At 37.4% G+C, this 144,179-nt stretch overlaps 2 protein-coding genes across 4 annotated transcripts; one reads left to right on the top strand and one right to left on the bottom strand.

Annotated features, from left to right (window-relative positions):
* The first annotated feature begins 24,256 nt into the window (after positions 1-24,256).
* Positions 24,257-120,938, top strand: LOC131059929 (crossover junction endonuclease EME1B). Of its 3 annotated transcripts, none has more exons than XM_059207795.1 (13): positions 24,257-24,653; positions 24,782-24,903; positions 26,436-26,549; positions 26,728-27,524; positions 27,780-27,974; positions 28,081-28,234; positions 28,348-28,457; positions 50,926-51,101; positions 98,937-99,000; positions 99,135-99,253; positions 111,742-111,831; positions 120,160-120,274; positions 120,416-120,938. In XM_059207795.1, the coding sequence occupies exons 2-13, from the start codon at positions 24,810-24,812 to the stop codon at positions 120,587-120,589; spliced, it is 2,202 nt and encodes a 733-aa protein (XP_059063778.1). In that variant the 5' UTR covers positions 24,257-24,653; positions 24,782-24,809; the 3' UTR covers positions 120,590-120,938. The 3 variants fall into 3 exon arrangements, with proteins under 3 accessions (XP_059063778.1, XP_057848980.1, XP_059063779.1); XM_057992997.2 differs by having other exon boundaries at positions 27,780-27,978; positions 28,085-28,234; XM_059207796.1 differs by having other exon boundaries at positions 24,257-24,670.
* LOC131059928 (uncharacterized) lies at positions 56,689-60,034 on the bottom strand. Its single transcript, XM_057992995.2, has 5 exons — positions 59,186-60,034; positions 58,775-59,073; positions 58,268-58,665; positions 57,733-58,144; positions 56,689-57,622 (listed from the first exon to the last, which is right to left on the bottom strand). The coding sequence occupies exons 1-5, from the start codon at positions 59,920-59,922 to the stop codon at positions 57,024-57,026; spliced, it is 2,445 nt and encodes an 814-aa protein (XP_057848978.1). The 5' UTR covers positions 59,923-60,034; the 3' UTR covers positions 56,689-57,023.
* Positions 120,939-144,179: the final 23,241 nt, after the last annotated feature.

Raw genomic sequence — 144,179 nt, 5'->3', positions numbered from 1 at the left:
GCCCCAAGAGCTTGGTATGCAAGGTTGGATAAATATCTTTTAAAAATTGGTTTTACTAAAGGAAATGCAGATAGCAATTTATATTACAAAATAACTAATGATGACATCTTGATTATTGAAGTATTTGTTGATGATATAATCTTTGGAGGAGAAGATGGATTATGTAAGGAATTTTCTATTAAAATGCAGCAAGAATTTGAAATGTCTATGATTGGAGAAAAAAAATTCTTTTTAGGATTGCAGATTTCACAAACTGATAAAGGTATATTTTTTAGTCAATCCAAGTACTTGAAAGAATTGCTAAAGAAATTTGGGATGGAGAACTCTAAACTGGTAAGCACACCTATGACTACAAATGACAAATTATCTCAAAGGGATGAATCTACACCTGTTAATCCAACTAGATACAAATCTATGATAGGAGGTTTACTGTATTTGACACAAACCAGACCTGATATTATGAATGCAGTATGTATTGTTCTAGATTTCAAAGTAATCCTAGGGAAAATCATGAATCAACAGTAAAAAGAATTTTCCGGTACCTACAAGGCACAACAAATCTTGGATTATGGTATCCTAGAGATGAAAACTTTGATCTATGTGTATACACAGATGCAAATTGGGCAGGAGATGTGGATGATAGAAAAAGCACCACTGGAGGAGCATTATTTCTTGGAAAGAGATTAGTTTCTTGGTTAAGTAAGAAACAGAGTTGTACATCTTTATCAATAGCAAAATTAGAATATGTTGCAGCAGCAACTAACTGTACACAGGTACTATGGCTTCAGCAAATGTTGAAAGACATAAAGGTAAAATGCAAAGAACCCATTACTATATATTGTGATAACACTGCAGCAATTGATATATCTAAGAATCTGGTATTACATTCTAAAGCAAAACATGTTTCTATCAAACTGAATTTTCTAAGGGAAAAAGTTGAAGAAAAAGAGATAAAACTGGTTTATGTGAATACTAAAGAACAACTTGCAGATATTTTCACAAAACCTTTGCCTAAGGAGACTTTTGAATATCTCAGAGATCAACTTGGAGTCATACCACCACCGATAGAGACTTAGATAGTTGATGATTGTCATCAACCGATAGAATTAAAAGACAAATCTTTTATTTCGGTCTTTGATGAGGAAGCTACTTCTCAGGGGGAGTAGTTGGTATTTTGTATGAACTTGATTTTTGTAACTTTGGCATTTGATGTCAAAGGGGGAGAGATATCTATGGAAAAACACATTATCTTTTGAGGAGAGATTGGTATTGAAAATAAATCTTTGGATAAACACAGGTTGCTCCTCGGGGGAGAAATTGTTGTCTAAAGGAGATTGTTGGTTTTTGGTATTTGACATTTCTGTTTTGGCACTTTGATGGTTTTTCCATCTTGTGTTGCCATCAATGCCAAAGGGGGAGATTGTTGGTATTTTGGTATGGTTTTGTCATTGATGTCAACACCTACTGAAAACTAGCACTTTGGAGATCCAGCAACATTCACCGACAAGCAAGTAACTATTGCACAGTTACTGGTATATGGTTCACCGATAGGATATAATGTTCACCGGTACCTGGAATGATATGGAAGACACTTGGTAATGTCGACGACATTGTGTGGACACTTTGATTTGAAGAATTGATCATTGGTATATTCATATTTGCATATTTGCTTTTACCGGCAAATAGGTCCAGGGTTATCTAGGGTTACACAGACAGGTTTATCTTTTCCAGATCAGCATGGCACACTATGGAGATGATTTATTATTGATGTAAATGCATTAAGCCGACATGTTTAATCGGTTATTGCATCGGATATTATATTGTATGTAAAATGTTTTTATTGTAATATCTTGTAGAGCCGACCTACTAGAATTGGTCTTAGGGTATGGTATAAATGTAAGATCTTATTTGTAAGATCAATTGTGGAATGTGAAAAAAGAATAGAGTGAAGGTATATGCGAGATTTAGCAAAGGTATACACGAAGATATCATTTGAAGGTGAAGCTAGGTTTTTGTATAAGTATATCAGCATTACATCGGTACTAAATCCAGCATATGAAGATGTTATTTTGTGCAGTACATTCTTATTGGATTTAACCATCCAACTGTAGTCAGTGTGACTCCCATTTTGTGATTGAGCATGAGCTCTAGGCTGTTGGCCTTTCTGCATGTGCAAACCCCATTTATGTACACTTACTATCTGCAGTAGTATCATCTGATTGTAGGTAAGGTTTCCCACCATGGTTTTTCCCCTTACAGGGTTTCCATGTACAAATATTGGTGTTATGTGTTGTGGATGACTTTATGTTTATGTTTCATGCATTAATCTTTACTGGTATAGCAATTTACTGTTAACACTGTCTACCGACATACTTAACTGGTTTACCGGTATTAAGCATCAAGTTGGATAATTGGTTTTTAGTTTGAATTTATTTGACAACTGATTCACCCCCCCCCCCCCCCACCTCTCAGTTGTCTCCGGGACCTAACATTCCTAACTACTGAAGAAGAAGCCCTCGGAGTATGGAATGTAAATGTTGCTCCAAATAAGAGACACGTGAATGAGAATTGGTTAGAGGAGGAGAGAAAAACATTGATAAAAGCTACAGATGTGTCGAGGGTAGACTTTACGGAGTCACAACGATATTTGATCATCATGTTGAGCAAGACCTTCGACAAGCCACATTGCAAGCATTTCCATCCTTGGATGTTCCACTTCATGACCACTATCCTTATAGGGAAGCAATACTTCGACTGGGCTCAAATCCTCTCCGACAACATCCATAAGCAAATGAAGGAAGTACATCAAACGAATAATTTTTTTTTCACTTCCTATGTTATCTGGGTGGTTGCCCAAGCAGGTAAGTTCCTAAAATTACAAGTAGAGGGCCATCTAGGAGATGAGGAAGGGCAGAAGAAAGTTTGGGAGTATTACTCACAACTCCCTCTAGACAATGCGAAGGCTCACTTTAAGAGAATTAATGATGCCTTCCTCTTCCCTCTTATCATTAAACTCACAGGTGATATAGGTTACATGATAAGCCTTGAAGAAATGGTAATCATTCAAGAATGGGCATGCTGGTTCATCCAGAACAGCGCTCTACATATTTCAAGGTCAGTGGGTTCACAGGGAACCCTATGCTATTGTTGTGATATTGCAATGATCGCATCATTTTGTTAGAATATGTCAGGCAAATGCTCGACCTCCAATCCATGTTGTCCTCAAAACACAAGGCGGGGATAGATTTCTTAGTGTCCATTGGATATTTCTCTTGTTCAAAAATTCAAGTAACAAAGACGACAGACCAGGAGCTCCAAGATCTAAATCTTACAGAATTTGATTATGCAAGGGAGTATCATGATCCCTATGGCAAGCTCAAACAAACCATGCCTAAGTCATATGAGGGGCACAAGCCTAGATTGGAGGACATTTGGGCAAACCTCCAGGACAGTTTTGAGGTTAGGGAAAAGAATTATTATAGACTGTCAGTGCCTCATATTAGGGATTTTGAAATAGAAACCAATCTCCCCAAAGAGTTGAGGGATGATGGAGAACTATTAGACTCTGTATATAAAGAACAAGAAATTGATAAGAAACCTCTTTCTCCTATAACGTGGTCGACGCATGAAGATACAGATATAGATCAAATAACTCAAATAGTTATCAATAGAACTAGACAGTGGCTCAGTTTGAGGGTTAGGCCAAGCGCTTCAAAGGGGAAGCAGAAGGAATCTACCTCAGGTGTGCCCCAATCAAGGGGTTATAAGGAATATGATCGTAAAATAAGGTCTAATTCTTAGAAGAATACGTCCACTGACCTGGATGAAGTTGTTGAGCCTGTAGAAACTACTGATGAATTGATGAAGAAGCTTTAGGAGCAAATGAGAAAATCTAAACTATTGAAAAAGGCTGTAGACTTTAGAGTGAGAGAAGGACTAGGTGTTGTACCACTAGCAGAGGCACTTCCTGTGAGAACAACGATTGGACAAATTCCAGGAGAAGGCACTCAGGAGGAAGAAGAACAAGGAAAAACAAATGAAGATGCACCCACTCAGCCTCCATCAACAGCTGTAACACAAGACCCAGTTACTAATGCCCCTTTGCCACCACTAGTTGATACAACAGTACCTCCCTGGACATAGGCATTTAGACCTACCACGAAAACCGTAATTGTCTGTAATATTGAAACAAACTCTAACCAAGAGGAGGAACAACCCAGGGGACAACAGGAGGGGAGAAAGAACAAAATGCGGCTGAAGATTTGTTGAACGAAAGATTAATCTTAACCCCTCAGCACCAAGAAGATCTCCTGAAAGAGATGGCCACCAGGCAATGTATGGGAGAAATAGATAAGGATGGCAAGACATTTGGGGAAGAGGTCAGTGATAGGTTAAGAGAGTTGCACAAGCAACAACAATTGAACATTGATATTGCTCTCCAAACTAATTTGGCCCGCTAAATTGCTTCACCTCAAGGCCTTAAGCACACAGAGGAAGAAGAGAAAGATGAAGCAGAGGAACAGTCAGATGTGCACATCATGATCGTCGACATAGTGCCTCACGAAGGTGGTAAAGATAAGGATGTGCCACAATGGTTAGAATTCACCTTCGAGAAAAAGAAGAAAGTAGTGTTACCAAAGGTTACACTACAACATGCAATCACAGAGGAACCAAGGAAAGTTAAGAAAGCCAAGACTGTGCATCATCTTTCAAGAACAGGTTTTTGTGAGGTGCTTCAAGATGTAGAAGTTCCTCTATAGGTAGAAGGTCAAGGCTCCCCAAAGTACCAAGTGTCTTAGGTAAAACTGGGTAAGAAGATGAAGTGGGGGGAGTTAGATACTTTGGAATTGGCTACCAGTGTCGTCAGGCGGTGAATGGAGAAGGAATACACCTCCCATGCAGAGGTCAAAGCAATGTTGAAGCAGTACAAGAAGTTGTTGGTAGAAATGGGCAAGCCTTTGGATACTTGTAAAAATGATAATTTACCTTAAACCTCGTCACTCCCAGAGGGAGAGGTAAAAGCATTGCTTGAAGTAAGACAGGTGGCTGCCACAACAAAATCATGGGCACAAATAAATGCCTCCAAAATCAAATTATTCTTGCAAAATACCATGAAGGAGTAAAAAGAGGTAGTACAGGTAGAAGGAGCATTAGCTTCTTGCACTCATCAATGGGAACAATAGTTCAACATATTTAGCAGGAAGTTCCGAGTATTGAGTAAGGTTTTGCGCCTAGGTGAGGAAGTAATTATAGAGGAGGACCTCCTGGGTGGAGACAATTGTAAGAATTTGCAGTCTTACGCATACATTTTGGATTTGAAGATGGAAATGCTTCAACAATGTGTGAAGGATGTAGCAGACATTCGAGTTCCCCTCCTCAATATGGTAGAAAAGTATGAATATTTTGTAAGATGTTTACTTAGAGTTTTGGGCCTGGGGATAACTAATGCGGGAGTTATGGAAGAACAGTAGGTACTTGGGCAGTGGGATGCATATGAGGCCCAACATTTGGGACCTCCGGCTCAATTTACTATTACATTGATGGATAGATATACATATTTGATTACACAATGTCAAGAGGTGGCACAGACAATAGGGGAGTTAGAGAAGAAAAGAAAGAATGCAAAGGAAGTTTTGAAAAAGTATAAACTCATAATCAAGCATGTTGTTGATCCTCCTGCTGAGGTAGTTGAATGTATTATCAACAATTATAAGTCCTATAAAAAGAAGTAGAAGATAAACGTATAGTTACTAAAGATAGCAGGACTTTTGAGAGGAGTTTTTGCATGACTTCCCCACTAGCACTCCAACTCACGTTCCAGTTTTGATCAAAATTTTGCATGACTACGAAAGCCTAGTTCATACAGCATGGTCTTCGTAGTGCTCACCTAACCTCTGTTTTGTAGTAGTTAACTGGAGTATAGAGGCAGAAACTTGCAAGTTAACTGTGACTCCTAGCTTTTGAGTTCTTAAATTAGATTAGGTTTATTTCCTAGAAAGTAGGGCAAAAAACTCTATAAATTAAGGAGTTTGATTCATTTGTAAGGGTCCACAAATTGATGATTTGAGGCCCACTTAGAAATTTTAGATTATTTTTGTAGATTGTTATGAACTTGAGTTATTTTGTTACCCATTCTTTGAAATTAATACAAGAAGCAACTTATAGATTGCTTGATTTATGCATATGTTCTACGAATTTGTTCTTTGTAATCCGGTAATGTCTATTGTTTGAAATCAACATGTTTTGATCTTTTTTTAATTGCTTTATGACTCATACTACACACATAAGTGGTGTATGAGAATTACTGGGATAGACAATATTGTGGCGATATTAAGGTTGTTGACTTTGCAGGTTTACTGGAGGTCTGTTATTGAATGTTGATTTGGATAATATTTGATGATATTTGGATTGCAGGGTACTAATTAAGTAGTTCGTTAAGTTGTCATTGAATTGGTGTCACTGTTATTTTCTTGTTTCCCTATCTCTTGCAATGTATTTCCAAAAGAATCTTAAAATCATAAAAATACAAAAAAAATAAGTTAAGTTATTAACGATTATTGGGATTTAGTTTTAACCAACAGACCCCTCAACGGGTACAACCACATCAACCATTGGGTTGCCCATCACAGTCGAGACCCAACTATAAAGACCTTGGAGTGATTAGTTCCCCATAACTTATTGATTTTCAGGAGAGGTGGTGAGTGTTCACATTGATTACCTGACTGTTGGCGAGTGTGTCAAAATAGTCGTCAACAAGTCCACTTCTAATACTTGGGTGCTCTTGATCTTAATACAATCTTGGAAGTAGTGGAAAACTTCAAGGTGCCTTATTCAAAGTAGCAACAACAAATTTATGATTAGACAGTACCAGTAAGGCAGTGAGGTCTTGAACACCTTACTAAGGATTTTTCTCATTCTTTATTCTTTAAATATTTTAATTAATCACTCTATAATTTGAGAGTGCACGTCTAATTATAAAAAATTTGGCCCATAAAATAAATAAAAGCAAGACAATTTTAATAATTTAATTTTGGGCGTATGAATTTGTAATGGTGAAAAATTAGGGTTTCCATCATTAGATGTATGAAGACTGCTAATTTTTACTTAGGGACCATTATGTTAGGGAAAGATAGGAATTAGATAGATATAAATCTAATAGATCTAGATTTTGATATAATTTCAAGGGGTTTAGAATGTGCCCCCTTTTTCCCTTGAGTTGAATTGAATTATTGTTTTTGTTGAATTTAGGGTAAATAGGTCGAAATTGATGTAAAAATGCATAAATAGTAAGCTACAGTCGTCGAATTGAGCCACAAACCTGGATCTAAGGATTGTAAGAGGATTTGGATGTATTCCCAAAAGGAGCTCCTGATTTATCGAGACACGTGTGATGGTCGCTCTGGTCCTCCAAACTTTTCGCACTCTAATAGGGGATTGATTCATCTCTGTAAATAAAGCTTATCTCGAAGATCGCAGCTCCATACCTGTTCCTGCACACACTAGAGAAGGGATATAGGTTGGGAATAGGGGTTTGACTGAGGTCAAACCCCAGTTTTGAAATTAACCATGAAGTAGAAATGAAATCTAATTGAATTGCAATAATGGAAATGTTCTCCTTTTGAGGGAGATCTTGAATAATGACTGAAACACAAATAATATAACTCCTTGTGAAGTTTTGTTTGTCTCCACATGGAATTAGGGTTTTATGAAGTCTTCAATAACATAAAACATAAATTTCAACTCCAATGCTTGAATCTTGACTCTATCTTTGCTCTAATGATTGAATGAAGGGTCATTGCTTGCTTGCTTGAACTTGAATGCTTGATTGCTTGATGTCAAACTGAATTTCATGTGTGTGGAAGATCAAATGAGAGGGGTGGACCTGTTTTTATACTTGCCCGTTGAAAAAATAAATTAATTTTCCAACATGAGCGACACAAAGCTAGGACTCCTGCTCAAATTTTATAATCATTAAGATGCCCAAATTTGGGCCCTAATTGGAAGGACTAGGGCGTGGTGCCCTAGACTTTCCCAATCAGGCACCAAAATATAGGGGCATGATGATGTGTACAATGAAAATGGTGATAAATATGCAAAGAAAGAGCATAATCAGGTCCTATTCAAGCCTTAGAGCGCAAATGCCAAGGCAAGGGCTCAAATGCGGTTGAAATTGTAAGGGGGTACAATTTAGGACGCTACAGAATTAACTTAAAGTCATATGTGAATTGTAATTTGGGCCTATGGATTATTTCAAAATCAAGTTAACTAATGATGTACTTGAGTATTTTGTTTTGGGTGCCCAAGTTGGTGTATAACTATACAAATAAAAAGCTTTGTAAAGGGTCAAATATTTTTTAGAATGGCTAGATAATTATAGAATAGTGTTTTATGGGAGAAATTCATCGAATTAAGCTAATTAGATTTACAGGGAAACCACAAAAAGCCCAATCTAATTAAAGTTATTCCTACATAATATTAATGAAAGTGCATTCATGAAATAAATAAGCAATGAATAAAACATTATGAAAACTCCTCGAATGCTTCACTTTCATTGATCTTCCCATTCCTACAGAGTGCTGGCTCTTAGAGTCACACTATTAACCTGCAATATGACAACAAGAATTCGAAGATTGTGGTTGTTGAAAAAGGGGAATTGATGTTGAATTTATAGACTCTGGAAGAAGAATTCAAACAACTGAGATTTATTTGAAAATAGGTTAGATCAATAGTTGAGATTGTTTGAGACAAAATTGATTGGAGATTATTAGGATGAGAACTGGCTACATGACTAAATTGATTGAGAGATAACTAGCTTGATTGATCAATTGAACAGAATTGATGGATTAGTCAGAATTCTCGATTGATTCGTTAACTAGATTGATCGATCAGTTAGAAAAGGTGATCGAGAGTTAGGTGGATTGCCTGATTAGTAAACTAATTTGATTGAGTTGTTGACTGATTTAACTAGCTAGTTAGAAAAAGTTGATTGGAAGTTGGCTGGATGTCAGTGGTAGTTAGAATTTAGGCATGTGCTATAAGAAATTAGCATGAAATTGAATTTAATTTGCATTTAGATTTTTGAAAATACCAAATGACATATAAATCAATGGGAAATGAAAATTAATTTGAAACTAGAAGAAATTTGAATTATTCAAAAGGGAGGGAAATTTGATTAAATAAATTTATGAAATTTATTTAATTTGGAACACATTGTTAGCTAATTAAATAAAATAGAAATTTAATTTAATTAAATAATAAATATTATTTAATTAAGGAAAAAAATCATAATTAATTAAATAAAAAATTGTTTAATTAATTTTATAGAAGAAATGTTAATTGAGTAAATGATTTTTATGGAAATTGAATAATTAGTTTGTGGTGAAAACGATGATTATTCATTTTGAAAAATAGAATTAGCTTAATTAAATAATTAAATAATTATTTAATTAATATAGAAGAACAATTATTGATGTTAGTAACAAGACATTTTTGAGTGTATAAATAAAAGTAGCAAGACTTCGTAATCTTAATTTTTTAAATTGGGTTATGTTGTAACACCCAAAATTTAAAATCCACTATGAAAGGTGGGAGTCCAATATGTGTTAGAAGTTCTTTTATTTAATCAATGCTTAAATGTGAAAGGTGATGTGTGAATTTTTCATGTGTAATGTAATCTCAATTTAAAGAAAGATTTTCAAATGATTATTTAATTAATGTGTAATGTTAGTGATTGTGTGTAATGATTTAACAAAGTTTGTTGATTCTTTTTTAGTGAATTGATTAGTTGATGGTGTTAAAAAAAAATCCATGTTTTTTAATTTTTTTATTTTTTTCTTTTACAAATAAAATAAAGATTAATAAAACTTGGTGCTCGAGTTTAACAACAAAACTCTCATTCCCAACAAGTGAAAAGAGTAAAATTAGCAATTGCTTCATTTATATGTGCAAGGGTTTTGTTGATAGGCAAATAATAGATGATAACAAAATAATGAGAAAATATGAGAAGAGTTTGCATGAAAAAAAATATAAAATCCTACAAGAGCAAAATATTTTAAAATGAGATGAACCAAAATCAAACTCATATAGTTTTTGCTTCAATACTTTCACAATAAAGTGGTGATTAAGGTGGGAAAAATAAACAACAAGGCATGGATTAATGAAAAATCTTTTGAAGGGATAATTAAAATCTGCAAACATTACTGCATTAAGAGTAGTATTTTAGATACGAGGTGTTATGCGAGGAAAGATTAAATTGCTTGCCATAAAGATATTTCACAAATATTGTTTCTAGTTGTTGCTAAGTTGTTTTATGGTGACAGTGAAGTTGTTTCCAACGTGGGATAACATTTTCGATTGTGAGATTTCTCACAGGGGAAGCCTGACGACTAATTATTTCATTTTTGGAATGTTCAAATTTCACAATTTGGGATTTTGCATAATAAATTTTCTTATGAATATCTTAGATCCCTATATTTGGATTTATAACCACATGGTTTGAAGATTTTGTGATGTACAATTGAAATCTCAGTAAAGGCCAAATAAAAAGGGGACTATATAGGTCACTAGGTTATCTTATATTGTCATGACCTAATAATATAGACCTCAAAGAAGTTTTAATTCTTCTAAAGTTAGGTACATTTCAAGAGAAAGTAGAAGCTTGATCTTTATGTATCTTACCTATTGTCGAGGGAGCTTGTCGGATTCCTAATCAAATTTTGACCTAAGAGAACTTGTTCACTTATTTAGTAATAAATTCTCACACGATATCCCTAAACACCACCTTGGCATGTTAACCTCCTAAGAAGACCCCACAACTTTTAGGACCAAAATCTCACCAAAGGCCAAATAAAAGTGAACTACATAGATCCATAGTTTATCTTACATTGTTAGTGTTGGTAATATAGACCTTAGAGATCTAAGTTTTATTTCTTCCAAAGTTAGGTACTTTTAAAGAGAAGGCAGAAGTAATCTCTATGTACCTTACTTGTTGTTGAGGGAGCTTGTCATTTCCTAGTCTACAATTTTTACCTAAGAGATCTTGTTCATTTATTGAGTCAATAAACTGCTAAACAATATCTCGAGGCACCTTCTTGACACATTCAACTCCTAAGAATACTCCACAAATACTTTTTAGATCGTATGATCTTTGACACATTCAATATATAAAAATTTTATTTACTAAATAGTACTGAAGGGTGCTTGATCTAATGGATCAACCATGTTGTAAGCATCTTATAATAACAAATAGATTTATCATAATATTAATAAAAAAAATTATGATAATTATTAAATTAAATTTCCCAATAATACATATATATAAGGCCTAATTTGGGGTACAAATAAAGATTCTTAAATTAATTGAAATAGAATTCAAGTATTGGTCTTTAAAAAAAATATATAAATGTAGTTATATACATTTGTAATTCATTAACAAAATACGTATTCTATTGAGTTTAAAACTCACATTGGAAAGCTAAAAGAAAGGAAAAAAATAGTAAGAATGGAGAATCTTTAAGTTCTTTTAGAAATTTTCTAAGTTTATCTCTAAAGGAACTTATCAATTTGTTTTTGAGAAGAGCTCTTACTATTCAATATCCTTATGAAAAAATGATCCCATTCGAACGATTTCATGGGAGGATCCACTTTGAATTTGAAACTCCTATAGTTTGTGATCATAAGACTTGGTGTTTTAGTTTTATTTGCAATGATCAATAGGAGGAATATTTTTATGTGGTGCTAAGAATTGAACAACCATCTTCAAGGTTTACACAAGCAAAAATTCCCCTTTTCTTAGGTCCAAATTTTCTTTCACAAAATAATTTATCTCTTACTTAATCGATTAACATTGAAACAACAACACTTAATAGCTAGGCCTATTAAACAAGCTCGTATTCTATATTTGATACCTTTTCTTTCTTTAAAATGAAAAGTAATTAGAGACAACTTGCTCCTACATTTAATCAAAGCTAGGATAGGGAGGAAGAAAATATAACTTGCTTTTTTGGCATTTTGTTGATATTATTACATTCAGTAGACAATTTTGGAATAAGAAAAAAATAGAATAGAAATAACTTTGGGACAATTGTTACATATTCAATTCTAACTTTGTATGTATTTATTTAAACTATTATTTTATGCTCCTAAATAAAATTGAGGTACTTTTGACCTGCCTAACTAGCCAAGGGACCTAAAGATATATCTTTTTTTGCACTCGAGAATATTGTATTTCATAAAAATAGTATTGCTCAAAATATATTTGCGAATGAATAAATTTGTAGAAAAAGAAACATATAGTTCAACAAAAATTTTAAACCACATAATGGAAGACAAAGTCATAGGTCTCCAAACTTCTTTGTTTCTAACAAATTCCTTTTTTCATTCTAAATGTACTTAAAAAAGGTAAATGTAATTATATATATTTGTAACTCATTTATAGAAATACCAAAAATTTATTATAATACTCAAACCTCACTCATTTATGTAAGTGAAGTTGTGGTTAGTTACATTTATTTAATTAATTGATTGTTTATAAAATATTATTTTGTAGAAATTGAGGAATTTTGAATGGAAAGGCAAAATTGAGTGCTTTGAGGAGTTCCAAGGAAGGATGACTATAACTCTTGACTCGATCTTCAAAGTGTAGTCAAATGAAACCCTTATGAAAAAAATATATGATACGTGCAAGGTTTTTGTCATGAAAAATCATATATAATTTATTTTTATCCAATAGGTTTCCCTTGTGAGAAAGTTCACATACAAATGGCTTGAATCGTGTCTCAAACCCATCAAGAAACCATTTTTGGAGACTATTAAACCATCTTCACTCACCAATTTTGTCATTCATCATTTTACACATGGTATCTCTGTCAAATCTTACCTTCAAAATCAAACCATCACATCTCTATCAAATCTTACCTTTAAATGGGCATATACTAATTCTTTATGTCACTCATTGAGATATCTTTAGTCTATTTACCTTTTATCCATTATCATTAAACTAAGTATAAAACAAGATTTGAACCACAACAAGTATAACATAGCTTCTAATATTCATTTCCTCCACCACTTCCTCTGCCTTAACCATGTTGTCATTCCATTCTAAATGTATTTTACCAAATTTTGATGCCTTGCTTAGCAAGATCTCAAATTAATGCTATAAATATTTCCCACAATCATTACCTCACTCCCTTGTCGTGTGGCCTCGTAATCATCTCTGAATCTACCACCCTCTCTTTCACATGCTGATGATTTTATACATTCTCATACTACATTTTCAAAACAAACAAAGGAACTCATTAGTCTTGCTTGATTTTGTTGTTTCATTGTCACAATGCCATGGAGCATTGGTTGGCAATGTATAAAACATGGAACTAATCCATGGGCCAATTCCCTTCCTACCTAATAAAAATTATAAATATACACTATCGAATGTTGTTCCATGTAAAGTTAGATATTCATCTCTAGGAAGGTATCTGATCTTTCATTTTAACTAATTACGTATAATTTTATGTTGTAATGACGTAACTCTTACACGAATGACAATTGATATGGCAAAGGAACTCTAGCCATTGTTGGATTTTCTCTAATCTTCATCGACATCTACAAAAGAAGTATAATAATTCATAAAAAATGGAAACAATCAAATTAAATGAATAGAATGACTCATTTGCATTATGTTATGATGATACAAACAAAATTCTTTTTCATGGACATATAACTCATACAACAATCTAGTGAACTACATAGAAACCTTGTTGAAACCTTGGCAAGTGACTTACCTCAACATTTCACAAATAATGTTATGTTGGGGATGTCAATGAGAAAAAAATATGTAGATTTTGTCGGAAAAATATTACGACCAAACAAAAGAAGAAATATTTCTAAAACGAGACGAACCAAGACCACTGTACAATAGTTGCTACTTCAATCCATGACCACATGTAACTATAATTTTTTAGCTCATGGAATCCATGTGTAGAAACATGTTCCATTTATATTTAATGGTTGAAATGGATGCTTCACAATTTTTTCTTTTTAATCTCTAATATATAAAATGCATTTGCGCATTTTTTAATGTTTTTTATCTTATATTTTTGCAAAATTTCTATGATATTGTCATTCAAGATTTTCCTAAAGAAAAGAATAGCATTGAGCAACTAACACAAGACATAATTAGTTCTCAAAGGAATGATGGTAAGTTGTTATTTGAGGATGTTGTGCAATTACATGATAAAAATGAAAATGATTAATCCTTTTATCACCAATTGAATCGCTTGAGCATTATTTTGACATCAAAAGATTCAATGCACAATATCCCCAAAATATGGTTCAAGCAAGGCATTGTATTGCATTTTTTTTAGTAAATATTTGTTTATGAACATGTTCCATGCATCGCAGGTGGAGAAATTATTAGATTTCAATGTCGTGACTCCCTACTATGATGAGGATGTTTTGTACAATAAAGAATAGTTGCATACATCAAATGAATATGTTGTTTCAATTCTATCTTTATCTCTAGAAGATATATTGAGATGAGTGAGACAATTTCTTGGAGTGGATGTCCCAAAAAGGGATAAAAGATGATAAATTGTGGTTAAATCATGTGAGGGAACTTCGTTTGTGGGCACCATATAGAGGACAAACATTTACTTGATTTTTTTTATATGTAGATTTGACATGGAAGAAAGAGGTATTGAAAAATCTATGTGGAGTGCTTTATTTCATGTGTCCTTTGTCTTACTAAGCTAAGGAAGGTTCCCTTTAAAGAAATGTTTTGATTTACTTATATAATACTAATGCTAGGTGCATTATGTGTGCTTTCTGCCAATGAATCAAAGTGGTAGTTAATTTATATTAACATATACTGAAGATGCTTCGTTTAAATGAAATATTGCATCTCACATGTAAAAGTGTCAAATCCAAAATGTAAAGTACATGAATATGATATACAAGAAAGTGTCTTAGGCTCTCATGTCCATCTAATCATAATAATACAAGAACTAATATATAAAACATAAATGAACTCTCCAGCCACCACTGACCCCAATGATCATCCACAATTCCAAGAGATGAGAACATGGTTTAGGGGCTTTTTTGCCCAACCATGAAACTTATGCTTCCTCAAAATTATTTATAATCGAAGAATACCCGACCCTGCACAAAATGCCTAACAACCTAGAAACTGTAAGCATTCTAAAATCTAGTGCATCTGATAAATCAATGTGCATTTCACCTATGAACATGTTATGTCCTACTATTAGCACATGAAACATAAAATAAAATAATAGGCAAACTTCATCTATTTCAATGAAAACATGTGACTTTGGGCAAAGTAATTAAAACCATATATTGGTAGGTAGATCTTGAAAAATATTTACTCTCTTTGATAGCCCATATTCAACACCTGTCCCAAAAGGTAAACCTAGTTCATGCAAAGAAAGAAAACTACTTTCCCTAACAAGGACAATTCAAAGAAAAACATGCATATGCCCAATAAAAATAGTTCTTTTTCTTTTCATTCAAAAAGATAAACACCATGATACTTAATGCACTTCAGTTCATACTATGGATTCATGCAACATTTAAAGTAAATGAATAATACTTTTATGCAAAAATGATAACTACATAATTGTTTAAGCATTTTAGTTCTATTATGATTCCATGAATAATTTTTTTTAATCAAAAGGCACATAAGCATATAATATATTAGATTCATATAATAATAATAACATAGTTTTAGGTCATGATATGTAGGAGAGTTGGCTTGGGCAGTGGGTTTCCTCCCCCTTGGTCTCGAGTTCGAGTCTCTGAACCAAGTGTTTATACAGTGTGTATAATGTATAGGCCCTTACCCACACCCCAAGAGATTAGTCTCACCTTAAATCACCTAAAAAATGGGTGTCAAGATGGATCACAAGGATACCCTTTGCAACAAAAAAAATGATAATATAGTTATTGGAACTATTTGTTGGGTGAAAATTTTGTAAATTCGGGGAGGCTTATAGAATGTAGATTTTCACCATAGTGTGTGAGATAATACCTCTTACAAGGCAATATATGGTCTCTCCTATTTATAAGGGAAGGCTCCCCCTTTATTATTGCAATCTATATCTATTATTAATCTACCTGCTAACTTTACACTAATTTTAGGATGATAAAATAACTTAGTTCTCTTTTTTTTAGAACAAACTTATTTCTCTAATTCTCTATTTAGAATAGAGCAACAACACAATTCTAACTTGCAGTAATCTTAAAAGTCTATGCTAATTGGAAGCAATGTGTCCATGAAAGTGCAAAGTCTTTCGTCACTTCCTTTTCTGAAAATGACTTAAGGGACAGGTCTTTTGTATACAAAGAGCTCAAAGTCTCCTTCAAATACTCAAGTCTTATCAACCAATGTAACCCAAATAATGATTATTGTCAATGCTGAAATAAGGTTCACAATATATTTCAAACACAAAGTCTTCCAAATATATCACAAAACTTTCTACTCCAACAAGATAACTCAACCTAGCACAAAGTCTCCACCTTATTATCCACTTATTGTAAACTTTTCAGTAAGATATCATAACACAAAGTCTACAATATTTTACTTTATCTCTTTCAATTCAAGTACTTTTCACAAAGAAAAATATAATCTCAAAGAAAGTAGAAAAGAATGACATAAGAACATTCCCTCACACAATAAAGTAGTCCTAAAACAAAGTTTGGATGCAACATCTTTTCTTCTTTGATTAAGCTTCTTGAATACACTACAAGCTCAAAGTGTTAGATGGATTTTCAATTCTGTAAAGTTTCAACGTATTAGCAAAAAAATAGGAAAAGTTACAACTAATTGTGACTAAGTTAGAAGTAGAGACCTATTTGACTTAGGACACATGCAGGACCCTATATGTGTACCGGTGCACACATAGAATGACACGTGAGGTGTCAATTGAAATTTCAAAATGCCATTGCACTAGAGATACATAAAAAATGACGAAGTGTCCAAAAACACATATTTAGTATGATCATCCTTCTTAAAAAAATCTTCATATTGTTGCCAGGTAACCTATATTTTAGAATCATTTGGTGTTTGTAGTGTTTGACGCCACTGAGGATGAGAGGAAGAGCAGATAGGAGTCTTGCTTCTTGAACTTCATTGCCTTTTCCCTGGAGATGGTTCTGACATTGAATAGCATTGTAGCATTAGGAAAAAATCAACACATTGTAAGGATCAAATAATCAACCATCTTGATCATTTGTACTAAAGAGGATCATGCATTACATATGCCAAATTTGCTATCATTAGGGTTTCCAAAATATCCATTGTATCATGGTAGAACAAGTGTAAATTTTGTCTACAAACCCTATTTACATGTGTGTGCATTTGGTGTAATTCGGGTTCATAGACCCGATTTACACAAAGAGACTAAGTGTGGCTCAAAAGAGTAGTTCGGGTTCATAGACCCGAACTGCACCTTAGAAATGGGAAGTGCAAAACTAGGTGTAGTTTGGACCTACAGAACCAAACTACACTTGGGTAAAACATATCATCAACATAGATTAAATATGTAGGTCCGAACTATACTTGAACAATGCACTTGATGGAACAGGTGTAGGTCAGGTCTATAGATCTGAACTACACCAAAAAGTAAGATCATGGTGTAGGTCAGACCTACAGACCTGACCAACACCAAGAAAGAGTGGAAGTGCAAGTTAGGTTTAGTTCAGGTCTACATATCCAAAATACAATAAATCAAGTGCAGTTCAGGACTACGAATCCAAACTACACCAAATCAGGTGCAGTTCAGGTCTATGGATCTGAACTACACCAAGATAGGTGCAATTTGGGTCTACGAATATGAACTACACCAAGGCTAAATACACAAGTGCAAAATTGATTTTAAGACCTGATTTAACACCAGAAACCCTTAAACAAGTGTAAAATCGAGTTTAGGAGCCGATTTTACACCAAAATTAACAAAAATAAAATAAAACTAACTCCCAAACGACATTTTGCTCAATCTTTCAAATTGACAACTTGAGACTTCAAATCAAGATGATTTCTTGAGGAGCAAGTCATGAACAAAGACAACATAATTTTACCTTGATCAATGTGTTTAGAACACATGGGTTACAAATTGGATAAATTTTTTAGTGGTTATCCCACAATTTTGAGTAAGCCAAAATTGAGGATAACACTATCTACGTGACATATAAGGCGAGAAACAACAACCCAAAGACAAGTTGCATCTCTAACTACTTAGTATATTTATCTAACTCTAGATACATATTGAAACCAACATAGATTTGGGTTCTCGCATGACCAACTTGCAAGAGAAGAGCCATATACAAAAAACTTACTTTACAAAAAAACAAGATATGTAGGTCAATACATCCCACTGATAAACTTATAGTAACATATTACATGCCTTTAAATTTTCACTAAGAGTCCAAAGTAGATGAAAAGATAAAAAATATAATGGTCATTTGAGAAAATTCATTCCTACGTAGGAGTGACTTTAATTGAGTTTTCTCCTTTATCCTCTTATAGTGTTGGTTGAAGGTGAGGTAGTTGATGAATTGGAGCAATTCGAACAAAGATCACTACTGGATATCATACATGAGTCAACATAAAAGAAAGGGCACAATAAGATTCTTTCATCCTTGAAGAGAAACATTCTCCAATTACTTTCTTATGATGTTCCAAGGGCGCTTCTTAGGAAGTGATCATTGTACATTTTAATTGACTGCTTGAAGGCATCATACATGGAGAGAAAAGCTAGATTATGTTTCAAGAGTTTCTCTGAGAACAAACTTCCATGTATCCTTTCCCTTTAGAAAAATCATATTGCTTAATCGTTGCTTCTAACACATTATCATCAAGGAAATCATCTTTGAAAAAAATAGTAGCTAGATGCACTATAGAGGGGTAGGATTGAAGCATATCTAGGCAATTTGAGAAGAATATCGAGAGTACTTGAGAGGGGAGCATAATTTTTGATTCCTAAGGAAAAAACACTTCTCTACTGATTACGTTCATGATGATTTCTTCAACGTTGGGACATTTCTGGATAAAAACCCCTTGCAACTGCACTCGGTCAAAAGGACCCAAAAATATATGCTCCTAATTTCACATTGGGATGACAAATCTATAATTTCATGGATGGTAGTCGTGGAAGACTACGATAGGGTTCAATCACACTTTCTATTAAAAATTATATAACAGTATGGTTTTTGTTCAAAATGGGTTGAGTTAATATAGAAATGTATTTCTACTCCTCGTTTCTGCATCTTGGTGAATGGCTTTATGTGTGGTTTATTTGCCCCTTTGAATGGATTGAGACAAGGGGATCCAATTTTCCCTTTTCTATTTCTAAGTATGGATGAGGTAATGGGAAGGTTGATTGGGAAACTGCATGATGACAAAATTTGGGAAGGGAGTTCGATGGTCAGAGATTTTGAGCCAATAACACATGCAAAGTTTGCAGACGATATAGTTCTCCTTAGCGAGGCCTCTATTCATGAAGCAGAGGTGATTTGGGAAACATTAGATATGTAATTTAAGGCATTGGGCTAGATTCTAAATAAGGAAAAGATTGAGGTGTTTTTCTTTGATACAAAAAAAGGTATTTTAGAATAGGATAAGCCATATTTTGAGTTCTCTTTGGTGAGGCCTATGTTCATGAAGCAGATGTGATTTGGGAAAATTAGATATTTACTTATTTGAATTAGGAAAAGATTGAGGTATTTTTCTTCAATCCAAAAAAGGTATTGTAGAGTGGGATAAGCCATATTTTGGGATGCAAAATAGCAACACTTCCTATTAAACACCAAGGCACTCCAATGTTCACTAGATCGGGAAGAACGACTTACTAGGAAGAACTAATTAACAACCATCAAAATAGATCTGCAATTGGAAGAACAAATGGCTATCGTTGGCAGGCAGGATTATGATGATTAAAGCAGTGTTGTCTGTTGTCCCCATATATGTAAAGTCATGCTTCAAACTAACAAACAAAATGGTTTTTGATTTAGAGGGATTATTGAAGAAATTCTTGTGGGAGGGTGGTAAGGATGTTAGGAATTGCATACATAAAATATCAATTATATGCAAATAAAGATTAAACAGAGGAATGAAAAACACATAAATAATAACAATGAGGAGACAATTTTTTACGTGGTTCACCCAAACTCTTAGGAATTGCATGCAGAAAATATTAATTATATGTAAATAAAGATTAAACAGAGGAATGAAAAAACATAAAAATAATAATAGTGAGGAGACAATTTTTAACGTGCTTCACTCAAACTCGAGCTACATCCACCAAACAGAGAGTCCAATATTATTATCCAACAAATTGAACCGATTACAACCATCAATCCCTTTCAACTCAATACCGTTGTAAAATGCTACAAAAATCTCCATAGAAAAAACCCTAACCCTTAGCTATTTTATCAAGTTTTATGTCGGTTACAAAAATAAGGTTAGAATATGTAAGCCAATAGAAAAATAACACCAGATGCCTTTATAAACAATAAAAGTCATTTGAGCTTTCGGGGGCGCTGCCCTCGAAAACCCCCATGGGGGCGCTGCCCCTCAACCTCGCCTTGTATCGCAATAAGGAGCATGCCAGGGGTGCTGCCCCTTGACCTCATCTTGGGGGCGCTGCCCCCAAACTCCCGTTAAATAATACAAGGGGAAATTGTGCCGATAAAAGTGGATAAAATCTAACTCCCGAGTCTAATTAGGCTCCATATAACAACAAAGGAGTTAAAGAGAAATCCATTAATCAAATGGGTCATGACCTGTTTGTCCAAATTTGATAGAGGGGCTGGATTAAGATGGCTTGGTTGGCCAAACACTGCTTTGGGCCCAAGATAGCATGGAAAATGTATAAAGAGCGACAAAAATTGTGGTGACAAATTATGTAGTGGAAATATATTGTCTGTGAGGTTTCAAATCATGTACTCACCATTGGTAATAATGGTGGTAGTTCCGCAACTTAGCAATTCATTTGGGAAAACATGAAGCTTAGTATAGATCATTTGAATTGGAGAGTTAGGAAAGGGACCAATGCAAAATTTTGGTTTGATTCTTGGAATGGATAAATGCCTCTTGATCATTCCCTAAATGATCCAAATTGGATTGAAGTGATTGCAAGAGAAAATGGAGATTATGTTGCAGACTATGTGTCTCAAAAGTAGGAAGGTTATGAAGAGGATTGAGACTGGGATTTGTTGGATAGGCTATCTATTTCAGAGGATGCAAGAGCTACATTGAAGGTGATTCCAAGGTAAAGAAAGATCACACTTAGTTCAGAGGAAAATAAAATTATATGGAGTGCCTCAAAATCTGGAGATTGTTCAATCCATATTAGCTAAGAACTTTAGGTTGTTCAGAGGATGAATATAGAATGGGTGTCCATCCTATGTTGGCACAAAAATGTTTTACCTAAGGCTAGTGCTTTCCTTTCGAGAACCTTACATGGAAGAATCTCGACAGGTGACAAATTAAGGGTTGTTGGTATTAAGGGTCCAAGTTGCTATCCCCTGTGTTATATGGATGGGTAGAGCATGTACCAGCTTCTTTTTCGGTGCCCTTATTCATAAAGATGTTGGCTTTGGTTGTTCTAATTCTTGGAATGGAAATCTGCTTGGCATAATGAGAAAAAATTCAATGTGGGATGATATTTGGATTGTTTTCCCTTCCATGGTGCTATGATAGATATGGAAATAAAAGAATAGGAGAATTTTTAATGATAAGGTAATGGAGGTGGAAGATGTAATTAAGAAAATTGAGGAAGACATCCGCGACAGTTAAAAGTAAAAAGATAATATTATACTTCACATGAGATAATAGCATTCAAAAAAATTGGGATAGACTAAAGGCACCACAAATTAATATATTGAATAAGATGAAGGTTAGGGAGAATGACAAGTGGTGAACACTAGAATGTGGAAGGTACAAACTTAAGTTCAATGGCGCTGCCAAATAGAATCTAGGGGGAGTTGGCATTGGTTACATTATAATATATAGCAATGGGGAGTGTATTAAAGCACTAGCAATGAACATTAGTCCTACAACAAATAACAAAGCTGAGTTGGAGGCCTTCCTTCGAGGTTTGAGGCTTTGTTTAATTGGAAATTGAAATCTCAGGTGTCACATATTAAGGAACGTATTGAAAATTTGGGGAACATTCGAATGACCCATCTTTATCGGGAATTGAATAAAGCGGTCGATTTTCTGGCTAATAGGGGAGTTGAGATGACATACGAAGATTATGTGATCAGGAATGCAAAGAGATGTCCGAGGCTAAGAATTTTTCTAGATGAGGACTTTGGGAGAATGGCCTCCCATCCTTGGGCCAGGGTCGAGTAAGAAGGATGATATGATTGAGAAGGAAATATATATGCCACACATCTTCACTATCTACACATTAGATTGTCCTAAAAATAATAAAATATCTTTTGGGTAGAATGCCATAGAAGGATGAGAATTGAAAAGATATCCTCAGTAAATGTCTATCAGGTTGGAATCACCTCGAAAGCATAAGTGACGACAAATGTATTTGAAACAATGTTGACTCTATTGGGAAGGAACTTACTTGGCACAAGAAGGGATTCATAAGTACTATAAGATCTGCTTGTAAATCATTCGGTGCCTTCCTCAATTGGAGATTTAGGAGAGACTAACAATTCAGAACTCAAAATGGAAGGCAATAAACAAGGAACAAATCCCAGGGGATGTATGTGAAGATCAAAACAAAGCAAGACTTGGAATTTCAGGAAGATGTGCCTTCCATTGGAATGGTTGAAGCATTATATATTGGAGGTTAAGACTAAATGTAGATCATTCATGGAGTAAGGAACAATGGCAAAAATATTTGGCATTAAGTGCAGATGCGCTCAATCTAACGCGGTTGCTGAATCCCCTGAGGACCACAAAGGGAATGAGGAAGAAAAGAGAGTTGTTATCAAAGTTTTAGGACTAGACTTTTGGGCTAGAGGGCACACCCACAATGGTGTCATTTATGAGAATTTGTTTGCTCCAATTGTGCAAAATTTGGGATACACCATCAAGGCCTATGGGATTGTTAGCCACACAATCAAAGAGGAGAATTGCATGATGGTCAGAACTGCTCTGGACCAGTTGGAGATTGTTCCTGATTCAAATGTTATGTTGGTTTTTTTTTTCCTGAATGTTGAAGGGAAGAAGATCAAGATGGCATAGGCATGGAAGCTGTACAAGAATGGGGTGGGACAAAAGTATAATTTGGATGAGTTAGCCACCTTCATGGATGAAAATAAGGAATTGCTTCCAGATGAAATAATTGAAAAGAATTAGGGAAGGAATTCGTTATCTGTACCATTAATTCCTCTACTTACTATATAATCTGTTTTTAGAAGTTAATATAATGGAATTTGCTCTCTTATTGATAGTACTTACAAAAAAAAGAAAAAAAAAGAGGTGATTTTGTGCAATAATTTTATTTTTTAAAATTAAAATAATATTATTGAGACATGGACCAGCTAGGACTCGAACCTACTGGTCCCTCTTGGACTAGTCCATCGTCGGTTCGGGTGTGGCTTATTTCCAACACCAACAATTACATGTTAATTATTATTGTTTCAAATAGAATGAGAAAATTCAATGAAATTTGAGAATTGTTGAATAGCATCTGTATCTAAATATATATTACAATTATTATTTTTACAAATAAAATTAATTGACATCATTGACAACACAACATAATTTGAGGTAAGTTTGCCACGGTTTCAATGAGTTTTATTTTTTTGAATATGTACATGGTCAAATGATTTTTTGTTGTGTTTTATTCTCTTCCCAACATCAAACTTACAACAAACAAAAATAGAAAATATCATCAAAGATTTTGAGTAATGTCATATTTTATGCAACTACTCTTGAAAGCCTTTTTTCCATCATATTTAGTTGATCAAAGACTTCTTGCAATCCAAATAACTTCAAATCATTCTAATTTATAATACCAATATATATTTGAATATTTTAACTCTTATTTCTAGGAGCACATCTTGATACGGAGTCCCTCAATATGAAAAATATGTGAATATTGACAAACACATTTAAAAAACATCAATAATATCTCTTCTTCGTCACTTTAAAATCAAATTTCCCAACCCTCATATTTAACTTTTATACATTCATTACAATTCTTTAACATCACTCTTTTATAGAGATTAATTGTGGTTATTTATTGCATTTATTTAATTAGCCGATTAAAAAATATCCCGTTGCAATTTGATTTTGGGGAATTTTGAATGGAAATGCAGAATTGAGCGCGATTTGAAGACTGTATCGTTTTACTCCGTCTTCAAAGCGCAGCCGAAGCAAAACTTTCTGCAAAAATTTGTGATGCCTGCAACCTTCATCGTACAAAATATCATATATACATATGTTTAATACTTTATAAACGTACTGGCAGCAATAAAATTTTGTTGTCATGTTTGTTTTGGATGTTGCGGAAGTACAAGAAGGGCAGGTTTATGGTTTTGGACGCCGACGGAACCCCATTTTAGCTCTGAAATCGCTTTCTTTCACCTTAAATTGCCGGACAATCTCAAAAGCCTTTGGTAATTTTCATTACGGGGGTAAGGAGTAATGTGAATCGAGCTTTTGTGCGGAGAATTTGGTAAATTTTTTATTGAGGTTATATTCCTCATTTTCTGGGCTCTAATTCATTTTGCAGTTACTTTGATGGTTGTTTGTTGCGATAGAAGTTCTCTTTAATTTTAAGGATTTTGGTGTGATTTGGAGCAGGTTTTTTTTTTTCATTGTGTAAAGAACAATGGCGGACTCGTTTCGGAACAATGGAGGGGCTGAGAGGGATGCGTGTACTGTGGCTCTGGCCTCTGTAGCCAAGCGCCCGCGTCTGGAATATGGTATTTAAATACGCGACTTCTTCGTTAAAAGACGATTCTAGCTTTGAATTTGGTTATTCTTCTTTTAAAAGGTTTTCAAAATTTATAAATAGTGATTTGTAGCTTACAATTTTGGTAATCATTGGGTTTTAAGATTTGGTCGTTCGTTAGCTGCCAGATCGCAATTTTCTTTATCTATGACGACATCGTAAAGATTTAAACCGTTTATGCAATGCATTACGGTTTTACAAAGATTTTATGCATTCTTGATATTAGATTTTCAAGCTAATTGCTAGCTAGATGGAGTTTAAGCAATCTGATATTGAATAAATTCTGTGTGAAGTATGATTGTGAGATTTAAATTTATTTCGTGTTTGGTCTGCTCTGTATGTTCTGTTTGTAGGTTAAGTGTTGGGGTTTTAAGATTTTGTCGGTTTTTAAAATTATAATTGAGGGCCGTAATGATTGGCACAACTGGCACAACATTTGTATTTGTTCTGTTTCCTGCTCTCAAAGTGACTAATGCTATAATGGGGATTCTTATTTTATTCGAGTTTCAGGGAGAAAGTTGTGTTTCTCGCCCTCAAAGTCACTAATGCTACAATGAGGGTTCCTGTTTAATTAGTGTTTCGGTCTTGACATAGTTTGAGGAAATTGTCGGTTTCAGTATATGTTTGAAGGGCATATTGAATGGAACAGCGATGTTTTCATCTGGCTTTCCCGTTGACTGAGTTTACTTATATTACAAGCTTCTATCTATGATTATTTACATTGGTGTCAACCCTGCATATCTTCCTTGAGACGATTCTCTCTTTGGCGAGAGGTCTCACTGTTTGTTGAGGGAAACTGACACACTTGGGGCTGCTTATGACACATATGTGCGAAATGGATTAATGGAAAACCCACTCACTTGTCTTGTGCTATTGTGATAACCTAGTGTTCGCACTTGCAAAGCCTTAATGATAACAAAACTAATTGAAACATTGTCACTTGGATAGCTTCCTTCATTTGGTTCAAGCAGCCTGAGTGCAGTTGACTTGGTTTCGGTGGAATGGGGCTGGGTAGGATAGTTGGTGGTGGTATCCTTGCTTCCTTATTTGGAGGAAAACTTTTCATGTCATCCAGGATGGGTGTTGAAAATGTGCATGCAGGCCTTCCAGGGAAGTCACTAGGGATGGGCTTCAAGGGCATGTTATTAGGTTTCCAATTAGCAGGCCTTAAGAGCATCTTTCTCTCGATGCATCAAATAATCATTTTGTTGCGGGTTTTACAACTGACTTGTAGAAACAGGAGGCAGCTTGTATCCTTTTGAATAAATGTCTGCTTTCAAATTGACAACTGTGTTTGTCTATTGATATTTTCTTGTCTATATTTGATTTATGTAATTTAAAGCAATTTTAAGATGTCTCTAATAAATAGACATTTCGCTAATGGAGTTTTTAAGGGCTCTCACATAACACAAACACTTGAAACATTTGTTAATAAAAGAAAAAAAAATACTTTAGGGTTGGATTCGTGCTCACTTTCCTCCTTTTTATCCTTTATGTTGCCAGGTGGAGCTGATGTGATTTGCTTGGACTTGGACAACGAGTCCAATGGGTGTCTTAGTCATGCAACCAAAGAAGAGAAATCTAAAGTTGATGCTTTGCTTAGTACTGGAATTGCAGGTAAAAACAAATTTTAAATAGTCCACTCTAAAATTTCTGATGTCTGAATTTTTATGCGTGTTTGTTTCCTTGTCAGTTAATTGAAACAAAAGGAATGCTGCTTTTCCATGTGTTGCAGACAAATAAAGTTGGAAGTTGGATTCATGCTCATTCTTTTTTTTATTGTTTATGTTGTAAGGTGGAGCTGATGTAATTTGCTTGGATTCGGACAATGAGTCCGACGGGTGCATTAGTGGTGCAACCAAAGAGGAAAAACCTAACTTTGATGCTTATGGGCCTTGCTCACTAGAAAAATTAAAAGATATAGGCCCCTCCAGTGAAGATGCTATTTGTTTCTTAGATAAGAGGTTGGATTCTGAAGAACAGGGTAAGACCCTAAGTTCTGGAGAAAAGATTGAGGAAGACAAATTAGTTACACTTGAAATGGAATTTGTTGATAGTGGCCTTAGGAAAATTGCATTTGAAGTTGTTTCTGAAGTTTCTTCCCATGATTTCTCAGAGGAGATTGACTTATATAAAGTGGAAAATATAAGTAAAGCTACAGAGAGTACTGATTCAGAAGTTTTTCACCATAATAAGGATGAAAAAGGATCAACAGCAGAGTCAGTAGAAATAAATTCAGATGTAAGAGAATTGGGGAATGTTTCTGAAGCAGCTATCAACATGTCTATGGGAAACAATAGCTTTTATATGCCAGATATTGCTGGTAACATAGGAGATATGGACCCATTTGAGAGTTGTAAAAGGGGATTCGAAATAAGTAGGGGTATGATGAATAATGTGTGTGTTATTCAGGATAGTTCTGAAGACGAATCATCATCAGATTCACTTGATAGCCCAATATATATGAAAAATGAGCGCGTAAACTGTACTATAGGTAATGCAGAAATATGCAAAGACAATGGATTATCACATAATAGCATAAGAGGGGCTGTAGAACAACATATGCATATTAAGAGCTGGAAGTCAACAGAGGTACACACAACAAACCTCAGATTAGAGTTACATGTTTCTCCTCCTATTTCTGCTTTATGTATTTTTCTTTTCTTTGTAACAAGTGTATAAGAACTTCCAGTTCTATTCTTTCCTGGGCATCAAACTATTATTTTACAGTAGTTTGGTGGTAGCAGATTTTTCTATGGATGGCCTATAAGCAAGTTTAAGACAATCAACAAACATTGAATAATCCTAGAATGTAGACATTCTTGACTAAATTATTTAGGCTGGCAGGGAGATATGTGTCAAGATAAAACAGATCTGGCTCCAAAAGTGTGTGGTAACAAAAGACAAGGTAAACAAAGTGGAATCACTAGAAACGAAAGGGAAGAAGACAGAAAACACAAACAAGAAGAGATTGCAAGACACAAGCGAGAAAAAGAAGAGGAGAAACAGCGACAGAAGGAAGAAAAGAGAGTAAAAAAGGAGGCAAGTTCCTTTATATGCATTTATTATCTCTCAACTTCAAAGTTCAATTGCTTTATTGAAGTATATATACTGTGTTGTCTGACTTTATTGACTTCTTTCTGCTTAGGAAGAGAAGATGCAGAAAGCAGCGGCCAAGGCAGAAGCCGCAGAGATGCGAAAGCGGCACAAGGAGAGGGAGAAATGGGAGAAAGGAAAATTTGCATTAAAAGCTATATCAGCTGAGATTGATACCAAAGTAATTGAGAAAGGGTTAATTGCAGGCATGTGTAGCTTTTCTCTTGATGGCTTTTTCAAGCAGGGTAAAATATATTGTCATATTCTGGTAAATGCGTGCAATTAATTGTAATATTTTGTATCATTAAATTTCCTGCAGGACATCTTCTGAATAGGCTAGCAGAGAAGGAACTTTGTTTTCATGTAGTTTCTAATCAAGTTCAAAGCTCAATAATGTGGAAGATGAACATGCCAGATGCAGATGCAGAGGTAGGTTCTGAGCTGTACAAGTTAAAATTTATTTGTGTAGAAGTTTATATGTTAGAATTTGGGCATTGCTGTTGTATCTTATAAAGTTAGGGTCTCTATCAACCATTATATATTTTTAGTAATCCATATTTAAAACCTTATAATGTCAAAAGCATGTTATGCACATAGATATACTGAGGTTGGGGGTGGGGGGTGAATCCAGCATATACCAATTTTTGATTTCAAAACTTAATGCAACATACCATTACCACATCTTACTATATCATCAAAGCATCTATGCAAGAGATAAACACATCCACACAGTAACACAAGAGAACACCAAATTTTAATGTAGAAACCCATAAGGGAAAAACCATGGTGAGAATAGCTGCTTGGATCAATTGCCCAAATCCTGCCTCACAAAAATAATAACAAGCTTACAGTGATTTTGTAGGCACCAACCCACAGGAATTACAATCCAAGATGGAGACACCAATCTCCAATTTGATTTGAGGGTACCAACCTATACGAGACACCAATCCCCTGATCCAAAGAACTGAGCACCAACTCAGATTATGTGGCACCAACCTCAACTACAAAAAAAATATATGAAATACAAAAGATATGTGATGAGGATCTATCACACTCTATCTGAATCACTTGTCTGATCAGATCTGCTTCATAACACTCTCAAATTGTGTACAGGATATTGTATCTGAGTTTGCACACTTTACCACAAATGTTCATTCACCACCTTCTTCTTCTCATTGCATGATGTTCAACTATACACATTACATTATTGGAATAGAATTGGTTGAGAATACATATGCATTACAATACATTTTTTGCATCTTCATGTTGGCCTAGAACTTATTTACATTGTTTGCAAGTCGGCCAAGGATAACTTCCCTTAATTCAAACACCATGAAACGTGTAGTCATCTTGGTCCTAAGTACAACATGTTATACTAGGAGTGAGAAAATGCTGTGTTTCCCATCATAAACTCAAGTGGTTCCAAACTACTTTCACATGCTTCCTCCAATTGGCGCACACTTCCATTCTCTGGCGCATCCAACAAAACCTTCAGCACAGTCAACAAACTAGAATGGTGAACAGTGTCACTTCTAACTTTCTGTCTTTTGGAGCACAACCACTGAAACTTGGGTAGATTTGTCTTTGTGTGTAGCCTGAAAGATCCCTGATGGATACCCTTGCTGATCTGCTGTAATTTTTAAAATAATAAACTATATTTTCCTGTGATTTTGCTGATGGTCTTACAGAATAGAGAGAAGTTGCAGAATGTTTGGTTTCTTTTTGTATTTTTTTGAATATATAAGCAAGTAATGAATAAAGAACAGCAAATAAGGAAGGAAGCTGAAACAAGTAAGAACATTCAATTAAATCAGAATTGATACAAATCGTACGAGGCAGATTTCTGATTTATAATATCCAGATTATTCCCTACGCACTGGGGATGTGCTTACATCCAATAATGGCGCCAACTGAAGGGTAGATGATGAACCCAAACCAAGAACACCAGCTATGGCTGAATTGAAGTCTTCACCACTTCCAGCGTAAAGTGTACCTGCTGTAATGGTGGCATCAAACTGAAACAATCACGCACCAGCTGGGAAATCAACCACCCTGCTGAAACCCTCACCAAGCAATTTGAATCTCCACAAGGAATAGTGCATACACTCTAACCAATAATGCCAATGCCAAAATAATCCACTGCCAATCAATAGCTGAGGGCTACGTCCCAGCCAGTACCAATCATGGGGTTTGCGTCCCAGATTGAAGAATTGCTCTACCAGAGCAATATCGCACCAAACAAGTTTTCAATATGTAAAAGATAATGAGAAATTAGATTTCCTTCTCCCTATATCTCTTTCCTTCCAAATCGAACCCTCAAGATATATGAAAAGTGCGCTTTAATATAAAGTCATATTTCCCAGTATTGGGTGCCCAAGTATAGAAAAAACACCACTTTTTCAATATAAAATAACTCCAAGTGCCAAAAGGACCCTGGCAAGTGAAAATCATTTAGAAAAGTTCAAGACCTTTCCAATGAGCTATAACACACAGGCATACGAATCCAGATGAAGCCCAAAACCCCTTATTACTCCGAAATGGCTATAGACATAGCCTTATTTAAAATATTAAAACGCTAACTTAGGAAATATTTAAATATATTAAAAATATAACCCAAATAGCTACAGAAAGCTCGAAACACACCAAAAGCCTGAAACTGAACTTGTCACCTGACTGTGACTGATGTCGGAAATCATGGATCAACTGGCAGTCTCATCCCTAAAATCTAGGGATGCTCCTAGAAACTAGGAAACACACCCAAATCTCCTGAAACTAAAACCAAGGAATGGTCTCATGGAACCCCAACCTTGGATGCTGTCATAACCTCCTAAAAGTAGGAATAACCTCCTAAAATGTAGGAACTGCCCCCTAAAATCAAGGAACTGCTCCAAACTGGTCTACTACTGCCAGAAACACCAAATCCAAACACTGAATATCCTGACTGAGTCTCTATCCACCATTGCCACCCTACAAGACTCCATAATAAGCTAACTCACATGTCTCTGCTAGACAGAGCTAAAGAGGGGACATGACAGTCCTCCCCTCTCGGAGATGCTTGCCCACAAGCAACTGCAAAGCTGGATGCTGCAAAATAGCCTCTCCCTCCCAAGTGGCGTCCTCTATGGGGAGACCCCTCCAGTGAACCAAGTACTCCTGAATCACCCTGCTCCTCAGTCGGCGTTCCCTCTCTTCCAAGATCTCCTCAGGAACCAACATTAGCTTACCTTCCTCATCCAAGGGAGGTAGATCGGGAGATGCTACAATATGTTGCCCCAGTGCCTTTTTTAGATAGGACACGTGGAACACATTATGAATCTGACTGCTAGGTGGTAACTCAATCTCATAGGCAACCTCTCCAACATGCTTGAGAATCCTGTATGGCCCGTAAAAACGAGGCTTGAGCTTCTCAGCTCCACCCCTTTTAAGGGTGCTCTGCCGGTAAGGCTACAGACGTAGGAAAACCATATCATCCACCTCAAATACCCTCTCAGTCCTGTGCTGATCAGCGTAAACATTCTGCTGATTTTGTGCCTGCTGCAAATTCTCCCTGAGAGATCTCATGATATTCTGGTTCTCTTGTAACCAATCCTGTGCCAAAGGAGCCTTGCTGTCACCTACAGCGAGATCAACAAAAGATAATGCATCGTAACCATAGAGGGCTCTAAAAGGAGTCATAGCAATAGACATATGGTGTGTAGTATTATAACAATACTCGCCCAAATACAACCAACACACACATGCCTTCTGCTGTCCTGCCACATAGCTGCGCAAATACCCCTCAACCCACTTATTAACAATCTCGGTCTGCCCATCTGTCTGTGGGTGGTAGTTGGTACTAGGTGTCAATTCCGTACCGGCGAGCTTGAAAAGTTCTTGCCAGAAAGAACTCATGAACCTACTATCCCTGTCACTCACTATGGTCTTGGGGAGGCCATGGAGTCTAAACACCTCTCTGAAAAATAGCTCAGCTACCTGAGATGCTGTGAAATCAACTGCAATAGGAAAGAAGTGGGCATATTTAGTTAACCTGTCCACTACGATGTAGATACAATCTTTCCCTTGAACCCGAGGAAGACCTGTAATGAAATCTATAGAGATCCCTGTCCACTTCTGTTCCGGTATAGGTAAGGGCTGCAACAAACCAACAGGAAAAGTATGCTCAGACTTATTCTGCTGGCACGTCATACACTCACGGACATGACGTAGAACATCATCTTTGAGACCCTTCCAAAAGAATCTCTCCCGAACCGCTTTGTAAGTCTTACCATACCCTGGGTGTCCTGCGGTAGGAGTATCATGGTAAGCATGCAGAATCTGTTCCTTCAACTGAGAACCTGGAACAAGATATACCCTGCCTTTGTAGTAAATGACATCATCCACCACACTGTACCTATCATCCAATACCAATCCATCCATGATCTCACAAGCGTGCTGATTTTTGGAGTACTCAACTAAAAGTTGAGCCTTTCAATCTGCTGAAATCTCACTCAATGAGCATAGGGCAGCAAGTGATGGTTTCCTAGAAAGTGCATCAACAACACTATTATTCTTTCCCTTAATGAATTCGATATCAAAATCATAGGCCTGGATCTTGCTTACCCATTTCTGTTGACGATCATTGAGCTCTGTCTGATCAAGGAAATACTTCAAACTGTTGTGGTCTGTTCTTACCACGAATTTGCTGCCAATAAGATACTGTCTGAACTTGGCTAATGCATGCATAATAGCCAACATTTCCTTATCATATGTAGAATACAACCTCTCATTATCACGCAACTTCCTACTCTCATAAGCAATGGGATGTCTGTTCTGCATCAACACCGCTCCAATGCCCACACCTGAAGCATCACACTCAAGTACAAATGGCTGCGAGAAGTCAGGGAGTGCCAAAACTGGACAAGTGCTCATAACCTCCTTGAGTCTGTCAAAGACCCCCTGTGCCTGTTCTGTCCATTTGAAAGCTCCTCTCTTTGTGAGGTTTGTCAGGGGTGCTGCCAATTGAGAGAAGCCCCTCACAAATCTCCTGTAGTAAGCACATAGACTGAGGAATCCATGTAACTCAGTAATGTTCCGAGGACAGGGCCAATCACAAATCGCCTGAATTTTCTCCTCATGCACCTTCACCCCATCAGCATTGATCACATGACCCAGATATAAGACCTCTCTAAGTCCAAACTCACATTTGGACAACTTAGCAAATAGAGACGGACTCTCCATGATGCTAAGTACCTCCTCAACATGTCTGAGATGGTCCTCCCAAGTATGACTGTAAATCAGGATATCGTCAAAGAACACTAGAACTGACTTCCTCAACTGCTTGTTGAAGATATGGTTCATATACGACTGGAAAGTGGCTGGCGCATTGGTAAGGCCAAAAGGCATCACCAAAAACTCATAGTGCCCATGGTGACAACGGAAAGCAGTCTTGTGTACATCCTCTGCTCGTACACGAATCTGATGATAGCCTGAACGAAGATCAATCTTAGAGAAGTAGATAGATCCATGAAGCTCATCCAACAACTCATCAATGCGTGGAATAGGATATCTGTTCTTGATTGTCTTCTTGTTCAACACCCGGTAATCAATACACATCCGCAGAGTTCCATCCTTCTTCTTAACAAGCACCACAGAAGAAGCAAAGGGGCTCGAGCTAGGGTGAATGAAGCCCATGCCCAACAACTCATGAATAGTCTTCTCAATCTCATCCTTGTATGCTCTAGGATGACGATACGCAGTGGTAATCACTGGCTTAGCTCCATCCTCCATCTCTATCCCATGCTCAAACCCTCTATCTGGAGGTACACCAGCAGGTATGTCACCAAAGACTTTGCCATGCCAGTCCATCATTGACTGAATATCAACATGAAACGCCCTGCCATCTTGAGGTGTAGGTGTTTTGGACTTCACCAAACAACGTGTAGCCCAAATCACATCATCATGTCTAATAATAGTCTCCATCTTGCGAGAAGACACCTCTTTAGGTCCACCGTCTGAAGCTACCCTCAAAATTATCTTCTTCCCGCCAGACAACTCTAAATGCATGCGGTGGTGATCAATAATATACCTCCCAATACCCTGTAACCACTGCATGCCCAAAACCACATCATAGTCCTCCAGAGGTAGAATATAAAAGTCATTTGTCAAGGTATAATCCCCCATCTGAATGCTAAGCTGTGGAATCCTCCTAATAGAGCCCAAAATTGCACCATCCGCAACCTTCACTCCAAAACCATCAAATACCTCAGACTGTGATCCACGCCGCTCAACCAACTTCTGATCAGTGACATCAATGACAACTTTGTCTTCTCAGCTTTGACATCAATGACATTATTTCCAATAGGTGCTATGGATTCAAGCACAATTGAACATGGTGAAATTGGATGCCAAGAGGTTTGACAAGATATCCCTTGAATCAGTCAAAAAAATTACTCAATGTTTTGATAGTGACTTTTTTGGAGTTAATTCTTTGCATTCTTAGGGCACATACATTTTCCAAAATTGTATTTGTTATTTGGAATAGCTGTTATTTTTTACTTTGTAAGTCTTTTGTGTTGGTTCTTTAGTCTCCTATTATTATTTATATCCTTTCTAAATTGATTGTAATATATTATTTGCCGGTTGTGTTCACTATTTTTTTGCCGTTGTTGTTGAAATGATATAGGATTCTCCATTTTTGGGAACAAGTTTGTGGCAATATAAGCATCATAGCTTGTTAATTCTAGTGGCTTATCCATGCTTTGGTTACTTTCTCTATATTGCATTCAAATAAATTTATTTTGTAATGTTCCATGATTTTGTTGGGATGAGGATGTATTAGAATAATATCTTCTTATTCTGTTTGTTAATGGTCATCTTAGTTAGTTAGTTAGTTTCTAATTTTGTCTTCTGTTATCGATTGTTTCTTTATGGAAACTCTATAATTGATCTTTTGATCAGTCATTTAATTTATCCAATTACCTTTGTAATATGGTATCAGAGCTTTAGGGGATTTTTTTTGAAATTTTTTCCAATTAGTGGATATTTTTGAAATTATTCCAGTTAACTGGTTTTTTCAGTTTTATTTTCTTGGCTCCTATGTCTGCACTGCGGGTCTGCCTTGGGGAAATTTATTTTTCTCCTACCCGCGTTCGTTTTTCTGTCAATGATTGTGGGTGCTTACACGTGATTTTCTTCTCTTTGCATTTTCGGCTTAACACCTGCAAATCGTGTTTTTTTGTAAGCCCGTGTTCTGCTCGAGCATATCTCGCAAGACAAGGGATTTCGTCAATTTTTCTGGCACCTCTATTCGTGCAAGGAAGTCACACGTCTCTTTTTCGCGCCTCTATTCGTGTTTTTTGTTCTCGACCTCCGTTATTCTTGGCGACACGATTCTGTATTTTCATGACGGCTTTGATAAAAAAATCCGCAAAGAAATTTTTTTCAACGTCATTCTACGCCTGTGTGAGAAGATTTCGGCACTAATTTATGTGTTTTGCATTGACAGTATTTGTCTTCTGTGTGTGACGGCGGGAATCGCTCAGCCTTGCACTCAATTTTGCTTCAAAACCTGTGATTTTGGCTTGTGATCGACGCCTTTGCACATCTACCTTGAGGGTTTTTTGTCATCTTGTGTGATTTTTTCTACAACTTCTTCACTAAATTTGCCGCTTAGGGTTTATTCCAAACCCTCTATATTTTCTCCTACGGCTAGGGTTTGGTGGAGTCCATGTTCATGCCTTAATGTGATGAAAGATATTTGGTGGGTTTTAGTGTTTTTGGTCCCTTAAAAAAATTACTGTGGGTTTTAATAATTTTGTCCACAAAAATTATTTTGATGGGTTTTCATATATTTTTTCCTTTAAAAATTTTGGGTGGGTTTTAATAATTTTTATCCTTAAAAAATTCTGTTGGGTTTTACCATTTTACCTAAAAAACGAAGTTTTGTATTCTGATCCGTGCCTCGGATTTCTGGGTTTTGATCGATTTTTCTCCTCAAAAATCGTGTTTGGTCATATTTGTAATTCGTGATGTTCGCATGAGATTTTGGGTTTTGCATGATTTTTTCTTTCTTAAAAAATCATGGATACAAGTTTTAACCGTCTTAGGGTTTTTTACCCTTTTTTTTTTTTTTTCCAAAAAAACGATGTTTTGTAACCTTCAGTTTCTGGGTTTAATGATTTTTTCCTCAAAAATCATGGCTTCTTGCAGTCTGTTTTGGGGCGTTGTGCTCATCTGCAAAAGTTTGTGAATGATTTGTGCTATCCAGAAGCTCTCCAGATTTTGGGAGGGTTAGTGGTAGGCTCTCATCGCAGAACGTTCTGAGAAGAAGGGGGCTGCCTTCTCTGTTTTGCTTTGGGTAGTTAGAACGATGACCATTAAGGGAGGGTATTAGAATAATATCTTCTTATTCTGTTTGTTAATGGGCATCTTAGTTTGTTAGTTAGTTTCTAATTTCGTCTTTTGTAATCGATTGTTTCTTTATGGAAACATCGATCTTGTAACTCTATAAATGATCTTTCGATCATTCATGTAATTTAGCCAATTACCTTTGTAATAGGATGATAGGTGGATAGCTTGTTAGGAGATCCATTAGGACCTATCTTAGATAGGCTATCTTTAGAGGCAATATAAGGAAAAAACACGTAAAGGGGGCTAGGATTCAAGCACAATTGGACACAGTCAAATTGAGTACCAAAAGGTTTGGTATGATACCCCTTGAATTAGTAAAAAAAAATTACCCAATGTTTTGGTAGTGTCTTTTTGTTCTTTTTTTGGAGTCAATTCACATTCTTAGGCTACCATTCTCGAAAGTTGTATTTTTAATTTGGAACAATTGTTCTTTTTTCCTTTGAAAGTCTTTTGTGTTGGTTCTTTAGTTTCATATTATTATTTATATCCTTTCTAAATTGATTGTAATATATTATTTTTTGGTTGTCATCACTATTTTTTTGGCTTTGTGGCTGAAATGATACATAGAATTCTCCATTTTTAGGAATAAATTTCTGTCAACATAAGCTTCATATGTTGTTAATTCTAGTGTCTTATCCATGGTTTGCTTTTTTCTATATATTGCATTAAATAGCATTAACTTGTGATGTTCGATGATGTATTTGGGATGAGGACGATAGCGGGACAGCTAGATGTATTTTACAGATGGTAAATTGTGTGGCATTGAGGATGGTAAATGACAACATGATCTGTTTCAGGAATGAGGGTATGAGGGGTCTTTTTTGGGGATGACAAGGGACAACAAGATGCATATTGGGGACAATAGTTTGGAGGGGATTTTTTGGTACAGTATGGGACAACTTGATGTTTTTTGTAAGTGACAGTGGGGGGCATTTTTCGGGGATGGCAAGGGACAATTTTGGGGACAACAGTATATCTATCTATTTTATTGGGTTTTGTAGGAACCTTTCTTAGGTTTTTGTCCTAGTTTGGGTCTTGCTCTTTGTTCAAGTGATGCCTTACTAGAGATATTAAAGAACTAAATGTGAGGTTTCTTTAACCATCTTGTTTGTGGAGTGTTTGCATCTTTGATGGTTATGTTAGTTTGGGAAAGCATATATTATTAACCAATCTATTTAGTGTCTTTTTGCTTTTGATATCCATCAAACTCTCAACCTTGAGAAAGGATCGATATGATTAATTTGTAATAATCCCTTAGTACTTATTTTGGGCAGTGGAGTGTTTGCATCTTTGATGGTTATGTTAGTTTGGGAAAGCATATATTATTAACCAATCTATTTAGCGTCTTTCTGCTTTGATATCCATCAAACTCTCAACCTTGAGAAAAAGGATCGATATGATTAATTTGTAATAATCCCTTAATACTTATTTTGGACAGTGGAGTGTTTTCATCTTTGATGGTTATGTTAGTTTGGGAAAACATATATTATTAACCAATCTATTTAGTGTCTTTTTGCTTTTGATATCCATCAAACTCTCAACCTTGAGAAAAAGGATCAATATGATTAATTTGTAATAATCCCTAAATGCTTATTTTGGGCACCTAGTTTTGCTTGGCTTTGCCCTAGATACTTCCAAACACATTTGGGTGTGCCTACAACATACATGGATGAATCTAGGTCCCTTTGATAGGATCTTGGTTGGACCCATAGGGGACTCAAACCAATAGATGCACCAGGTACAAACCAGACTTTGTTTTAGGCTAAAACATGAGAGAATTGTAGCTGAGTTTTTATACCAAACAAGTTATGTGATGATGCCATATATGGGTTTTGTAATGTCCTAAATCAGGTATGATGTTAAGATTGATTTCAATATATATTTTTTTGTCAATCCTTGACACTCTACATTGTCTTTGCTTTGTTGGAGTGTAGGTCTTGTTTAGGCACACCAATTAGAGTCATTTAGAAAAGTAAATGTAGGATACTTCTTCTTTTTTATTAATACAGAGTAAATTACCTTATCTAAGCTATGAATTTACAAATAATGAATTTGATCTTTTCTTTTAATTATTATTTTAACGAGTCATATATTTGGTGATGCCTTTTGGGATTCATAGAATGGAAAATTACAGCATTAAAGTAATAGAATTGATTTGATTCATGAACTGATAATCATGATGATATTTGTTAATAGGAATTGCTGCAAAAGTGTACTTCATTCAGTATAAATACTTAGGCGATGTATCTTTTTTAAGCAATTTAAATTTGTTTTAGTTTCAGATTTAAGGAGCATCATGGTAGACAATATGGGCTTATATTGGTCCACACAAATTTAGTGTTCCAAGCAATGTTCCACTTGGGAAGCATCTTCTTAATGACAATTGATAAAAAAAATTATTTGATTTATCAAATATCCCATGGTTCAAATAAAATAGTTTGTTGGTTTTATTTAATCCAAGAAGGTGGTTTTGGTTTGAATTTGTGGGTTTGACAAATATTTTTCTTTTGGATTATGTTGATTCATTTACACATACACACCTATCCAAATACTACCTAGTATCATATAATGCACAAAACTCTCATAAAAATTAAACGCACTACTTCAATTTCAATTAGTCAAATTTGGATGTCATGATAAATATTCATTGTTCAGTATTAAAATAATAATGTCAACAATCAACAACATCAGGCTTTTCGAAACGATCATCATCATCATGGAAATTAGATGATGTAGGTAGATTAGAAGAACCACAAGCAATGCTACTAGCCTCTCACTAAAAGTATGTTTGCCATTTGGCTCTTCCTCAAATGCAACATGGTGGGAAGTGGAAGCATCCAATTTAGTATGCTTTTGCTTTTTTATTTTGTTTGTGCAAAAGGATGTGCAAGTTGGAATGTGTTGGTGTTTGTTTTATCATCTACCAAACATTAGAATAAGATACCCAAAGGTATTTTATCCTCTCCTGAAAAATCACTACTGATTCCAAGGTCTATATGTGCAAACAAGCGACTTTAGTGGGATAGCTACTCGTAGTGTTTGTTGAAAATCTCAAGGGGGACTTACGTTAACAATTGTCTTTGAAGCTGCTGGACTTAGACGGATTTAGCAATTTTAGGTGCTCTTTTTTTTTTGAGGTTTTTTGGGATTTAGACTTTCAAAAAAAGGAAAAAAGAGATAGGGTTTAAGGAAGCTGATCTAAACCTACGAACTTCGGAGAAGGTATTAGTTGGGTGCTCTCGGAAAACCACACTTTGCTTCGCCACACTGAGGACAACTACACAAAGCGGGTGCAATCTTCAACGGGTTGTGCTTATGATTGAAATATTGGCATGCACAGATGATAGGCTCTGACTAACTTTGCACAGTGAGATGGAAATCATCCATTCACCAAAAGTATGAGCAGAGATACACTGTCAATAACACTTATCAAATCCTTCATTCAATTTAACAACATGAAAGCAAAGCTAGATTAATTTTAACTAAAGTGTTGAGGAAATTGAAACCATGCTAATCATTCAAACAATAGGGATTACAAAGCCTTGAGAGAAAGCGCACATGCAATATATTATTCGAAACTGACCTTCACGCAACAATATGTCAAAAACCTCACACTCTCCAAATGAGAGAAGGTAGCCTTATATAGTTTTTCAAAAATAAATGAACGGCCGAGATCAAACAATGATTAAGGGCCCAGATTGAAAGCTACAAACCCTAATTAGGGTTTCCCAAAACTCTATTAGTTTGAAAGAATAAGAAAGTGACATGTGGTATAGTTGCTATTGTCACTGAGGTTAGTGTCCAGTTTCCCCTTTTGCAGATTCGATGTATCTGGACACGGTGAGCCTGACCTCCTCCATAGTGACACTTGGCAAGTTGCTAGTCTGGAAGTCGATGATGTCCACATCATCAGTACATGTGGCGAGGATGCCTTCCCACTCAACTGCTTGGGCAAGAAAGTTCTCGTCAATGAAGAGAAAACTTGCAATCCTTGAAAGATGGCCCTTATCAATCATCCTCGAGTCTTTGAAAAAGCTCGACTGAATTCTGGCTCTCAAGTTCTTTGCCTGCAAGTGTTTTTCTCGTATACTCTCTTTCTTCCAGATCTCTGATGCTACACGAAACACGTTACTCAAAATTTCCTTGACACTTTCCTCTGTCTCAAAGCACTTAGTCTCAGATTTCTTTAGGACTTCAATCCTGGTGACTAAAGCATAATACAAGGTGTTAAAGTCATATCTATCTCCAACCTGTATGACACCTGCATCCACCAAACTCCGTTTTGATAGGCCTCAGATAACCTTCAATTGCGAAAGTATTTCATCTTGAATTTCTTCAACATCTTCCTGATTTGCAGCTAGGTCCTGAATCCGGCTGACTAATGAAGAGGCCGACTCATGTGCTGATACTAAATTTTCTACAAGTATGTCAGCGCGTGCCAAAGCGTCTGAAATCCATTCCTTGGCCTGTGTGAATGTGCCCTTCATGTCCTCGTAATCCTTCATTGACTCTTGCTGAAGAGGCTGCGGAGGAGTGACCAGTATCTCATGGTTGCTGGTTCTCTTCCTCCACCTTCTTCCTTTTCTCCCTCTCTTGGGCTAGACTCGCCTTGAGGGCATTGCAGGAGTCATCAAAGTACTGGACTTCTTGGTCCTGGGTAGGCTTACCCAACTCTATAGTGGTGATCTTATAATCCTCTGGGGCAATATTGTCTCAAATTTTCCCTTCCTTTGGCACAGCTATCTGAACTGTCCGAAACCCTGCACTATCCTTTTGAATCAAAGAGAATTTTCTAGCTAGCTTAGGTGGCTTGACTATGACTGGTTCGTTCACCTTTTCCAGAAATGCTGCTGTATTCTCTTCAGAATGGGTTTCCTTAGGGACCTTAGCCCTTATCCTTTCCCTTAGCCAATCAGGAATGGTTGGCTGCTCCACAGTGTTTTGATCAAACCCATCATGTGCCCTTCGTGGTCCAGTAACTATACCATCGAGGAAAACTACTGGGGGCTCAGGCTCTTCAACTTCTGTGGTTGCATTTGAAACCTGTTCCCTGTCTGGACTTTGGACAACTTCTTTCATTATTTCCTCAATTGAAGGAGAAGGCACTCTCACTTCATTATTCACCATATATGTGTCCATCTCTTGCTCTTCAATTGCATTTTGATCCGGTACAGTAGACGCGACACTCAGGATGGAATGGCCTTTGTTGGACTCCCGTCTCTCCCCGACAATTTTCTTTCCTCTGGCCTTTCCAAAGCTTCCCACTAATTCCTTCCTCTTTCGGGACCCAACACTCTTTGGATTCTGAGCATTGCCTACAGAGGTACAAGGGTTGGAGGATAGAGAGTCATCTACTCCCATTAAATCATAGGTCAGGGCCATACCTTTAGACTTCAATTGTTTCGTCCTCTCAGATGTCCACCACTTAGAGTACTCGACCACCGACCTCGTGAGGTCTGCTAGATCTGACTTCTCTCCCTCTGACCAATTGATCAAGACTAGTGGCTCATTCCTCATCTTCTCAAAGCCTGGCTGCTGAAGCTCAAGGCTGTCTTCTACTTGATCAGCAACTCTAAATACTTCTGTTGCTCTTACCTTGCTCAAGGGAGTCCTTGACCAAAATCTCCTCTTGATTTCGAAACTATCGGTTGCGTTAGCCCAATAATCTTCCAAATCAGCTCTGTGCTCAAATGTCATCCCTTCGACCCTTTTCATGCTTTGGAATGGATCAAAATTCTTTCTTGCTTTGTACTGGTAAAAAGGGTACCAAGCCAGCTCTTTCTCAGCAGTGGCAGCGGCTTGTGATGACGGGCACGTCTCTAGTCCATTTCCAATCGTGAGAGAGGAGATTCCTGCCTTCTTCTGCTTATCTCTTTGAACTGTCATATATCCCTCCAATTGCCTTACAACCTCTAGTAGCACGACTCGGTTGGTAGGATAAGCTGGGAGCTTATAAGGAGATCCGGAAAACTCCTGAATTTTGATGTAAGTGAACATCGGGTATTGAATATACCAATATCCGAATCTACTGATGAAGTCCATAGACTCTTGAGAGAGTCTCTTATGTAGTCCACCTTGCAGCGTTCGTGTGATGTGCATGAGAAATGTGTCATTCACCCTCTTGAAATGGAACTTTTGTTCCATGTGAAGCTCGGGATAACAGTCATAGACGGGAAACTGATTTTCTTTGTTTCCCACTTCCCCTCTGCAGGTGAGGCCTCTGTACCTGTAGGTTCTAGCCAGGGAATAGAACAAGTACGAGCTCATGAAGAAGGTCCTATTCGCTTCCAGATTTTTCAGTTGGCTGTCCAAGTTATCACTTATCATTCGAGCCCAGTCTATCATCTTAACTCCGTTCATTATTTCATTTATGAAATAATAAATCCAAGGCTCAAATGGGGCACCTTGGGGATTACCCATTATCTTGTTCAGCAGGACAATCATATCTCCAATATCTTCCTTGAAGTACGCCCTAACCAAGCTCTTCCTCTGTAGTTTGGAGGCACCTTTCCTTGGCTTGTCCAGCCAGGAATGGTTGACGATGGCGTCATACTCCTCCAAATGATCTTGATACATGCGATCAACTTCATCCTTGGTTACGTACACAACAATATGATATTCTGGAATTTTGAAGGCTTCCCTGATGGCCTCATCACTGATGTTTGCCAACACTCTTCCATCTGGTGCGACAATATCCCTACTGACAGGGTTGTAGTGCCTAGCGCACTCAGCTACCAACTCAGTGCACTGCATGGCAGGGAGAAAACCGATAGCATGCACGATGCCACTTTTCATCATCTTTCGCGTGGTCATGGTAGGCACGAGGTTATCCAAACCGAAAATCCTCTTCTTGAACTCCCTCAGATTGATATGCCTGAGGTTGGTGTCGCTAACATTCTTCCATTTCGAGGTCATTCTCGACTTAGGAGGAGCATCCTTGTCTACTTGGAACTTCATCGTGCCTAAAATCTGCAAATAAACACGAAGCTTAAGTTAGAAATCAGATCTTGGATTAAAGAAAATCGAGGCTGAGAATGGCTAAGTGCTCGGAGATTTTATTTCATTTTCATACTTAGCCACAAAAATGGATTTTTCACATGTAAACAATTCAACCTAAGAACATTTACGATTGCAATCCAACAAACCAAGTGTTATAACTTCAAAACTCTCCTTCCATTTAGTCAACAAAATGATTTTTCTCACTAAAAAATTGAATAAGTCCACAAAAATTACTTCCAACGAATCTGGAAAACTCAGAAAAATGCAATAAATCTGCATTTTAAATCCAGCTTCACCTTCGAATGAATGAGAATAAGGCTAGAAGATCTTAAAAAAACTCAGAAAAATTAACAACTCTGCCTTCTACCAGCTAGTTCCACTCCAAAAATCTGCGAATACTTGACAAGAATGAAGCAAGAAGCTCGCCCAAACTGCAAGAGATATCCTTGCAACACCAAAATTTTCTTCCAAATAACCTTCAATCTGCGAAATACATCTCAGTATTTTCCTTAGCTTGCTCAGAAAGTTCGAACTTCTTGGTGTGAGAATGAAGAAACAAAGAATGTATTTGTAATGAAGTTGGTTTCACAATTAGAAACACGTAAATACCATCCAACTCATGTTTCTAAATTCAACTTAAACCTTGGGAAAGTTTCTAATCCAATTTCGAGTTGCTGTCATCTCTTCAAGTTCGAAAATCTTACTCTTGTGCAAGTTTCTAAATTGTTTTGCCACTTCATATTCGAACTAGGCCTATAGATTGGCATCTTCCAAAAGGTTTCTAATTTGGAACTCAGTCTGAAAATCACCTCAATCTGCAAATATCTTCTTTCCAATTTTAATTCATAGTTCCAACTCGAGTTTCCATTTAATTTCCCAGTTCATTGATCTTCGAAAATCTCTTTTTTCAACTTTCTAAATTAGTTAGAAGTTCGAATTTTAGGAGGATTTGATGACATCACTAGTATTTGAATTCGATTTTGAACTTGTTGTTGACTTTGTTTGACTTCCAAGAGTAGGGCGGAGTTTTGAGACTTCAACTTTATGCTTGGGCGGAGTTTAGAGGTGCCTCTATCGTCATGTTTGTTTGCCTTAAACTTCTTTCATCCCATTCATAGGGCGGACTTTTGAAGGCTCCCCATTGTTAGGCTCTCATGCTTACTTTGCTAGGTTCTCACCAAGGCGGACTTTGAATGACTTCACCACATGGCGGACTTTTGAAGGCTCTAGGCAAGGCAGACTTTTGACTACTTCCCCAAGCATGGCGGACTTTGGTGTTCCCTCCAACATGGCGGACTTTCTTCACTTCTCATGAGGGCGGACTTTGATGACCTCTCCACCAAGCATGGCGGACTTTGGAAGGCATCAAGGAGGGCGGAGTTTTATGAGACATCAAGGAGGGCGGAGTTTTTTGAGACATCAAGGAGGGCGGAGTTTTGTGCTTCCTCTTCAAGGCGGACTTTTGACTACTTCCCCAAGCATGGCGGACTTTGGTGTTCTCTCCAACATGGTGGACTTTCATCACTTCTCATGAGGGCGGACTTTGATGCCTTCAATGCATAGGGCGGAGTTTTAGTCTACCTCCTCAAGGCGGACTTTGATGACCTTTAGGCAGGGCGAAGTTTTAAGAGACCTCAAGCGGACTTTGGAACATCTCTCCATGGCAGACTTTTGATGCCTTCATCCCACAGGGCGGAGTTTTCATCACCTGCCATAACACTCAACATCATTCATTAGCCAGACTTAGAAAAATTTGGAAAATTTCAAAATTTCACAATTTTACCAATTTTAACTAGATTAACTTGAAATTTGAAATCCTCACTCAGGCAAACCATCTGAAGCATCATGACCCCTAAAATGTAGAAAACTAGCGTTTTAGGTCAAAACATGGAAATTCTTGATCACGATCGAAGCAGGTCAATGGTATTAGTGCAAACCCTAGGTCCCCACTCCGAAAAAGCAAAAAGCAGGCATCCCTAAAAAATTAGGGAAAACGTTCTAAAAATAGCCATACCGGGGATTGGGCTAACAATGCCAAAACAAAACTTCCTAAAATATAGGAAAAAGCAAAAAAACAAACTTTTTAAAAATAGAAAGTTGTTCAAATTTGTCCAAATCAATTGCGATCTTCGTCCTTTGGCCTTTCTAGGCACTTTGACGGTATTTGGACTCTGGTATCACTTGGCTTGCAAAAACTAACATTCAATCTCTAGGACTCGAACCGTTCAAAACTGAGCAAGGCTTGGCAAAACTGAAGCGGAAGGCCACGAGCACTAACAAAAACCCTAGAAAGCAGGAAAAGAGAGGGTCCCCATTTGCAATGGGGCGATGTGTGAAAAAGGTCACAACAGAATGCATGTACCCCATCCTTTGCCTTTCTTGAGTGTAATTGGTTGGGCTTTATTGAGTGAATGAAGTATTGTGTGCTTCAATTTCGCTTGGATGCAAATGAACTAGTACTTGTTGAGGCTAAGATAGAGAGCTAGAGTTCTACATTTTAAATTGTAGATGAAAATTAAAACTCGAAAATGTTTGTTTTTTTACACCACCAACTAAAAGAATCCTTTTTAAACTTGTCACAAAGAGCTTCAATACTTTGACCATTGTAGTATACAAAGTCAATACACTCACTCATGACTACACCGTGCAAATCTGAATCAAGGAACAATGTACTAAACACTACTTGGTATTTGTTGCTGATTTGGAAATCTGTATATGCTGCGAGTCTACGACCCTCGTTGTAAGAGAAAGGATCTCAACACTATAATATTTGGGACTCAATATAAAGGCAAGAAGATACAACAAGGTGCTTGTCATGTTCCATCACCCTTGAATAATTTTGTGCACTTATTTGAAGAAAGTTTTCCTCAATCACTGAGTTGATGATATTATATATCTCTCCCAAACAAGGCTTATTTATGTAAGTGCAATCTATTATACTCACAACCGATGTAACATATACTCCATACAATCCCATAAATTGCCATGTAGGTTATCACACACATAATATTTGCTGCCCACTTAGGGTTAGATCATCTCCATATGGTCCAAACCTAGTTGACTGTCATTATAGAAAGTGCTTGAAGATTTTGTATTGGAGGCCAAATGGGTCTTGGCAATCTATTTGAAAATTGAAAATTTGAGAAAGTTAATTACCAAAGTGAACCATAAAATTTTATATTGTTTTCAATTTTGAGAATGTATTGCAACAAGTTGCGGTTGGTAATAAATATTCAAATATTTTGGCCTTAGCTTTACACCTATTGAACCAATCAATTTTGATGACAAGTTTTTGTAGCATAAGTTTGAGGGAGTGGACAACACGAGTTGTCAAAAAAGGTGTGAATAATGTTACCAACCAACAATCTAGTCGCTCTACAATTTTTTATATTGTCTACTATGAATATAACAATTTTATGGGGTGACATTCCTTAATGGATGTGATGAGAATGTTACAATTAATTGGCTATCCTTCACCTCCCTTGCATAGTTCATGGCTCTTTGAAATATCGCCCCTTTAGGAGACACTACAATCACATTGATCAAGGGCCAATTTTTTGGCACCCTTGTTTTGGTCCACAAATCCCTTATGGGCTTCATTGAATTGTCTACTAAGGTGCTATAGACTTCCTCATACCCTGGGCTTTTGTACCCTTTTGGAGTCTCAATTTTTTTTAACCATTTCTTGCCAATATGATGAGTAAATAATATTGAATGCCAATCCATATGTGTAGATACATCTTGCAATGTGTTGATCAAAATTCTTGCAAGATTCATTTTGAAATGCCATTTTCGATGGTCCCTTTGGTCCTTTATGTGTAATGAGCTGCTCTTTTACTATGGCCAAAATGTGTGGCTCTAAATTAGATGGGAGAAGAGGGGGCTTCATTCCTTGAGATCATTTATTTGCCTAATGATGATTTGATCTATGCCTTGTTACTTCATCTGCTTGTTCCCACTCATTAATAAATGCTATCACTTGCTTTGATGGAAGGGGTACACCCATTCTTTCTTAGGCTAGTTTTGATGCTCTATCTTGTAATGCTGACCAAATGGGTTTTCATTTAATTGTATTAGCTTGCATGCTTGACAACACACCCACTACAAATCCACCTAGTATGGATTGTAACATTTCAACATACTTCCAAAGTAGAGAATCTAGCTTTGTTTTGAAGAGGGTTTGGACCACAAAGCTAGAATGGGCTACCATTGTAATCCTTGTGGCAATGAGTTTGATAAGCAATACACTCAAAACAAATGAAAACACCTAATTCATTTAATATTTTAAGAATAGAGTCATAGAAGAGTGAAAACAAAACACAAAAGATCATTTGTTAAAAAAAAAGCAAAAATAAAAAAAGCAAAAAGCAAAAAACAAAAAACCCTATCTCGTTTCTAGAAATCTTCCTCTACAATCTTCTTGGCAGCAAATGAGTATTGTACATGCATAGGAATAGCAACCAACTACTTTGGAATTCTCATTGACCAATCTTCCAACTCTATTCATGTGATAGCAAGCAAAGATGAATGGTTTTTGTGTTTTGCATTCACAATGAGGTAAAACTAGTTTGTCTTAGTGATTTAAATGCTTTACAAGTCACTTTTATAGTTAGGGATTGCGTTTTTGTCAATCGTAGTCAAAGTTGGTTAAAAACGATTGAAAGCCACAAAATATTGAAAAGATGTCCAAAGTAGTGCAGGTTTGTTCTTGGTTCTTGTGTGTCTTGTTGGGTTCATATAGGATGAACCCTTAACTCAAATGCTGCCCCCTATCCAAATCCTTTTCTGGATTGAATCACATCCCAAATTGGGTTTGAACCAAACCCAAGTCTGAGGCCTCTGCTGAATGACCCAATGACTTAGATTCGAACCTATCAGATTTCCCATCATTAAAGAAAAATGATCTCTTAGTTTATTCTAATTTATCAAATAATTGCATATTTTAATTTTTAATTTCATCTATTGAAAATAAGTGTCATATATAGCATACTTTTTATTTAATTAGAAGAATTATTTGAAATTCAATTCTTTTGAAATTCACTATGGACATTTACCTAGCCCTGTCCAAGTTTTGGGTTGAATTTTCATGGCTGTTTTAACACTGGGAACATGCTTAACATTGCTTCAAACCAAGTCACATCAGCATGCCATTGATGTCATACGACTATACCGTGGCTTGGAGATAGGGTTTACATTTCATATACTTGGGCTGTTCCTCTTCCAAAAAGGCCCATAACTTCAAATACAAACTACTGCTATCTGAATTTTTACAAAATTGCTTCGACAGACTTCATGTAGCAGACAACATACTTGATATACTGTTTCTTATATGATTTATTGCTATATTATTTAGAAAGTCACCTAAGTTACTTTTTCCTGTCAACAACATATTCTCATTCAAATGCTATGTTTATTAGCTGTGCCTTTTTTCTTCGATTTAGATTCTAGAATAATAATTTATTTAAAGTACGATTAAGTTTACCAAAATATCAAACTACCCAATGTGAATTTAGAACATATGATATTAGTTTCAACTTTCACCTATAGTTCAAAAACATGGAATCAACAAAAATTTAACAAGCATAATTTTTGTCTTGAAATGGCTACCTATGTTACTAGAAATGAGAAATGGAAACCACAACAACGACAGCAACGTGATGAGGAACAGAATATTTAGAAGTTGGATATGAGAAACGGATTTTATATACATATTTTCAAAACATTAGGTTTATTATAAAATTTTCTCTCACATAAAATAAATATGTGCACAAGTTCAAATTTTAATTAAATTTATCTTGTAGAAAAATAAAAAAATATAAAAACAAATTTCTAAATTTATTTAAAAAATAAAAATTATAAAACATAATTATTTTTTATTTTCAATTATAATTTATAATGAAAAGAAAAATAAAATTTAAAAACTCATAAAACAAAATATTATTAAAAACTAAAAAAGAAGTAAATAATAAAATATTACATGAGAAACAAAATTTGGGTGAATCTTTTAAAACATGTAAGCAAGCTTTAAGTATCTAATGAATGAATTAATAAATCTGCGTTATGTTCTTTCAAATTGCCAACACATAATAAATTAATAATATTATTTAATATTTATGCTTAAAAGTTAAAAATTAATTTTTATACTTAAGCTTTTATGACAAAATTTCCATTTATTATTTTCGGCATTGCCTTCATAAGATAAATAACTTCAGATGTCATGACAGGCTAAGAAGAGAAAATGCCAATAAAATCATCAATTCTTTTGGTCATTTTTCATTCAAAACGACATACTTCTTGGTAACAGCAAGAAACAACACCACAGGCTTAGAAACAGCCATCCGCAACGGAAAACATGTTTCACCCGTTACAATGCGAAATGGAGCCTTACCATCACGTTTCTGGTAACAGAGATAGAGACTTGGCAAAAGCTTGACATATTAAGCATGAGAAGAATAAAAAATGAATTTAGAGGACATAAATCCATTTGATCATGGTATCAGTACTTCAATCAGGATTGGCTTGGTAAATCAGAATTATAAATGAAATTGAATTAGTTGGGAAAAGTTAAGGAAACTAAAAATGTTGAAATATTCGTTAAAAAAGGGAAAAATGTTGTATCTTTTTACTATATCAAGTTAAATAAAGGGGAGATGTTTTTCATATTTTTATTTCTGTAATTACTGTCGATAAATTGATGCATTGTTGTCAAAGAGTCAAAGAAACGAAAGTGTAAAGGAGAAAATGACAAAAAAGCAGGTTGACTGACACACTTGTTTTTTGTTTGCATACAAGTTAATAAGTTATCTCCTCAGACTTACTGAAATCCTTGAATTTTCAGGTGAGTTACTTGCTGGAAGTGACTTGCCTGAAACTTGGTGGCGAGTGACTCACCAGACCCTATTCACTCCCGAATAACTGCAAGTTGGCGAGCTACTCACCAAATTTTAAAACTATGGTTTCACCATTGTTTATCAATTGTTATGCATTCCCATTCATCATCTGTTTGGCTTACAAGTACGTTTAATTGGTTTAACTGAGAGCTTAAACATAACTGGAGACGAAGTTAACCAATCTTAAGGAATTGAATAGTGTGTAAATGTTTTCCTATTTCAGTTCAACAACTTTTAAAAGTAAATTTTTTTTTGGTGAAGAAAAGGAGATTATTCCAAATATAATATAATTATGCTATTTTTTTTTCCTTAGATGTCTATTATTTATTCAATGTTTGATGTGCAATGACTAGAAATTCTGAATACCATTCTTTTCCTTTCTGTAAGCAATTTTATTATGAGCTTTTATTTTGATCTGGTGCAATTATATTAAGTCTTCTTTTTAGATCTGGATGCATATATCTCTAAGACAACAATCATAAATCACCTTACCAGTTCTTTCTCACCATACTTAGATGTTCTCATCTAATCTGTGCTTTTAGTGATGCTAAAGGCATATCCTATAGAATAGCTATGCGAGAATTTTTTACTGATGAATGTGTTGTGCTTTCCTTTTGTAGTCACCTTTCAAGGATTATGACATACCATATATTCTTGTTATATTGGAAGCGGAAGAATTTTGCAATATGGCTTCTGAAGGCACCCTGTTTGATCATGTGTGTAGCATTCAAAGGCTTTACCCAGGCTACAATATTTGCTACCTTACAAACAAGCTAATCTCATATATTACAAAAAGGTCAGATTTGTAGAAGTTACAGATCTATTTGATTTTAGGATGTGTTGCTAGTGCCTGTTCAAATTTTCTTAGTACAGCTTTGTTTCAGATACTGCCAAGATTATTATACAAAATAAAAATTGATAGCATGTTGTCTAACTTCTTATATTGAAAGCAAGAGAGGTGATGGGTTTATTCCACATAGGTTCTATTGAGCTGTGCCTTATGGTCTAGTGACAGAATATGGAGGATTCATTTTACAAGAAGAGAAAATATCCACTTGCTAAGCCTGATGTCTGATGGACATTTTGAGCTAAATAACTGTCAAACATTTTAAGATAATCTTATGAAGTCAATCATCAAACAATATCAACAATCATGATCAGATTCACTTTGAGTTCAAGAGCATACACAGGCAAACATATGATAGAGCTTTTTTGTACTGACTAGCAAGATTTAATAATAGTGTTTTAGATACATGAGGATAGAGAAACAATTGTTCCATATAGATGTTTAAAAGTTGGTATTTGTGTAATACAGATCGAATTATTTAGCTCTTAGATTTGAAGCATAACAATCATCATTGGTGTAAGTCTGTCTATGACATCAATCCAGATAACATGGACTCAAGTAAATTGTAGATACCCCGTTTTAAAGCATGCTGTAAAGTCTCACATGAAGGGGCAGAAATGAGTTCCACACATATCTGGCCTTATAATCCTTACTAGAGTCACTGTGTTAACTATTTGTTTTCTATGTATTACTTTGGAAATATGGTTGATTTTTACTGGACTTGCTATGAGAAGTTTTATCCGTGGATCATATATGCAAGGGGCAATATCTAACATACCCAATTTTTCTGGTAATATGTGGCAATGCTTTATAAAGGTGACACTTCTACCATCATTTTTGGTGCACAATATGATTATGATTTATCCGTACCCAATTATTTGTTAAACACCAGAATTGTACATCCACTGTCAAAATTATAACACTTGACATCCACTATCAAAATTATAGCACCATGAATAAAACATGTCTATTTTTACTAGCTTAAACATTCTTCCTTAAAGGTTAGCTTAGTTACAAATAGAGTACATGTTTAAGGGGAAGAGTCTTCTCCCTCTACAACTGGAAATTTAACCTACTACTCAAGATAATGTTGTATCCCTTGGAAATCTGTTGTATTTGGCAAATATAGTTATCCCAATATGCTGAAAGAACCATACAATATTCTAAATTATTTGTGACAGGCATGCGAGAAAGCATTTTTTCTTTTGGGCAAAAATAAAGTTTTTATTTCGGAACTTTTAACGACAAACATAGCACAAGGATTTCTAGATGGCTATTGGCACTGTAACGTACAACATAAAAAGGATCCACCATGGGATCCTTCCTAATGCTGAAAGGCTAAAATTACCTTCCTTGATCATTATGAGTAAACTTGGGAAGCTGCTGCAATTTATCATTATCTAAATCACCCCAATCAGCAGCATTCCAACTGCGAGAGGTCCATTTGGCTTAACAGTTTGTGACTCAAAATTTGTGGCCAAACACAGAATCTGCTTGGCAACTAAAGCCAATCTCTATAAAGTGTCTTGGAAATTCCCGTTCTTCAGCAAAGAAACAAGAATTATAGAGTGTTTCACATAAAACTTTTCTTCATCCCATTGCATAAGCTTTTTCTAGGCCTTCAGCATCACTTAGGCTTCTATTGGATTATTGGAGTCTGAGCTCATACAAATATAGAAAAGAAAATGAACTGAGCCTGCACTCTCCTGACCAACACCACTAATTTCAATAACACCTAGGTTGCCTCTAGAAGAGCCATCACTATTAATTTTAAGGAAACCATGGGGGGGAATCCATTTTTTAGATCTACTCACTTTCATAGAGATCTGAACCCTAGATCCAGGCCTAATCTATGAGGAGGGAGAAAGAGAAAGCTCCAAAACTTTAACTAGGTGCAAATCAGAAGGAGTGAGTGGGTCATTCACATTGAACTTGGCCTCTATCGTTTCTTTAATCATCCTTATGATTTTAAACCAAACATTTTAAACTCTACTACGAAACTTCTAAAAGATTTTCCAATTACGCTCCAACCAAATTTGCCAATAAATAAATGAAGGACCACTATGCCAAGCAGCTAGAAGAAATGAAGCCGAGGCAAGAAGATGCCCCAAAGTATTCCAAAATTCAGGCACAGAGGTAGCATGAATAGTAGGTCTTTTCCAAAGACTCCACAATAAGTTCTAAATTTCTATAGAAAAGGTGCATTGAAACAAGGATGACTAATGTACTCCTCATTATTGCCACAAAGAAAATAGACACTTGAAACTTCTCTTCCTGATATTATTCCAAGTGAGACATTTATTTTGACCCAGAAGCCATAGATATTAGAAATAAATATATTTGGGCCATCCAAACATATTCCAGATTTTGCTTCACCACAAAAACTTTATGTTTCCTCTTCTTTACATATCCAAAGTTTGATACTTGAGAGCAACTGTATAAACTCCTTTGGAGTCGTGACCCCAAGCAAGGGCATCACAGTCCTCCAAAAAACTATAGGGTCTTTTGGCCAAAATGTCCAATGGTTAACCATTGATTGAAATCTGTCCAACGTCATCTTCCTTTAATCTCTTCTAAGACTTTTGGTAGAAAGAGGAATTCCTAGAAAATCCACAGACGAAGCTCCAATTTGAAAATGAAAGATGTTTTCATTTTTCTGCTAAATAGGTTCTAGTGCGTTGAAGAAAAAGATACTAGATTTGTCCTCATTTATTTGTTGGCTAGAAGTAGATAAGTAAATATCTAACATTTTACTAAAATTATTTGCATCCTCAATTTTAACAGTCCCCGTCATCAACAAATTGAAGATGAAATTGAGAGATTGTATTGTTTGCTCAAGACCAAACATGAATAGATCCTCTCATTTGATACCCCTTATCTAAATATTCTGTCATCAAAATATTCAAATAAGGAGATAAAGGATCTATTAGAGTAATTAATAGTTATTTAATGGTCATTCAGTTTAAGTTTAGTTTGGCTAGATAATTTCTATTTCCGTCTTCTGTTTTTGATTGTTTTGTTTAGAAACATCATAATGTAATTGCCTTTATATTCTTTCATCTTCATTTATTTGATATGCAATTGCCATTTCATGGTATCAGAGCTAGATTAAATTTTCTGGCTAATTTTTCTCTTAATAAAATTCCGTAGGTCATCATATTAGAAGTTTCTCGATTTTTTTTAGAACAAAAATCGTGTGGTTCATTTTGCAAATTCGTGGGCTTGTCTGAAGGAAAATCTTTTAGGAAAAATTCGCAGGCTTTGCTGAAGAAATCATAGATTTTTTTTTTGGGCAGAATTGTGGGTTTTGTTTCAATTCACACGACCTTTTCTTAAAAATCGCAGGGCCACAAAGTGCAAAGTTTTCTGAGTTTTTTACCGTGTTTGATCACATAGGGGTTTTTTGCAAAGATTGTCTGCCTTCTCTCACTTGTACGTGCGGATATTTGGTTTTTTTTCCCATGTTTTAAAATTGCGACAAATTTTTGGCAAGTGTCTATTTCGTGCATGACTTCATCATACATCTTTTTTACTTGCTTTTCTTGCACAATAATTGGAACATTCTGTGCGATGGTTTCCAACTTTTTTTTGCTAAATTGTGGTTTCTTGCGATCTAATGTCTTGTTCTACACATTCTTTTTGTCTGCGTTGGAGGGTTTCCTACAACTTCAGCGTAGGGTCTTCTGTGATGGGTTTGCTGATTTTTTGAAGTTTTGCATAACCTAGGGTTTTGTTGACATGTTTTTTATGCACATGCAAACACAGAATAAAATACCGAAGTATCTTATCCTCTCTTGAACAAAGTTCCTGACTGTTGAAGATCTCGCTGAAGGATCAGTCAGAGTAACTCCAAGGTTCCTGTTATGTAGGATCTCTCTACTCGTGGATAAGCTCTTTGTGGTATGATGTGATTTTGCTGGAATCACAAGGGGACTTGCACTCGACGACCTAAACGTTTGATTTGCTGGAATCACGGGATTTCACTAGCCTAGATTTTGAAAAAAAAAGGAAAAAAAGGACGAGGGCGAGGAAAGGATCTAATTCTGACACTAAGAATGTAGGAGCAATGATTGATCTTTGATGAAATTCTAACTAAATCTTGTTTTGACATCCTAGGACCATCTCCACAAGGTTAGTGCGATCTTCGGAGGAAAGCTTTGTGATGTTTAGATCATCGCTATAGGCATAGACACCATCAGGCTGATGCATGTCAATGAAGAAGCGACAATTGAAGTTAAGCTCAAGCTGAATGATTCCAGTTGACTACACAAGGCAAGTCTGCAATCAACAAATTGCTAGTAGTATGGATATACAAATTTCACCATCAATCAAACACATTTCTTCCACTCATCTAATAACATGAAATCAAATCTGAGAAGTATAAAGACCATGCAAATTGTTGAATCGACCCATAGATTTCACCATTTCTTCAATGAAGTTTTACAAGTCTTTTACAACAACATCTTGGCAACAATCTTTGCCTTCTCTTGCTATTCTACTCTAATTGCTATTCTATCAACTGACTATTCACTATTAGCTAACTATTCACCTACTATCAACTATTGACTAACTATTAGCCTTTACAAATGAGGAGCCAGGGCTTATATAGTGCCCTCAATACAATTCAATGGCTAAGATCAAATTGAGATCAATGGCCGAGATTTTACAATGAAAACCCTAATTAGGGTTTGTTACAACCAACTCAATTCTGACCAATGAAATAATTGCATTATTTGGACACATGTCTTCTCTGGAATATTCGACCAATGGATAACCGGGGCAGGTACATCGAAGTTTGTGCCATCTTTGATGAGTTAGGTACATTGAATCTAGACACGCCAAGGTGGACCAATCCAACTGGAGGAATGATGACTGGGACGCCACCTTGTCTGACACTGTCTGCTTCTCCAACGGACCCTTGCTTTAACCTCCTTTGTCTTTGATGTGCAGGATGGATGGTGTACCTTTCCTTCAAATGCTGGACTGGAAGAGGCCGTCCTTGTTAATGCTGGACTGGAGAAGGCCGTCCTTGTTGATGCTGGACTGGAGAAGGCCGTCCTTGTCTTGGCTTGATCTTCTTTCATCTGCAAAAACAAATCAAAAGATGATTAAGGACACATAATATATTTATTCTAACATAGCATTTTATACCTTAAATCATCAACAAGAAGACATCAAAATGAAGTTTGTTCAAGATTCTTTCCAGGGACAGGCCCTATAAGAATTTCGCCCTGGACCCTTTGGAAGGGTTAGGAGCGAATTTCTTGTTTGTAGCTCATTTTTTCATCATTTCAACTTCAATCCACCTCACAAGGCAAGAAAACACTTTTCTTCTCTCCTCTCCAGGTCATAAAAACCAAAATCTTGACTTGATTTGAAAAGGGTGATCTTAAGAATTTCGCTTCAAAATTTGCATTCTTGGCGACCAAAATTCACTCTAAGGCAATCCAAATGACTTCTCTCACCCTTGTCCAGGTTTGACTTTGCTCAAATTTTGGAAGAAAAGATGGTTTTTAGCATAGTTGAACTACTCGCGACTCGGCTCGACTCGCCAAGCCCCTGGGAAAAAAACTCGGCGAAAACTCGGGAAAAACTCGGAAAAACTCGGCGAAAAACTCGGCAACTTAAAAACACGCTTAAACTTAGTAAAAAATGCATTTTTTTTGCAATTTTTAATGAGAAGATGCATCCAAAGAGTCAATAAATGATAACACAAAAGAAACAAGCTGATTCTAGATATATTTAAATGCAAAGTGTCTACAAAATCGCATCCTCATGAGGAATGCTGATGGCTGGAAGCCTGAAGCAAAATAGTAAATTACTAAATAGTTTTTGTAAAACCAAAAGTAAATACATCATCACAAATTACAATTACAACTTCCTCTTCCCAGCTCTAGAAAAAACATGGGGAGAGGTAGAACTAGAGGGTCTAGACTGTCTAGTCGTATAAGTCTGCTGTGGGACTGGGCGTGACTGTGCCTCCTCGCTCGGTATGGTTGATTGAGACTCATTCTCCATCCTGGATGAAGCTATGTCTCCACCTGCCTCTGGCACTGGCAATGAATCCTCATCCTCATCCTCATCCTCATCCTCCTCAATGTCATCCAGCCTGAAACCAAATCCACCCCCCTCCTCCATAGCCTGCCTCTCCAAATCAGTGATGTCAGTGTCGGAAAACAATGGAGGCTGCTCCTGTGATGTCCAATCACTGTAAGGATCTATATCATCCAAGTCAATTGGACCACCTTCTAGTTCCTCTACCTTCTTTACGCGCAATCGAAGATTATATTGCACGTAGACAAGGTCATTGAGCCGTTTCTGCGCTAACTTGCTCCTCTTCTTCGTGTGGATTGCTTCAAACAAGCTCCAATTGCGCTCACAATTGGATGAACTGCAAGGCTGACATAAGACTCTGAGGGCAAATTTTTTGAGATGTGGGGTGTTTCCACCCCAATTTTGCCACCAAGCATCTGCAAAATAAATAAAATGGAAAAGTTAGAAAGCAAAGAGAAAAGAGAAAACATAATTTATCAATCATTTTAGTCTTTAGATCCCAAAATCCAAATGGCAAATGTTATACCTGGGGTTTGAGTGGTTCTTCCTCTCCTAGCCAGCTCTGAAGAGAATAGCTTACCCCTTCCTCCCTCATAATTTTGGAGCTCACTCACAATGAGGTCTCTCTCCTCAACATCAGGTACCATCCTCTCAATGCATGTACTGAGGCCCTCCATGACTTCTCCATTCGAATCTGAGTAAGAACCCCCGAACCTAAAACGAGGGTTGAGGAAGTACCCTGCTGCATGAATGGGTTGGTGGAGCTGATTGTTCCACCTCCTATCAACAATTTCCCAAATGGGATCAAATTTGAGCCTATCCCCCTTGTAGTAATTTTTGATAGACTCTTTGGCCCTATCCATGGCCTCATAAAGATATCCCATTGGGGTTTTATCCCCATCCACCAAGCGAAGAACTCGAACCAAGGGCTCTGACACCTACAATTGAAAAATACAAATTACAAAAAGATCAAAATTTAAATAATGAAGTTACAAATTAGTAATGAGAGACTTGAATCAAAAATAACTAAAATTTAAAAATTAAAGTTTTGAAGTAACAACCTTCACAATCTCTGCAGCCCTTTGTGCAAATTGGTTGTCGAAGACTATGCATGCGACAGCCTCTCCTTCAGGCTTCTTTGAATAAGGTGAGTTAAGCCATTCTCCACTCACAAACATTTGTTTCAAAGAAGTCAATGCAGCAAGAATGCTTTGCAACGTCAAGAAAATCGTTGCAAACCTTGTGACACCAGCTCTCACCAAATCTTTCCCTTGCGTGTGTTGTCTCATCAAATTTAGGACCCAAGGGTGATTGTAGATATATTTAGTGATCCTCCTTGCATCTTCCACAACTGGAGTCACCCACTCAAGTTTTCCTATGTCCTCCAAAAGAAGGTCAAGGACATGTGCTGCACAAGGTGTCCAAAAAAGAGTGGGGTGCCTCTCTTGGAGGATTCTTCCTGCAAAAGAAGAATTTATTCTTAAGAAATATGCAACCAAGTAAAACAAAGCCCACAACAAATGAGAATATTGCTAATGCCTAAAGGTGATAATTCAAAAGGATTCTACCTGCTGACACATATGCTGCTGCATTATCTGTGATGATTTGCACCACATTCTCTACCCCCACCTCCATGATGACACGCTCCAACATTCCAGCCAATGTTTCTGCATTTTTCACCTTGTTGGAGGCATCGATAGATTTCAAGAACACTACATTGTCCTTGCAAGCGACCAAAAAATTGATGATGGTGCGGTTCTTGCCATCTGTCCACCCATCAGAAAGAATGGTGCAGCCATAATTTGCCCAATCAATTTTTTGATCCTCCATCACTTCTCTTGCCCTAGCAACTGCATTTGTGAGCAACCTGTAAATGCAAAGTGAAATTAGGTATTAGTACACAATTTTGATTTAATAAACAAGAAATCTAAAATATAATTAAAAATGAAATCAAGTGGACTATGTAGTAATTTACTAACCTCCCACTCAAATCCCTGCGAGAAGGGGCCTTGTACCCCTTTCCTGAAACTGTCATAGCAGTCACCAAATTCAACCAATAAGCATTCTCCGCCACGTTGAATGCAATGTTGTTGAAGTACCAAAAATCAGCAACTGCAATGTCAGTTTTCTCATGTACCTCCTTATTCCATCCACTAGCCTCTAATGATGGTTGTCCTCCAGGTGTGTTTCTGGGCACAAAATAATCACCTATCGAACCTGATCGTTGTGATGGAAGTGGAACAGGGCCCCGGCCAGGTACTCTACTAGAGGAAGCAGAAGCAATGGGTGAGCTGATGGTCGGTTTGCGGATACGTGGGCCACGCCGAGAGCCCACTATGCCCTCAAGTGCTTCTTCTTCCTCTTCAAGGTCAATAGAAACACCTTGAGATTCAGCTATGGCTGATCTCATGGCTAGTTTTGCCCTCTCCCTTTGCAGTTTCTTCTCTTCCCCAGCTGCAAGAAGGGCATTCATTTGTCTTTTTATTTCTTCATTGGTCCCAGGGCATGCTCTAGCATCATGCCTATCTATTCCTGCAAGGTGGTATTTGAGGCGGTTGATGCCTCCATGAAGTATTCTCTCACACTGTATGCATATAATTGACCCAGGATCGGGTCCCTCATAGGCATACCTCCATGCCCCATCTCTAGCACCTCTAGGACGGGTGCCTATAAATCCAGATGGGCATGGATCTAGTGGCCATTGCTCCCTTGCCATGATTAATGCTTACTTAACCTACACATACAAAGTGCAAAAAAAAATTAACATTTTAGTTAAACAATTTAGCACTAAGCAAACTATCTACATTAGTTTAAATAAATTTAGACATCATTCGAAGTTTTTTTAAAAAAAAAGTAGGGTTTGAATTTTTTTTTGAAAACTAGATTCTTCAAAAAAATTGTGAAAATTCAACAAGAATTGTGTTAAATCTTGTGTAAATAACTTAGAAATGATTTAGACTACCTAGGAATCATTTGTAATCAATCTAAATGCAACAAAAAATAAACAAATTGTTTTAAAAAAGCATAGAAAAAAAAATTAAAAAACTTACTTGGAATCTGATTTTCCCTTCAAATCCCCTTCAAATCCCCTTCAAATCCACTTGGAATCACTCAATAACCACCCCAAATCACCTTCCAAGCCTTCCAAATGAGTTTCCCCCTTCTCAGCCCAAAACACAATTGAAAAACAAAAAAACAAATTTGTTTTAAGCCGTTTTCGGCTGTATACAAAACACGGGCGAGTTTTTTTCAAAAACTCGCCGAGTTTTTGGCAAAAACTCGCCAAAAACTCTGCGAGTTTTTGCCAAAAACTCTGCGAGTTTCCTGGCGAGTAGAAGTCGTTACTACTCGCCAGGGGCAAAAACTCGGCGAGTTTTTGTGACTCGCCGAGTATTCGGCGAGTTTGTCATCTATGGTTTTTAGGCTCAATTCCTTCATCTTTCATGGTTTCTAGCAACTTAAAGTCACTCTCAGGGGTAACTTCTCCTTGATTTTACCTTAGCCCACACTTGATCTAGCAAAAAATTGATAGCAAAGAGCGGTTTTGAGAAAATTCGCTCTGGACCCTTTGGAAGGGTTAGGAGCGAAAATCTCATTCTTGACCCAAAATCATCATTCATTCAACTTGAAACTTCTTTGCAAGGTAGAATCTCATCCTTCATTACCCTAGGAACAAGGTTTCATGTCCAAGAAAGGTCAAAAGTAGGCTTATAAGGAATTTCGCTCTAGACCCTTTGGCAGGGTCAGGAGCGAAATTTCCATTCCTGGCTAAAATCCTTCATTTTCACAACTTCCAAACACTCTCAAAGCCAAGATCATGTCCATTTCCCCTTTCAACATGCTTTGGACATCACAATTTGGTCAAATAGGGAAGGAAATGAGGTCTAGGAGGATTTTCGCTCTGGACCCTTTGGAAGGGTCAGGAGCGAAAATCATGATTTGGGCTTGATTCTTCCTTTTTCCAACTCAAAATCACCTCAAGAGGTAACTAAACATCATCCTTCACCCAAGGGATAAGGTCTTAAGCCAAAACAAGGTCAAAAGAATAGGCTTGCAAGGAATTTCGCTCTGGACCCTTTGGAAGGGTCTGGAGCGAAATTCACCTTCTTGGCTAGTATCCTTCATTTTTTCAAAGCTTTCAAGCATTTCCAACGTCCAAACATGTCTACTCTTCCCTTCAAAATGCCTTGCAAATCAAAATTTGGTCAAATAAGTCAAGAAATGAGTCTTAGGTTGATTTTCGCTTTGGACCCTTTGGAAGGGTCAGGAGCGAAAATCTTGATTTAGGCTTTAATTGCTCATTTTTCAAACTTCAATCTTCTCCTGGAGGCAAATATAGATTGTTTTCCACTTGAGGAACCAAGTTTTAAGCCCATTCAAGGTAGCAAATGAGGATTATAGTGAATTTCGCTCTGGACCCTTTGGAAGGGTCAGGAGCGAAATTCCTATTCTTGGCTAAAATCTTCATCTCATCCACCTTTACTCACCTCCTAAGGTCAGAACATGTCAAAAATCCCCCAAACATGCCTAAGGAACTATGAAATTAGTCTTGACAAGTGATAAATTGAGGTGCATAAGGATTTTCGCTCTGGACCCTTTGGAAGGGTCAGGAGCGAAATTCCTAATCTTGGCCAAAATCCTTCACATTTCTACGTTCCATCACCTCAAAAGGCAGAGACATGTTATTTCCTTCCCAAATTCGCCCATGGAACAAGGTTGGTATCCAAAACAAGGGAGCAAATGAGGCTTATGAAGAATTTTGCTCTGGACCCTTTGGAAGGGTCAGGAGCGAAATTCCTATTTTTGGACAAGATCCTCACTTTTCAAAACACTTCTCAAGGCAAGAACACATCAAGACTCACACACAATGCCTAATAAACCAACGCCCATCCAAAACAAGGAAGGAAAATGGGGGTTATAAGGATTTTCGCTATGGACCCTTTGGAAGTGTCAGGAGCGAAATTCCTCTCCCAGGCTAGAATCCATCATCCCAAGGTCTAAAATCTCCTCTCCAAGGCAAAGTTGCATCAAACCTTCTCAATTATGCCTCAAAAGTCTACAAACTTGGTCAAGATAAGGAGAAAAATAGAGGAAATATGAATTTCGCTCTGGACCCTTTGGAAGGGTCAAGAGCGAAATTCACCTTAGGCCATGATCCTGACTTCATTTTTTCGCATTTCTTCATTCAAACAAGTGCTTTTGCCTTCATTCAAGCCTAGGAATGCATTAGTTCTAGGTTTTGGTCAAAGTAGAATATCTTATGGAGAATTTCGCTTTGGACCCTTTGGAAGGGTCAGGAGCGAAATTCGCTTTGGACCCTTTGGAAGGGTCAAGAGCGAAATTTGACATTTTGAACTCTCCGTCAGGATCATTTTATGGAATATAACATTTAAGTATAAGTGACATTATACTTTAAGTTATATTCCATATATACTTTCAGGATGTTTGAGAGTGGTTTCGGACCTCTAGGAGTTATATTGCAAAATCTAGTTTTTGGAGGATTCTTCAGTTTTCCAGACTTAGTCAAATTTCAGGATCAGGACATTCCAGATGTAGCCAAATTTCAGGGTCAGGGCATTCCAGACTTAGCCAAATTTCAGGGCATTTGAAGATCAGGATGACATTCCAGACTTCATCACTCACCAACTCGACCTAACTCAAACCTTCAAGAATGATACCCACTCACAAAGCAAGACACAATTAGTAACAAGAGCAAAACCAAGCCCTAAGGAAGACTCTTCAAAGAAACCCTAACCTGGAGCACCTGCCGACTCCCCTGGCTCAAGCAAAGCCTACCATCCTATTGATCCCTTGGCGACACTCAAAATGCAAAGGCTAACAGACAAACCCTAAACACTTAGAAAGCAAACCCAGAAAGCAAAAAAAGTAGGGGTCCCCATTTGCAATGGGGCGATGTGTGAATACGTCACAACAGGTTTGTAGAAATTAAACATTGTGGGCTTCAATGGCAAAAATTACAACATGTGGAAAAAGCGAATGCTCACAATATTTGAATATAAGTGTCTAGACCAAGTTGTTCTGGGTACGACTCCTTGTCCAACGGTGGTAGGGAAAGACCAGGACAAGTACGATGAGCGTAATCGGGAAGCAGTTAAGCTCATCAAACTATGAGTCACCAATGACATGCTTTTTGTGACAATTAAGGGGTGCTGTAACTTGCTAAGAATTCAATCTTCCACAAGCGCAACAAACATGTAGAGCTTCATTGCCATTTCATTCGCCAACTTGTTGAAGATGGAATTGTGGTCATGCAGTATGTTTCAACTGTGGACCAAATTGCAAACATTCTCACCAAGTATTTGAGCTCAGAAAGGTGTGTAAAATTTAGGAGGCAACTTGGTTGAGTTGTATTGTGCGTTGCACACACTCCCTGTTGCCGACAGGGTCCCCCTCTTTGAGTTTTCAGCTTTCGTCCTGCGCGGAGAGTCTCACATTTTGAATGCCCAAAACCAATCCAAGGGAGATCTGGTTATAGCGTAAGCCTGGGAATCTGCTAGGTGAGTTAAATGCCTAAGTTTCAAAACCTTGCGAAATGGCCATTTGGGCCGATTTTCGCCAAATTGGAGGAAAATGTTAGAGTGGAAAAGTTCGCAAAAAGGCCTTATGGGCCGAGAAAGGCAAGTTAAATAAAGAGTTTGCCAAATCCCTCAAGAGGCCGATTTTCGCCATAAAGAAAAACGCTTAAGTTGAAAACTTTTCAAAAATCGCTTCTTGGCCGATTTTCGCCAAATCCGAGGGCAAAGTTAAAGTTTTGAAAAGCTTGCAAAAGGGCCATTTAAGCCGAATTTCGAGGCCCAGAGTAAAACGTTAAAACTCAAGAAAGTTTGCAAAAACTAAGTGAAAAACCTTTTCAAAAAGGCCATATAGCCTGAATTTTGCAAGAAGTGCGTTAAAGTGTTAAAGCGTTAGAACTCAACCTTTTTAAAATTTCGCCTTGTAGCCCGAAATTGCAAGGGTGGAAATCGCAAACTGAAATCTTTTCAAAAGTTGTCTCTAGGCCGAAAATCGCCCAAACACTGGAAAACACAAACTTTATAAAGTTTTAAAAGAGACCTTTTAGGCCAATTTTCGCCGCCTAGTTAAAGGCGTCTCAATGGAAAACCTTTCGAAAGACCCAAGTTGGCCGATTTTCGCCAAACAGAAGTAAAGCGTTAAAAACCAAAAAGCTTGCAAAATGCGTGTTTAGGTCGACTTTCGCTAAATGAGGCAAGTGAAAATCACAACATGAAGTAGGGCGTTTTAACAAAATCGCCTAAATTTGCAAAGTGGTCTTCAAGGCCGAAAATGTCTAAACTCGCGCAAACTCTCAAAGTCGGCCCTCTTAGCTAAGTCGTGAGGAAAATAGACAGTTTTAAAAGGGGGCTTTTAGGCCGAAAATGACTTAATCTTGCAAAAGCGGCTTTTGGCCCAAAATTGGCATATGAAGTAAAAGTTTTAAATCGCCTTTTTCAAAACCTTTCACCCCGAAGTTAGGTAAAATCGCTCCAAAGGAAGGCTTTTCTTAACGCCTCTCTCAGCTGAAAGGAAATCGCGTGAGAGAAGGTGTCTCTTTTTTCTGCGAAAGCGGCCCTTTGCCCGAAATTGAAAGGAGGAGAATCGTCAACTACGCAATTTGCAAAAACCTTCCTTTCCCTGAAAATCGCCAAAAATCATGAAATCGCAAGAGGAGAAGTTGGGAGTTTTCATGATTTGAACTTTGCATAAAACCCTCCAAGCACCAACAACGCGAAGTAAGGTAAGGCGTTCAATTTAAGGGGCTTTGCTAAGCGTCTCTCCCAGTCGGAAATCGAGTGAGGAAGAGGTGTCAGACCCGCGTAATTTGCAAAACCCCTCCGTAGTAAAATATCCCGATAAAAGGAAAGGCATTTTCAAAGTTTTCAAAAATGACCTTGCTGGCCGAATTTGCACAAAGCCTTTCTAACCCGAAGTTTGGGGAGATCGCAGGATAGACACCTTGTTCGCCAGGTAAGTACTTTTCTCTCCTCCAAATCATTATTTATGCAAATTTGGTCGCATTAAGCGTAGCGCAACAACAAACCTGCCAAAATTAACCCAAGAATGTAAAATTCAGACTTAGAGCAATTTTGAACATTTAAAAAAAAAATGAACTTAAGATTTCGAGTGCAAAATTGGCAATCATTGAACACCCAAGCTCTGAACCGCAACCAAGTAGCAAATTTTAAGCAAAGAACTTAATAGCATTTCACTTCCAAATTAATCGGGCTCTTGTGCTGAAGCATCGTACCTTCTTCAAATTTCAGTTTTCCATTGATCCTTATGAGCTAACATCTTCTATTTTGACTAACCTGTTTGTTTCCTTCATCTCGTCTCATAATCCGCGTCCAGTTGTGCAGGATAAATGCCTAAATCTGTGGTAGAATACTCAAAGACACTTGGTGCAACCGGAACATCTCGGGTCTCTAAATCTAACATTCCCCATAAAGGCGAGAAGATGAAATACCAGTACCAAAGAGGAGGAATGAGGGAGTCAAAAGTCCAGAGCATATGGGAAAACATAGGCGATACTAACTTGGGCCACATAGACATTCAGGACTTCAGAGACCGGGTATATTCTCCTAACGCCTATGGCAAGCCTAGGCGGATGATGGAAAGTGGTATCGCCCAGGCAACAGGATTTCCCTCATCAGTGCAAAATTATGAGCTAGTAGTTGAGGCTGCCCGACATTATCAGCTAGAGACCAGATTAGTGGTTATGGAAAATATGGTCCTACCTGACTTCACACCTGAGGCCATTGGTGAAGCATTCAACATCCCGTTCCCGGATAATCCCATTGCTACAACCATAGATGAAGCACAAGTTGCTTATGACATGAACCCTGCTAAATGCAAGACATTGATAAACGAAGAATGGTATAAGGAGGGAAGGCCTTCGAGTATTAGAATCAGTGACTTTCATAACGAGCATGGTGACATGGTCACCTTAGTCAGCTGGATTATGGGACTCCCTCAGTCTAACCTTTTTGAAGAGTGGATGTTCTACTTTACAGAGCAGGTCTTTGCCGGAAAATCCAAGTTCGACTGGGCCCAAATAATCAGTGATAATATTCATACACAGTTGGTCGAACATGAAGAAAAGAAGTACTTCACCATGACCTCCTACCTAGTTTATATGTTCGCCCGACACCAACCGCGGACAGGATTAATCAAGAAAGGTGAAATCGGGAACGGGCCCAATCAAGTAAAGGTGTACGACTGCTATCCTCAACTACATTACTATGACATAGCTCAGAGGGAAAAGAACAACCCTGCTTATGCAATTGGTCAATATGAGCGTGTCAATGACGCCTTCACAATGCGCCTAGTCAGGTTGATGCAGGGGGGATTGCACATAAGGCTCTCAGAGCAAGCTACCATTTTGGTACAAAAGTACGATGCCTGGTTTATTCAATTCCCTAGGTTCTCCTATATCAGAATAGCCGGCTTTGAGGGAGCTCCGTTCTGACTTCCACACTATCTGACAAAGTAGTTCTTATGGAAGTCGCAAGGCAAGCACATCCAGCGGGCAGCTTACTCAGAGATAAGAAACAGTCCGGATTCACCTTCCCTATGATTTTGGGTAACCTCGATGTGCATTTCAAGAATTCAGTGCAAGCCGATGAGTCACTTGCTGAATTAGCATCTTATGGCCTACAGGAACATTTCCCAAGGAAATGTTTTGATCATGACAGTTTGGCAAAAAGAGCCTATGGCAGGCGCTACAGAGCAAAGGAGTCAATTGAGGACTATTGGAGAAATTGTTCTGATTATTCAAGGTTAAGTGCGCAACAAATGCGATTGCTTGTAGAGTCCCGGATCAAGTGACAGATTCTGGCAATTGCTTGCAGGTTTAGGAGTTTGAGGCAGTAAAGTACCTCTTGCCGGGCATTGATTGGTCTCAGGATCCGATTACTGATTTTGAGGCAGTTATGGCAGCTCCAGGGAGGTACACTGATCATTGGTTGCACCAGCAAATTGAGAGACTAACCCATGAAGGAATTCAATTCACATAACATATGATGGGCAGTCTCGATTCCTAGTCTTCGGAAGATGAGGGAACCTCGAGTGCAGCTAAGGAAGAGGTTGAGAAACCCAAAAAGAGGAAGAAAGCTAGAGCTAATAGAGGGACTCAGATGTCAAAAAGGACTAGAAGGGAAAAGATCCCTATTAGAAGGCCAAAGGTCAGTTCGTCATCCAAGGACCCCAGTTCCGAGGATGATGTAGTTGAACTTGACTATATACCTGCTCCGCCATCCCAGAGCGATGTTGATGCATTCGAGGCTAATAATCCTCCGGCACAAGATGAGCTAGATATAGAGGTAAGGATCATTGGTTCTAGTGAGCTTGGAAATCAAGTTGAGGAAGGAGAAATTCTGCTTAATCAAGAGGCTGATATGCATGAACCCACCCAAGGGAGTCGGCATGAATTACAATTGAATAGTGCCGATAAAGATGACACCACCGTCAAAGGAGAACGAAAGGCGGATGAGATCCACGAGCCCGATATAATTGAAGAGCAACCATCACAAGGGGATACCTGACGATTGTTCAGTGAGGTAGGGGAAAACTCATCTATAAGTAAAGGGTTGGATACTGCATCTGTTCCTTCTATGACAAATCAATTGCAGATAGGCAGTGAGCCAACTGAGACCTCTAAGGAGCAAAGTGGGAATTTGGCCATAACATCCAGGCAGACCATACCTCAAGACTGGTTAGTTGCTCGTGCGCAGTGGAAGGCAACCACCAAGCCAACTATCGACTTAGAGGATATTTTCTCTTGCATAGGCGAAACAAAGTCCAAAGGGAAGAAAAAGCCTAAGACCTACTCCCGGATCACCAAGGATGAGCAGAGGAACCGCACCATCCATATCGCCACCCCACCTGTCGATAAGCCAACAAATCAAATTGTGTTGGCTGATTAATGCATTACAACCGTCCCTGTAGGGCGAGCCACCAAAGAACAAGAAAGGGAGGAGTTCAAGGACTCCGTGCAAAATATGCTCAGGCAACTCGACGAAATCACTGTTGAGAGAAACATGTACCGAGTTTGTGCTGAGCAGGCTAAGGGGTATATTGATCACCTGCTAAAACCATTGCAACACGCCCCTGAATCCCATGTCCCCCCATTGGCATTGGCGCAAAGGACTACAACAGAGTTTGAAGAAGTACGTGATACCGCCAAAGCTGCCAAGGAATGGATACGAGACATTAAGGAAAAGGGAGAACGGATCATTGATGATGTAAAGGAAATGGCCCACCACCGAGAGACCATTTTGGTCAAATTGTTCAAGGTAAAGAGGGAATGTCTTAGGGTTCATGAGGTGGTTGGTACAACTCTTCCCCTCATGAGGGCTCTTTTCTGGACCCACGCGCAGATTCTCACATTGTCCACTATCTTGAATCTCTATGACATCGGAATCTTTAAAGAATGGTACTAGACCGCTACCATGAAGAGTGAAACAAAAGATACCATTAATAAAGAGCAGGCGGAATGCGAGGGAATCTTGAAAGACATGAGGGACCTTGGTGGAAGGATCCTCCGATCAATGGTTTTGGGCTGGAAAAATAGTTTGTCCGATGACCTAGTGCAACTGGACTGGGAGGATAGATTTAGAATGGATAAGGTCGCATACTTCACGGAGGACTTGGAGTTTGCCAGTGGATTGCATTCAAACATTTTATGTTTTGAGGCTCATCGGTCCGATTGGAAGGATGGGTTGAAGCATGTAGATCGCCATTTGGAGGGTATGCAATATAAAATAAGCCATCCTCCTATGCCTCAATTCATGGTGCTGTTCCAACTATGCATCAGATTTCAAGACTATGTTCGGGCAGAGCGTGCAGCAGGTTGAGACCTCTGGAAGGAATATTTGCACGTCGAGGATGAATTTCTTGAAAAAGGGTCTACAACAGAAAAGGAAAAAGTGCTTTCATAAAGTGCAAAATTCTTTAAAAATCTTAAAAAACACTTTTTGGCCATAAAGTTCATTTCTAACTGCCAAAACAGTTGTAAATCTTGAGCTCCGTGCATGTGCACTTTTTGAGCTGCTTTTTGGTAGTTATTAATTACCTTTTTGGTTAGTTATTATTTCTCCTTTGGTGGTTGTTGATATTTTGCCTCCCATTTATGGGCATGGGTACTATGTTGTATTGATGAATCTGGGCCACTTGTTTTGCTTTAATCTTGGCCATTCATCTAAGTTTTGAAACTCTATTTAAAGGGGTTGGTTTTCCCTTATTTTTGTAAGAAGCCTAAGATTGTTGTTGAAACTCTGGCGAAATTCATGCAGAATTAATGGAAATTAAAGCTGTCTTATTTCTTTGTGAGTGCATGGTCTCCTTCTTCACCATTTAATATTCTTGTTATGCATTTTGCTTTCAGATAGTATTTTTGGGATAATATTTGATAGAAACCTTGGTGTTCATACCATTAAGGATTGGCTGATTGCCATTTCCCCCTACATGGTTAGTTCGAACCCATTTATGTGTTTAGTTCGGTTGTTAAACATCAAATGAATGGATAGCAAGTTCTGCATTTATGTTTAGTAGCATGAAAATTCAACTCCCTTTGAAGATTGCACTAGATTTTACAACATTGTGCTTTATTAGTTGATAATGTTAAATTTGGTTTTTTTTGAGGTTTCTGTCTATTTTCCTAAATATGTTTTTTTAGATAGATTAATTAGATATTCTCTATCTCTTTTCCCTTCCTTTTTCCCCTTTTTTTTATCAAAAGAAACCATATAGTCAAGCTGAGATAGTATCAATCCAAGCAAAATCAGATGATATAGGACTGTTGAATGTTAGGGAACTTGTTCGAAACCGACTCCGTCTAACCTTAATTCTCCTTTGTGTTTCCAGCAAAACACATCAAACCGCTAAGCTATCCTGCAGTCAAGACCTGACAACCAAAACAGTGAGGTAATCCCCATTGATCAAATTAACACAGCATTAGGGATTTCCTTATCTCAAGAGAGGATAGGATTCTTAGCATTTCTATTCTGCGTTGGCCAGATGAAGTCGCAAGTTCAGTGATTCTAGATAAGTCAACAAGTTGATAGGATGACCATTAAAGGGGGGTATTAGAGTAATTAATAGTTATTTAATGGTCATTTGGTTTAAGTTTAGTTTGCTTAGATAGTTTCTATTTTCGTCTTCTGTTTTTGATTGTTTCGTTTAGAAACATCGTAATTTTAATTGCGTTTATATTATTTCATCTTCATTTATTCAATATGCATTTACCATTTAAGGATCTCCTTGTCTAAGGCCTCTAGAGGCTGAAAAAAGAGATGATGGAATACCATTGATTAACACCACAAAGGATGCTGAAGTAGGACAACAAATAACCCACTTGACCCAATTTGAGCAAAATGTTAAAGCCTTTTAGATGTCTTGAAGAAAAGATCAACCTTGTCATTGGGCTTAGACATGTTTAGCTTAATGAATGGCTTCCATAGCCACAACAATGCCATCAAAGATTAGGTATTCTTTCATAAAACCTCGTAGCTTATGTTAAGAATAGGTGTTGTACATCTTGCATAACATGGAGTATTCTAGTTATGTAAACAAAATAAATATTTATTTGTGGTCCATCTTGGAGATGTTTTTAGCCACTTTAGATATTTATTTGGGTCCACTTGTAAAGTTGTATGTGACATTAGGTTAGTTATTTTATGTGTGGGAGATAGAATAATTAATTATTATTTGGAGAAGGATATTTAATAATGTCAAAATTAAGTATCAAAAAGTAAATGAGGGGTCTATGGTTTGTGTACTCATGGTTTTGTCTTACCACTTGGTTAATGTTAACTGGGTGAGTGGGCTGTCATTGTATTGAGTTTCCATTGTGAGTGCATATGTGAAGCATGGCACATGATGTGTGGTTAATGTTTGGATACATAGAGTGTGCATTGGAGGAGCTTGAGGTTTTAGAAGTATTCCTGGAAAATCTATAAGTGCATTGTAATGTTTAATTGCTCAATAATACATGGAGCATGGATGCTTTTGGAGGCTGGGTTTTTCCTAGGGTATATCTTGTGTTATCTTGTGGCTTGTCTATTTGATCTTTGCATAATGATTATTTTGCAATCTTTTATGCATGCTTTTTCTCATGGGGTTATGTGGGAAATGGATTAATTTTGGTATTATACATTGTTTTCTCTTAAATTAGGGGAGATTTGTGAGATCAAACACTTATTCAACTGCTTTGCAATAATCTTGGTAATTATCTTGTAAGTAAAATTGCAAGGAGCAATAAGGCAAAATAAGTCTAGGGAGTAGATTCCTTCTTCTTTGGGGATTAAAGCTAGAAAGTTAGAATTGATTGCTTTAAGCATTTGGTTTTTGTTTTGGGGTTCTCTAACCACCTCTAACAAGTCAAATTTTAAGATTTCCCAAAATTCTTAAGAAAATTCTATTGGAAAATCATCAGGCCCAAGAGACTTGCTTTCTTCATCTGAAAGACAATGGACATAAGCTCCTCTAATGAGATGAGACCTAAGAGTAGTTTGTTTAGTCTTTTGAAACCAAGGGAGGGATACATTGAAGAATACGTCTCTCATTATCCACATCCTAAAGCCCTTGCTTAGTGATTAGAGTGGAGAAACGCCTAACAACTTATTCAAAGATATCATGAAATAAAGATATGTGTTCCCTTTAAGCACGAGTGAGCATGGAAATAGCATTAACATGTCTATGCTCCTTTATCGAATTTTGGAAAAAAGAAGTGTTATTGTCACTTTCTTGCAACTAGTCAACCCAAGATTTTGGTTTCCGAAATATCTTCTCAGAAAGCTCCCACTTTGAGAGTTCTTGACGTAAAATAGATTCTTCTTGCAAGAGGTCCTTTGGCATACCCTCATCTTTAATCTGAAAGGTAAGTCTTTCTAGTTCATCTTGAAGGTGCACTTTAATTTGTAAAATATTTCCAAAAGTAAATCTGTTCCAGAATTTAAGCTTACACTTAACAAACTGAAGTCACTTGAAAGAGTACATGGTGGTGCCCAAGGGGGGCTTTCTTTCCATCAACCATTTCTCTATATGCTTATACAAATTAGAATCTTGTATCCACATATGTTGGAATTTGAAAGGAGGGTTTTTTAGAATTGATAAAACTGTGGAGTAGAATAAAATTGGCCAATGTTCAAACACTTTCCATCCCAAAGTCTTATTGAATGAGCCAATCATTGCTAACCAAAAATTCAGAGACAAAGAAGCTATCAAGCCTTTTTGAGAGATTTTTTTCCACATCTTTCAATATTCCATGGGAAAATTCCATTTCTTGGCATCACATCTACAAGATAAATTAATAGAGGAAATAAGATCCCTCAATAAGGCAGAAGAAGGGCCAAGATGCTTAGTTCCCCCTCTTTTCTCATCTAGGCTAGCAATAGCATTAAAGTCACTTGCTAATACGTAGGGAAGAAAGGAAGCTATGGAGAAAACAAATCTAATATGAGACCAAAGCGAAATCTCACTTGGAAAATCATCAGGAGCATAGGCCTTAGTGTGAAAGAATCGTTGTAGTCAAAGCATGAGGCCGCCATACAGATCAACCAACCCACCAAGATGAAATAATTCTTCTAGGATCCAAAAAACAAGCCAATCCTTCATATCTATCTTGAGCTCCAATACATAGATATTGTCCTCCCCTTCAAATCTTTGGAGAGATGTGTACCATGTCTTTAGTTGATGACTCTGTTTCCTATGTAAAGACAATCTAGTTTGTGTTCTTGAACCAAATCTTGAGTAGCTTTTTGTCGAGGACAGCTACTCAGATCCCTTGGATTTCAAGAAATCACCTTCATTTTAGAGGATTGGAAAAATGAGTATTTAATGTATTGATGACACTAGATTCCACTAGCGATTCCCCTATAATCTTAATTGTATCCCTTCTACCTTTGATATCTTATACATACCTCCTTTCTTAATGTTCTTTTGTTGAGGTCATTGCATAGGAGGAGCCTTCTTTTCACTATCTTCCTTTGCCCCTTGTTCTTGCATGGGATCTAGTATAAGGGTTGAGTCTACTTCTTGTGTATGTGTCTCGAAATCCTCCTGCATCCTATTATTTATCTCTAAATGGCTAACAGCGGAAAGTTCCCCTTCTTTGTATTTCTAAAGAAGGCTTTAGCATAGGATTATTACCCGAGTCTTAGATATGCAAATTTTGGCTAGCCATGTTGTTGACCTGTTCTACTGTGTCAATTCCTTGAAGTTTTCTAGAGCATCAAATCTATTGAGAGACTCCTTTAGAGAACTTAATGTTGGCGGCTAGCATACTTAATCTTTTAGCGAGATTTCACAAGACTGAATCCATCTAAATTTGGCATATTAGAATGAATCAGGGCCTTTTCTTTTGCTTTTAGGTTGGTTGCATGCATCTTAGAGGTGGGGTGAGAAGATTGAGGGCCCTTGTTTTGTAGATTCTTTGTGTATGCACATATTCATGACATGCACAATGGTGGAAGGGAAGAGCTTCATGGTCAATTTGTTTGATCAGGTTCATATTACCTAGTCTGATTTTGAAGGATTCAAGAAATGGGTTGGTCTTATTAATTTCAACACAAAAGTGAGCAGGAGTGGCCTTCTTCTGGTCAAGAAGGTAGGAAGGATGTAAGGGTTTCTCAATAATTGTTGCTATTGATTGCATAATATCAAGTTTTACCGAAATTCCATTGGAAGATGAACCCAAACAGGAATCTTGAATGGCATCTCCTCTAGAGGAACAAACCCTACATGCTAGGGTTTGATGAGCATCCCTACTTGGTTGTGAAAGTAAAGGGCCACCTTCAGAAATCTTATTACGGTTTACCATTCAAAGAACACCATAAAAAAGTAATCATTGATAGCAATGATGATTTTTGAGTCACTTTCTGGTTTCCAGTTTTCCAAAAAAGTCATATTCTAAGGCCCATGAACTTGCAATTAAGAGTGTTCTCCAACAGATACAAGACATCATTAGTGATGGTTTTAGGATTGATAACCAAAACAAGGTTACCTTTGCTTTCCCCTAGGCAACCATGAGGTTTTGTACGCGACCTCATGGAATGAACAGCATACTGACATGCAATAAAAAAATGACACCATTTGCGACTTAACTAAGAGTGCTCATCACCAATTTTGACTTCCTCAAAAGACAAAAAATGGGGGTGCCTTGGACCCTCAAAGCTATCATATTGACTGACAGCTACAACAAAGATAGGGCAGAAAGAAGAAAAAAACAAACTGGAAAAAAAGCTAGAGGGAAGATCTTCAACCGTACACCCCAGCTCCACACACCCACCTATCAGCAGCAAAGAAAGAAAGACACGAGCTATTGCAAGTAAGGTTTTCTGCCCAGCGCAATTTGCTACAACTACATCTTAAGCTTCTCTGAACCCCATTGCACCCTTCTCCATTTGCTGCTCTCTTGATAAGCAATCATACAAGAAAGCATACACTAAACCATTTACATGTATTAGTTCCAAAACAAGTGTCATTTTAAATATCAATTGTAGTTATTTTGGCTTTGAAGGGTAGATAGTTCATGCATGTTATGAATAATGTAGATGTGTTTCTGTGCAGTTGAAGCAATCTATCTAGAGACAACACCTTTGATTGTGCGGGAACGCTTGATATGAAAAATCTGAAGTAACTCTGGACATAGTCTGACTCCTCAGTAGAGAGAAAATTACATTGGAATAATGCTCTGGTTTTGGATAGGAAAATCACAGCTGTAAGGACAACTTCAAGAAGACATAACTTGAAGGAATTACTTGCAATGGCACAAAACACTTTTTAGATAGCATTAAAGTGAGTCTGATCTGGCATTGAGATATGGAGATCACACTCATAGAGAAAAAATGTGTTGTTACTTGCACAAATTGTCAGTTTCAATCGATTTTTAAATATTCAAAGTCTAGAAATGCGCACATAAGAGCTATATGGAGGATGCTAATGTTACTCCAAGTATATCTGCTAGAGTTATGTTTTTTTTTGATTATTTATGGTTCTAGAGGGAGTCTTGCCCTTAAGCAAACCTATAAAATCAAGTTTACATAAGTATGACAATTTGCTACAATCAACAAAGGATAGCTCTATGGATAAAATTTTTTTGTTAGAAAATGGACGACAATGGCAAAAGATTTATGGTAAGAATTATGTGGGTTGTGAGATGGACTCTATTAATTGTTAAACTTCTAATGCAAACGTTTGTTTTTACACTTCAATAAAGGTCTGGGAAGAAATTATGTAGAAGGATCATTACATAGCTGTTTATGTTACACTTTGCAAATAGCTTAAACACACGATTAACATGTTCTGTTACTGATCTTGTTGTCAAGAGGAAATTGTGAATTCTTCTGACATGTTGATGGTCTTCACATTAAGTAGGCAAATTTAAGGCTAGGAAGTCAGAGATATGTGTTGTCAGTCATTCCTTTTACAACATTCACACTTTTGTCGCCCATCTAATAATTCATTCAAATTATTGATCCTATCTGTTTATATAGAGATCTTGTATGAGTCTTATAGTTTCTTTCCCATGTGAAGTTTCGTCCATATCATATAAGTAAGAACATTAGACTCCTTGAGAGGTGATTGGGACTGATTAATAAACCTAGATGAACCAATGGCAACAAGGATAGTGTGTGTGTGTGTATAAAATATAAATAGCAAAAGGATCACTATGTGAGGCTGATTACCCAATAACAGATATGTACACAAGCTATTGGATGGGACAATTTATACAAGATCAGTGGTAGAGCACTCCAGCAGTATATGGAAGGTCCTAGGTTCGAGTCCTAGCTGTCCATGTCTCAACAAACATCACAAACCCATTTCATCTCATGTGTGCAAGAAGTTTGAAACAAGTTTCAAACTGAGATTAGGTACCTAATAAGTTAAGGTGAACATGGGTTATGGTGAAAGTTGAGAAAATTGATTTAAGTCTATGGTTTAAGAGGTTTGATAAAATTCCTTCATTGAAATCATAGATTAAAAGGTTTGTTCAAACTTACTTCGTTGAAATTGCCATGTTCTCAATTGTTGTTTTCTGGACCTCAATAATTTGTTGATTGGCAAAATTGATTGTAAATTTAGATCAGTGATCAATTCCTATTCATGTGATTCTTGAGTATTCTTAAATTGGATTCCTCATCACCTAATTCCATATATTTGTTTCAACATCACCTGATTGAAAACTGTATTTCAGCAGTTGTTAATGTGAAGGGCTAGGAATAAATTACAAAATTGACAGAGAAATGCAAGGCACCTACACTACTGACAATGCCACTTAGAAACAACTTGAAAGACTACAACAATGACAAAAAGTTGCAGAAAAGTAAGTGGTACTAGATCAACACTAACACACACTGCCTATTCCATCACTCCAAGGTCCACTAGAGCCTGCTCTTTTGATAACAACGATCATCTCTGTCAAGGATGCTTTTGCCTGGCCATCTATAAGACAGAGGTCTTTGCCTTAGCATTCCTATAATCACTTTAAGATAGACAGGATGCAAGGAGAGGTGAAACACATCCTACATGTGACAGACAAATGAAGGAAAGAGAGGGAAGAAACTGGGTGGGAGTTTTTTGGATATAGGCAGCCATCTTTGAATGCTTTGTTTTCCATTTTTGAAAGCAATCAGAGAAATTTACGCACAAATAATATTCTTTATTCCATCTCTTCTCCTTGATTGCGTTTAATACATTTGCGTATATAGGAATCACATATCCTATTTTATAGGAGGTTTGTTCTATCTTCTCTAACCAACCATCTATATTTGTGAGTTGTTAAAACAACTCAATACTAACAAATTTTCATACAACCTTTTATACATTATGTTGCACATGATATTTAGAAAAACTATAACAAACCTAATGATGCAATATATCTAACAACCCCCCATATTGCATCATTCTCCAGATGGGGATAAGTGGAGCAACGATACTTGATGACCATGTTTTGCAGTTCATGATATGATATGAGTAGGGACATACACATCTCTACTTATGACAAGCAATAATGGAACTAGCCTCACTATGCTCACTATCCTTTCGTCTAAGGATAGGGACAAACATATATACCTATGGAGCCAAGGATAGGGACTAACACATCTATCCAAGGTCTTTCATCAAGTTTGGATAGGGATAAACTCATCTATCCAACATCAAGGTTATGACCAGGGACACACGCATCTGCTCACAACAATTATGATTGGGGACACACATCCAATCATAATTACCAAGTCTTGTGATTGGGGATAAACACTTCCAATCACTTACAACATTTTGTGAATTGGGACAAACACATCCATTCACAGACAACCAAGAAATGTGATTGGGGATATACACATCCAACCACAGCATAAAAAGCTTGGACACCAAGTCTTCGTTGTTGCATATGTAGCCACCATTGTAGATCATTGCCACTCTCATCACAAATGGCATGATATGTTTGCCATTGCCACCTAGAAACTGATCTTGTCTTTAGTCATTTTGGCACAAATAGTTCTGTCACTAATGCAGTTTCACAACCTCGTCGCTAGTGACTAATGAGAGGTCATTGAATGCCCTCCGACCCCCTGTGCCTCCATCCTCCAGTCGGCTTGCTACTTAGCAAATTTGGCTTTCGAGGCTCATTTTATCAATTGTGAGGAAAAAATATTCTCCCCCCACAAGAGGGGCGTTGTATACAATCAATAATGCACCCAATTTGAGACTGCCCCCTCTTGATATGAACTTCTCTTCTACAAACCATGAGAGTGTCGGGTAAAACCGATCATGCACTCCAATTGTGTTTGAAACAATTCATTTTTGTTTTTGGGTTAGTTTTTGACACATTTAGATTTTGGACTACTTTTGATGACACAAAAATAAATACTGAAAAAAAATTAACCCTATTCTAATTAACTTAAACAACTTAACCTTGACAAAAGTAATGGTGCTAATCAAATGTTTGATGGTTCACTCCACTCATATTTGATGCAATGTCAAATTCATTGCCACGTTTTTCGTGACTTAGGAAATATGACCCCTTTCACTCCTTTCTATACCTCTCCCTACTGCGAAAGAAATGCTAGAAAGATTAAAATGGTCACAACATTTTCAAGTGAATCAGATAATTCTCTTCCTCTCACATGGATCCTTTCAAGTTAATCAAAGATGAAAAACTCTTACTCGGCAATAAATCTTTTAGCCCAAATTTTTTAAAAAATTGGGAAAAAATCAGCAATAAATCGGCAAATTTATCGAACATTTAAAAATATATAGTTTCTTAAAATATTCTTAACAAAACACACATATACACTAAATTTATAGAACATAATAACATATTATACCTAATAAGAATATACCTAATAAACTCTCAAATTTATTTAACCATTATTTTTAGAAGATCTTAAATTTAGATTTGTTATAATTAAATCTTAGGTTTTTTATAAAAATTGAATATAAATAAAATAATGGTTAACTTTTTATTGATGTCAAAGCCAATATTTAAATTTAAAAAAATATTCTTAACAAAACACACATATACACTAAATTTATAGAACATAATAACATATTATACCTAATAAGAATAACCTAATAAGAATATACCTATTAAACTCTCAAATTTATTTAACCATTATTTTTAGAAGATCTTAAATTTAGATTTGTTATAATTAAATCTTAGGTTTTTTATAAAAATTGAATATAAATAAAATAATATTTTTAACTTTTTATTAATGTCAAAGCTAATATTTAAATTTAAAAAAATACAAATTTAAGAAACGTATTTTTTATTTTTTATAGAATTAAAAAAATGAAACAGAAAAAAACTTTAAAAAAACATGTTTTCAAATTTTCATTCAATACCAATACAAAAACGTAAAAAAAAACCCAAAAAGAATTTAAAGTCTTCGTCTATGAGTTGCGTAGAAGTCCAACTTGCTGGGTGTTGCTGGAAGATTGTTTGTCCGCAATTCACCTCTGCCCTGTACTTGCGTCCTTAGTTTGCGCCCTCTGCCCTCTGCTCGCACTGACAACATCACGTCTGAGAAAATCCTAGAAAGAAAGCGCCTAATGCTGCGACTTAGCCGCTAACAAAAAATTAGAGTTTCAGTTAAAAACGAAATACTTTTTTTAACTTGCGATTTTTAATGCACTAACTTGTGATTTTCCACGATTTATTCTTAAATAATCGGCCTGATTTTTTGAATAAAATCTTCCATGATTTTTTCAACGATTAAATCAGCGTGTGTTTTGACTCGCGATAAATCTTGATTCGGACGATTTTTTGCCGATATTTTCATCAATCTCAACTGCTCATCCCATGATAGACATTCATCAGTTGCCAATGCACTTCCATAAATTTGGTCATGACCATACCATTTTCAACTATGGTCAATGTGTTGTTGGCCTTGTCCATAAATAGTTTGGGCTGACAACCAAGCTTGCTCTTATCCGTCAATCCCTTGTATCGAATCTTCCAATGCATTAGAAGAATTGCTGATAAGTACTCTGGGAGAAATCTCCTTATTGCTGTAAAACATATTGATGATCAAACTTAGCAATTGGTTGATCTCTGCCTGAAAAGAAATGGTCTTTGTCTTTGTAGCCATTCTTCCAATCAAATACAACTAGATCTCAAGTGCTCTTAAGAAACTTGTTTAGGGAGCACAACAATCTCAAACAAGAAATACATTTATTCACCCTTATAGAAATGCATAGCTCAGAAGCGAAAGGTTGGCAATTAACATGTCCAAAATCAAGTTGGAGTAAAAAATCGCAATCACTCAAGGGTATCTCAGAGTCACTAGATTATGAGACCTAGAGGTGAGGGTGGTAGCTCTAAATCTTAACCAAGACTGAATGCCTTTGCTTCAAAATGCTTGCAACGCCAAGTATTTAAGCAAAAACACAGTGCCAATTCCAGGATTCGATTTTCTCTGCAATCAATGGGCTTGGAGGAATGCATGGTCATGGATTTAGGACTCGACAATGACAAACAAAGTGACCTCAATAGGTCAACGCTTGCAAAGCTTCAATACAATAACCTCCTACTGTGACAACTTCAGAAAACCACACGATGCTTTTGTTGATGTTTGTAGCTATGGTTGGATTCCTTCTATGGCCGACATAGCTAATATAATTGTCTAATTGGCCTATCGGCCTTAGGCAATTATAGGTCTGATTTATATTCATTTGTCTTAATGCATGTCGATTAGCATCTTGCTTTAATAGTAATTGATTGAGGCCGACTTGGATGTCCGCCACCTCTTTGTATTGAGATGCGTTGCTTAGGAGAGGGCCGACTCTTGGAGAAAAGGCATAAGTGGTGCATTTAAAGGAGATCGAATCTCCATTCATATATATATACACTCAATCATATAGCAGATACACATATTGAGAAGAGATGTGCTCGGGGGTGACGATAAGATCTTATCATCTATGGTTGGGAAGGCAACAGATCTGATGTTTGCCTGTGGTTAATCGAGCATACCAAAAATCAACATGGTATCAGAGCCATGTTCCTTATATAAAGCCTAATTGCTTGAAGGTAGATCTTGTCTTTTTGAGGGAGTTCAATACACCTCATAGAGGAGAGGCAAAGGGAAAACCAAAACTAGAGTAGAAAGAAGATTTTTTGGTCAAGCGAGGAATCATGACGGAAGCACTGGTACTGCGCGGCACAATGGAGGGGCACTCAGACTAGGTGATGGCCATTGCGATGCCCATCGACAACTTGGACATGATTGTGGCTGCCTCGCGTGACCGCACAATCAGTTGTGGAACACTCTGGGTGAGTGCAAGTACACGATCCAGGCCGATGCTGATGTTGCAGGTTGCACACTTATGGTTGTGTTGACGTGCTTTTGCATTTGGTGGTGCTACCTTGTGTGTCCCGTATTTTGGTTAACCCAACTATTTCACAGGCTCATTTTGAGCTATTCAGAGTCTTATTTGATCTTTGACATCTCAGTCAAAGGATTTGCTTGGTTCCTTCATTGGCATTTTGATTGGCCTGATCGAAGTTTGGACTTGTGTTAATCACTTGTGGAGTACTTTCCTTTGGCCGGGTGATCGTTGTTCACAAGATCACTATTTGTAGATCTCTGTGGATCCAACGAGATATATTTTGTAGAGATGTGTTGGCGCATATCTCGTGTGATTGATCTGTGTGACTCATCATCCTTGTGGCGGCTGATCTGGTCAAGAGGGGGGGACTTTTTCCTTCTTGGCATTGATTCTTGGAGTTTCCATTAGACTTGCATTTTATAGAGGTGTTTTTTGGCGATTAGCAATGACATTTCATTGGTGTCGTTTTGCATCAGATCTGGTTTTGTTGCTATTGTGATAGATCAAGTGTTTTTTTTTTCAGTTTGGTCAATGTGTATTACCGGCTTGCGCTCTCCTCAATCAGATCAAGTCGATTTATATTGGCTTATTGTTGGGAGTTTGCAGTGACAAATGTGCTCACATTATTTTGGCTTGATCGATCTGTTCTTGATGGTGATTTCGTTCATCTGATCTATCCAAGGAATTTTCTTTAGATCGACATTCTGCCCAAAACTCCTCATTATATTTTGCGGCTTGCATTTTTGGGTGATCAATTTCTTTCATCATCACTTGTGGTAGTGTTTCTCATTTGGCTGTTTTGAATCAATTGGTTTTGGCTTTGGGCGAAAGTTAGGTTAGAGGTCATGTTCATCTTCTTTTCAGGCACTCCTAAATGGGTGGATTTCTGTCACATTTATGTGGTTAATCCACCACTTTGCTGTGAATGGTATTAAAGAGAGTTCTTTAGATGATGCTTAAGCTATGCACAAAGCAGATATTGTGGACAAGATGATGAGTGATGGCGAGGGCCAAAGGTCACCCAACCATTTGGTCATCACTAGGTGCTTCGGTGTGATCGATCCAAGTGAATGGAAATTCCATTGTTGAGCAAAATTATAAAAGATAAGTACTCTTTATGTTTGAATAATGTTCATGAATTTTCATTAAGTCATGCTACTTCATTGAATAGTGAATCATGTATTGACATTTCCCCTGACTATTATTATCTCTCTCTGAAATGCTTCCAGGACGAATCAGAGATTGCATTCAAGGAAGGAAGATTGCTTGCATTTCTTCGCAGAGGAAGAATCAACATTTAAAGGGAGTCTGACATATCGTCAGAAGTAACCTTGGACGAAGAGGTCAAAAGGTTGAGAGGGAGTTTGACATTTCAGCTTCAGAGGGAGCTTGATATTTCAGCTTCAGAGGGAGCCACGCCATCATGAAGATTTGTTAAGGAGTTCTTCTCTATGAGGGAGAAGTTCGAGGTTCAATCCCTTGTTTAATGCATTCTTCTATGTGTGAGAAGTTTGAGGTGCAAGCCCTTGTTATGCATTCTTCTCTGTGAGAGAAGTTTGAGGTATCAACCCTTGTTGTGCATTATTCTCTGTGAGAGAAGTTTGAGGTATCAACCCTTGTTGTGCATTCTTCTCTGTGAGAGAAGTTTGAGGTTTCAGCCCTTGTTGTGCATTCTTCTCTGTGAGAGAAGTTTGAGGTTCCAACCCTTTTTCCACCCTCTACGAGTAGATATGGTGGATCCACCCTTTGCGAGTAGGTATGGTGGATGTCATGTGAGAGACTCCATGACTTGGCATTTGTGCTTATTCATCCTCTGGGAGTAGCCATGGTGAGCGTCATATTGAGGTGACAACATCACGTTGAGTGACTCCGTGATGAAGCACTTGTGTTTACTAACCTTTCCATACATGGGAGTAGCCATGATGGACCCACCCTTTGGGAGTAGCCATGGTGGATGTCACTATGTGACTCAGATATTGAGAAAGATTCCTCCCTAGCTAAGAGGGAGTGTTGATGTTTGTAGCTATGGTCGGATTCCTTCTATAGCCGACATAGCTAATATAATTGTCTAATTGGCCTATCGGCCTTAGACAATTATAGGTCCGATTTATATTCATTTGTGTTAAGCATAATTAAGGTCTTAATGCATGCCGATTAGCATCTTGCTTTAATAGTAATCAATTGAGGCCGACTTGGATGTCTGCCATCTCTTTGTATTGAGACGTGTTGCTGAGGAGAGGGTCGACTCTTGGAGAAAAGGCATAAGCGGTGCATTTAAAGGAGATCGAATCTCCATTCATATATGTATATGCTCTCAATCATATAGCAGATACACATATTGAGAAGAGATGTGCTCGAGGGTGACGATGAGAGCTTATCGTCTATGGTTGGGAAGGCAACAGATCTGATGTTTGCCTGTGGTTAATCGAGCATACCAAAAATCAACAGCTTTCGCTGCGCACTCGATACACAAATGTCTCTATCTTTTCTCAGAGGCTAATCAGTCCACAATATCGGTCTTTGTACTATCGCCACCCATAAAGATGAAGGGTGTCTGAGTTGATTCTCCCAAGAGCACTGAAGGAGTCGTTGTAGCACACACCTGTAGTCCACTGACAAACATATTACTATTGCCAGTAGATCTAGAGTCCAATAAATCACACTCTATGCATGAATCTAATGGCCACTATCTTTATTAATGACAGCTACAAAACAAAAAACTTCACACAACTCTAGTCCTACAGCTAGAAGGATTAAAATGATCTCATGTTCCAGCTCCTCTCATGAGAGAGTCAAGGCTGTCCTTGCTCTGATACCATGAAAGCAATCAGAGAAATTTACACACAAATAATATTCTTTATTCCATCTTCTCTCCTTCATTTCGTTTAATACATTTGCATATATAGGATTTACATATCTTATTTTATAGGAGGTTTGTTCTATCTTCTCTAATAAATCCTTTATATTTGTGAGTTGTTAAAACAACTTAATGCTAACAAATATCCGTACAACCTTTATATATTATGTTGCACATGATATTTAGAAAACTATAACAAACCTAATGAACCTAATGATGCAATATTTTCAACAATTTTCCCATATTTTTTCCAACCCTGCAATTCACGTTGAAAGAAGATTGAGGATATCTCAATCGAAATGAGGCACAAATGTGTTGCTTAATAAGAGTCTGAAAGATGTGGTGAAGCAAGTCCCTGAAGAAGTGATTTTGGTCCTTTGATTCAATTATAGCATAAAGGTATCTCACAGAGATTCACCCTATACCCCTGAAATCAAACTTATAAAATCCATCCAGTATGAATTCCTGATGTGAAAAGTTTCTTTGAAGCTGTTAACTGTGAGTGAGAATAGCTTCATAATTATCCACCAAACTCTGCTATGAAGCGTGTAAGACAGAAATAAAAGGTGGTGAGACCTCCTTCGAAAACAAATGTTCCCTTGATTACACATGATGACATCTGAGTGTTAAGCCTCAAGGTCTAATTGAAACTAGTAACTTCCAAGGAGAGGGACAAGGGAAAGTTACACCAAAGAAGACTAGACACCTCAATTTGTTAGAAGATTTGTTTGTTGACTAGCTTCATGCATGTGACAGGTCTGATGGATGGGAAGTTTGAAGCAGAAAGTCTCCTTTAGAATGCTGGTAACACAGCAATTAGAACACTGACCGTGAATAATATTGTCATTGATCATTTCATGGTTACCTTATCCCAAGTAGAGAGGCCCTGAATCCGTTTGTAGAGACTAAAAACTCTTTGAATCCGTTACTTGCTTGTGAGAATTTTTAGTTTTGGAGAGTACTCACTAATTTTTTAAACCATGATACGAAGATACTGGTTTTAACTGAAAGAGTACTAGTCAGATGGATATTTGAGTTGTAGTTTCAAACCAGTACTTGTAATTTTGAAAAAGAAAGCTTATAGATTTTAACATGATGATAGCCCTTAGCGCCATCTGATGTTCTGTTTAGCAGTGCAGTGGTTATTAGTTATGAGAGTCATACTGTAGGGTGCAGTTGGACTAGGACTAATTGAATTTTTTATTGAAATATCTTTGGGTGCTTGTTTTGGATCAACAGCCTGGTTATTACTTTTAACATGATGGGAGCTCTTAGCTTCATCCAATGTTCTTGTTGGCAATGTTAGGTCATGAGAATGTAGTCTCTGCTACTACAAGCCATGGGATTGGTCTTGGTGGTACTGTAGTATACCAGTATAGTATTTCTTCATACAGTGGATAGCTGGTGAACAACTGATGACTTTGTCATTGCTGGAATATTTAGACTGATGAGTATTTTGCCCATTTGGAAATTCCTCATAGGTGTGACATGTGGCAGGTTTATGCCATGGTATTTTCATTTTACAGTTGTGTGACAGTTGACATTCCAAAAGCAATTAGATTGTTGAATTGGTTGACATTCGACAGGCGGTTAGAGAATGTTGAGTTGGTCTACATGTACTCTGTGACATGGAAGGAATAACACATGATTGTTATGGTATGTTACCTCGAGTTTCCGGGACGGGGGACGAGGAAACGGGTTTTCGAGACGTCTTTTTTCCCGGAAGAGGTGACGGCTATATATATATATATCTGAAATTTATATAACATTGTAACACAGTAAACATTCATCATAGCAACATAATAACATTTATAAATTAGAGCCTTGGTTCTAATTCTAAAATCATTGAATCAATGATCATTCATTGAATCATCATAGAACTAAGAACATAGCATCAAACGAATCAAATCGAATCATCATAGAATAAGATTAAGAACATAGGATAGCATCATGATCAAATGAATCAAATGAGAGTTCACATTTCATAATCTTTTTTTCCTTCTCAAACCAAAATAAAAAAACCCTTTCACTTCTGAGTCTCTGACTTCACGTTATTGATATCATATAGTAATATACTATATGATATCGATATAATACTATATCCATATTATATTATATTGAAATACAGTGCAACAGAAATGAAACGTAAAAAAATAAATAAAAATTAATCGCTTATTGAGTTTGACAGTTTGTAAATTATTATAATATTTATTTATTTTTTGATAGGTAATGGGGCGAAGCCGATAAGGTGTACATACCCTACCCCCTTGTGGGATATGAACTTGTGACCTCTCTTTCAAGAGCACAAGTTCTCCACCACTAGGCCAACTCAGGCTGTACAATTATTATAATATTTTATTATTTATTAAAATTATTAATTATTAAAAAAAATAAAATTTACTTGCTGCGATGAGGTATTTTCTTAAAAGAAATTTAATTGCTTTCTTTAATAAAAAAATTTAATGGCAGCGTTTGAAAACTGAAATTTTTTTTTTATAAAAAAAATTGTTTTTTATTTTTTAATTGTCCCTACTGCCGGAAATAGCTATCCATTCCTGGGATGGTTAGGGGACAGCTTGGGCGTCCCCAGCCATCTCGGGGTTGATCAACGGTCCTGTTGTGCATTGCACACTCTCCTTGTCGCCGACAGGGTCCCCCTTCCTGTTTTTTTTGAGCCTTTTCGTCCTCGCCCTGTTGAGTTTCGCGCAGAGAGTGTCGCGTCCTTTCGAACGAGTCTGCGACTGGTCCGTTAAGTGATGATGTCAAAGAAATGAGTCAATGAATCCATCAGGCTAGTCCAGCCCTCGGGCACGATGCCAAGAGTTTGTTCGAAATTTTGAAAATTGCCTTGGATAGGCATAAGGTGATAGAAATTGGCGAAGCCCGCCAAGCAAGAGCAGTGCGTCTAAAGGTCGCACGAGGACCAAAGTCGCCGTTTTTCGCACAAGAGCTATGAAGTAGATTGCATAAGGTTTGTCTTCGCGATGTTTGTGGGATTTGAGTAAAGGATGATTTTCGCCTGCTGGTGAAGGAGCGAATTTCCTGGCCAAAATGCCAAAGTTTTTAAAAGTTGCGAAACTTGCCCAAATGACTTAGAGTTCCGTAACCTCCAAATTCCAAAATTTGTAGAATCTAGCGAAAACTGGTCTAAAGTCTGAAATTTTGCTTAAGTTTCCAAAATCGCCTTATGGGCCGAATTTCGGACCCAAAGGCCAAAATGTTAAAATTTCACAAGGTTAAAAAATTGCTAAAATCGCCCAGGGGACTGAATTTCGGACCCTGGGGCGAAAATTTCAAAATTTCAAAGTTTCCTACATGGTCCGAAAATAATGTGAAATGTTGCAAAAAGACCCTTTAGGTCCGAATTTCACTTAAAATGCCCAATTTCAGACCCTGAGGCAAAAACTGGAAAAGTGAAATGTTGCAAAAAGACCCTTTAGGTCCGAATTTCACTTAAAATCCCCAATTTCGGACCCTGGGGCGAAAACTAGAAAAATTAAAATGTTGCAAAAGGACCCCAATAGTCCGAAAATCACTTAAGTCTCCCAATTTCGAACCCTGGGGCCGAAATTCGAAATTTTGATAAAGTTGCAAAAAAGTTCGAACACTCCGAAATTTGCAAAAGGTGGGTTTAGGTCCGAAAATCTCCAGCTCGCCAAAACACCAAACATCTGAAATTTGCAAAACGCGTTTAAAGGTCCGAAGTTTTTTTTATGAAAAGGCATTAAGGTCCGAAAACTTTTCTAACTTGCAAAAATGCTTAATGCTCCGAAATTTGCAGAATCATACCAAAGGTCCGAAATTCACTTTAGACCTCCAAATTCGGACCTTGGGGCCGAAATTTCAAAATATGACAAATTTACAAAAGGTGTTAAGAGGTCCAAAGTTTTTTTTAAAACTTGCAAAGAGTGGCAAAAGGTCTGAAATTGGTGCAAATTTGTAAAAGGGCGTTAAAAGTCCGAAGTTCGCCAAGGTTAAAAATCATACGAAAGGTCCGAAGTTTCTTGTTGCAAATCATGTTAAATAGTCCGAAATTCTTTAAACTTGCCAAAAGCCCTGAAATCGCGAAATCCCAAGAGCGATGAATGCTCCGAAGTTTGCATAACGCGAAGAGGCGTCCAAGTCCGAAACTCCGTAGTTCTTGTTAAAAACGCGAAAATCGCAAGGACGCTTAATGCTCCGAAAAACGGGAAAATCACGAAGGCTTTGAAGCTCCGAAATATCCCCAATCACAAAAGGCATTAAAATTCATTCAAACACTCCGAAATTTGCAAATGAGTGGTTTAAGTCCGAAAATGATAGAGTTCGCCAAAAGCGTTTAATGCTATGAAATTTGCAGAATCATGCAAATGGTCCGAAATTCGTGAAATTTACAAAATGGGCAAAGTGGTCCGAAATTCTCCGAAATTTGCGAAAAATATCAAATGCTCCGAAGTCTGCCCTTAGGGCTAGAATAACACAGTTTCAAATTTGCAAAACTCGCCAGAAGGTCCGAAAATGAAAAGATAAAACGCCATTCAAAATTGATAAACCCCCTCCATGTTGCTGCATTTCCATGAAAAGAGAGATCACATCCGATTTTGAAAGGGAGAAGAAAGCCGATTTCGCACGATTTGCATTCAAGGTAAAAACGCTGCAAACCATTGATCATTCAAGTTCAGGTCGCCAATTACCCAGGGTAAAAAACCATTTAAAAAATGATAAATTCCTTTCAAACAGTAACCGCGAAAATTTGAATCAAGGAGGTAACCGTTCGAATTCAAAAAATTTGCAGAATTGTCCATTCGTCTTCACGCAGCAAAGTCAGGCAATTTCTCGCCATCCACTCTCATCAGGTAAGTACGCTTTGTCTCTTGTGATCATCTGAAATGCTTATAAATCAAACAGGCGTATGTGCGAAATCCGATTAAAATGCCTAAATTTTTGAAATCTGCATCTCTTTCGCTTGTAAAACGTTGTTCAAAGCAGTCAAAATTTAGAATTCACTCCTAAGGTTTAACCAAAAATTGCATTTTCAAACTTAGGGGAACTTTTCGAGCTTTGTCCCTGTTAAAAATAAATCCAAAATGCTTAAGTATAAATTCGCGATCAAAAGCTTCATGAATCCTTTGGTTTAAAATCAATCAAGCTTTTAGCTAGAACTGTCCCTCCTCCATCCCCAATCTCAATTTTGAATTAATCCTTGAATGATGGAGTATTCTTTATTTAACCCGCCTTACTTCCTTGTGTATTGCCTCGTAATCCGTGTCCGGCTGTGCAGGATAAATGCCTAAATCGGCGGTAGAATCATCAAAGACCCTCGCTGCAGTCGAGATATCGCGAGCACCCAAATCAGATATCCCACGCAAAGTTGAGAGGATGAAATACTAGTATCAAGAGGAGAATTGAGGGAGTCAAAAGTGCAAAGCGTCTGGGACAATATCGGTGATACCGATCTAGGCCATATTGACATCCAGGACTTCAGGAATCGGGTCTTCTCCCCTAACGCATATGGCAAGCCTAGACAGATGGTGGAAAGTGGCATCGCCCAAGTGGTGGGATTTCCTCCAGCAGTGCAAAATTATGAGTTAGTGGTAGAGGCCGCCCGACACTATCAGCTAAATTCCAGATTGGTGCTCCTTGAGAACATGACCATCGCCAACTTCACTCCTGAGGCCATCGGCGACGCATTCGACATTCCCTTCCCAAACAATCCCACAACCACAACCATAGATGAAGCACAAGGGGCATATGATATGAATCCGACCCGATGCAAAGCACTGATCAACGAAGAGTGGTACAAGGAGAGAAGGCTTCCAAGCACCAGAATTGTGAAAAAGACCCCCAGAAGTGATTTTCATAATGAGCATGGGGATATGGTCACGTTACTCAACCGAGTTATGGGACTTCCTAAATCCAGCTACTTTGAGGAGTGGATGTTCTATTTCATAGAGCAAGTCTTCGCTTGGAAGTCTAAGTTTGACTGGGCCCAGATCATAAGCGACAACATCCACACATAGCTGATAGAGCTTGAAACAAAGAAATACTTCACCATGACCTCTTATTTGGTCTACATGTTCGCCAAGAACCAGCCGCTGCCAGGTTTGATAATGAAAGGTGAAATCGGGAATGGACTCGGTCAGGTAAAGGTCTATGATTGTTACCCGCAGCTACATTACCAAGATATAGCTCAGAGGGAAAAAAACAGCCCAACTTATGCAGTTGGCCAATATGAGCGCGTGAATGACGCCTTCACAATGCGCCTGGTCAGGCTAATGCAGGGAGGATTACACATAAGGCTCTCAGAACAAGCTACTATTCTAGTACAAAGGTATGGAGCTTGGTTCATTCAGTTCTCGAGGTTCTTCTATATCCGAATAGCAGGCTTTGATGGTGCCCCTCTCCGACTTCCACGGTACCCAATCGACAAAGTAGTTCTTATGGAGGTCGCAAGGCAGTCACGTCCGGCCAACATCCTACTCAGAGAAAGTAAGCAGGCTGGATTCACATTCCCCATGATCATAGGCAACCATGATGTCCACCTGAAGACCCCTACCCTAGCAGAGGAATACCTTGCAGAGCTGGCCTCTTATGGCCTACAGGACCATTGTCCAAGAAAATATTTCGATCATGATAATCTGGCAAAAAGAGCCTATGGCAGGCGGTACAGAGCAAAGGAATCAGTTGAAGACTATTGGAAGAATTGCTCTGATGACTATGAGGTCCAGAGACGTGAATATTCCAGGCTGAGTGTGCAGCAAATGCGACTCTTTGAATACCGTCGGGTCCCAGATCAGCTCACAGATTCAGGAAATTGCCTCCAAGTCTGAGAGTTTGAAGCAGTAAGGCATCTCTTGCTAGGCGTTGATTGGTCCCAGGACCCGATCATCGATTTTGAGGCAGTCATGGCAGCCCCAGCAAGATACACAGACCAATGGTTACATCAGCAGATTGAGAGGCTAATCCATGAGGGAGTCCAATTCACTTACCACCTAATGGGCAGCCTCGATTCTCAGTCTTCCGAGGATGAAGGAACGTCCAGTGCACCTAGAGAAGAAATTGAGAAGCCTGCAAAGAGAAAGAAGGCTAAGGCTTGCAGAGGGACTCGGACGTCCAAGAGAACAAGAAGGGAGAAGATTTCTATAAGGAGACCAGAGGTCACTTCATCGTCAAAGGACCCCAGTTCGTTTGACGATGTAGTAGAATTGGATTGTATACCTGCTCCGCCTTCCCAGAGTGACGTCGACGCGTTTGAAGCTAATGATCCTCCCGCGCCCGACATGCTGGAAGATGAGCTAAGAGCCCTTGAATCAACCGAACCAGGCAACCAAATTGAAGAAGGAGAGATTCCATCCATCCAATTGATCGAAGTGCATGAACCCACGCAACAGAGTCGCCATGAGTTGCTGCTCCACAATACAGCCAAAGATGACTCTACCGTTGAAGGAAAGCAAAGGACAGAAGAGACTCGTGAGCTCGGAAGGACTGAAGAACAACCATCACACGAAGGTGCCAGACAATTGTTCAGTGAAGTAGGAGAAAATTCAGCTGCAAGCAAGGAGCTTGGCACCTCTTCCACCCTTCCAGTAATAGAACAGCTGCAAATCTGTGACGAGTCGGTTGAAAACCTCAAAGAACAGAATGCAAACTTAACTGTATCGTCAGCCCAGACAGTTCCTCAAGAGTGGTTGATTGCTAGAGCCCAACGCAAGGCTGCCACCAAACCAACTATTGATCTAGAGGATATCTTCTCGTGCATAGACCAAGCGAAAGCTAAGGGAAAGAAAAAGCCTAAGGCAAATTCTAGAGTGACCAAAGACGAGCAAAGGAACCGCACTCTTCACATCGCCACCTTGCCTGTAGACAAGCTAGCAGATCAGATCACATTGGCAAATTATAGCATCACAACTGTCCCCATTGGATGAGCCACTAAGGAGCAAGAAAAAGAAGAATTCAAGGATTCAGTGCAGAATATACTCAGTTAGCTTGAAGAGATAACAGCTGAAAAGAACATGTATCAGGCTCGTGCTGAGCAAGCCGAGGGATACATCAATCAGCTCCCGAGGCCATTACACAATGCCTTCGAATCCCATATTTCCCCAACGGCATTGGCGCAAAGGACCACAACAGAATTTGAAGGAGTACGAGACACAACAAAGGCCGTCAGGGAATGGATTCGAAGTCTCAAGGTGAAGGGGGAGCTGATCATTAAGGATGTAAAGGAAATGGCCCACCACCGAGAAACCGTTTTGGTCAAATTGTACGAGATGAAGCGGGAATGCCTCATAATTCACGAAGCAGTTACTACAACTCTTCCCCTCATAACGGCTCTTTTCTGGACCCATCCGCAAATTCCTCCATTGTCTGACATCTTGGGCCCCCACGACGTTAGCATTTTTAAAGAATGGTACTAGGCTATCAGCATGAAGAATGACACAAAGGCCACACCATTAACAAAGAACAAGAGGCATGCGAAGAAATTCTGAGAAACACCAGGGACCTTAGTGGAGTAATCCTCTGGTCCATGGTTTTGGGTTGGCAAAATAATCTGTCCGACCCTGTAATCCATCTAGACTGGGAAGACAGATTAAAAATAGACAAGGTCGCCTACTCTACAGAGGACCTAGATTTTGCTAGTAAATTACACACTGATATCTTGAGTTTTGAGGCTAATCGGTCCAGCTGGCGAGACGGTTTGAAGCACATAGATCATTATCTAGAGAGCATGCAGTACAAAATTCATCATCCCCCTATGCCTCCCTTCGGTGTGCTATTTCAATTATGCATCAGGTTCCAGGTGTATGTTCGCGAGGAGCGCGTAGCAGGTCGGGACCTTTGGCAAGAATATTTGCATGGAGAGGATCAATTCTTGGTAAAGGCATATGAAATTGGAAAAGAAAAAGTGGTTTCTTAAAAGTGCTTTTTCTCTCTAAAATCTTAAAAGTGCACTTTTGCACCAAAAGGTGACATTTGACTTTTAGTCAACAAAATGTAAAAATTTATTAATGCACCTTTTTGGATTATTTCAAATTGTTGTAATTACCTTTTATGGTAGTTATTGCTCCTTTTGGGGTGGTTGTTGATATTTGCATCCCATTTATGGGTATGGGCAGCCATGTTTTATGGATGAATCTGGGCCACTTGTTTAGATTAAATCTAGGCCATTCATCCTGTTTTGAAGCCTATTTAAGGGATTGGTTTTCCCTCATTTTGTAAGAAGTTCTTGGATTGTTGCAAAAGCTCTGGCGAAATTTACAGGAATTAATGCAAAGATTAAGACCGTTTTCAAGTTTCCTTGTGAGTGCATGGTCTCCTTCTTCACTTAATTTAGAAATCTTTCAGTTATGTTTATTTCCTTTAGATAGCATTTTCAATCAAACATCTGATAGAATCGTCGTAGTTCACACCATTAGGGAACGGCTGATTGCCTTTCTCTCTGCATGGTTAATCTGAACCTTTTATGCTTAGTTCTGTTATTGAGTACTCACTATGAATGTAAAAGTTCTGATGTTGTAGTTGATAACATGAAAATCTTGTTTTCCTTTGAAGATTGCACTGGGTTTATGCAAACATTGTGCTTAGGTAGTTGGTGATGTTTAATCTAGTTTCTTGGAGGTGCCTGTCTGTTTAATTGAATCTGCTATCTTAGTTAAAATTTACATTTCACATATCTCTCTCTCCCTATCCTTCCCTCCTTTTTTCCCTTTTTTATCAAGAGAATCCGCAGTCCCACTAAGAACAGTATCAACTCAACCGAAATCATTTGATAAGAAAGAGCATAAAGATTCTAGGGAACTTATCTATAAATTACCCATCCAACGTAAGTCCCCCTCGTGTTTCCAGCAAAAACACATCAAACTACTGAGTAATCCCGCAGTCAAGACTTGACAAACGAAACCTTGAGGTTATCCCCTTTGATCAAAACACAGAAAATAGCATTAGGGATTTCCTTATCTCAAGAGAGGATAGGATACTCAACTGATTATTCTATTCTGCATTGGCCATATGGAGTTTGCAGCGATGCGATTTCAGACACGTCAACAGAATTGGCGCTAGAAGGAGGGCTATGATGAATGTCTAAACAACTAAATCTGCACCATATCAGCTTGCAGTTGCAAAGAATAGCCCTATAGCTTTTTACCCTCTTCCACGCGCAGCAGAAACGACACTAGGAGGGCGGCTCATGATGCAGTATGGTACTGCTGCATGAATTCCCGTTCAACCTTCCCCTTGAGCAGCCTGATCAGGGACTAAACCAGTCATATATTGCAGACCAGTTACGATCCCTCGCTTGGAAATCAGAAGCAGATCACCCTCTTTTCAGACGAGTAAGTCGCACTATCAATCAGGAAGAAGAAAAGGGTTCGCAAATAGAGGTTGTGATCAGGGAAAATTTGGAAAGACAAAGGATCGCTGCCCTTCGCAAGCAAGTTCTCAAGGAAATCCGACAGTTTTCTTTCCGGTCCGCTGATATGGTGAACAATGGGTCTACCCATTAATCCTCCTCAGCCAGAAAGAGACCCCGAATCAGTGATACAGCCAGATCTGAATTTCAGCGACGAACAAGAGAGCCTTATCACTGAATTATATAGCTTGGCCTGGTCAGTAAAAAGAAACTATCCAGATTGGTCCCGAATGTGCATGATCCTTGAAGAAGAACAAGATATTGCTGATCGCATCAACGCACAGAATCAGAGAGATCAAGAGGAGGCTAATCTAGCTCCCGCACCGCACCAACAGATTTGACATTGAAAACAACTCACGTTGGAACGAATTGGATCCTTCTCTCCGGAGAGATTCGAAAGAGTCCTAAGGTCAAGCCCAGAGCAGGAAAGATTTGCTGGATTTCAGTTCTACAGATGCAGGAGTTATCGCCGGGCTGCAGATTCCAGTGAGTCCAGCTCAGCAAATCAGCAGTTTGCTGTTCCAACAAGTACGGTTTTCATAGTTCCAGCAGTTAGAACTCCAATCCCTAATCAAATTCAAGCAAATCAGCCACAGATGGCGCACAATCCACCTGCTCCAAATGGTGCCACTTGGCTGGTAGACAATCCATCGCCCATCCTTTTCCCAACTTATCATGATATGCCTAAGAGCCCGGACAAGTTTTGTTCCATTTTTCATGCAAATGATCCGAACAGAACAACAGAAGAACATATCAAGATATTCGAAGATGCGTTACGCAATAGACAGATTGAGTACGCAGATGTTGCATGTAGGCTTTTCCCTTATTCATTGGGGGAAGACACATTTTACTGGTTTATCCATTTGCCGGTATCCTTTATTGACTCTTGGGAGAAGCTGAAAACAACTTTTACGAGAAAGTATGGTATCCCTATAACCCCGACAGAGCTATACAGGTAGTTTGTAGAAGTCAAGAGACAAGGACATGAGCCAATCAGTTCCTTCAATAACAGGTTCCATAAAGCCTTTACTCGATTGCAAGATCCGTATGTGGTAAGTGACGCTTCAGCAAGGGAAATCTACTATTCAGCTCTGGACTATTTAACAGCTATGTTTGTCCGGCAGTCACACCCCGCACCGACCAGATTAACTGAAGCCTATGCTAAGGCTATGGAGATCAGTAAGGAACTAGGCCAAAATATTGCCAGACCATTGGTACAAGTAGGACCTCCCGCTATGCCTAATCAAGTTCAAGAAATCAGCTAGGCTTTGGCTCACCAAACGCCTATTATGAGTCTGATCCCGCAATTGGCATATCAGCCTCAGCAGTCTACAAATCAGTTGGTACTTCATCCAGGACTTCCTATATCCCAGATCCCTCCTAAATAGCCCATATATCTGCAAAATACTACAGTGTCGTCTAGAACCCAAGAGGAGAAGGATGAAATACGGGAGCTGACTGACCAAATGAAGAAGCTTTCCTTTGAGGTCACTTATCTGCGAAATCAGAATAACCAATTGCAGAGTAGTCAGAGGAACCAGCAGCAAGGTCAGCAACAAGGTCAGTACCAAAACCAGGGATATCAACGACCCGCAAGGACATGGAACACCTGTCCCAACAACGGAGGACTCCCCACTCCACTTGATAACCCGCCGGCATCAGAAAACAGGGCAACAGATAGGGTATTTTTGGCAGAGGCAACACTTTCTAATTGGTGCAGGTTGCATAATACTAACTAGCACTCAGAGTTGCAATGCGACGAATTTCAGGTTGCCGCCAATATATTCCAGCGAGAAGTGGAGAACACAATGCCTCAGCCAGTGCTTCCTCCCACCGGATTTGAAATAGTATCGTCACCAAGGTATGATACAACACTTGTCTTAGAGACTTACATTCCCCCGTTCTTCTTCCCTAATCAGGATGAAAATGAGGTGGTCGACCCAAATCAGCCTGCTGATGTGAATGCATTTCAGCAATACCAACGTGGCAATCGGGGATATTACAACAACAATAACCAAAACAACAATAGTGGTCCTTACACTACTTCCATGCCTCCCAAGGATATTCAAGTCCCTCTAGATTAGAATGCCAGCAACAACCCGAATTATCCTAATGCATCGCAGCAGTATGCGAGCCAAGGTCAGCCGCAAAAGACACAAGCCCCTCCAAGAATACTTACTCCACAGAATCAGTCGACAGCTGCCACAAATCAGGGCTCCAATGATAAGCCATCTAGCAATATAGAGATTACTAAACTAGGCCAGTTGGTGGCAGATGAATTCAAGAAGGTCAAGGTCAGCTTATCCCTTGCAGAACTGATGAAAGTCTCTGAAGTTAGAGACGTGGTCTTGGGCAGCCTTAGGGAATCCTCGCCAGTTCAGTCCAAAGGAACCGATGAGAACTCCGGACACAGAGTATCGCAAGGACAACTCCAGAAGATCAGCAATGAGGTAAGAGGACCAACAAATCCTAGGGGTGCAACAGTAAATTATGTTGCACCACTTGAGTTCTCAAATGATCAGCCTACGGAGATTGGTTTTGGAGTGTGTGCACGAGGAAGAGCTCAAGACATCTCAATCATGAACAATGACATCTTGCCATCAGAGCCTACTATTAGTTTGTTCACTGAAAAGCTAGAACCCCCGCCTTTCCTATTAACTCTCAGAATCTTTGGTAAGAACTTGCACAACTGTCTAATAGACTCAGGAGATTCATCTAATGTTATGCCTCTATCAGTGTGCAACGCTCTAGGCCTAACCCCCACCAAGACTAACCAAAAGGTTACTCAACTAGATAAATCTGAAGTGACGGTAGTGGGGGAGTTGAACAATATACACATGCAATTGATAGTAGATCCGCGCATCCAGATGTACATTGATATCCAAGTAGTGGACATCTCGGGAGCATACGGCATGTTGCTCAGCCGAGATTGGACCCGCGTCCTTAACGGCTGGCTGCATTCTAGTTTCACTCATATGTGGTTGCCATGGAGAGGGGTAGCGAACCAGATTCAGATTGAGTCCGAACCTAGGCTCAAATTGATGATTACAGAATATAATTAGGCCAATGAGACCCTGTTTCTAGAGTCAGACATGGGCACATACAGGGCTGACATAAGCTCAACAAACGAAGTTTTGTTGGTACAATGCTCAAATCCAATCCAAAATCTGGAAGGAATTGGAGAGAGTTGTGATAAAGAGATCCCGTCACCAGAACAAAGTGAGCTATTCAGCAACTTTAGGGAGTTTTTCTGCAAATCCTCGGAGCAGATGCATCATCTGAACCGTCAAGATTCTATTAAGGATCTACTTTTGACCGGCTGGTGCAGAGTTCACAATGCCGCCCATTCAGAAATAACATGTTCACTATGCAGAACACATTAAATCAAGTATGGAAGAGACATTCGGGGGTGCTGCAAACCCACACTATCAGGTCAGAAGACACCGCTTTCCCTGAGATTCCTGAAAAGAGGCCTCCTGAGCAAGAAATGTATGAAATGATAGGTCCAACAACCGCAACCGATAAGGCAGCCGGCCCGAATCAGACTTGGACTCTAAGGTTTGATGGACTCTAAGGTTGGAATCCATGTTTTTATATGAATACAATGTATAGATGCTTTCTTTATCCATGTTTTCATATGAACATTTAGAATTTTCCTATATATTTAAAATTTTCCTTATATTTTATATATAGCCGACCCCCCCCCCCCCTGTCCCGTCCCCAAATTTGGCAAAAAAATTTGCCGTCCCGGAAATTTGGGGTAACGTAGCCGGAAACGCGTTTCCGGGTAACACTATTATTATGTGATGTGAGATGTGTGTGTGCATGTGCATAGATGCTGTACACTAAAGTCTGCAGATTGAGGAGGCAGAATAAAGAGACTATTGCATTTGAATCTGCGTTTGCAGATTAATAGCATTGTCTGTTCTCTTTTGCTGATGGGTTTTTAGTTTTACTTGAAAGGGTTTCCCTGGTTAAACTTTGTCTTATGTGTTATGTGGACTGTGTATGATTTCATGTTCTTCGAGAATGTTTTGGTAAGGGAATTTGTAAAAATGCACTTGAACCTCTAATTTGGATCACGCAATCTGAGGTTCTAGGGTATTCACTGCACTGATATTTTGGATTGGTTTCCATCAATTCTTAGTTATTTCCTTCACCATGTAGCATGATGAAGGAAAGGCTGTGGTGGCTTTAACTTTAGCCTAACACTTGGATAAATCTTTGGTTAAATAGAGGGTATTTGCTGTAGACTAGAAAATTCAATTTTCTTGTTGTTATAAAGTCAACTCTTCACAGGTTTCTTATATACAAGCATGTAGTCAGGATTCACTGTATCTCATGTTTTCTTTGTTATAAAGCTCACTTTTCACAGGATTCTTATGTACAACCAAGCATTCAAGATTAAGTGCATATCTTGTTTTCTTAAGTGTCAAGTAGTAATTTTTAGTTGCTGAAGTCTGAAGTTAGGCTTGCTACTGGGAAGATCTTTTGCTGACTAGAGTGCATGCTGCCTGTCCATACTTTTGTGCAATTTCTGTTTGAGCATTTACATCATAAATAGTTTTATATTCAGAAGAGTCTGGTTAACTTGGTGCTTTCTTTTAGTTTTCCTTTCTTTGAGGTTTTATGTGATTGCATCTGCTAGGGAGCAAGAACAATACAAAAATCCAGGGAATGCTAGCTCCTGGAAACGCCCCCCTGTTGAGCAGGTTAGTTTAGACTTTTTGGTTCAGTGAATAAAAGTTAACTAATTTTTTATGATATATTTTTGACAAAGAAAAGTGGGTGAAACTTTTTATAATTATATTTGTTGCTAAAAGCCTACAACTCTTTGCCCTTACAGGCCTTGGCAAAGTTTGTTACTCACTTTGTAGGTGTGCACTCGAGATTATGCTTAGATGAAGCTGAAGTAGCTGATCATATTGCTGGTTTGACGCGAAGCCTTGCAGAGTGCCGTTTCCGGTGAGGAGTTTCTATTTTAAACAATTCTGCATTTATTTTATGATTGTCTTTCTAGTTCCATGGCATTTAGACAGTTTCTATAAATCTGGCAGATTTCATTTATTTTTAACCTCCCACACTTTGGTTGGGTTGAGATAGATGTATCAAGCAATAAATCACATTGAAAGGAAGTGCTTGCTACTGTTGAATAATACTTATTGCAGTTCTCATTTTTGTCTTGGGTTTATTTGCTTAATGATTTTTCTTTATTAATTATATACTATAGTTTTATATTTGAAGTTGAATGTATTTAAATATTGAATACTCAGAAAACTAGGTGGATTCATTGGTTACTTCAAAATTCCATTTGGAATTTGCATGTTGTTGTGCGTGGCACATCACTCCCTATCTTTTTCAATGGGTACCCCTCTTCCTATAGCTTGCCCGTGTGAGAGAGAGAGGGAGCTCTGTGTTCAAAGTCGTTTTTTTCTGTTGCCCTCTAATTGCCTGCTAATCTTGTCAAAACAACTGAGAGTGTTAGCATCGGAACAAAGGAAACAAACAAAATAAAATCAATTTGGGCCATTCGAAACAACAAAACACTTAATAGCCGAAATTCGGAGTTCGATAAGGGGTCGAAATAAAAAAAACGATTTTGCTATCGCGAGAGATAATCTCTTAAAGAGGCCCAAGATTGTTTTCCCTTAAAACGCTAACTTTTGAAGCATTTGCAAAATGGGTAGAGGTGGGTCTTCGAACTTCATCCCAACCCTTACCAGACCAAGTAAATCACCAAATCAAGAATCAAAACAGAACAAGTTTCTACGGGCCCTTTTTTAATGCAAGAGCAAAGGTAAAATACGTTTTCTGAAGCCTCTTAAAAATGCCGAAGAATACCCTGAAAGAGGGTGCCCACGCAATAAAAAATCGAAACAAGTAATGAAGTTCGCGCATTTCTTTTAAATAAATTGATTCTATCGTGCCTTCGAGCCTTGATAAAAACATCGAGTATGGTGTTGAAGTAGCAAACACTTCAAATAAAATCGTAAAGCAAGGGAAGGTCGATGTTTTAATGAACGTGGGTTTTGCAATTTCGCTAAGGTCGTGTTCTTAGTTTTGGTAAAGACAAAGATAATACCGGCTTCGCATTTTAAATCGCAAGGTTAACATTTTAACGGACACAAGACAAAATCTCAAGTTGTTTGCTTCTTTCCTTGCAAGTGCCAATAAATAATGCCAAATTTCTGATCAAAGCCGAAGAGTGTACGTTGTGTTCATAAAATTTTGGAGTCAGGGGTGTTGAACATAGTCCTAGGGCCTAGAAGATTCATTGATATGCATTGGTAGGAGATCGATAAAGCATACATGAGGTTTGGCGGAGTCCTTTGAGTGTCGCTATTTCCCCTTCTAAGTTCGAAAATAACACCGAAGGTGGTGTTATCACCTATCATTTAAAATGTAAAAGGCAAGATGGGGTTCGACATCTTTCAAAATGTAATTATTTGCTTTTACCTTGACCTTGCAAGTACCGAAGTAACCCCCGAGGTCCTTTCCGTGGGGTCATTTTTGTCAAGAGCGTTAAAATTCCAAGAAGTTCTTATCGTTGCTTATAAGACACATACTTCCCCTCATCCAAATCTACGTAGGACAGGAATGGGCTTTCCTGAAAATGCCTTTAGGGAGTCTCAGAGAGCATTTCCAGATTAAGGAGGATGAAAGTTGGAATTCATTAATGTTCATTTTAAAAAAAATGAGTTTGATGACATTCATTTATGTGTTTAAGATCAACTCACCACCATGCTCAAAACATTTTCCTTTTCTTTTTGAGAGATGAGATTTCCGCAGTCCATGCTAAATTAATAAATGCTTCTGGATTCAGCTGTGTAGGAGTTTTTTGCATCAATGATTCGAATCACACAATGTGATTCATCATTAGGACGAGAACTGTAGGAGCAACGTTGATGCAAAAAACTCCAACATAGCTGAATCCAGAAGCATTAATTAATTTTCTTTTTCTTCTCAGGTCTGAGGCATGAAATGATTAAAAGATGGTAAAGGAGGACATCTCAGCGGCTTGCAAAACCAAGGATGCTTGCGAATGGAGCCCATGAGCAAAGTGACAGAACAAAAAACGCTACGGGACAGGCAAGGACCCCCACCACCATCGGTAGCAAGTTGATGACTAGGGCGCAAAATTGAAGGCAAGTGCTTGCACATAATGCATACAAGAGTATGCAAAATCAGAGAATGAACAACTGGAAATAACAACGAATGAATTTATTTGTACAAACAATTTGCTTTATTGTAAAAAGAGTACTTGTGGGCCTTGTTAAATATAACTCAAAAGGGGGACACAAGTCAGTTATTTCCCAGCTACCGGGATTACCCTTTCTGTGCCTCGAGACCAACAAAACTTTGTCTTCTAGCTTAAAATGTAGCTGAAAGTGGTTGAGATCGTTAACCAGCAAGTTGTTAGAGCTTGTAGAAGGCAGATCAACTTCATTAGATGAATTGAATCCTGGCCATTGATCTAGAATGTAAAATCTATAAAAGGCCAGTGCCTCTCTCTTTGTAAGGAGGTTAGAAGGTTAGATTTAAGGAGTTAGAACAGTTAGACAACTAGTAGGTTAGAAGTAGCTATAATTAGGAGAAGAAGTAGAATAGAGTAGAAATTGGTAGGCAGAAATTGTTGTGATGGCAGTTGAAACAAATAAATAAACATTGAAGTATGGTGTTTGACATTTGTTGTCTTCTATTGACATGGTTTCTTTTCATCAAATTAGCTAATTAGAGTTCAGTGATTTTAATGGTGAAGTGTGAGGGTATTTGATGTGATTTCAGGTTCACACCATTGGAGGCTTGCTGATTGTAGGTCCCTGTGCATGGTTAGTTTGAACCTAATATTGTTCTTAGTTTAACTATGGGTGTTTGTCTCAGGTTGCGCCAGAATTGGGTGCCTGAATAAAATCCATAGTCTGAAAATCTTTTATTCCCTTTGAGCTTGCACTATTCTTGTGGAGTTGTGAGTATATCTTTGGCTAAGTAGGAATTAGTTTATTTGAAATCTGTTACTCTCATTGTCCTTAGAATTCCTAAACCCTATCCCTTTTTCTATTTATTTCCCTAGTTTGAGAATCAAGGCATTGCCAGATGCAGGCCAGCTTGTTACATTCATAAGTCCCCTCGTGTTTACCAGCAAAACACATCACTATTGAGTTATCCCATGTAAGTCAAGATTAGGGACTCCCTCATCCAAGAGAGAATGGGATTAACTTACTATTATATTCTGTGTTGGCTGAAAGAAGAGCGTACTTTTCGCACGTCAACACATGTATATTATTGGTCAATGGGATGTGGCTAAGTTTGGAAAGGAAGATTCAAGTTGGAGTACACTTGACCTTTCATTTTCCAAAATAGCAACAACTTTGAACAATATTTTATAATTAGGCACTTCTACTGGTGTTTTTCTCTTTCAAGCAGCCTTTCGAGTGATGGAGAAGGTGCTCAAAATTTTCTTTGAGGAAAACATGGTGGGGTGCAAGTGATTCTATTAGTATTTTTTGACTTTTGGACTTTTCTAAGAGAATGAGGGGATTGTGGATCCCCAATGTAAGCGCTCTAGGAGTTGTCAACTACATTAGCACATGCAACATAAGTATGATAACAAGAAGAGGAAGTGGGGTTAAACCTTTCAAGTTTGCAAATTTAAATGGATCCATCTACATAATCAATGTCTACAACTGCAAGATCTTGTTAACATCCTTGATCAAACATTTGTCTGATCAAAATTCTTCTTCTTCCTTGTTTACGTAATTTGCTGCATTCAAGGAAAAGTTAAGATTAGGTGCATGACAGACATTCAAAATTTCTCTTTTATTCACTACAATTACATTTTGATTTAGTACACAATTGTTTCCCAATTAAATTTCTTGCCACAATTTTTGTTACTGTCAATTTTTTTAAGAATAAGCATCATGGATCATGTGGTGTGATGCACGAAAATCAAGGATCTGCTTATTTTTTCTAGCAAGTCTAGCGAGCAAAGAAGCAAAGGTAGTAGAGAAAGAATCAGACTGATTTTCCTTAACAACATTCTTGTTTTGCTTATTCAGGTTGTGCCTATTCTTGAACGATGCTTCTAGTTTGTGACTAGGCTTTGCCAAAATAGATGTGGCTCATATTTGATTGCTTTAATTTGTTAAACAAGAAATAACCCTATGGAGACTCCAGAGATTGGTACTTGTATTGCTACGACCGTTTTTTCAAAATATAGAAAATCTGAAAATATAATGAGAGACAAATTGCAAGAGTTAGTTGATGGCTTCCTCTGTATCCTTGATGTTAACATTGAAGTCCAAGGATATAATACCATCAACATTGAGGATGAACAATAAAAAATAATACCAGCAACATTTAGGAATTGACTAAACCTATTCCTAATTCATGTTTATTTTTTAATAAAAAAACATAATTGTTGATGTGTTTTTTATGCACCTCGAACACATAATAAAATATCGAGTATGTTATCCTCTCTTGAACAAAAACCTATTGAATGCTAAGCTATATGATCAAATGAGGTGACTCCAAGGTTCCTGCTGAGTACAAGCGACTTTATGTGGGATAGACTTAGTGTGTTGATGTAATTGTTGGTAATCCAAGGGGACTTATGTTATGAACTACAACCGGAATTTGAACATCAGATGTATCAATCATGTGATGCTTCTTCTCCTAAATTAACTCAAATGCAAATTAAAAAGGGACAAAAGGGGGAAAGGGTTTAGAGGGACCAATCTATGCTAACTCCTAACTCCTAAGGACAATGATGATAATGAATAATACTTTGATAGACAAATCCCTCATGAAACTACTTTCTACTCAGCCATAGATAGCTCACAATGCCATAGAAAGAGTGCGATCTCCTAAGGTAACGAGAGATCTTCGTATTGTAAATAATCCACTCAAATACCCAATATTGGCGCAATCCAGATGAAGTATTCACAATTGAACTCAGCCACAATAATAATTAGGTTCAAACTAACCATGCACTACAACTTGCAATCAACAAGGTGTAATGGTATCAACCAAAGGATTCATCAAAATGTCTTCGCACTTCTCCATTAAAATCAATGGATTCTATCTAATTTGAGGGAGTAGAAACCATGCAACATGTAGAAAGAACAACACATTCCACCATATCTTCAATGAAAAGTATGTTTATTTACATGCCTTGGCAACAATTTCTTCTCCTCCTAATCTACTCCTAGTATTACTGTATTACCCTCTCATTAACCTTTACAAATGAGAAGTTTGAGCCTTATATAGAGGGCTCATTACACTTCGAGGACTCAAATCAATTCAAGATCAATGGCCAAGATTCAACAATAAAACCCTGATTAGGGTTTGTTACAACAAACTCTTTGGCCAATAAGAATTTTATATTTGGATGGACACATGTCCTACATTGAATGCTGACCAATGAAAAATGAGGTTTAGGTACACGAAACAATATTTGATGAAGCGCCATGTGTCACTTGATCCTTCTTTGAATGAGTCAGGTTCATTGTATCTAGACATGTTGATGTGGCACAATCGGATGGGTTGGATGATGACCAAGATGCCACCTTGGCTTGCTCCTCATGTAGGTCATCACAAAGTGTGATTGAGCAATATCTCTTGATACTCAACATTTCCAATTGCCAGATGTTATGAAGGTGGTTGGACATATTCCCAAATTGTATCATCTAAGTGGTTAAGTTTCTAACTTTGATTAGCTCTTTTGAAACTATCTTCTTCCCATGATCACATTCACCTTTGAACTTCCATCCTTTGACTTAGGAATTTCGTCCTTGAGACGCACTTCACCTGTGATGATATTTGATGTAGACCTTGTGATGCCAATGCTTGATGTAGAACCTATCATTGTGAAGTATCCCTCATTGATCTTTCATCACCGCACTGATTGTGACCTTGGATTTCGAAAGGAATTTCAAGGTGATTACAAAGTTCCCTCATCTGCATTGCTATGTTGCTTACTTCACCTTGAATGTTTTGAATCCTTGAGGTTGTAGAATTATCTTCATGAAGTGGTTATACCCTTGAGGTTATGATACTCAAGTTGTTTGTGTTCGCCGTTAATACATCTACCTCTTTGTACGAAATCTTGAATGCCAAACAACATTAAGAAACCCCCCTTTCAAGAAGATGGAAATGATGTTTAGATGTTCTGGAAATTCACTTCCAGGGATGGAAATGCAAAGTCTCAGGTCTGACTTTCTTCCCTTTAAGTCTGATTTGCTGTACCTAAAATCTGCCAGATTACTTGCCTTCAATGTTTGATCCACAAATTCGCCCAACAAACTGACTGAGTTCACTTCATGATTGCCTAAACTTGCTTTAAGTTAGAGTGAAATTGGCCTTAAAATCTGATTCTTGCCTCTGTCTGATTTTGATCTGAATTTACATGTCAGCCCCTGTGAAATTTGCTTAAATTACATCGTATCATTGTGAATAAATGATTTTTTTTTACTCCTTGCATTTATATGCTTCTAACACCTCAAGTCTCCCTTATGAATGTCTTGAACTTCCTTGTCTTCAAATGTTTTTGTTTGAATGCTGATGAAGTGCTTCTCTTTGATCCCTTTGATTTGTGATGCAAAACCTTCTCCCTGACTTGAAGCTCAACCTAACCACATCCTCTTGAGTAAGGCGGGATTGCAAACCCTATGTGGATTAGCGCCCCCTTGGTATGATGCAACAAAGTCCTCACCTTTTGCCTATGCATCAAACTCCAAAATAGTGAATCTACCTGAATCCAGTCTGTATGCACATGTTAATGGCCCAATCCTCTTTCTTTCTCAGGTCATAATCTGCCTTCTTCTTTGCCCCATGCCAATTCTCACCAATCCTTGAATGTGTTGATTCTGCTTTCTGACTTCATAACCTGGAAAAGAAAAGAAACATGCTGTGAATCAAAGGCAAAATAAGAATACATCATAAACTTAATCTGATTTTCTGCCTTTAGTTTCAGGTCTGCTCCTTAGATACTGTGCTCAGAAAATAATTGATGCTGAAATACATATTTGATCTATTTCTTTTCTCTGTCTCCTTTCCTACCATTAGCCAAGTCGGCCATCCCCAAAGATTGACTATTTTAGTTCACAAACATCATGAATTTTCCCTCTTCCTAGCCGACCTCGGGTTTTATTCTCCTCAATAGTGGGTGTATGGGGCAAAGATGCATAATGAGAGTGCATTTTAAATGCTTTTTTGGACACTCATGTGCAAGTCGGCTAGGTTCATGATTTGCTATTTTCCTTGGTCAAGTTGGCTAAGGTTTGCTTTGCACCATTAAAAGGATATATAAAGACCAAGCGCTCCATCCCCCATATCATTCAATTCACACTTGATCCAATAAAATCCTCTCTGCCCTGCGAATTAGGTTAGCAATTTAGGATTTGAAGTCTGATTTTAATTTTAGGTCTGCTCTTCACCTACCTTATCTTCCACGTTTCAACCTATTTACCCACACGTTTCCTCTTTCTTCCAGCCGACTTAACATTAAAACACTTTTATTTCACAATTTGCCAATAACTTCATTGAAATTTAAACCCAAAATTGAAGGGTGGAAATCCGATATGCAAAAGGAAGGGTGGAAATTTGATAGGTAGAAGGAAGATTGTCATTTCAAAATTAACCATTTAATCATCCTTCCATTGTCAAGACTTGGAGTGGAAAAACACACAAGACAAGGAAATTTTGATTTAGCTCTTGAAAGTTCATCACAATTGGAGTGGAAATTCAAACCTTATAAGGAATATCCCACTTTTATTGCTTTAAAATTTAACTTTCCTTTTCATTATTGAAATTAGACCAAGGGTGAAAAAACAAAATGCACAAGGGCAGAAAATTGACCCCTACAAGGAAGAGTGGAAAATCAACCCATAGAAGGAAGATTTTGATTTCCTTGTTTTTCATCCTTCTTCATTCCATTTTACTTGCATTGTTCATCCATTTGCTTGGAGAGTGGAAAATCAAACCACACAAGGGTGGAAATTCATAGTATACAAGGAAACTCCACTCTTTTACCTTATTTTGCCTTGTAAATTTTTTCCTCAGAGTGGAAAATCGACCCCTACAAGGAAGATCCCATTTATCAATTATCTTGAAACAAATTTTATCATTAACACTTGGTTTCAACTATTCCCCAAAGGGTGGAAAGACGACACCTAGAAGGAAATCTTTCTCCCAAGGGTGGAAAAACGACCCCTAGGAGGAAATGAGGAAGTTTCGCTCACCTTGACATCTTTCTTAACAACTTTGCAACATGACAACGTTTGATAATTTCTTACAACCTCTAGCAATTTGTCCTCAAATTCAATCCTAACACTCCACTATGGATTCCGGACTCAAAATAGACCTCATATGCAAGGGCTATAAAGTAAGAAACCACTGCCAAGCCAAGACAACTAAACCTAAAACAATGACTCTAAAAAGCAAAAAGTGGGGGTCCCCATTTGCAATGGGGTGATGCGTGAAAACGTCACAACAATTATCCCATAATAATTAACTTCCTACCAAAATATATAACAAAAACATATCATAAATTTTTTAAAAATAATCATTTTCAATTTTAAATTGTTCTCCCTATATTTTTTTTTTGGTTGTTGAATAGGTAAAAATAACATGCATGTATAGGAGGATTTTGTAGGGTGTTGGAGACAGTGGTGGGAGGAGGCACCTTTCAAAGTTTAAAATGCAAATGACCTCAGATATTTTCAATGCAAATCCCACTAATTTACAACATGTCACTTCCTAGTCTCGATCGTCTATCATCGAAAAAAACTCACCCAAACATGAACCATAATCCATCGTGGCATGTCTCGACTAAAACCCTTGAAACAATGGTGGCGCGACAGAAAACCCTAAAAACAATGGCTCTGTGCGGCGTTTTTTGCCTCCCAATGCATTGTTTCTCATTGTGTTTTAGGTTTTTTATTTTTTTCAGCCCAAAAATGCTTAGAGACACCTTGTTGCCTCCTGCTGCTATCTCCAGCACCGTGCAAAGACTTTGCGCTCGTCTCTGAGACGGGAAATGCGTCCTCGATCTCGGGATGTGTCCCAAGGGGTCGGGGACGTGTCTCCCTACATCTATGAAAAATGGCCATTCAAAAACTGAATTTGAAATTGTGAGAGGATGGAATGTTGCATATGCAACAAGATTCGGTGTTCTGTGCGAAAGAAAGTGTTTTTTTCTTTTAGGGTTAGATCAGCCTCAGTTTTAGCCATTTGCTGCTTTGCTGAAAGGAGAAATCTCCTTTTGAAAAAGAGTAATTCAAGATTGAGAGTCATAAACATATGACACAGGTAACAAGCATGCAAAATGCAAAATAACCAAAGTCAAAAGATGAGTTTGCTATTAGTTTGGATGAAAATTCTATATGCCATATTGTAAATTGTAAAATTGTGAAAGGAAATACAAAAGCAAGAAAATGAAAATGAAATCCAAGTAAGTATGTTGATTGAAGTAATGTTACCAAAGTAGAGAGTAACTTGAGAGCAATCACCCAAAACTTGAAGAGGAGACATGAGAGCTTTTGAAAGGGGAAAAGCAAAGAGAGAGAGAGAGAGACTCAATACAATGATATCAAAAGTGAAGAATAAGAGGAGAAGCATCTCTTAAATAGAGATGAGGAGAAGAGTTACAAAATAACTCCCAAATCTATGAATGCCACCATTCACAATATGTGTGTGCAATGTGTCATCATCCTCTTAAGGACAAAATCTAATATTCCTTAATAAAAGAAAATAAAAGAAATGACTTGTCCTCACACGTACTAGAGGACAAATTACATGTAGGGATTCCAAAGGAATATCCCAAACTAAATACAAATAAGCCTAAGATCCAAGAATTTTTCCTTGGTAATTTTTAAAAAATGCACCAGCTTTGTTACATTTAGGGCTTTTATCATTTGTCTGGATTCTTCAATAATCCTCCCATGTTTTTTGGAAGGGGAGATGAGGTCTCAGTGATGGCAAAAGTTTTCATAAATTTTGGGAATGGCTATTAAAGTAAGACTTAAACAAAATAGAAACGGCTGAAATTTTAAGAAATTAAATACAATGTGGTGAATTTGATATTACAATCCTCCCCCTTTATCTTGTACTGGTCCTTTAACATTTTTTTGTTTCTTAAAAGGCTGCCTTTTTAATTTTTATGCACCAAATAGAGTATGCTGTATAGTCCTGAAGAAAGGGGATATCCCTTCGAAGTCTTTGGGATGTCGTGGATGTTGCTAAACCCTTATGTAGGCATCTCAGTAGAACAATGATAAGATCATGCTTTATTGCATCCCAGAATAACTAGCAGAAGGGATCAGAAAAACCATCTGGCTTAGGGCACTGCCCTTTTGGAATCAGGAAACAATTTACTTGTCTCTTCCCCATTTTTCAGTCTCACAAGGCATTGTCATCTTTGTCTTCAATCAATTTTGAAAGAGTACTTTAATAGCTGGGTCTGTTCTCTGATTTTGTTTCTTGTATCAAGATCTTTTAGAAGAGTCCTGCAAAGGGTGGCCGACTTAAGGCTTGTGTCTTATCTTGGTGTTTGTATCTTTGTCTGATGTGAACTTTTGAATGGAGTTGATATGGTGCTTGTTTTGAACAGATTTATGGAAAGAAGTTGTGTTGGTATCCCCTTGTTCAATTCATGCCCCGAGAGTGTTGTCTCCTGTAGAAAGCTTCTTTCCTTTGTTCTTGAGCCATCTCATATATCAGAATTTCAAATCTTGCTCTTCGGTTGTTAGGTCTCCTGTGAGTTTCTCACTGCTTATTTGTGTTAGTGTGTGTCCCAGTAGTGTTGTCTTTGATGAGTTTCTACAAAGATGTTTCTGAAGATTTGTTTGTTCCAAATCTTAAATCATTTTTTAGATGCCCAAGTTTGTTCGCAAAACTGTAAATTACATGGCCTTGGATGTTATTGATTTCATTCCATGCCATAGCTACTAGGGGAGTTGGGAGTACATGAGTAAATGAACAAGGAAACGGCTATATTATATATAAAATGTTGTCACCAGACATTGGGGTACGAGTATGTCAAAGTGGTACACATTCCTACAATGGAGTTTCCCGGTAACTATGGTTTATGCATTTTGAAATGGAAGTCACCATGAAGGCGCCACATGCTTTTAAATCTGAGCATTTTTTGATGGATTTGTTATTTGCTGTGTTGATTTCTTACTCAAAAGACCAATGATTTGATAGTGTGGTATTGCTGACTCTGGAGTTTAATTTGTGTGTACTTATGATCCAATCCTGAATGATGATGAATTGGTCAAGTGTTTCAGTGATGTAGTGCATTCCTTTTCCATTTTTAGACATGTATTTTACTCGAGCAAAATCTAAAAATATCACGTAGGTTTGAGTCAGAAAAAAGCAAATAACTGTTTTTTTGATATTTGGACTGGAGCTCCTCCTTTTTCTTATATAGGTGTGAGTTGCTGGAGTTATCTCACATCGGATTTCTTGAGGGTAATATCATGTGTCTCTGACTCTCTCCAGTTGTCTCTGTGTTCTTCTGTTGCTTAATTGTTCATTTATTGTGTTATGACCATTTTCAAGAGTTAATTTAACATACCAATAGTATGTTAGCTGATTTTAAGTATATTCCTTAGATTTCAGCAGCAAACAGAATGTAAAACTGTTATATGCCATTGAATTTTCATATGAGGAAATCATGAGCATGTAAAATCAATTCACAGAAATGTTGGCATGATTATGGTCATATACGTTTTTTCATTTGAATAGGCTATGTAGATGACAGCCTTAGCTGTATTGAACATCAGCTTTATGCCTTTTGTTTTTTGGTTTCAGTAGCTGTCATATTAGATTGGTAAATGTTTAGATTTAAATTTATTTTGAAGAATTGCACATTGTAATATCCAATTCAATTTCGTATCAGGAAGTCCATTCTAATGACTTTTAAGGCTTATGTAATGTGTTCAAGACAAAATAATATATGGTCTGTTATCTTTAATTTCATGTTTGAGGTTTGCCATCTGTTTTTCCAGTATCTCTAGTATAATAGACGTGCCTTCAGGAACACTCTTTTTGGGCAATGGGCTACAAGCATATTGACATTTAGGGGCCATACAGAAAAAACATAGCAAAAGTGATAATTCTATACTTCTGTGGAATAGAATATGCTCAGGAAGCAAATCATTTTTGGTAGGTAGAGCCTCTGGAAGGAAAATAAAATAATTAAGCAGATCATGAATTCAATGAAAAATGTAGAAGATTTTGTAAGTAACGGGGCCCCATTTTTGAAGAGCATGATGATCCTTTTCATAGAACATTTATTGGCTTTGTAAAATTTGAAAAATTACCTTGTTCTGTATGAATGAAACAAATATTTATGAATAGTGAAGCATATCAAGAGACTTTCCTAGTGTTAAAGCATTGTTTGACCTTATCTTTCATTAATTAAGCTATTGGATTTCTTGTTTTGATTCCAGGCAAAAGTTGACACGCTTGTCCATTAGTGCAAATGGCTCCCATGTTCCCAACGACATTCCAAACAAAGGCATGATAAAAAAGAGTGTATGGTAAGCTCCATTTCAACTGTATTTGTAGGTTTTGTTCCTTCCCAGGGGATTAAATATACATTTTTGTGACTGTGGTATCTATCAATACATTATTGAAATTGCTTTTGCAATTTTACCTTCCTTCACTCACCTTTTTACTACTCAATATTTGGCAACATTGCAAGGAAGGAACATTTTTGGGCTGTGATTGTTGACTTTGCAAGTAAACTAAAGTAGAACACAATGTAATGTACCATAGAAATCTCAAAGTGTATAATTAATGGATCCTCTTAGTTGGGTTGCAAACTCCATATTAATCAATTGCTTATAATACAGCTGGTTTTTGCAGAATATTAAGCAGTATTTGTAATTGCTCAATTCATATTTCAAAAATTTGGTGAGGCAAAGCAGGCAAGTGAGTTACGAGCTGGAAAAATTGCCAAACTTGGCATGATTTCTTGCCAATAACTCTGCTAGCAATGGTTAATGATAGTCAAGGGAAGAAAAATCCCAAAATTCCCTCAATATTTGCAATTTCTCCTTTGTCCTTTCAACCTATCTATGCATTGACAAGATTATGTTCAGTTTCAGGTGATTTTGATTTATTCCAAGTGAGTGTGAAACAATTCATCAAATATATTGACCACATTTGAAAGGTCGTACCTCTTTTTTTAATATTCCAATTTCACCTTGGACAGAATCTTGGCGGAGATGTACAACTCTATATTTTAGTGGAGCTTGAGATTACATGAGACTAAGGCTCGCCTTGCTTCCTTGGTAGGATAAGAGAAGTCATAAAATAACTTCACAACCACATTAGAAGCATAATATAGTGGTTTATGCAATCGTAAAGTGAAAAGATACTCTTTAGTTATGACATTAACCATGCAAGAGGGATTAATAAGCACAACACGGCAAGGGATATCTTCTCCAGTGTCAAAGATTGATGTAATGGACGCTTGCATTGGCCAACAAATACAAGGCTTTGACACTCTAGATAATTCTAGCCATCCATTTGAATCACCTACACAAGGCTTTCTTTGTTCCTTGCTATAGTTGTGGTGCACAACCTTTGCCGGGAACAAAGAGAAGAATAGTACTACAAGACATCATTTAATGTTGCAGGGAGCCCTATTAGGAGCCATTGGTGAATGCATTGAATATACTAGGAAAAGGGTTCAAGACATTGAGCCCATATGATTTGAGTGGGGCCTTGGTGGAGGACAATTTGAGTTACATAGAGGTTATAGTGGAAGAACGAAAAAGGTTTTGGTTCTAAAATGACTGCACTACTTTGTTTGATGGGTGGACAGGTGGCATGGACCACACACTAATCAACTTCCTTGTGGCCTCAGGTGGACGCTAAGTGTTTTTGAAGTCAATTGAGGCTTCCAGAGAAGTAAAAAATGCTGAGACCTTTTGCAAGATGTTGGATGAGGTGGTAATAGAGGTGTGTGGAATATGCAATTGTTGACAAACAATGCTGGACTGTATGGGGCAAGCTGTGAGACTGTTTGAAGTGAGATAACATACTATTTTATGGATTTTTCATGCTGCCCATTGCACTGATTTTCTTCTTGAAGATATAGGCAAACTTGTATATGTACGAACCTTGCCGTAAGAGGTGAGAAACAGTACAGAATATATCTTCAACTTGTCTTGGGTGCTTAATTTGATGATAAGCACACAAATAGAAAGGAGTTTGTTTGGTTGGGAGTAACATAGTTTGCTACCAATTTCATCACATTGCAGAGTATTGCAACTTCACTAAGATCTCTTAAGTGAATGTTTGTGAGTGCTAGCTGGTTGGACTCTGCTCTCAAGAAAGGCTGAAGGAGGTGTCTCGAAGACCATTTTTGATAACTTTTTTGCCAAGAACATATATGAGATCCTCAAGGTAACTCTAAAGTTTAAAGTTAATGTTCTCTAACCTATAAAATAATCAACTTGTTATTCCATAATTAGTTTTTCTGATTTTCATTTACTATTTTTATTGTCATTAAAAAAAATCTCAAATTTTTGCATATGCTGTTTTGTTTTAGGTTTTAAAACCTTTGTTTAGGGTTGTATGGTTGGTGTATGGGAGAAATCCCATGGTTCTCTATATGAGGCCATTGACAAGTCTAGGGAGGCCATCCAACATTTTTATGGGTCAAACAAAAGAAAACATGAATCCATTTGGTGCATTATTTGTTGGAGGCGGAACAAAAAACTCCACCAAGACATTCATTCTGCTGTCTATTTACTTGAATTTGATTTTCTTCTTTTAGATTTTTTTAGGGCTATTGAGGAGGTTGTATGTCTTAACTTATGCACAAAGAGTATGATCTTTAATGAAGGCATTGTGGAGATAATTATGGACGAGTTGCAAATTTACAAGTCTGCAGAGAGGAAGTTGTTTTCTTCACTGTAGTGCATTTGAAGGATAATGACTCAACAACTAGGTGAAAAAACCAAAAGTTAACTAAGTTTAGTAACTATAAATTATTAACTTTTAAGCTATAAAATATAAATGCCGTCCTTGCAAATTTATGGTGGGAAGATCATGGTGCAAAAAAACTTAGTCTTCTAACCCTTGCCATCCCTTTATTTAATTAGGGTTGTGTAACCTTTTTTATTTAATTTTTAAAATCACCTTATGTTTGGTTTGGATTTGTAAGGGTTTATTATGAAGTGGGTTGCTGTTACATTGTTGAAAAATTCAATATCCTGATTAATATTTAGATCTGGAATTTTCAGCTCCTAAATTGCATGTTGTTTAGTGTATTTTCAGAATTAGTATTTGCTGCTATTTATTATTTGAAATGATAATTAATTGTTTGATTACAAAGGAGAGGAATACTCCTTATATGAGCAATTATAGAAGATCTTTCCAAAACGGAAACGATTGAGAACTGAATATAGTTGAGAAAGATTCTAAATACTAATTGACTTACAGAATAGAAAGTTACTAAAAACTAGCTAGTCTTTTGGCCATAAATGCGTAGAAGGCTGACCCCTTCTCTGAATGCTCTGCGACATGAGTTTGCTGTTGAGACCCTCCCTGGTTGGATTTTTTTATCAGCCAACCGTTTTCTGTAGAACTTTTTCATATGACCAAGATTACAGCAATACTTCCAACATGATGTTGGATAACGAAGCTATCCTCCAGCTATCTAGATACAAAAACTGAGATCAGCTTCTCACAAAACTTCACAATTCTGGAAAACCATGATTTTGCCAAAAATTATCCAAAGCAAGAACACCCATCAAAAATCTTTTGTAGAAGAACATTGTTCGCCCTAGAAACCTTAGGTGCAACCCAAAACAAGCTGCAAGAAACCACGATTTTGTTGAAAAATCATCAAACTCTCGATGCGATGCTAAAATCACACTCGATTTTGTGAAAAAATCAGCGAAAACCTTTATTTTGTGGAAAAATAGTAAAATCCCATGACCACGATGTTGCGACAATTTTTGGGAAAAAAAACATGCAAAAATTCTCTCCATGATTTTTTTTGGAAAAAATTAGAAGACCCACCATGGTTTTAAAAAAAATAAATCAGAAAACCCACCATGAATACTGCAACCTTCGCGAAGAAAGAAGACAGACCTATTGTGTAGTAGAAAAAACTTCACCTTGTTGCTCATGAAAGAAAGAACTAGAGAACCCTCGTCAAGATCTGCAAAAATGCGACCAAAAAAGCCTTTGTCGTGCATGGAAATACCTGTTGCGGCAAAAAAAAAGTCCCTCTAATTCTTAAAAACCCTTGTGTTTTTTGAAAAGGAAGAAAACCGCATGATTTCCATACAAACCCTTGATTTTTCACTTAGAAATAGACACAATCTTCTGTTCAGCAAAAAACCCGCAATTCTCAAAGATATTCTTCGATTTTTATTAAAAAATCAAGCAAAATCTTTTGAAATGTTTTGCAATTTTTTTTAGATAAGCAACCCTCGATTTTATTAAAAAAAAATTTGGCAAAAAACTTAAACCTATTATTTTTTATAAAAATAAAAAATCATGTCAAAAAACTTTTGGAAATAAATTCGAGGTGATGAAACCAAAATTTTTATCAAAAATTTGCCAAAAAAATCTTTCTCTTCTCTAATACCATGAAATGATATTTGATTGTTCAGTTAACAAAGGAGAAGAATACTCCTTATATAAGCAAAATTACAAAAGATCTTTACATAACAGAAACGATCAAGAACTAAAGATAGAATAGAAAGATTCTACATACTAATTAATTGACTTACAGAATAGAAAGTTACTAAAAACTAACTAAATGACATAAATGACCATTATAATATTACAATATTACTTTAATATTATTGTACTCAACTTATTCATCAAAAACAAAACAAAAAAACAAAAAACAAAAAACCCTAAAGCACCTTCTGTCTAGTCTGAAAGATCACACCAAAAAAAAAATATAGTATTTTAAATTTAAAAAGAACAACAGGGACAGCAAATTACATTTGTAATATGGATTTCTGCTTGACAAAATTTAAGTCAACAAAAATTTCAGAGGTAAAGTTAGTTGATTCAGATCTTTGATCATGGTGTCATAATCCAATACTCACTGAAATACTGTGTAAAGTATGGAAATCAAGGCCACCGATAAAAAAAAAATGTTTTCTTTTTCTGCAAAAGCTAGTTCTAACTTCCTTGATTGGTCTAAGCCTATTTCTCTAAGTTACCGGGATATGTAGGTGAAAGGAAATACAAGAGCAAGGAAAGAAAAACAAAATCCAAGTAAGTTTATTGATGAAGTAACTGTTACCAAGAGAAATGCGAAAACCTTGGAGCAATCACCCAAATGTGAAGGAGGAGGCACAAAAACTTTTGAAAGGGGAAAAACAAAGAAAAACCCCTAAGTGATATTATGAATGAGACAATGCCTAAAATGAGAGAGAGAGAGAGAGAGAGAGAGAGAGAGAGAGAGAGAGAGAGAGAGAGAGAGCGAGCTCTTTTACAATAACATCATTAAGAAGAAATGAGAGAGGAGACATTTCTTAAATAGAGATGAGGAGAGGAGTTACAAAGTAACTCCCAAATCTATGAATGCCACCGTTCATAAAATGTGTGTGCCATGTGTCCACATCCTCTTATGGAGGAAATCTAATATTCCTTAATAAAGGAAAATAAAAGAAATGACTTGTCCTCACACATGTACTAGAGGACAAATTACATGTAGGAATTCCAAAGGAATATCCTAAGCTAAATACAAATAAACCTAAGCCGAGTAAAGATTAAATATTCTAACACCCCCCCTTAAGCTTTACTTGGGGAGTTTACATCAAACCCTTCAATGGGTTGCAAACCAAGATTTTTACAATGAAATTGGAACTTCTCTTTACAAAGTGGTTTGGTCAAAATATCTGCAATTTAGTATTCTCCCTTACAATAGAGGAGTGAAACTTGTTTGTCTTCAATTTGTTCTCTAATAAAGTGGTTTTGGAGAGCAATGTGCTTTGTCCTTGCATGGAAAACTGGATTTTTAGCCAAGGCAATTGCACTTTGGTTGTCACAATACAATGGAGTTGGTTCGTGTTGAGGTAGACCCAAATCTTCAAGTAGTCTTCTAAGTCACAAGGCTTCTTTGGAAGCATAAGTGCATCCTTTGTACTCAGCTTCAGTGGATCCAAGAGAGGTAGATTTTTGCTTTTTACTGTTCCAAGAAATTGCTCCTGAACCAACAAAAAAACAATAACCACAAATAGATTTCCCATCATTGGGATCTCCACCTAGATCGGAATCAGTAAAACCTTTTAAAGTAAAATCAGAATTTGTATCATAAAACAAACCTACATTAATAGTTCCTTTAATATATCTTAAAATTCTTTTAGCAACTTTAAAGTGTATTTGTTGAGGTCTAGACATGAATCGCGAAACCAAACCAACACTATAAGCAATATCTAGCCTAGTAATTCAAACTTCCAACTAATTGTCTATACAAAGTAGGATCAACAAGAGGAGTTTGCATATCAAGCATTAACTTAGTGCCTAATTCAATAGGAATTGAAACATGGTTAACATCATTCATTTTAAACCTATCTATGAGATCTTGAGCATATTTACTTTGAGATAAGAAAATTCCTTTAGAGGTTGGCCAAATTTGCATTAATAAGAAATAATGTAAAAGACCTAAATCAGTCATTTGAAATTTTTGATTGAGTTGAAACTTAATTTCAGAAATCAAATTATTGGAACTTGAAGTTAGAATTAAATCATCTACATATAAAATAATAATCACAATGTCATCTTCACTATGTTTAATATACAAATTTGGATCATTTTTACTTCTAATGAAACTTAGAGAAAGAAAGAATGCATTAATCTTAGAATACCATTCCCTAGGAGAGAGGAGACATCTCTTAAATAGAGATGAGGAGAGGAGTTACAAAGTAACTCCCAAACCTATGAATGCCACCATTCATAAAATGTGTATGCCATGTGTCCACATCCTCTTATGGAGGAAATCTAATATTCCTTAATAAAGGAAAATAAAAGAAATGACTTGTCCCCACACGTGTACTAGAGGACAAATTACATGTAGGAATTCCAATAAACTAAATACAAATAAACCTAAGCCAAGTAAAGATTAAATATTCTAACAGTAGGGGACCCTTGGGTCTTGGTCCTGGTCCGGTTCCCTCTGGGTTATGGGTTCCTAGAGGGAACTGAACCAAGACCAAGACTTGGGGGGTCCCCTACAAATCCCGGTAACTTAGAGAAATAGGCTAGACCAATCAAGGAAATTACAACTAGCTTTTGCAGAAAAAGAAAACATTTTCTTTTTATTGGTGGCCTTGATTTCCATACTTTTGGAGAATTTCAAGGAACTTCCAAGGAATTTGGCACTAAAGTCGATTTTTAAAACTTTTTTAAAGTGTTTTTTTGCCAAAAAGGTTTGTCAAAAAGGTTTGATATGTTAAATCAGTTGATGCTATAAATTGTATGACACCCCCTCAGGGCATTCATGCTTCAAGGTACACCTCCCAAAGTCTCCAATATGCAGCAAATAGTGAGTTACCAGTCTGTAATAAGTTTTTGAACACACCCAATATTGAATAGACCCCTCCAAATGCAGGAATGGACAGCTGTAGACCAATAAAGGATGGGGAACACTCTGTATCTGGTAGCAAAGCAAGTAAGCTCACCCAGCTAATTTCCAAATTCATCAACAACACTCTGGACAGCCTCAACTTGTACCAGCACCTCAAGTATTAGCTTCAACTCATACCTAGACTCAGTGAAGGATTGAAAACATTCAGTTTGTTGCACTAAACAGCCACCTACAGGTCTGCTTGTGATTTGCTGCTAAAACAACATGCTTGGAACTGTACGGCCCATCAAAAGATGGTTTTTTCTTGAGTTTCCCCATGCAAAACTCATCAATGCTCCACCTCCAGGTCAAGGCTCCACAAGATGAAGTGAACAATATCCCCAAGAGGCAGCAACTAGGCTACCATGTTCACACATAAGCACCCATTAGTTTGGTATATACATCATGACAATCGAGTTTTGACTACTAATATGGTGGTGTATTTTGCTATGTTATTTGATTATTAGCATAGTGGTGTATTTTGAACTTAACTATATGTATATATACTAACGAACCCAAAAACTCAATTTTGTTTTGGCCAAACCTGCAAATCCGTATCTCGAACTTGAACTCGAGCCCGAACCAGAACCGGCAACTTAGCTATTTCTTGGATAATAGACATGTTTTGGCATTAATGTTATGTAAAGTGACATATCTGATGATTTGTTTCTCTCGAGTGTATTTGTAACTATTCTTGACCTACTTTTGGTGAAGCGAAGGAAATTTTCACATTACCTTTCATTAATAAGAGTTGCATGTAATCTTTGTTTTCCCCAGTTTTGTTGTGAAGTCTTTCTTTTAACAAAATCAATCCTTGTCAATGTCAATAATAGTCAATTATTCTTAATGCAATTTGCATGACAACAATGCTTTGAGGATATGCCTTGAATTGATCAGTTACGTAGTTGCCCCTAATACTGAGGTGGTTCCAGCTGAAATTGGAGGTTTTCAGATGTGGCCATCATATTTTTAGTCTGATTTATAAACATTTCACACAGCTTGTATCAGTGGAGTGCCATTGCTTATACTCACAATATTCTGTGTTCATTGTTCTTGTCTGTGCTCTTTGTTCTTGGTTGTTTTGTGGTTGGGATAGATCCATCAACTAGCAATGAATCACCTATTCTTTTAGCAAAACAATGCTGGTTTGTGTCTGTATTGATCTTGCTATTGACAAGTCATACAAAGTTATTTACAAGATACATAAGTTTAGTGAATTGATAGAATCAATCAAAATTTTCTCTCTTCTGATTTACAGGTTGAAAGCATTGGTTGCGATTCCGAAACTTCCACCTAAATGTGCAGTGGCCATTGCAAAGAAATACCCAACCATGCGGTCTCTCCTTAATGTTTACCTAGACCCTGAAAGAACAGTAAGTATAGAAACAGGGCAGTACATTCTAAGTCTACATTAAATTTTTGAATGGTTTGTCGCTTGATTTTTCAATAAAGTTGATTATTGGATTTTGTTGTTTATTTACATTTCTAACATGGTTTTTGACTTGAGAGGGAAGGTGCATGAGAAAGAGTTCCTGCTTCAAGACATTGTCACTGAAAGGTTGCTTGGAGAAGGTGGCAGGCGTTTGGGACCTGTTTGTTCAAAGAGAGTTTACAGAATACTTATGGCTCAGAGTGGAAATCTGAAGACAGACGATGTTGAGGAAGGAGCAGATTTGTTTGAATCATAACATTGCAACTGAATGCCTTCTCTGTGCATTAGCATGTATATGTATTATTAGTATTCATCCTTTTCGTGTTCGATAGCTCTGTTACAAGAGCACTAACAGATTAAATCTATAATATTTTTCTGATGTGTAGAAGATTTTGAAACCTAAATATGATGATCCATTCTTACATCATCACATGTTTTAGTATTCAAGAAGTACACTGGTTATATGCTTAGGGTAACCTAATGGGCTGGTAGAATGGAATAATGTCTCAATGTTATAGTTGCTGATTGAGGGAAGAAAATTGGAATGCATGCAAATCTGCAACTTATCAACTATGTTATAAAACCAATACCAATTATCTTCTTTATTTCTGAAGGTTCTTGACTCGATTTGGAGTCTCAATCCTCAAAAGAAAGTCAATCTGAACAGTAAGTGTCAGACCTCCCAAGACAAGCTACAGCGATAAAAATAAGCAAACTACTTCTTTAAGCTTAAAATGAACACACATTTACCAGGAAATTGTCATCATCTATGCCATATAAAGTACCATAATAAAAAGGTTTTATTTCTTTGCATCAATTGGATTCGAAGCAAGGAAATAATAAAATCTATATCAACATCAATTTTATAGTTCTACTATTTAAGGTTCTGTCTAAAATATTATATTGTCTGTGTGTAACAAAACTATAACATGGAAGGCACAACGGCAATCAAACTAGGTAAGTGAAAAAAAAGTTATAGCCGTGTATGCCTGCTTAGAATAACCTGTATATCTTGTTGGAAGGAAATAATTTCTGTATGTTATAAAGGAAGAATGGAATGAGATGCAAAACAACAAAATATAAGTACATTATAAACATGTATTTAACCCCTTTTTTTGTACTGAAAATACTTAAGACAATTTGAGGTCTTAATCCTAAAGAGAAATGAATTTAAATAATTTCAGACTAACCAAGACAAGATACAGTAAGAGAAATAGCTAGACTATATCTACAAGCTTAAAAAGCTTAAAATCAATTCCTGTTTACCAGGAAATTACTATCATCTTTGCCAATTAAACAAATTAACAGCCTTTGTTTACTAGGCTATTTCTCTTTTACTTAGATTGGACTGAAGCAAGAAAACAGTATAATCTTCATCGAATATGTATTTCATAATTCTAGTATTAAAGTCTTTTTGTACAGAACATCATATTGTCTGTATCTTGTGAAAACAGAACTTAACGTTTAGCTATTTAACTAGGTATGATTTTTTTTTTCCAGGGAACTAATAAGCTAAAAAAATGAATATTGTGTTAATGCCCTATCATCGTGGACATTGATATCTGTAAGCCTTTTCACAAAGATTGCTTTGATGGTAGAGGAAAGGGTTTGGAATCAGTGGACTATGAGGGTCTCTCCTTTAGATGTTGATGATGCTTTCCCATCAATCAATTGGCCAAATGGCTTTTGATTGTTAACTCTCTCGATGCAATGGGGTGGCAAGGTGGTGCAGGAATCTTCACAAAAATCACTTGACTATTCTTTCTTTTGACTTTGGTTGATGGTTCAAATGATGAGTCTTCTCGAGGTGTTAAATCTTTTCTGTGTGTACCTATTGTGGGTTACATCTATACCATTAGCTCCTATTTGTGAGTTGCACCACCTTTTGATCCAATTGCCTAATTTGCTATTGCATTGGTTTTGACATAGCTTCAATTTTCTCGTGTGGCAATTGTTTCATGTTTGGCTTGTCTAGCTTGACATTCCTCAATCTTTATTGCGCCAATGAATGAGCCCTATGTGGGTGAATCGCCCCTTCCCAAAATTTGAGGATATAGAAAGTAATATTTCTTAAACAATTGTATACAGGAGGAAGAAAGGTCTTAAATTTGTCTCCTAACCTTATTTGAGTGAAGGGTGTGAGATTGAATGGGATTGGGTATGACATTGTTTAGACTAGTTCTCTAGGGGTTGTCCTTGTCTATCGGTTTGCCTTGTAATAGGGTTGGCACCTTTGATTTCCATTGTTTCTAGTAAATGTGGGTTTCCTATTTACGTAGGCTTAAGTTTTACTTTGACTACCAACATAATTAGTTATTAGTATTTAATAGTGTTTTGGTACATTTGATATTTGGTAGATGGATATCAGTTATTGCTACCTACCAACACCTCTACTATTTATAAAGTGTGTTTGTACATTATTTGCATCTCAATATAGTTATCATTTGCATTAGTGAAATAACATTGATTGTATCTCTTGCATTGTGAAGGTGGTTATCATTTGCAGGTGGTTATTAGTGAGCCCTCCATGCATAATCTTGTTTTTTTTTTTCTCTTTTGGAGAAGAGTTTTACCCCATAGGGATTTCTCCTTTTATCTGGTTTGTGAGCGATTGCATTGCATTTGCATTGTACATGGGTATTGTAGACACCTAAAATTGTTATGTATAAATAAATATTTTATTTATTTAATTACTTTAAGCTTAATTCTTCTATTAATTAAATAAATCTTTATTTATTTAATTAATTCATTTATCATCTTCTAGCCTTATTTCTCATTTAAATAAATACTTTTATTTATTTAAATTATCTTTTTCTTAAATTAAATAAATACTTTTATTTATTTAATTGATCCCACTTCCTCTGTTAATTAAATAAATCTTTATTTATTTAATTAATTCATTAGCCTTTTTTACCCATGAGACATGTCATTCATCTCTTAATTCATACACTACCTACCTTCATATTATTTTCTTATTTCCTTTACCTACCCTCTAATCATAGTTGACCATTTATCTTTTACACCTCTCAATCTTATCCTTCCATTTCTTATAGTGTCTTCTATATAAGGAGATGCTTCCTTCATTATCAAACCCCCGACGATTATTCGACTACACTACCCTTTCGAACTTGCATATGCAATCAAGCCTCCTTGCAAACACATTTCCTTTCTTTGTTGAGCTCTTGTGCACACATAAAATCTGAGAGCAAATATATCAAGCAAGATCAATGGAGATAGGAGAAATGGAGATCCAAACTCTATTGGACATGTGATAGTATAATCTTTGTGATTTCATTTGATTTGCATTGTCTTAAGTAATCTTCATATGTTATGGTGGATCTTTATTGTTGTTAGGCTAGGGTTTTTGTGGTTGAATTTATTTAGTCTTTCAATATTGTCATTGTTGTATCCCTTTTCACCGTATACATTTTGGCACGTCCGGTGGGCCTCTTGTCTTTTTTTGCATTTAACATCCGTGTTGCAGATTTTGTGTTTTGAAGTTGCAGATTTGACATTTCCGACAACATTTTGATATTTTCGCTTTTGCGTATTTTCAGATCGCGTTTTTTGTTTCTAGCCGTGTTTGCGTCCAGAAGCCGCGTCTGTGTTCTGGAGCCACGTCTGTGTCTCATCTAAACGCGTCTAACCGTGTTTGTGTGCAGGTGTTTCATTGATTCAATTTTTCGTCATTCGGATTTCAGATCTGGTTTATTTTGAGCTAACATTTTCAGATCTAGCTAACAAAATTGCTCCAGCTTGTCTTTAAAGCAAAATCGTTTTGTCGAAGGCCCCTATTTTACAAAGTCTTTTGGATCTAAAATTTACCTAACTTGTGTGCTTGCAGGAAGGGGTGATCATTTGAAACAATCCAAACTACTAATAGATCTTTGTTGCAGGACTTTTGCAAGGTTTTTTGATATTTATTGTGTGCTTTGTTTTCATAGATTAGTAAACACTTCAATTGGTGCACTAAAATTGAACCATTTTCTTTTGTGTTTTGAGCAACAGGCTTTTTTTTGTTTCATCTTTAGAGGGTCTGTCTCCCCGTGTGGTCATTAGGACTACTAGTGAGGAGAGAACAACCCAAGTGGTAGCAAAAGAAAAGCCATCTTCTTCCAAACCACTATAAATAACTGTATTCATGGTGAAAACTATGAATAACGTGTGCTGATTAGTTCATACCGACACTATGTCTCCCCATAAACCCGTTTGATCAAATTTATTTGATCATTTGTAGGGCGTAACCCCCACCGGCTGGGAGCCTTGTGTATTTACAGAGCTGAAAGTGCTGCATTTATGGCCACACGAGTGGATGCCCTTACTAGCACCTTTTTGTTTTAGAAGCCAAAATCCTTCTAGTTGTTGGGGCAGGAGGTTGGACCTCTGGTAGCGGCCCACACACATACGGTTCTTAGTAGAGATACAAAGTTTGCAACGAGGAGTTTTCGTGGGGACTGATGCTTGGCTGCCCCGAGAAGTGAGTGCCGAGGGTGGAGCCAGTGGGGTCAAACATCTAAGTATCCGCTTTGAATAGCGTAGCCTTGGGGGAAACTCCATGTGGGATCAACAACTATTGTCATGGCCAGCCATAAGAATTGTGCTTGACTTATTTTAAACATTCAAACATTCAAGACCAAACATCAAAACATTGTGTCTGTTGTGTCTTCAAGTGTATGCAAAATAATTTTACATCAAACAACACACTTTTTTTTGAGTCATTTTGAGTCTAAACACTTGCAAACATTGAGTCTTCATCATCATTGTGTCCTCTTGTCACGAAAAACAGTAAAAAAATTCAGATTTGGTCACAACAACAACTTCACAAATTGGAAAAATTTATAGTCCAACAAACAAGAGCAATCAGTTTCCGAATTCTTGAGCTTCCTAGGTTATCGCTCTAGGTTTTTCATCTAGCATTCAACCTGTCTTTGGGTCTCACAAAGTCCATCATTGCTTTACATCTTACATTACATTCACATTTGTCTAAACTTGAGTCAAAAGGTCATTTGCTTGTCCTCATCATACTTTGTCAACACACTACATACAACAACATTTTGTTAAGTGGTCCCTCATCAAGGTCTATAACCTTTGGGTCTCATTTGGTCTTACTTAGAGTCAAGGTCAACTTACCTCATCAAGAGAAACTATCATCTCTTTGGAAGCCACACCTACTCTACTACATACATACTTAGTCTTACACTTTGGACATTGCAAGTACACCTCAGATTCATTTACGTTCCATCCAAACTCTTGGTCTTTCATACTCTTTCCATTTTCATCTAGTCTCACACATCTTGGTCAATACCTAGTTCATGGTTGAAACTCGTTCCCAAAAATCTAGGAGAGAAGCTAAAGAGGCTCAAGAGTCCACAAACATGAGTGCCTATGAGTATGCCAATGATGTCTTTTTCAATTCCGATCATACTACATTACCTGACATGGATGCCTATAGAAACATTCCAAATGTTGAGCACATGGACACTATAAACAACAATGATACACACAATGACAATATGGACAACATTTCAATACATTCAGCAGAAGTGGAAGACTCCATTATGGATCCCCGTTTCAATCGATTGGTTGAAGAAATACTGAGGAGAGATAGACAATATTTCTTACAAATGATAGCACAAAGTGGAGCCAAGATCCCTAATGATTTTGACATGTCTCAAATAATGGAAAATCGACCTTTGCAACAACCTCACCTCAACATGGATCAAAGGAGGCCTAATAGTGGAGGCAATAGAGGACCACATATGGTGCCTGAATCACCATCATCTTTTTTTCAAAAACCAGAGGTCCCACATACACATGGTCAAGCATATGATACTCACCTTCGTAGACCATTATGGAAGTCTTATGCAGAAAAATATGCTCAATCACATACCAATGCTAAGGATCAACCACCAAAGCAATTGGATATTCAAAGGCATGCTCAAAATTTGGACACAAGGAAACCCCGCGTTAAATTTGGGGGCAACACACTAGAACAAACTCATGACATTCCTATAGAGTATGGTATACATGGACAAAGCAGATATGTTGTTCCTCAACATGACTCTATACCAAGTGGTCGATATACGTAGCATCATTATAGACCTCCTCCATATGAACATGTGTATGATCAATATCATCCATATATGCACCATGCTCCTCCTCCACCTGGTGGTTCAGGCATGGGGTATGGTCCAAGAAGTCGGTCTCCACCTAGGAATAATTTGGAACAACAAATCGAGGACTTGCAAAAGAAAATGGAGGATATAAATACATCGAAGCCAACTTCCACAATGAGAGACATATGTCCCTATCCATTTGACAAAAGCATTCCAATGCCTCCATTTCCTACACACTTTGTGACACCTAAGTTTGATAAGTATAGAGGCAAAGGAGATCCTAAGGCACATATGAGACAATTTTTCATAGCTTGCATTGAGGTAGCAGCAGAAGAGACATATTTGATGAGATTATTCCCACAGAGCTTAGGTGATCAAGCTATGGAATGGTTCTCCTAACTCCCACCTGGAATTAAGTCATGGGGTGACTTAGCAAAGGCATTTATACAACATTTTTCATACAACATAGAGACAGACATATCAGTCACTACTTTGTACAACACCAAGCAAAAAAATGGAGTCTCTTTTATCATTTTTACAAAGATGGAGGAATTTATCCAGCAGATGTTCTTGTGAAATTCCACAAAAACAAATGGTAGAGATGTGCACCCAAAATGTTAACAAAGACATTGGTTATGACTTAAGAAAAGCTTGTTTGTCCACCTTCAAGGACGTCATAGAAAAAGGATTAGCGACAAAAAAGGTCCTAATTGAGCAAGGAGTCATCAAAATATTCAAAGAAAACAAAGAGGACTTTAAAAGAAAAGACAAGCCAAGATTTTGGAATAAAAACAAGAACACAGTCAATGATGGTGTTGTTGATGCCAATATAGTACGACCCAAAATCATTTTTTCTGGATCAAGCTCTACAAACAATCAAGTAAATACTCAAACAACTTCCAAATCACGAAGGAAGTACACTCCATTGGGAGAACCACTTGAGTCAGTTTTCAAGAAACTAGTGGCAAACAAAGTAATCACTATTCCATATTTTCCTCCATATGAGCCAAAGGTCAAACCAAATTGGTGGAATGATGATGAGTATTGTGAATTTCACAAAAGCAAAGGCCATAAAATAGGAAATTGTCATCGACTGAAGAACATCATACAAGATCCCATTGATAGAGGTGACATTGAGATTGAAGGACACTCATCCAATCAAGAACATGAGATGTTTAAGGAACCATTCCCAAAGCATGACAAGGGAAAATCTAAAGCCACAAATGACTAGACCAACTATACCAGAGCATCTTATAACTATGATTCAACTATCAATCACATCTCGATGGACAATTATGTCTCTACCATTATCATTAAGGACAAAACGCTTGAGACTTCTACCCAAAGACCCAAGATTGTCCTAAAAGGCATTGGATCTTCTTCTGAACCTACCTCTGAATGTAACGTCACAACTCGTCATCAAGCAAGCCTGAGTATGACCTTGTAGAACAGTTAGGGAAGACACCTGCACTTATCTCAATCCTTGAGCTCTTACACATATCCCCCACACATAAAGCCATTCTTGACAAAATTTTGAGAGACACTTCTGTCCCTACTGATCTGAACGTGGACCAGTTTCAAGCTATGGTGGGATACCTTTCCATTCCACACTCCGTTACATTCATAGAAGCCGACGACGCCTCCGTAAGTTAGCTACATAATGCACCGTTACACATTGAAGCCTTCATACACAAACATCGAATAAAACGAGTCCTGATAGATGGAGGAGCAGATCTAAACATTTGTACATTGAGCACTATTAAACAATTGGGATATTCTGATAAAGTTGTGAATTCTACAAACAAAATTACCATCAAAGCATATGATGATGAAGAACGTTCATCCAAAGGCACAGTCACCTTGCCTCTCAGAGTTGGGCCAGTTACAAAGGATGTGGTTTGTCAAGTCCTAGACCTTGATCTCACATACAACATATTGCTAGGACGCCCATGGATTCATGAAATGAGCGCAGTCCCATCTACATATCATTGTTGCATCAAGTTTCCACACAATGGAGTTGAAGTGACTATCAAAGCTGACCCAAATCCATTCATATATTGCTACAATCTGCGACCTAGATCAGAAATAACAATTCCAGCTAATCGAGAGGCTATTCCTTCATCGACATATGTGGATCCAAAATCCTTGAAAGCTTCTACATCAAAACAAACAGAGCTCAAAGAAAAATTCAAGATTAAAGACCTGGGGTGTGGTGAGTATATCTTTCATGTTGATCGACTCCCACTATCTCCTAAGGTATTCAGTCGAGAGGAACAATCTATAAACAATTTGCAATGCCAAGGAATTGGGTACGAAGCACCTAGTGTTGTGGCTACTAAGTTTGAATGCAAATCTCCTCTAGTGGTGCAAGCATCTCTTGATATCAATAGTCCTAAGAGTGGTTCCAACAAAGAATCTATTGAGTATATCGCTAGCCCTCTTGAAAAATCACATAGCTTTACCATTTCATCCACTCATTCCATTTCCAGTCCTCTTCCAGACTTGGATCAACAAGAATCACAAAAGCCCTTACTCATTGGGGATAAAAAATCAAGCTTTGAAAAGAAAAATCTAAAAGTCAATAATAAAGAAAAGTCCTTTAGTCCAAATCAAAATCAAAAGCTATTGGACTCTGCAAAAATCAAAGTCAAGGATAAAAATCATATGAAGAAAAAAGAACAAGAGTTGATCTCCCCTAATATCAAAATAATTGGGGGCAAAAGTTCTAAAATTTCAAGTCATAAATCATACTTGTTGATCCTAAGTCTCCATCATGCTATCCTACTTTCACTTCTTTTCGCAATCATAATCCTTCATCACTCATCCACTTGTTCCGCACATCCTTTCCTTTCTGGTGATACATCATGGACCTTTAAGGGAGCTTCCTCAAGGGACTTTGTTATCAGGGATGCCCAAACTTCTTTAGGTGACATGCATATGGGCCTATGTGGTCCACATGCTAGTAATTCTATCTCAGTTTCTTCATCAAGGAAGATAGTCACTCGAGATACACATCATTCAGTCAAGGAACAATGCATCTACAATCATAAAGTGAAGCCTCGCACATTTGAGGTAGGTAACTTAATTCTCAGAGAAAATCCTAAAAATCAACAAGACAGAGAGAAGAAGGGCAAATTCGAACCAAACTGGCTTGGTCCTTACATCATCACAGTAGTTTATGGATCCGGTGCATATCAACTCTCAACCACAAAGGGTGAACCTTTGGAGGATCCTATCAACAACATGCACCTTCGTAGGTTTTACACATAGCTCTTCCGAGTATCCTAATTCAAAAATACAAAAAAAAAAAAAAAATTCAAAAAAAAACAAAAAACAAAATAGAAAAACATTTCGTCCAATGGTGAAAACCACTTCGGTGGCGCCCTGGGAAAGTACCATGGTGAAAACTGGGTCACCAGCGCCATGCGTAGAGACATTGCTCCTCCCTCCTTCAGGATTCCATTTCATCCTTCACTTTGCACACATTCATAGCCTATCCATTCATAATAAACTTATCCACTCCCATCATGGCTTGTTATTGATCTACCTAAGATTGGTTAGCCATTCATAATAAACATTCATTTTCATCCCTTCCCATCCATAATAAATCAGCTCCTATCTGTGGCTAAGACAAATCCTATGTCTAGTGATGGGCGTGGAACTAAGAGCATCGCCTATTTCGAGGAGTATAGTCTCTTCCACTTTCCTTCAGTCTATCCGCGCACAATCCACAATAAAGAAACATCTGCATCGCCAATCCGTAATAAAGTTTTGTCTTCTTCGCAATAAAGTATCAGTTTCATGGATTCAGACAGTTTCAGAGGAGACACAACAACAACAATGGGCTTCAACAAATCAAATCTTTCAACAGACTCAGACAACATTATGGTTCAGTGCTATCTATCCTTTTTGTGAAAGTAAACATTGTGACCACAATCAAATAGACTTATACAAGTGACAAGAGACACTAAACTTGAGGACTACAGTGGATGTTGGTGTCGAGTCTTGGTTTTCTTTTGATTTTATCTTTTTGGTGACATGACTTTTAGCTTTTCCAGGATGTCTCTGATTAGAGATTTTTATCTCTAGGATGTCTTTGACTAGAAATGCAAAGATGGGGTATCGTCACCTATTTTTCTTTTGCTTTCTATTTATTGTTTCTTAGTTATGCTATGACTTGTCCAAGGATATGAGGACACTGTGAGTCTAGTATGAACTAGGGCATTCCTTGTTTGTGACTGTCTTATCTCCATGCAAATGGGTACAATGACTTTCTAGGTCAAACATATGCCTCGATTGTCATAACCTACTTGCCATAATAAAGCTCAATGATGATAACGCACAAGAAGCTCTTTCACTTTCATATCTTCTATCTTTCATCCCCCTTTCTTGATTGACCTCCATCGTCCTTCTTGAGTTCGTGTAGCCTGCTATCACATGAATGAGTATAATGACACGCCAAAAACATTTGCATTTCATGTAGTTGCACCTACATTACCACATATTAAGCATTTCATACATACATATAGGTATCACAATTGCATCACATCCTGCACACAACACATATTAGCACATTTTACATTTTCATCATATAAATAGTTATTTGTATCGTCATATCCATCTGCATTTCATACATTCACATTCACATATGCATAACATATAAAAACATAAAAGAACAAAAATATTGCATTTTCTCATATACATATTTGCATCCATATAATCATCATCATCATAAAACATAAACATAAGCATCACATAGAAACATACATCATGAAACATCTCATCACATAGGTACGCATGCATATAGCTGCTACAAAGATGAATCATCCCATATATATAATCATAAGTGTCATGATACAATGATGTCAAAATCATATGGCTACAATCACCTGAAGGTGTCTACATCATAATACATCATAGTACAAAACTGATACATAGGGAGCCTTCTAAGGCTATGATGAACTCCCTCCCTCGGAGCCACCTGGCCTCGACAGAATCTGAGCCCTGGAAGGACCTGCCCCAGGATCATCTCTCCTGCCCCCTCTATCTGGTGGTGGTGGAGGACCCATAAACCCACCGCTGGATGCCTGTCTCCTCTGACTCCCTCCAGTGGTCTTCGTAGTCCGCGATGGTCTCCGAAAGCTCCTAGCCCGCTGATCGGGTGGCATTGCCCCATAATATAGATCCCGTGAATAACTGATCTCCCCCCCTGCCCACAAAACATAGGCATATCCAGCCCCTGTGTCATCTGCCGCTTGCCTCCCGACCCTCAGTGCTGTCTCAGACTTAGTGTAACACTGGATGGCTTGATCTCTCTCTTGCTCAGTGTCCCTGAGCTGCCTCCTGAGTCGGTCCCTCTCCCTCTCTAGCTCCTGGATCTCATTTGCCCGTCCCTGGCAGATCTCCCTCAGCTCTAGTAGCTCATCCTTCTCCTCCTCAGCCCCCTCTGCCTGTGGCTCCTCTTGTATTGGTGGCTGTCTCTATACCTGTACCTGCCTCTATCCCTGCACCTGTCTAGGACCCTGTGCTATTGGCACCTGTACTGGCAATCCACCTCGGCCCCTCACCACCCGATCCTATCTCTCCTCTCCACCCTCCCTTCGTGGAGGCACTCTCCTATCTCCTACTGCACCCCGCCCCCTCCATCGACCTCTACCCCCACCATCTCCATCATCATCGTCATTCCCGCCGCCATCCCCATTAATCAGCTCTCCTGGATCTGTCAGGCGTGGGAATGGATGCTCAGCCTAATATGCAGTATACTCTGCATCCATACCTGCATCCTCAATTTCCGACCACATATCCCATGGCAAGGGAGTCATCTTTACCAGCTGCATCACGACCTGATCATACGACAACAGTGGCCCAAAGTGTGCCTGGTCCCGCACTGTCCGCGCATACATACATGAACTCCAGGGCATCTGCTGAATCCTGTCGAACTGCCTGCATACCTGGTCTACCAACTGCCTCTCCAATACATAGGGTGTCCGCCCAATCAAATATCTGCTCCTGAAGGTATAGGGTAGCTCCACTGCATCATCCTCCCACTGTTCGCACTCTCGGTACGACCTCCATATCACAGTGTCGATCTCATCCAGGACTCGACGCCAATGCTCCAACTTGCCAATCCGTGGCTATGATGTAATCATATCGTACAAGTGAACAAAGCTGCGTCCATGACCCCTGCCCCTGAAATGTATCGATTGGGTAACTGGCAGGTGCTCATATGCTCACAACTGTAGCAATGTAACTCTGCAGCCCAATCCTACAAATCCATGGTAAACAAACTGATGCAACTCATAGTATAAGTGTGCCAGCACGCACGGTCCCCAAGCATATCTGGTATGTTGTGTAACCAGTGTCTCCAAGGTGCTCCCCCAGCCCACAGCCAACCCTCATGTCGCCCGATCTGGACACAGGAACCCATTGATCACTCCTCCCAGCACTGTTGGTAACGCCAGTCTTGTCTCTGTCATAGTGTCCCATGCTACATGTCCCGCCCTCATCTCCAGTCCCGGATCCTGGAACACTCGTCTCAGGGCCTCCCTGTCTCCATCTCGATCATAGGGAATCAACGCCCCATCGATCGGTATCCGCATTATCCTGTATATATCCTCTAAGGTGACTGTCATCTCACCCATAGGCAAATGAAAAGTGCATGTCTCTGAATGTCATCTCTCGGCCAATGCAGTCAACAAACTCATGTTCGCCCGAAAATCAGGCACATACATAATAAATCACAGACCCATAATCTCAATGGCAGTCCTGTCCTCGAATGTCAACTCTGGTCGTAACCTCTGAGTCGATGGGAATCTCTCCCGTGACTCCAACATAGGTAAGTACTCCTGTAGTCAAGCAAATAAACTGTGTCAGTTGAAGTGGCATTCACTGTTAATCACAAAATGTTGCTTATTATCCTAGTGCTTATGATACTCTATCCTAGTGACACTCACTGTTCATCACAAATTGTTGCTTCTATCCTAGTGACACTCACTATTCATCACAAAGTGTTGCTTCTATCCTAGTGACACTCACTGTTCATCACAAAGTGTTGCTATTTATCCTAGTGGTACTCATTGTTCATCATAAAGTACTATGTTTTAGCACTCACTGTTCATCACAAAGTGCTGCTCATATTTGCACTCACTGTTCATCACAAAGTGCTGCTCATATTTGCACTCACTGTTCATCACAAAGTGCTGCTCCTATTGGTATTCCTTGTTCATCATAAAGTACTATGTCTTGGTACTCACTGTTCATCACAAAGTGCCTCGATCTATCCTATCCTAGGGCTATACTTGAGTGTATCCTCTTGTGTAGTTTCCTAATTGACAACGTATGTTCTATCACAGAATTGTCAATCCTAGCCCTATCTGCTATCCTAGTCTTCCCTAGAGGACCTACTTGAGTGTATCCTCTCAGTAGCTTATCCAATCGACAGCGTATGTTCATCACAAAACTGCCGATTTAGCCTTGAAAACACAAACGTGCCTTCATGACATAAACGCGCTTACAGATTGCATAAACATGCTTGATTTTCACAAACGCGCCTAAAATACATAGACGTGCCTCTGCTCTGCACATACGTGCCCACATAACATAAACATGCCTGCACAACGCATACGCGCTCGCATTTGGCACAGACGCGCCTGGCACCAACGCAGACGCGCCTAGCCAACCCAGATGCGCCTGACACCAACACAGACGCGCCTCGACGTTTTTGACATTTTTTGACATTTCCTAAACGCGCATTTATTGTACTACCTAACATGCATTAATGACAACAATTAATGCGATAAAGTACAAGGAGGTTTTGTGGTACTTATCGGCTCTCTTGCCTCTGCTGGCCTCTGAAATCGACGAACGTGATCGAATCTGTGAACCAAAGCTATCGCTGCTGACTGCTGCTGCTCTATTTCGCTTTGCACTCCGATCTCTTGGATGTGTGAATGACAATGAGGATGTTTTCCCCTCGTGGTCTATCATATAGACTACCCTAGCCCTAGCCCTAGCCCTCGTTTCCCGAGTCAGTCTTCATTATCCCGTGACTCTGTCACTTTATCTTATCCGGTCAGTCCATTCTAATTTTTTTTTCTTATCGAGAGATTGTTTGCGATCTTTTAAGACATTTTCATCCAATCTCTCGAGGGGGCATGTCATTCCCATCTTGGGGCAACTTTGTATCAGTCCATATTTTCTTCTTTGAAAGAACACGACAAACTGCATTGTCTCAAAGAGGGGCAAAATGTAGACACCTAAAATTGTCATGTCTAATTAAATAAATATTTTATTTATTTAATTACTTTAAGCTTAATTCTTCTATTAATTAAATAAATCTTTATTTATTTAATTAATTCATTTATCATCTTCTAGCCTTATTTCTCATTTAAATAAATACTTTTATTTATTTAAATTATCTTTTTCTTAAATTAAATAAATACTTTTATTTATTTAATTGATCCCACTTCTTCTATTAATTAAATAAATCTTTATTTATTTAATTAATTCATTAGCCTTTTCTACCCATGACACATGTCATTCATCTTTTAATTCATACACTACCCACCCTCTTATTATTTTCTTATTTCCTTTACCTACCCTCTAATCATAGCCGACCATTTATCTTTTACACCTCTCAATCTTATCCCTCCATTTCTTATAGTGTCTTCTATATAAGAAGATGCTTCCTTCATTATCAAATCCCCGACGATTATTCAACTACACTACGCTTTCGAACTTGCATATTCAATCAAGCCTACTTGCAACCACATTTCCGTTCTTTGTTGAGCTCTTGTGCACACATAAAATCTGAGAGCAAATATATCAAGCAAGATCAATGGAGATAGGAAAAATGGAGATACAAACCCTATTGGACATGTGATGGTATAATCTTTGTGATTTCATTTGATTTGCATTGTCTTAGGTAATCTTCATATGTTATGGTGGATCTTTTTTGTTGTTAGACTAGGGTTTTGTGGTTGAATTCATTTAGTCTTTCAATATTGTCATTGTTGTATCCCTTTTCACCGTATACAGGTACATAATATGGTTTTGTAGTCGAGACCTATATTGCATTTTGCTTTCATATTGCATAATAATCTTCTCTCTATGTTGCACTTAAGGGGAGAACGGGGGGGGGGGGGGTCGAGTAAATGTGGGTTTCCTATATACGTAGGCTTAAGTTTTACTTTGACTACCAACATAATTAGTTATTAGTATTTAATAGAGTTTTAGTACATTTGATATTTGGTAGATGGATATCAGTTATTACTACCTACCAATACCTCTACTATATATAAAGGGTGTTTGTACATTATTTGCATCTCAATATAGTTATCATTTGCATTAGTGAAATAACATTGATTTCATCTCTTGCATTGTGAAGGTGGTTATCATTTGTAGGTGGTTACACCAAAATGGTATCAGAGCAGGCCATTTGTGTCCTCTTTCATGTTGGGAGTTTTCATCGCGAGTTCTTCCTATTTGATATTTAAGCTTTGTTTGTGCCATTTCATTTGGTGCACGAAGCTACATTATATCTTTGTGATCGACAATTTCTGTTTGCAATGATTTTATTTGATTTGTTCGTATTCGAGAGTTTCCACTTATTTGTTCACTTTTTTTTGGCGGTTTGCAATTCTATCTCGTATCCAAGGATTCATTATTTGGGGAAGTTTGCATTTTTTATTGCTTGGTGGGCGATTTTTTATTGGCACCGATGTAACCTATCAAATTTTTTTAGTAAGGTGTAGTCCATACTGATCACAAAGCTACGCTTGATAGTCCTTATCATCCTGGACTTGAAGAAAGTTTTTAGTGGATCGATTTACAAATTTCTCTCGATTTCTTACCTATGACTTGCATGGAAGGGTGTATAAAGACAAAACATTTGTCTTGGCACTAAGATTATTGGTTTATGATTCACTTTTTTTTTGTTGCAGGCATGTTTTATCTGTCGCATTCTTTTCTCAAGTCGGAAATTGTTTGGTTGTGTGGGTGGATAGTGAAATTACTAGTGCTCAAGCTTGCAAGTTGATGTACAGCTGGCCATATTCTCACCAAGTTCCAACTTCATTTTCCTTTGATCAATTTTTCTTTTGGCTCGACTATTGGTAATGCTCCTGGGAGGTTCTTCTTGTGAATCGACTATAGTTCTGGCATTTGTATTCCTCATCTATACACAGGCTTGAAAGTTTTGAAGCTTTCTCCTCATTGGCCAATTTATCTCGATCAAGGAGTGGACTTAATCATATTCTAAAGTCTTCAACGCAATTTTTGAGGTGTTAGGGTTTCTCATATCTGTGTGAAAATTTCTTGGTGGGCTCATTGCATTTCTTGTTTCAGCATTTGCTTGGGATTTAATCCCATATTTATGTGCATAGCTTGGATTTTTGCTCCTTATATACATCATGTGAGTTCGTGCTCATTGTGATTTGTGACTTCTTGAGATCTTTTGTGTGACACGCACCACCTGTCATATAATCATGCCATTGCGAATTTATGTTCTTAGTCAACTTGAGTAAGAAATTTTTTGGTTGCATGAGTGGACAATGAAATTGCCAGCGTGTGGGTTAACTCTATTCTCACTAGGTTTTCACTTCATTTTCTATTGATCAGATTTTCTTAGGTTTTCACTTCATTTTCCTTTGATCAGATTTTCTTTTGGCTGGGCTATTGGTAATGCTCGTGGGAGGTTTTCCAAAATTGTTTGGGTTTTCACTTCATTTTCCTTTGATTAGATTTACTTTTGGCTGGGTTATTGGTAATGCTCATGGGAGGTTCTCCGTGTGAATCAACTCCAGTTTTTCCATCCATATTCTTCATCTATACATAGGCTTGAAATTTTTTGAAGGTTCCTCCTCATTGGCCATTTCTTTTGATCAAGGAGCGGACTTCATCATATTCAAGTCTTCTGCATAATTTTTGAGGCACTAGGGTTTCTCATATCTTTGTGAAATTTATTTGGTAGGCCCATTGCGTTTCATGTTTCAACATTTGCTAGGGCTTTTTATCCCACATTGCTTGCATAGCTTTGATTCTTGTTCGTTATATACCAAGTTGTTCTTTATGCAAATTGTGAGTTGGTGTTCACTTAAGGGGAGGGGGGGGGGGGTCGAGTAAATGTAGGTATCCTATTTACGTAGGCTTAAGTTTTACTTTGACTACCAACATAATTAGTTATTAGTATTTAATAGAGTTTTAGTACATTTGATATCTGGTAGATGGATATCAGTTATTGCTACCTACCAACACCTCTACTATATATAAAGAGTGTTTGTACATTATTTGCATCTCAATATAGTTATCATTTGCATTAGTGAAATAACATTGATTGCATCTCTTGCATTGTGAAGGTGGTTATCATTTGCAGGTGGTTACACCAAAATGGTATCAGAGCAGGCCATTTGCATCCTCTTTCATGCTGGGAGTTTTCATCGCGAGTTCTTCCTATTTGATATTTAAGCTTTGTTTGTGCCATTTCATTTGGTGCACGAAGCTACATTATATCTCTGTGATCGACAATTTCTGTTTGCAACGATTTTATTTGATTTGTTCGTATTTGAGAGTTTCCACTTATTTGTTCACTTTTTTTTGGCGGTTTGCAATTCTATCTCGTATCCAAGGATTCATTATTTGGGGAAGTTTGCATTTTTTATTGCTTGGTGGGTGGTTTTTTGTTGGCACCGATGTAACCTATCAAATTCTTTGAGTAAGGTGTAGTCCATACTGATCACAAAGCTGCTCTTGATAGTCCTTATCATCCTGGACTTGAAGAAAGTTTTTAGTGGATCGATTTACAAATTTCTCTCAATTTCTTACCTACGACTTGCATGGAAGGGTGCATAAAGACAAAACATTTGTCTTGGCACTAAGATTATTGGATGTTTATGATTCACTTTTTTTTGTTGCAGGCATGTTTTATCTATCGCATTCTTTTCTCAAGTCGGAAATTGTTTGGTTGTGTGGGTGGATAGTGAAATTACCAGTGCTCAAGCTTGCAAGTTGATGTACAGTTGGCCATATTCTCACCAAGTTCCAACTTCATTTTCCTTTGATCAATTTTTCTTTTGGCTCGACTATTGGTAATGCTCCTGGGAGGTTCTTCTTGTGAATCGACTACAGTTCTGGCATTTGTATTCCTCATCTATACACAGGCTTGAAAGTTTTGAATCTTTCTCCTCATTGGCCAATTTATCTCGATCAAGGAGTGGACTTAATCATATTCTAAAGTCTTCGGCGCAATTGTTGAGGTGTTAGGGTTTCTCATATCTGTGTGAAAATTTCTTGGTGGGCTCATTGCATTTCTTGTTTCAGCATTTGCTTGGGATTTAATCCCATATTGCATGCATAGCTTGGATTTTCGCTCCTTATATACATCATGTGAGTTCGTGCTCATTGTGATTTGTGACTGCCTGAGATCTTTTGTGTGACATGAACCACCTGTCATATAATCATGCTATTGCGAATTTATGTTCTTAGTCAACTTGAGTAAGAAATTGTTTGGTTGCATGAGTGGACAATGAAATTGCTAGCATGTGGGTTAACTCTTCTCACTAGGTTTTCACTTCATTTTCTATTGATCAGATTTTCTTAGGTTTTCACTTCATTTTCCTTTGATCAGATTTTCTTTTGGCTGGGCTATTGGTAATGCTCGTGGGAGGTTTTCCAAAATTGTTTGGTTGAATGAGTGGACAATGAAATTGCTAGTATGTAGGTTCACAAGTTGAAGATCTGTAGTTGGCTATATTCTCACTAGGTTTTCACTTCATTTTCCTTTGATTAGATTTACTTTTGGCTGGGTTATTGGTAATGCTCATGGGAGGTTCTCCTTGTGAATCAACTCCAGTTTTGCCATCCATATTCTTCATCTATACATAGGCTTGAAATTTTTTGAAGGTTCCTCCTCATTGGCCATTTCTCTTGATCAAGGAGCGGACTTCATCATATTCAAGTCTTCTGCACAATTTTTGAGGCACTAGGGTTTCTCATATCTTTGTGAAATTTATTTGTAGGCCCATTGCGTTTCATGTTTCAACATTTGCTAGGGATTTTTATCCCACATTGCTTGCATAGCTTTGATTCTTGTTCGTTATATACCAAGTTGTTCTTTATGCAAGTTGTGAGTTGATGTTCACTGTGGGAGGTACTTTGCTTGACTCAAGCCACCAACCACATAATCATGCCACCCCTAATATTTAAGCCTTTAAGTGTATTTTTTTAAATTATGCCACCACTAATATTTAAGCCTTTAAGTGTATTTTTTTTAATCATGTCACCACAAATATTTAAACCCTTGCGGTACTTTGTGACACAACCCACTTGCCACATAATCATGCCACCTCAAAAATAATCATACCACAACAAATATTTAAGCCCTAAAGTGCTTATTTTTTGTCCTTGACTTTAGTTGTGGTCACATGGAGGAACCACACATTTCTAGTTAAGCCCCTTGGTGTTTCAAAAGTGCCCAATATAGGCCATTTTTTATTTTTGCACAACTTTTGCAAACAAAGGCCACATTTTGCAAACTAGATATCGATTGAAAGCTCTTTTCATCAGCTTCGTAGTGGCTTGGGTATTTTTCAAATATTTGTCTATTCAGATATTTTTTTGCTCAATTTCTTGTGAACAAAGGAGTTGATTGATTATATTGTGAAGGATATTTTGGTGCATTCTCTTATTTATCACGAATTTGCTCAAAGTAGAACCTCTAGTTCTATAATAATTATCATAAATGGAATTTCAACATGGAGATTTTGTTGTCAAATAACAATTGAATAGAATCACATTAGGCCATGATCCTAAACCCATAGAAGCTATAGAAAAGAGAAAATGGTTTGATAGAAGAGATGAAGTTCTTGGTACTTTAATCATGTCCATTTCTTGTTATCTTTGATATCCTGTGCTATCTTGTGCACATCCCAATGATATTTGGACTATACTAGAGAGTGTCTTTGGTAAGCCAGATGAGATGAGAAAATTTTGAGTGAAGAATGAACTAATGAGTCTTGATCCTAGACATTTTGATAATATCCAGTACTTCTTCACAAAGCTTAATTCTCTTAGATTGTAGTTGATAGAATGCGAGGTTACAAAAGAGGATGAATAGTTGATTCTGTTTTTTCTTTCTAAACTAGGTCCTAATTATTTACTATTTGTTTCCACATTTTATGCTACTATGGATTCTCTAGGTAGTGCACACAAAATGCCTTCTCTTCATGGTTTTGCAACTCAAATCACAAGGGAACAAGAAAATTAGGCACAAATGTGCACATTGACACCTCCAATGTCTCAAGTAGTTCTTGCAAAAGATCCACATCCAAAGGATTCAAGTTGCAAGGACAAGACACAAAATAAGGATTTTAAGTCTAATGTGAGAGAGTTAAGGATTATCCTTCACAACCTACTCCCGAGTCCAATACCTCTTCTAAAGGGGAATCATCACAAAAGAAGAAGATGCATGTGCTTATTGTAAGAGTTCAGGACATGATGGGCATATGTCTTATCCTAAGAAGATTGATGAACTTATACACCTTCATAAGAACATCTCGTTGTCCTCATAGGTGTCTCCTTCTCCAACTTCTCAATTGACAACATCTACATAAACATAGTCAAGGAACAAAGGATTTGTAAATGGAATGAAAGGTACAACACTCTTGGCCTTCACTATTCTTGAAAATGGGAGAAGGCTTCTTGATTTAGGTACATCTCATCATATGACATCTTTTGTGGATACGTTGTCTTACTTTGAGCCTTGCAATTCACTTAACATTTTGATGGTTAATAATACATTCATGAAGATTTATGGGAAAGGTTCTATTGATATGGGTGAGGGATCTTTTAATGATGTTCTTTATGTACCCTCCTTAACCACTAATCTATTTTCAGTTTATTAAATTACTCATGGTGCACAAGATAAGATAATTAAATTCACACCTGATTATATATACATAAGAGATATGAAGATTGAGATATCATTGCTATAGGGGTGGTGGATCATGCATATTGATGATATTCCTTTTCTCTTTTTTCTCACGATGACGATGTTTCATTGGTTGATATTCACACCCTTCCATCAAGGGTGAATATTGCTTGTGGGTAGAAGTTTGGTCATTTGAACCCCTGTGTTATTGAGCCTAGTGTTGAGCTTCCTCCTTGACCTCTTGCCTCTTCAGATTTAAGTTCTACTCATTAGTAGGTTTATCATGGTTCTTAGATCTTGCTTTATGGGATGAGTATTTGGTAGGTATAGCTGGCTTGTTTGTGGAGTCTCACCTTGTAGATTTGGGAGACATACTTGAGGGGATTTCTCTCCTCTTTCATGATAGTTTCAACACGACTGTTGATACATCTTCATTGTATTTGGAGAATGACATTGACGAGTTTTTTCCTTCACTTGATTTGTCACATTTCTTGGTTGCTTTTGATCATGATTATGTGTCGGCTTATTCAAGCTTGGAGACTCCTACTTAGTTTTTAGAGACTTCTATTTGTAGACTTCCTTCGTCCTTTCAATTGGGCATGGAGTGGCTTCTTCATCATTCGGTGGACTTGTTTCTTCCTAAGAGGAGATGTGTTGTTTGTTGACATTGGATCATCTTTTGTTTCCAGGCATACTTCATTGACATTGGTGTTTCTTCATTATGGGGGGATATCATGTCTCTCTTTTTCCTTTCTATGGGGGATCATTGGTTGTATATATGCGATATATGCAGTCCTCAGGGGGTATTAGTGATTCCTCCATGCAACATTTTGTTTGTTTCTTTTCTCTTTTTAGGAAAGTTGTTTTTGTCCTATAGGGTTAAATTCTCCTTTTGTCTAGTTTGAGAGAGATTTCATTGAATTGCATTTGCATTGTACATGAGTACCTACAATGGTTTTGTCGTTGTGACCCATATTGCATCTTGCTTTCATATTGCATAATAATCTTCTCCCTAAGTTGCACTTAAGGGGAGTGTTGCAGTAAATGTGGTTTTCCCATTTAGATAGGCTTAAGATTTACTTAGAGAACCAACATAATTAGTTATTAGTATTTAATAATGTTTTAGTTCATTTAATATTTGGTAGTTGGATATTAATTATCTCTACCTACCAACACCTCTACTATTAATTATACATGGTGTTTGTACATTATTTGTATCTCAATATAGTTATCATTTTTAATGGTGAAATAGCGTTGATTTCTTCTCTTGCATTGTGAAGGTGGTTATCATGTGCAGATTGTTGATTCCTGGGTGGATACACCAACAATTTTGTGTTTCATTGTTTTACATCTTGTATAGTAATGCTACATGGCAATTTCGAGTTAATGTAGTAAGTGAGTATTGTTTTTAATTGGGTTTTATCTAAAAGAGTTTTCTATGACAATTTCTATTAGGAGTGTGCCATTGTTATATTTCTATTATATTTAAGAATTAGCTAGCATTGCTTCTTTTGCACAGGTTTACTAATATTATTACTTTTTCTTTTGTTGTTAGAGCCAATTTTAGCTAGTCCTTTGAGACCCATACATGAAAAATAATTTGTTTCTTGATTGAGAGCTATGCTTTGTTGAATCTTGTGTGCAAAGGAAAATTGGTGAGCACTTCAAGGATATAGATGAAGAAATTTAATGGTGAAAACTTTGAGTTATGGAAGATTTTGTGATAATTGATTAGTGGCTGGTTGTTAGGAAATAAGTTCTTGAGAACTATGACAAAATTATGGAAAAAGATTGATAGGAAGGTGAACAGTTCAATTTAGTTGTGCCTTTTAGATGTTATATTGTTGAATGTTTGAGGAGAAACCAATCCTTAGAAGAGTTTAATTTGATCATGCCTTTCAAATTGAATATTGTTTAATGTTTCAAGAGAAGCTAATCCTAAAAAACCATGGGACAATATGTGGTATTTGTATAAGACAATTTCCTTGATAAACATACATTTTCTTTGAAAGAAGTAATTTCTTAGAAATAAGAAAGCATTTCTATTTTCAACAATGTGTTAAGTCAATTAGTAAGTTTGATGTTAACATGAATGAGGATCTCCATTGAAGAAATATGGGAGCTATATGACATTTCTAACTACACACTCCTTTCCATTATGCATGGTTGATCAATTTAAGCACTTCTTTCATATGACCCATCACACAAAGTGATAAGGAAATAACAAATGTGATATCTTCTTTGGAGAAACCTTGTCATATAATATCATATAATGCGGATACATCAAATTAGATTTAAATATGAAAATATTGTAACATTCCTTGAGGTTTTGCATATTATAGGGTTGCATTTTAATATGATATTGTAAGTAAAATATATAAAGGTAAGTGAGTAATATTTAACAAATCTAGTTAGAAGATGGCTTGAGAAGCAATAGTGTTGACATGATGAGTCTACATGAGAATACTATTTAAGTTTTAGGCAAACATTATACTTGATGGGTGTGGTGGTTCTATTGCTCTTGAGGTATGCTTGAAGCAAATTTTTCAATGCTCCTTAGATTTTGATTTCGTGAACATTGTGTATATGGTAAACACAATAGAGTAGATTCTCCCTTTTAAATAGAGTAGAGATGAGATCAATATGTTTATTTCAAATAATTTGGTGATCATTTTGTTATTATTATATTATATGTTTACTAATTGGAAACAAAAAGAAAATGATCATGGATGTTAAATCTCAACTATAATCACAAATCAATATAAGAATCTTGGTGTTGAAATTTTATTTTGAGCATTAAAATAAAT

Source organism: Cryptomeria japonica, chromosome 7 (assembly GCF_030272615.1).
Source record: "Cryptomeria japonica chromosome 7, Sugi_1.0, whole genome shotgun sequence".
In the NCBI taxonomy this organism is placed as follows: Eukaryota; Viridiplantae; Streptophyta; class Pinopsida; order Cupressales; family Cupressaceae; genus Cryptomeria; species Cryptomeria japonica.
The sequence above is the reverse complement of the archived record's forward strand: the minus strand, read 5'-3'. Positions and strand labels throughout refer to the sequence as shown.

What these genes read in the sequence shown, in the direction of transcription:
- LOC131059928 (XM_057992995.2), bottom strand. Translation starts at nt 59,922, where the DNA reads ATGGCAAGGGAGCAATGGCCACTAGATCCATGCCCATCTGGATTTATA. An exon ending in CGCAGGGATTTGAGTGGGAG is followed by an intron (nt 59,074 to 59,185) that starts GTTAGTAAATTA and finishes TTGCATTTACAG; the next exon opens with GTTGCTCACAAATGCAGTTG. An exon ending in AGCAGCATATGTGTCAGCAG is followed by an intron (nt 58,666 to 58,774) that starts GTAGAATCCTTT and finishes CTTCTTTTGCAG; the next exon opens with GAAGAATCCTCCAAGAGAGG.
- LOC131059929 (XM_059207795.1), top strand. Translation starts at nt 24,810, where the DNA reads ATGGCGGACTCGTTTCGGAACAATGGAGGGGCTGAGAGGGATGCGTGT. An exon ending in GCTTAGTACTGGAATTGCAG is followed by an intron (nt 26,550 to 26,727) that starts GTAAAAACAAAT and finishes TTATGTTGTAAG; the next exon opens with GTGGAGCTGATGTAATTTGC. An exon ending in ATCTCATATATTACAAAAAG is followed by an intron (nt 51,102 to 98,936) that starts GTCAGATTTGTA and finishes TGCATCTGCTAG; the next exon opens with GGAGCAAGAACAATACAAAA.